This window comes from Molossus molossus, unplaced genomic scaffold, assembly GCF_014108415.1.
Source record: "Molossus molossus isolate mMolMol1 unplaced genomic scaffold, mMolMol1.p scaffold_m16_p_19, whole genome shotgun sequence".
NCBI classification, from domain to species: Eukaryota; Metazoa; Chordata; class Mammalia; order Chiroptera; family Molossidae; genus Molossus; species Molossus molossus.
Genome location: NW_023425354.1, coordinates 41,894,297 through 42,033,702, shown reverse-complemented (window position 1 = coordinate 42,033,702; position 139,406 = coordinate 41,894,297). Strand labels below are relative to the sequence as shown.

Here is a 139,406-nt window from a genome sequence, read left to right as displayed (position 1 = left end):
AATGCAAGAGAACATCGACTAGTTGTCTCCTGTACGCACTCTGGGGACAAAACCTGAACCCTAGGAATTGAACTGGCAACCTTTTGGTGCATGGGATGGTGCTCAACCAACTGAGCCACACCAGCCAGGGCTGAATCTGTGTTCTTTTTTTAGAAATATGTTTTTATTGATTTTTTTAGAGAGAGTGGGAGAGAGAAATAGAAACATTTATTGGCTGCCTCCTGCATGCCCCCCACTAGGGATCGAGCCCGCAACCTGGGCATGTGCCCTGACTGGGAATTGAACCGGGACCTCTCAGTCCATGGGACAATGCTCAATCCACTGAGCCTCACTGGCAGGGCTGAATCTGTGTTCTTTTGACATCAAAGCTATACCCATGTTCACTGAGGGCGGACACAGAATGGGGGCTGACAACTCCATTCTGCTGCTTGACCTGTGGGTCTGGCTTTTTGGAGAATCAGTTCATGGCTCTTGGTTCTGCAGGTACTCCTGGGAGGGTCTAGAAGGTGTGGGGCATAGGGCTGAGACTCCAAAGCACAGAGCCAGGGAACCCGAGGATGCCAGCTGGAGAAACACTGGGCCATATGCGGGGCCGACCTCTGGCACGTGGTGGAGTTGAGAACCACTGTGAGGTCCGAGTCTGTCTAGCTCTGAGCCCAGCTGCGTTGGGTAGGTCCCCAGGAGGCGTAGAATTGGTGTTAGCTGGGCAGGTGGGCAGTTTCTAGAAAGAGTGTGGGCTGTGGAGTCAGGCAGACTTGGACTCAAAAGCCAGTGTCTCCCTCCTCCTGTGTCTGACCTGGGCAAGTCGTGACCTTAGGCCCTCCATGTCACCTGTGGAATGGAGGCCATGAACAGCCTCACAAGCACTGGAGGTGGGGACGGGTAGAGGGTGCATTGTGTAGTGCCTGGCACGCAACAGGCAGTCGGTGTGCTGTAATGTTCTTGCCTCTGCCTTCCCGGTGCCAAGCACCATCATCTGCCCTGCGCTCCCTCAGTTTCTCCACCAGTGGAGTGCAGCTGGCTGCCCCTTCCCTGCCAGGTGAGGACGCAGGGGGAAAGTGTATTGGCAAGTGAATATACTTGCCAAGGCTGGGGCACCACTGGGCACGTGTGGGGATCTTTAAGCAGCTGGACATGTCTAGACCCCTCATCAATCATGTCACCCCTCATCCCCGTGCTGGGTGGGCAGCTCGGCACTTTGGACTGGCCCTTGGTCAGGAACACTGCGTCCTCATTTGCCCCCCACCTGCTTCCCCCATAGGCTGCTAACCTCCCACCCGCAGACACACAAACGCTCCTGTCTAATGAGCTAGATGTGGGTTCTGGAAGGATGCAGAACACCCATTAATAATGCAGATCCCACTGACTCAGACATGTTCGTGAAGACTCCGGGGGCATCTTATCAAACACCCCTGGATTATTTTTATGCACAATTATTTTTATGAGTATCACTGGGCCAGAAGGTGCTGGTGGTTTAATACAGCGCTTCTCACCTGCTTTGCTGCCTCCACACTGTTCAATGTGCAGCACCTGGGGGGGGGGGGGTGCGTCAGCCTCTCTAGAGCGCATTGGCAACGTCCCAATGGGGGTCTGGTACATATTCCTTTGGCCATTATGGCCTGTTTCCTGGCTGAGAACCACCCATTAAAGCTCTTCCTTCCAGTAGGCGACAGGCCTTTTGGAGGAAATGACCTTTACCCTGCACTTAGCGGGATGTCCTTGGCTGGCACCTCTGGCTGGTGTCCGCGCTCCGGGAGGAAGGGCCCTCCCTGGCCTAACGTGTGCCCCCAATTTCCCCCCTTCCCGGAGGGTGCACTGACAGAGCTCTTGGCATGCTGTGCGGACAGGACCTTCTCTATCCTAAGAGCCATTTCTAACCCAGAGGCGGGGTCAGTGGAGGAATCCCCAGCACTTGCTGGGTGATGGAATGGGGCACCTGTCCACTCATTTCTTTATAAGTCCCCATTTAAACACACATTTATTGAGCAGCTACCCTGCGCCGAGCCCGGTGCTGCCTTCGGCAGGGGCCCCGGTGATGCATGAAGCCCATTTTCCTTTAGATTCTAATGACATAGGGCAAAGCAGGAAGGGACATGGGAGCGACCCCTGTGGCGGAGCGCTGCCTCTTCCGTGGCCTAGACCGTGGCCTAGACCGTGGCCGGGCCACGGCCAGCGTGAGCCGGTCGGCGCGAGTTTGCAGCATAGCCTGCGTCGGCTGAGAGGCGAACTTGATGTATGAAGCGATATTAAAAATGCAGCTCTTTCTGATAATTTATTATGCACATTCTCATAAACACATTACACTCGTCACAGTACATTTACTAGCACTAGTCCTACCAGTGGGGAAAAGTTAACACTTACCTAATGATGCTGTTTTGCAGAAGGCAGATGCTCTCGGAGCAGCTGTGATGAGCTAAATGGCTCCAAGAGATGCCCCTGCCCCCAGGACCCTCCCTGCCCAGTGGTTTGCAGACCACAGGTCTGTGAGCCCCTACCTCACTTACCCCTCTGGCTTTCCACAGGAGGACACTGAGGCCTACTGAGACGGAGCACCTGGCCCAAGGTCACACGAGGCAGACCTGGAACTCACACTCAGGGTTGAGCGCAAGGACCGTGGCTCCCTGTCCCACCACACAGGCCATGGTCGGGGCTTGAAAAGAGGCCAAGGTGAGAGGCTCACCTGCCAGGAGGGGCTCAGCCCCGGATCAGGCTGCCTCCGCCTGGAATCAGAGGCCAGGGAGGGATAATGCGAAAAGCTTAGGGGAAGCTCCAGAAATAACCCGCTGGGGGACAAGGGGTGGAGCCTGAGGCTTAGGTGACAGCATGGCTGAGGCAGTGCCCCCCATAAGAGGCCTGGGGGCCACTGGAGCTCAGGGTCTGGTTCCAATGTCTTCGGAACTGGGGCGAACGTCTGAGCATTATGAACAGGTTGGGGTGGGCAGGAGCTCTGACTGGCAGTTTTGAAACCCAGGGCCAAAAGCCACAGATGTTCCCTCAGACAGCTTCGAATTACTGATGCAATTTAGAAGATATTAACAATGCAAATGGTGGTTTCTAATTTTAACTCATTTTACTTCTTAAATTTATGAAATATTTCAGTCATACAAAAAGGCCTAGGGTATGATGTAGACTGCCCACACCCACCAACTAGCTTAAAAAATAATTACATGTTCCTCTAAAAGCTAAGCCTAGAATTACCATGTCATCCAGCAATTCCATGCCTAAGTATATACCCCGAGGAATTGGAAGTAGGGACTCAGACACTTGTACACCCATGTTCACACAGCATTATTCATAATGGCCCAAAGGGAGACATCCCAAGTTCTCCAAGTGGAGAAACAAATGTGGAACACAGTGAAATATTAGTCAGCCCTAAAAAGGAATGAAGTTCTGATAAATGCTACAATCTAGATGAACCTTGAAGACGTGTTAAGTGAAATAAGACAGATACGAAAACACAAAATATTGTATTATTTTACTTATATAAAATGCCTAGAATAGATCAATTTATAGAGACAGAAAAAACAGAGGTTGACAGGGGTTGAGGTACGGGGAGGAGAGAATGGGGAGTTATTGCTTAATGAGTACAGTGTTTCTGTTGGGGTGATGAAGATATATTTTTGAAAGAAATAGTGGTGATAGGTGCACAATATTATGAACGTAAATAATGCCATTAAATTGTACACTTAAAAATGATTTTGTGTTATATTTTACAATAACTAAAACAAGACATCACAAATGCATTTGAAATCCCCCAATAGTCCTCTTCCATCCACTGCTTTCCCCAGAAACAATTACTGTTTTTTAAAAAAGAAATGTTTTTATTGCTTTTTGGAGAGAGAGGAAGGGAGAGGGAAAGAGAAAGAGAAGCATCGATGAGAGAGAAACATCGATTGTCTGCCTCCTGCATGCCCCCTACTGGGCATCGAGCCCACAACCTGGGCATGTGCCCTGACCAGGAATCAAACCTGCAACCTCTCAGTGCGTGGGACAACCCTCCAGTCAACTGAGCCACACTGGCCAGGGCACAATCACTATTTTGAATTTGATAATTATCACTCCATGCATTCATTTTTACATTTACTCCAGATGCATGCGTCTATAAACAATATATGGTATTGTTTTGCATGTTTCAAAACTTCATATCAATGGTAGCATACTCTCCATATACTCATTCAATTGATTTTTTCACTTACCACTGTTTGTGAGATTTATTCCTGCTGATGCATGTGGCTACAGTTTTTCATCACTGTATAATATTCCACTTTGAATACATCACAATTTATTTCTCCTTTCTCTTCCTGTTGTACATTGAGGCTGATTCCTGCATGTTGCTATTATAAACCTGAGGCAATGGATATTCCTGTCTCCTGGCCCACATGTGGGAGAGTTTCTTTACAGGGACTTGGTGGGTCGAAGGACATGTGTATCTTTAGCTTGACCAGACAGTGTCAAATTGCTCTCCAAAGTGGTTATGACCCTTTCCATTCCCACCAGCCCTGTGTAAGGGTTCCAGTTCCTCTGCTTCCTCCTAACACCTGGCCTCACCAGACTTTGAATTTTTGCTGGACTGATAGATGTGAAAGGCATCTCATTGTGTTTAATTTGTTCTTCTCGCTGACCAGGTGTTGTAGCATTTTTTTTCCTACTAAGGGCAGGCATGTACTGCCAACAGATACATGTAGCAAATTGAAAATTGAAGAGGTATTGACACTCTGATGCACTAAAATCTTTTTATTTCAGGCAAGAGGCATGAGATAGTGTGTTCCCGTTGTATAAGTAAAAGGATATACACACTCATGTATCTTTCTATATGCATAAAGTATCTCTGAAAGAATAAATGGGAAACTGATAAAAAGAGTTCATCTAGGCCCGGCCAGTGTGGCTCAGTGGTTGAGTGTCAACCCATGCACCAAGAGGTCGCCAGTTTGATTACGGGTCAGGACACGTGCCCAGGTTGTGGGCCAAATTGCCAGTGAGGGGCATGCAGGAGGAGGCCAATCAATGTTCTCTCTCATCAATGTTTCTATCTCTCTCCCCCTCTCCTTTCCTCTCTCTCTAAAAATCAATAAAAGAATAATTCAGCCCAGCCGGTGTGGCTCACTGGTTGAGCATCAACCCATGCACCAAGAGTTCACTGGTTCGATTCTGGGTCAGGGCACATGCCTGGGTTGTTGGCCCCATCCCCAGTAGGGGGCGTGCAGGAGGCGGCCAATGGATGTTGTTTCTCTCACATCAATGTTTCTTTCTCTTCCTTCCTCTCTCTAAAAAAATCAATAAAAACATTTTAGAAAAGAATGATCTTTAAAGTTCTCATTACAAGAAAAACATCATAACTATGTATAGTGACTAGACTTATCGATCATCTCACAATATATACTAATATCCAATTATTATGATAGACACCTGAAACTAATACCTGTCAATTATACTTCAATACAAAATTATAATTATTTAAGTCACTGACTCCCTGGCCCCTGAGACAAGTCCTAATCCTGGCTCCACAGTGAGGGTGGTGGGAGCTGGGAGCCAGGACTTGGGTCCCCCAGGCAGGGCTCCCCACCGGACGGGCGCTGTGACTTCCACAGGGCAGAGAGGCCGGCTCCCGAGTCCTTCCGTTGGCTGAGCACTGCCTAGCTCCCCACCAGGACTTCTGTCCCCGTTGGTCTGGGGCCTGGCGTCCCACACAGCTCTGAGCGTGCTGCCCACGCTTCCTTCCGCTGCTGCCTTGCTCTCAGCCTGCTCCGAGCAGCGGAGATCCCCGAGTCTCTGGAGACAAGACCTCTGGTGACCTGGGCCTCCCCCCACTCCGTTCTCCCAAATCCCTTTGAGGCTTCTGCCAACATGCTGAGCTCCAGCCCCCCCACACCTCCACCCGTTCCCTGTATTATGGTGGTTCCTGATTCCTTTGCAGCCAACACAAGGGCACCAGTCCTGGACCTGTGGGCCACCAACCACCTCCCGATGACTTCATTTCAGCCACCCCCGGCCCTGCCGTGCCTGTGGCCATACTACTTCCGAAGCCACCTCTGTAGCTCAGGCGGGGTGAGGGGATCAGACCCCGAGGCGGGCCCCCAGTCCACGGCACAGAATGTCATTCACTTCCTCTCCTCACCCGCCGGGCCAGGCATCTCCACGGGCTCTGAACCCTTCGGGAGTCCCAGGGTCTGAGGAGCAGTTTGAAAACCTCTGCCCCCCGCGAAAGCCCACAGCACAGCCGAGCAGGCCCTGAAGTGGCATTCCCTAAGCTCTGTCACTGGTGACCCAGCTCCTCGGCCGAGCCCTGCGTCGTTATTTACTTAATGTTTCTCTTTAAAAAGCACCTCACTTAAAAAATGCTTTCATGCCAGGTTAGCTTCGTCCTAACAATAATATCTGTGAAGGGGATTGATGTGCTGGGTATTTTTCTCTACTGCACATTGCAATCAACATATAATTATTGCAACAAATATATTTTATTAAGTAAATGAGGTTAAGCCAATTGCCCAAGGTCTCATCACTAGAAAGAGGCAGAGTCAACATTTGATCTGAAGGGTCCTCACAGCCCATGCAGCCCCCTCCCACGGCGCCGCCCAGAGCCCAAGACACCCACACCCGGCCCATGCCTCGCCTGCTGCCCCCACCTGGGGACCGCCCGGCGCACTCCTATGCTGCCCTCGGAGCCCTGCTCAGGCATTATTCCTTTCTGAAGCCATCTCAGGAGTTCTTCCCACCAGGGCCCCTCGGGACAGTGTCTGTGCCACATCACAGGTCTGCATGTCTCTCTAACAGTGTCAAATTTCTTGTGACCTTGGGGCACTGCTTCATCTCTGTGGCCCTAGAGCTGTGGGGTCAAACTCGATGTGCCTCCCAAGCCCCTGGGGAGCTCAGGCTGCAGGCCAGAGTGGGCCCAGGAATCACCTATGTCCCCAGGGCGGTGGGACAGGCAGGCCTTCCACCAGCACAGCATAATCTTCGTTAACATGGAACCCTGGGCCAGTGAGGTGACTGTGAGGGAGGGCCAGGGCTCCGGGCTGTGTTCCCCCTGTCTGGAGGGAAGGTGTTCTACCCTCTCCCGCCCCCTAGAAGTCTCAGAGCGTGGCCTCTGCTCAGGGCTGAAGCCCACCCCAGTTAGGCCAGCAGAGTTTTCCTAGGGCTGCTCCCTGGGCCTTGCCTGGGCTCTGGTGGCCCAGGTGGGACTGTACCTCGACCCCCCCACAGGGCCGCGGCAGAGGATACTTAGACCTGAGGAGGACCCTATTGCCTCTCCGTCATAACTCTCCCTGCCCAGGCCCGCTGATATAAGCCTAGGTCTCCTCGGGGCCTTTGCACAAGCCAGCAACTCCTCCAAAATACTCATGCACCAAATCATATTATGGGGGCTCATTCTCACCTTTTATTTTATTTTATTTAATTAATTAATTTATTTATTTATTTATTTTCCTTACCCTAGGGCATTTTTGCATTTATCTTCAGATAGAGCTGGAGGGAGAGAGGGAGGAAGAGAGAGAGAGAAACATCGATGTGAGAGAGAGAGACACATGGACTGATTGCCACCCACACAACCCCAACCGGGGCCGGGGACAAACTGCAACCGAGGTACGTGCCCTTCGCAGGAACTGAACCCCGGTCTCTCTGGTCCACAGGCAGACGCTCTAACCGCTGAGCCAAACCGGCCAGGGCTCATTCTCACCTTTTAGAGCTCAGCTCAAGGCCATTTCCTGGAGAGGCCTGACAACCCCACCAAAGCAGCTGTGCCCAGGACCTGTTTGTTGTTTATGTCCTCGGGGGCAGGGACCTAGCACAGTGCCTGGCCCATGGTGGGTGGCCCTCAGTTCAACCACTGTTGAAGGGAGAAGTCTGAGCACATAGCGGCCTGGCCCAGCTGTGGCTGTCCTGACCAGGGACCTCAGGGTCACAGGTAGGGCAGCAGGATGGAAGGAGGGCGGGGCCAGCAGAGGCCCCACCCCCACCAGCCACTCCTCCCTGCCTGCACAGGCTCCTACTCCAGGCAGGCTGGTGGCCTTGGAGACAGCAGCCTTTAGAGGGAGGAGGGGAGAGCGGAGGGTCATCCATCAGCCAGAGACGTGGAGAGCCTGGTAAATCAGGGACGCTGTCTGAGGCCCCTCCGCCACTGTCTGCCTGGTGCTCCAGGCGTCTGGGAGCCGGGAGGCAGGCTGAGGGGCCGCTTCAGCCCAGCTGCCGCCTTGGGGACTGGGGACAGCCAAGGCAACTCCAGGGCCACGGTGGTTGAAGAGGGGGGACCAAGACAGTGTTCCATGCCCACCGCCTCCCTTTTTTTCAGGCACTTAGGTGTGTTACCCAGAGGTGGCCAGTGACCTTACATAACCCTCATCTCCTGTTGCAAGGCAGGTCATCATTTTGTTTAAATTCTTTTGAATCTCAATATACAATAGTATAGAGATGAATAAAACACACCAAAAAAACATAACCACCAAAATGAACATTGTCATCTTTCTTTAGAGAGGTGTTTTTACTTTAAAAATGCGAATTATAACATAGAAATTTGCATAAAACACAGATGCACAGTGCAATGCAGTCATAAAGCATGATCACCACCACATCCTCACAGAAGCCACGGAGGACGCAGCCACCCCACGGAGCCGCCTGCGACGCGCCGTCGCGTCCAGCTTCCCCTGCCCGGCTTATTCTGACTTTCATGGTTTCCTGGTCTTTCATTTTTATTTATTTTTTTAATCCTCACCTGAGGATATTTTTTTATTTATCATCAGAGATGATAAATCTCTGGGAGGGAGGGAGAGAGAGAGAGAGACACATCGACTGGTTGCCTCCCGCACGACCCGACCAGGGCCAGGGATGAACCGCAACCGAGATACGTGCGGAATCGAACCCGAGACTCTTTGGTCCTTGGGCTGAGCCAAGCCGGCCAGGGCGGTTCCCTGGTCTTTTAAAAATATAAATACAGAAAAGACATCACAGACAAAAACGTCCCTTCCTGAGTGTCATCCCCACCCCAGGGGGAAGCATAATTACGAACCTAGTATCCGTCATTCCAGGCTCCGTTTGGTATTTTTACTGTGCACACTTGTGTGAGAGAGGGACTGTTTTACATGGTTTGAAACTTTTCCGAAGTGGCATCAGCACCGCACGTAGTATTCTGCAACTTGCTTGTTCACTTACCCCTAAATGCTTCATAAAAACAGCTTTACTGAGGTATAATTTATACACTATCGAATCCAACCACAGAAAGTGTATGAGTTAATGATTTTTAGTCAACTTACAGAGTTGTGCAACCATCAGCAAAATCCAATTTTAGAACATTTCCATCCCTCCTAAAACGTCTGAATGTTTTTGGTTTTCTCTCTTTTTCTCTAAATGCTGTTGATGCACCTTTTAATAACTGCTCCTTAACAAGCTCCTACTTCGTGCCAAGCGCCGTCTGGGAGCACCGCACACGTGGCCCGTGTAACCCACCTCTGGAAGGTGCGTGTGCTGAGACCGTGCCGGCAGGGGGCGCGGGGACACGGAGAGGCCGAGACACCTCCCAAGGTCACAGTGCTAGAGACCAACAGAACAGGCCACGGGCCCAGCCCTCTGAGCCCAGCGCCTACACTGAACAGCCCCATACACAGCGGCTCTGAACCTGTGCGATGCTCCTGCTCTGTCGTGTCAGGCAAACACCCCCCTGAGGAGAAACGGAGGCTCAGAGAGGCCAAGTGACTTTCTGGGTGTCCCTGGGATGGGAAGCAGCAGAGTTGGGATTTGAATCCAGATCTAAGTGATCCCCAGGCTCCTCAGCCTTTCTAGTCCCGCGTGCTGCTTTTCTTTTTCATTACAGAAAAGGGAAAAAGGGAGAGACAGGAGGGGGTGGTGGAAAGGGAGAGAGAGATGTCAGAACCACCTTCTACCTCCTTTCATGCTCATCATATGTGCACGAACACACTGACACACCTGCACATGCCCTTGTACTGGTGACACACACCTGCACACACCGTACAGGTGCACATCCACAGTGCACACATTCACACTCGTGAGCGTGGTGTATGTACACACAGCTGTGCACACACTCAGCTGACCAGGGTTGGTGTTCAGAGGTCCGTTGTTGCTCAAAGTGAAGAGACTGTGAGTGTGTGTGTGTGTGTGTGTGTGCATGTGTGCGTGTGTGTTGGGAGGTGGGGGGTTCAGTTTTGTGGGCTCCCCTGGCGGCTCCTTTGCCAGGGTCCTGGCCTGGGAAATGCCCTGTCACGGGCAGGGTCCCTGCTGGGAGGGCTTGAGCTCTGGACCCCCCGCCTCTCTTCTGCCCAGCCTGCTGAGGGCCTTTGCTAAATAAAGTTTCAGCGCCAGGGAAACAGCTGGGCACGATCTCTGGGGACATGGCTGAGGAGCCCAGGGCCAGCCCAGCCTTGTGTTGCCAGGAGTTGAATTCACGTGACTCTACTCACTGGCCTGGATGCTTCTTGTCCCCAAAGATCATCCCCATACCTGGAGTCGCTGGGACCTGCACGGACCTGTGAGGGGTGGGGGAGCCTCCTCAGAAAAGCAATAGCAGCCTTGGCGGGTGCAGCTCAGTGGTTAGAGCCACGGCCCTGTGCCAAAGGGTCGTGGGTTTGATTCCCACTCAAGGGCATGTACCTGGGTTACAGGTTTGATTCCCGGAGCCGGTCAGGGTGCATGCAGGAGGCACTTGATCAATGTGTCTCTCTCACATTGATGTTCTCTCTCTCTCTTTCTCCCTCTCCCTCCCTCCCGTCCTTCCACTCTATAAAAATCAATGGAAAAATAAATCGTTGGGTGAAGATTAATAAAAAACTAAAAAAAAAAAAAAAAAAAAAAAAAAAGCAGTAGCAAATAAAGAGTGAGCACACACTGTGTGCCAGACGCTTGCCCTCAGCCCAGGTCTGTGAGGTGCCCATGATCACCGCCACCACCACCTGACCAGGCCCCTGGGGACACAGGTCCTCATCCGGGCCCTGCGGCCAGCCCTAGGTTCCTTACTCCCCACCCCTGAGACCGGAGAGCTGGACTAACAGAGCGTTTTCTACGTCTGTTCCCCAGAGCTCCTACCGGTGGGGGCAGGGAGATGGGGAGCCCCAGGGGGCAGTTTGGGATCCATCCCCATTCCCACTGCCCACACGGCTCTCCCCTCTGACCCAGTCTCTCCTGGGATCCGCGGCAGGAAGGAGGCCAAGAGCAGATGGAAAGGCCGCCTGTCTGGATCCTCCACCCCAGGCTGCCCTGCCCCACACTCTGCCTCTGGGGAGGGAGAGGGAGCCTCCACCAGAAGGCAAGCAGGTGGTGGGCCCAGCTGCGGGGGAGCTGCCCCAGATATCAGCCAGAAATGCACAGGAAGGGGAGATGGACACACACACACATTCCACACCCTAGTGCACACAGACACAGAAAGATTCAACTGTTTACAGAATGTGAGACTGGTCGGTTCAAACTGCTCATCCACGTGCCGGGAAAAGCTCTGCGGCGGGCAGGGGAGGGGTGAGACCGAAGGGAAACCGGCTCTGGCCTGGCCCAGACCCCGGGGGAGAAGGACCCCAGCAGGCCCTGCCAAGGTTGTCCCCTGCAGAGAAGGGCCTTGGGGCTCCCGCTGCCCCATCCCTGTTCCTTCCCTGCACCTGGCATGAGACTCTGCAAACAGCCAGGGCTCTGACCTGCACACGCCCAGCACCCCACCCCACCCCAGGCTGCCTTGTGCAGAAAGCCAAGAGGAGCACGGTCGCCCCATCAGAAGCATGAAGAGGTAACGGGGGAGGAAGGCAGGCGGCGGGAGGGGAGAGCTGGCAGAGCCCAGGGGAGCCCAGACAGGCTGCCCCTGGTCCTCTCTGAGACAGGCGGCAGCTCCGAGCTCTCTCTTTGATGCAGACCCCAGGATGTCGGCAGGATCTTCAGTGCCAATTACTGGAGACATAATTCTGCGTGCTCATCCCCTGCCTCTCAGCAGATGCTCTTTGGGGACATTTTAAGTCTGACTGTACCTGCTGAGCTGCTGACAAGTGACGCCTCTCTCACCCTCCCTCCCTCCCTCCTCGCTGCCATCCACCTCATTTCTCCCAGGCTCTCTCATGGGGAAAAGGGGACCAGAAGCTGGGTGGCACCCTCCCTGGGCCCGAGGCAGGGGCCTGCTCCGGTCAGTCCGCTGCACCCGCTGCCTGGCTCTGCTTCTAGATGGGGTGCGGCGGAGCTGTGTCCCTAGAGTTCATCTTCCCCACTGGCTCCTTAAAGGCAGGAGTTGTGTCTTATAAACTGTCCAGAAATATTGCTGGATTGATAGATGGGTAGGTGGATGGGTGGAGGAATGGGTGAGGGAGGAAGGAGGATGGGTGGAGGGACGGATGGACTGAGAATATTGAGCAGATGGATGGAGAAATAGGAAAATGGATATTATGTGTGGACCAGCATGCTGAAAGACATATGAGAGGATGGACAGAAGGATGGACGGCTGTCCTGAGGGAGGATGGATGGATGAATGGAAACAGTCCCAGTTCAGGGTCCATCTGCTCTCCACCCCCAGGGAAAGGCCAGAGTATCTGGAGCCAACACTTCCCACAAGCTGTGGGGTCCCCTGCCTGGGGCTCACTCAGTATAAAGCCACTGATAGGCCCCCCAGGAAGAGTGGACGTTGAAGCCCTGGCTGCTGAGGACCCAGTGTTAGCACCCTGCCTGGGCTCCAGGCCGCACCGCCCGGGCGAGGGAGTAACAGGTCTGGCCGGCCGTCTGGCTGTCCACACACTCCCTGCGCCAGAGCCCACCCGCCTGGCTCACCCTCCCGGCCAGGCCCCTGCGTAGGGGCTGTGGGAGGTGTGAGGGCCGAGTCAGGACCCTAGCTCCGAGCGCCCCGCCTGCTTCAGCAACACCCGCCCCCCCGGAGTTCATACCACGTCTCCTGCCCCCGCCCTAAAGCTCGCGATTCTGCCCATCAATACGGCTTCTGCCCATCAATACGGCTGCACCAACAGAGCAGCCCCGAGAGGTTCTGCAGATGGGGATTAACTGGTTTACTTCACATGTTAATTAGCCAACCCTAAATATGTATGCAGATCAGAATTTAAATTAATTCACACAGAAGTATTTTTAAATAAATCACTGAACTGCACCTCTCTCCTCCCTCTCCTCAACCTGCCCCCGGCACAGGAGTGTGGACAGGTCGCCCCGGGGACAAACTGCAACCGAGGTACGGGCCCTTAGCGGGAACTGAACCGGGGTCTCTCCGGACCGCAGGCCAACGCTCTAACCGCTGAGCCAAACTGGCCAGGGCTAGAAAAACACTTTTTAAGGCTGATTGTGGACGATCCTGAGAACACAGTTCAACCGGGGCCAAGGCAACCAGAGCTATTAGAAATGAACAGGAATTTGGAGGAAGAGAGGTCAGAGGGTGAAGCCAGAGACACGGGGCGAGGCAAGGGGTCCCCAGTGAAGCCCCCACAACCCCGTGGGGGTGGCTGAAAGACAGTGATGTTTGCACGGCAGTGATATGAGCCTCCCCCACCCCACCCTGGCCGTCCAGTCTCCTGCCCACCCAGAGCCTTGTGGTGGGGGACTGGGGACGACGGGGCCGAATTACACATTCGAATCTCTGTAGTTCGGAATCTCGTATCTGGAGACTTAGATCTACCCCCAATACAGAATTAACTCAGCCCAAGCCAGACTTCAGAGGTGACTCAAACGCTCCGGGCCTTTGCAGAAAACTCAGCACATACTTCAGCTTTCCCCACGACAGCCAAGTGGACTCTGAAGACTCCTTTCCAGGGAGTCTGCAGCCAGGGGGACCCACCATCCAGTCCCCACAACCAAGGGGTTTCCCAGGAAGTAGGCCTTCCAGTGCCAACACCAGGAAGCTCCCAGGCCAGCTGGAGGAGTGGGGTACCCCACACGCTGACATCTGGGTGCCAGGGCTGGGTGCCTGACCGAGCTCCTCACACCCGTCCCCTCAGTTAGTCCTCGCAACACGGGAGGGAGACATTCTTTTTTTTTTTTTTTTTTATCCTCACCTGAGGACATTTTTCCATTTTTTTGTTCAGATAGAGCGGGAGGGAGAGAGAGGAAGAGAGAGAGAGAGAGAAACATCGATGTGAAGGGACACATCGAGTGGCTGCCACCTGCACGACCAACCAGGGCCGGGGACAAACTGCAACCGAGGTACATGCCCTTAGCGGGAACCGAACCTGGGTCTCTGTGTACCGCAGGCCGACGCTCCAACCGCTGAGCCAAACCGGCCAGGGCGGGAGGGAGACATTCTTGTCCCCACTTCGCAGATGAGAAAACCGAGGCTGGGAGAGGTTAAGCAACTTGCACAAGATAACACAACTAGCAAGTGGCAGAGCAAGGATTTGAACCCAGGTCCCTTCTCTTAAGCTGTGTGCTCATCCACATGGTCTCCTGAGGAGGCCCCACTTGTGGGAAATGGAAATCAGCAGCCTCACTCTGGGCCGCAGGCCAGGGCCCGGGTCTAGGCACCCTCCCTAACCCTAACCTCCCCCATTCCCGCCAATGACTCTGCCTTCCCGCAGGCCTCTGCCACCCCCACCCATCGGCCCAGCAGCCCTGTGAACTCCACCACACACCCACCTCTGGAATCAGAAACAAAAATGTCACCCCTTCCTGCTCTTGTTTGCAGCCTCAGTACCCCCCTTCCAAGCCCCGCCCCCCTGCCAGACGCTTCTCCCTCACCCACTGGCTCCTAGAGCAGAGGCAGCTCTTGCCACCCAGCCCAGGGATTCCCAAGCTGGGAATTCAAACAACTCAGCACGGAATAGACTCAAACAGCGTCAGCTAATGGAAATAACAAGATGATAAATTATTCCAGGGAAAGAGCAATTTCCCTTATACCTTGCTTGACTCAGAAAACACTATGATCGCAGTAGAAATTGGAGGTGTCAGAGCTGGTGTCTGGGGAAAGAAAAATGAAAGCATTCTGCTTGCCGCTGTCAGTGCTGCCCCAGGGTGGGGGCGCGTGGGGGTAAGAGAGTGTGTGAGGTCCGTCCGGGGCCAGGCCACAGCTGGCCCCAAGCAGGCCTGTCCTCCCTGGAAGGCCCAGGCAGCAGGACCTGCCGCCAGCTGGCTAACGAGGCTGGGGGGCCAAGGGCCGAAAGCCCAGGTCCTGGAGTCACACTAAGCTGTGTTCTCTTCCCAGCTCTGGCACCAGCTGGCTGTGTGACCTTAGACAAGTAATGTGATCTCTCTGAGCCTCCTGGAGATAACAGTAATGAGGATGGCGTGATATAATGTATGGCACATGCTCCGAATGGTGCCTCGTTCATGATAAGGGCAGCAGATCCCCTGGCTTCCCCCACCCCCGGCTGTGCCCACTCCCCATGACCAGAGAGGGCACAGAGCCGCAGCAGGGGACAGTGGGCACTGCCGTTGAACACGTGGCCCTGGGACCATGGGATTACCAGGTCCGCCCCCAGGGGCAGCTCCCAGAGGCGAGCTCCTGCCTGTGCATAGCAGGGGCAATTCTGGGGGCTCAGTCTGACCCCCACCTCCCACCCAGCCAAGGCTCTCACCTGCTCTCCTCTCGCTGAAGTGTCCAGAGGATGAAGGGCACCCTTTCCCTTGCCTGCTTGGATTTAGTTTGGCTTTTATGAGAGCTTTCAGCCAGTTTTATGAGAATCTCTCTGAGATGTGGTAAGAGTGCCTGACTTCTCCAGATGAACATGTAGGCGCCTTGGAAACTGGGCTGGACCATTCAGGGTGCTGCGGGGGTGGGAGACCTCTCTGCCCCCACACTGCCCAGCCCCAGGGTGTCGGGGCTGCCTCCCCCCAGCTGCTCCCGTCAGCACACCAGCCTCCCTTCACTCTGCCGCCATGCCCGGGAGACCCCGCTGGCCCGCAGGGAGATAAACGTGACCAAGTCACTGTTCTGAAGACATTTTTCTAGTTCAAAGGCCTTTGATTCCTTCCTGTCCCGGGAAGTGGCTGAACTCCCGGGCTGAAGCTCCTTGATGTCTGACTGCTGGAGAAGAAAGTTTTCCTCTGCGTGGTCACCTCAGTCCGAAGTTGGAGCTGGTTGCATATGGATTTCCAACATCCTGGCTAGGTTTTCCTCAACCGCATGGTTTTGGCAAATACCAATGTGAAACCGGAGATGGAGACAGAAGTCCCCGTTCCAGGCCGAGATGGGCCGAGTGGTGAGCACCCCAAAGAGGCCCAAACTTTAGGGATCCATAAACCAGAAAACCTCCCCCAGATTTGAGGGCTGGCATGCTCACATTTTTATCTTGCCCAGTAAGAATATAAAATCATAATCACCCTAGAGTTTCACCCTCACTTCAGAAAAAAAGAAAAGAAAAAGAATCGGGAAAAGGACCATCTATTTTAAGAGAAGGGAGTTTAACTTTGTGGACAACGGACAACGGTGTCCTCTGCTTTTCCTCCTTTGCCATAGCTGGGTAAAGTCTTCATCACCAACACGTCCATTTACCAGCTTCTGCAAAGCACCGAGGCTCGGGGCTGGATGCCAGACTCCGGGGTTCCAAGCTCGTGATGGCCATTGTGCTGTCGCACTGGCTGGGCCTGGTATTTCTCTTACCGGGTGGCCAGACACACAGCTAGGTTTGAACCTGGAGCCCACCTCTTGTTACCTGTAGGATCCTGCAGAAGGCCCTGGTGCCTCAGTTTCCCCAGAGGGTTTGAGAACTCTCCCTGTCATGCCTTGACTATAGATCTGGCCGTACTCACAGGGTCTGTACCCAGAAGGAACAGCCAGGCCAGTCAGGACCAGCTAGCTACATAATTTGCAAGGTTCAGTGCAAAATGCAAATTGAGGCCCCTGCCCAAGATTATTAAGAACTTCGAGATAGGGACAGCAGAGCATTAAGCTGAGCTTTGCCCACGGTCTTGCAGGTACCCACGGGGCCAGCTCCTAGGCCAGTGCGCCTCTAGCCACGGAGGGAGCAGCTGAGGTCCCTGGGCTGCTGATGTTCCCATGCCACGAGGACAGGGCACAAAGAGACACAGGGCAGCCTCCTGCTTTAGCAGGAACAGCAGGCAGACCCTCGTGCTCTGCTGGTGGAATGGGGGGTTACTGCTCAGTGGGGACAGAGTTCAGTCTGAGATGATGAGAAAGTTCTGGGGACAGATGGTGGTGATGGTTGCACAACGATGTCAATGTACTTAATGTCACTGAACTGTGCACTTAAAATGGTTGAAGTGGGGAGATTTATGTATATATATATTTTTGATCCTCACTTGAGGACATTTTTCGATATTTTGTTCAGATAGAGTGAGAGGGGGAGAGAGAGAGAGAAACATGGATGTGAAAGGGACACATCGAGTGGTTGCCACCCACACGACCCAACCAGGGCCGGGGACAAACTGCAACCTAGGTACGCACCCTTAGTGGGAACCGAGCCCGGGTCTCTCCAGACCATAGGCCGATGCTCTAACCGCTGAGCCAAACCGGCCAGGGCAGATTTATGTATATTTTGATCACAGTAAAAATAATTTTAAAAATGGAAAGAAAGCCCTGGCCGGTTTGGCTCAGCGGTTAGAGCGTCGGCCTGCGGTCCTGAGAGACCCGAATTCAGTTCCCACTAAGGGTGCGTACCTCGGTTGCAGTTTGTCCCCAGCCCTGGTTGGTTGTGCGGGTGGCAGCCACTCGATGTGTCCCTTTCACGTCGATGTTTCTCTCTCTCGGTTCCTCTCTCTCCCTCCCACTCTACCTGAACAAAAATGGAAAGGTGTCCTCGGGTGAGGATAAAAAAAAAAAAAAAATGGAAAGAAAGCCCTGGCCGGTGTGGCTCTGTGGGCTGGGCATTGTCTGGGCACTGAAGGGTCACTTGTTTGATTCCTGGTCAGGGCCCAGGCCCAGGTTTCAGGCTTGATCCCTGGTTGGGTGCCTCTGGGAGGCAGCAGATGATGTTCCTCTCTCTACAAATCAATAAAAAAGCTTTAAAAAAGTTACAAGAAAGGCAGGTGTATGGGGGGATGAGCTGGGGGCTGTGGACGTGCCGCTCCTCCTCCTGGGTTCAGAGGTGGCGCCCACAGTCCTGGAGGAGGTGCGGGTCAGTCCCCAGCCAGGCCCCGGCTGCAGAGGCCCTGAGACGTTCCCAGAGTGACGGAAGCTCCTGGAAACTGGAAGCCAAACCCATTCCTGCGCCTGCCTGTCGGTGGCCTGAAAAGACAGCGGCTCTGGAGTCCTGTGAGGAAGGGTTCATAAGAGCACGTGGTGTTCAGACACACGGGGCCACGGGCACCAGACAGGGCCCAACATGGGGCAGAATCTCTGTGCAGAGGCTGGGCTTTGTTCTCATGTGACATTAGCAGTGAGAAATGCCCCAGTGGGACAAGGGCTGACATGACCCTGTTCATCTAGAAGTTTTCATCTGTGCTACCCTTCGTCTTCTGTCTGGTCCGGATCCCTCCACCCTCAGGATCCTGACTTGTTCTCCCAGCAAACCCCACCCCACATCGAGTACAGTCTTTGGCATCCAACTGCCCTGCATTCAAATACAGGCTCTCTTGATCTCGATCGCTCTGAGCCTCAGTTTCCTCTTCTGTAAAATGGGAACAACAGGAGTATCTGTCTCCTAGGTGGGGGAGGATCCCTAAAGCTTGTAGCAGGTGGTTGTCTCAACAAATGGTGGCCATGATGGTTATTACGCAGCAAAATGCTGCACGTCTCCCTGGCCTGGCTCGCGGCATTGAGGGCTGTTGGTTGTCAGCACACAAAGCGGTGCGAGGAGGCGGGGTAGCGAGGCAGCCGGGAAGGCGCTGCCTGGAGCCCTTGCTGGGCCTCCCTCCCGGCGCAGCCTCCCTCTGCACGGCTTGCCGCACCCTGCATCGGGGAGAACAGTCTACTGGGGATGCAGGAGCAGGCAGAAACCCAGATTGCAGGCTTCGGGGGACCTTGAGAAGCAATGCCAAAGAGTGGGCGTTTTTTCACTGGGAAAGAATGACAGCCCCCCTCCCACCCGCCCCCTTTGAGCGGGGAAGTGGCTCACCTGCTGGGCCTGCGGATGCTTTTTGCTCCAGGGCTAAGGAACAGCTGGGGCAGCACATTTGTCCAGGGGTGGACTCCACCAGAGATTGGTCCCCTTGGCTGTGGGGGCTGCCAGCCAGGTCCTCATCACCCGCCCGCCGCTCCCCTGCCTGGGTGGGTGTGGGGATAGCAGTCCAAGGAAATGCAGGCAGACAGCTTCCACTAGATCAGAGGTTCCTGTGTGGTGTCCCCACCAGGAACATCGGCATCCCCTGGGAACTCAAAAATGCACACCCTCTGCGCCACCCTGGACCTCTGAGCCAGCAGCTGCAGGGCGGGGTCCATGACCCGTGTCTTAACCCCGGGGTAGGGCAGGGGCCATGTCTGTTTTGTCTACTACTGAACCTCAGCCTCTGACACTGCGCCTGGCAGCTGCCCAGTGGACGGAGCACTGTGATCCCCAAAGGAAGAGTGCGAACATTTTCGGTGCCCCAGGCTCCACGCAGCCACCACACTCACGTGCTTACGTCACGTAACAGCCCCTGGACACCGGTCTGAATTCGAGGTGTTTGATTTCTACAATAACCCTCTGAGGGAAGTATTGTCCCCATTTTACAGAGGAGGAAACCAAGGCTCAGAGGAGTACCCGTAAGTCCGGGACGAAGCAGGGGAGCTGGGATTTGAAACCAGCTGTCCCAAGTTCACGAGCTTCCCACCGGCTGTCTCTTTTAGGGACTACTTACTTGGCTTATCTGGTATTTGGGACAAATTAATTCCTTTCTATACTCTCCGATTTTTAGAGATGACAGAGAACACCCCTCATCTCCCAGTTCCAAAAGTTAATTTGTAATTTGGTTGTCTGAGAGGCAGCATTTTTGTAAAGAAAAGATTTCTTGGTTCCCAAACCAGGCTACAGAAAGCTCTGGACTCACCCTGGACGGTCTTGCTCAGCGGTTAGCGTGTCCGGCTGAGGACCAAAGAGTCTCGGGTTCGATTCCGGTCAAGGGCACGTTCCTCGGTTGGGGTTTGGTCCCCGGCCCTGGTGTGGGTCCTGGGGGAGGGAGGCAACCAGTCGATGTATCCCTCCCACATTGATGTTTCTCTCTCTCTCTCTCTTCCCCTCACACTCGAGCTTAAGATAAATGGAGAAATAGCCTCAGGTGAGGACTTAAAAACAGAAGCTCTTGATTCCTGGCAGCTCCCAGACCCTCGTGGGGGATTGCCTCTCCCCACGAAGCCCAGGGCTTCCTGGGTGAACTCTCGATGAAACCACTTCAGAATCCCAGCAGCCCTGGGACACATCTCCAGGACTGGCATCTGGGATCCACTCTGAGGGCTGATGGGATTGGGCTGGGGCTGGCCCAGGCACGGGTTCTGGTGGGAGCTGAGCAGGGGCTGTGCTGCAGCAGGTCCGAGAGGTCTAAGCGCTTTGGTCCCGGCACAGAGGTAGCTTGGAGCTGGGAGGCAGAGGCACCAGCCCCACAGGCCTCCTGTTTGGATAGAGAGGCTCTGGGGCGCTGTATCCTCGGCCAGGCAGGTCCTCATCGCTCCCTACCTCACTCACCTGGTCCCTCAGGGCTTCCCTCCGCCCCAGGGGTTTATTCCTGAGTTGATATGTATTTTCCATGCAAAAAAAATCTTGTGGTTAGAAATGTAATGTAGTATATAGTTTAAAAGGGGCGAAGTTTATAACATAGGGTGGCAATCCTCTGTCCCCCCTCAAATCCCTCTCTAGGCTTTGTTAGAACTCAGCCACTTCTGGTGTTTACCTTCATATTGAAATCTCAGGCTGACTCTATTTCTTGCTTTTTCAGTTTTATATATCATATATTATGATATCATATAAAGTGTCCCCAACGCACATATGCTTCTTATTCTTTTGTGTCTCTTGTGTATCTCCTCTGATCCCTTGCTCCAGCCTGGGCTGGCTGGCTGGCCTTGGCCACTGGCATCGTCCTGGGGCCTCCCTGTGCCCCTCTCCTGTGTTGGATCTCCGGCATCCTGTGTGCCCGGTATCCTTTCCTGCGTTTCTCCCTTGTTTGGTTGGAGCATATCCTCTAGTAGCTGCCCGAGAAAGAATGTATGGGAGGTAAATTAAAAACCACCACCACACATGTCTGGAAATATCTTCATTCTACTGTCACTGAAATTTGGCTAGACATAAAACTGGAGTAGAAATCATTCCCTGTCAGAATTCAGAAGATGCTGCTGCACTGTACTGGCTTCAAAATCTGCTTTGAGAATTTTTTTTTTTAAATCTTCACCTGAGGACATTTTTTCATTTTTTTGTTCAGACAGAGTGGGAGGAAGAGAGAGAGAAACATTGACGCGAAAGGGACACATTGAGAGGCTGCCACCCGCACGACCCAACCGGGGCCAGGGACAAACTGCAACCAAGGTACATGCCCCCAGCGGGAACCGAACCCGGGTCTCTCTGGACCACAGGCCAACGTTCCAATCGCTGAGCCAAACCGGCCAGGGCTGCTTTGAGAATTTCAATGCCATTTTAATCTCTGGTCCTTGTTATGTGACCGTTTGCTTTTTCTTTGGAAGGTTTTTGGACTTTTTTTTCCTCTTTAGGATTTTTATCCCGGTGTCCTAAAATTGTATGATAAGAAGGCTAGCTGTAATTCCTTAAATTTTTTATTTTGAAAGACTTCAGACATATAAAAAGAATACAAATATAATAAATACAGGAGTGGCAAAAGTACGTTTATAGTTGTGAGTGTGCAAAACAATTTATTCTTTCTTTTTAAAAACTTGATTTTAGCCCTGGCTGGTTTGGCTCAGTGGTTAGAGTGTCGGCCCAAGGACCAAAGAGTCTCGGGTTTGATTCTGGTCAAGGGCATGTACCTTGGTTGTGGTTCGGTCCTCGGCCCTGGTGGGGGTTGTGCGGGAGGCAACCAGTTGATGTTTCTCTCTCTCTCCCCCCCCTGCCTCCCACTCTATCTAAGATAAAAAAATGGAAAAAAATTGATTTTAGAGAGAGAGGGAGAGACATCAATTTGTTGTTTCACTTACTTGTGTATTCATTGGTTGATTCTTGTATGTACCCTGACCTGGGATCGAACCTGCAACCTTGGCATAATGACACTCACGAACTGAGCTACCCCCTGGGACCAAATAGAGGTTATCTGTGTATTATTTATTAATTATTGTATTATTTTCCATTCAAATGACTGTAAATCTACTTTTGCCCACCTCTGTATAATATATAAAATATAACATATATATTACAAACCCACCTATCCGTCGTCGAGATTACTAAAACATTACTGATAAAGTTGAAACCCCTCCTTCATTGCATGTCTTCTCCAGCTGTATCTTGAAATCTGTTGTTTATCCTCCCTCTGCATTTCTTTATTCTTTCACTGCATCAAATATATGTTAATAGATAACACTGCGTGTTTAAAATCTCTACATAGACGGCGTCACGATGATTTACATTTCTCCCTCTGTTTCTTTGCTCAGCGTTGTGCGTCATCCACGCTGAGTGTGGCCCCTCATTTACATGGCTGCGTGACAGTCCACTGTTCGACTGGACCACAATTATGTATCTATTCTTCTGTCCCTAGGATGTAGGCTGTTTCCAATTTTTAGCTGATGGAAAGGTACTGCTCCAAACATTCCGTGCCCGTCTGGGGCCCACAAAGAAGAGCTTCTATAGGGAGGTGGTTCTTGTTTCTGCCAGCACGCTGGAGTCATCTGGGGACCCTCAAAAATCCTGATGTCAAGGCTGTGCCCCAACATGATTAAACCAGAATCTCTGGGGGTGAGTCCGGCAGGACTGCTTGTGCAGCTCCCCAGGAGCAGCCAGTGGTGACAACCACTGCGCTAGACCTGTGCCTCTCACAGTGTGGACCTCCAGCGGCCGCGCGGGCATCGGCCGGAGGTCGTCAGGCGTGCGCTCAGCCCCTGGCCCAGCCCCGGAGAGTAGCATGTGCTTCTGCAAGGCCTGCGGCGACGGGCATCACGCAGCCGCCGCGGGCCGTGTGCACCTCCGGCGGGCACTGCCCCCGGCTGCTCACGATGGCGGCGGCCGTCCACATGGCTGCGGTTTTATGTCACTGCGCCGGGCACTTGGTGGCTTCTTTCCCTAGGGAGCTAGTTTCCTTTTGCCCTAGGAAATGTCCTTCTATCATTTCTTCAATGATTTTCTCTCCTGTATTTTGTGTTTTTGGTTTGAAATGTCTATTAGTTGGACGTCGGACTTTCCGCACAGCTCTTATCTTTTGGTTGTCCGATCGCGTGGCTTTTCCTCCTACTTTTACATCTGTGTGTGTGGTGTGTTTTGTTGGGTAACACTGCATTGAAAGCATACAGCACAGCTAGTTATGCATTCCTCTGTCACCATCTCTCAGTTCCTTGAACGTGATGCACTTTGTTCTCACATCACTCAGGGACCTCAGACACTCTTCCCTCTGCCAGGCCGTCTGCGTGGCTCCCATCACGGCCAGGTTCACTCCTAGTCATCAGTTAGGCCCCAGCTTAAAGGTCACTTCCTCTGTGAGGTCTTCCAGGGTGTGCCAATGTACATTAGATTCTTTTTTTTTTTTTTAATCCTCATCCGAGGACATTTTTCCATTTTTTGTACAGACAGAGTGGGAGGGAGAGAGAGGAAGAGAGAGAGAGAGAAACATCGATGTGAAAGGGACACATTGAGTGGCTGCCACCCGCACGACCAACCAGGGCCGGGGACAAACTGCAACCGATGTACGTGCCCTTAGCGGGAACCGAACCCGGGTCTCTCCGGACCGCAGGTGGACGCTCTAACCGCTGAGCCAAACTGGCCAGGGCAGATTCTTTTTTTTATTAGTTTTTATTTTATTTTTTTATCCTTACCCGAGGACATTTTTTCGTTTTTTGTTCAGATAGAGTGGGAGGGAGAGAGAGGAAGAGAGAGAGAGAGAGGGAGAGAGAGGGAGAGAGAGAGAAACATGGACATGAAAGGGACACATCAAGTGGTTGCCACCTGCACGACCAACCAGGGTTGGGGACAAACTGCAACCGAGGCACATGCCCTTAGCGGGAACCGAACCCGGGTGTCTCTGGACCGCAGGCAGACGCTTTAACCGCTGAGCCAAACCGGCCAGGGCTCTTTATTAATTTTTAGAGAGCGGAAGGGAGAGGAAGAGAGAGATGGAAACATCGATGAGAGAGAACATTGATTGTCTGCCTCCTGTATGCCCCCGACTGGAGATCGGGGCCCACAACCTGGGCATGTGCTCTGACCAGGAATTGAACCAGTGATCTCTCAGTGATCAACCACTGAGCCACACCAGTCGGGCTACATTAGATTCTTTTTTTTTTTTTTTGCATTTATCTTTAGATAGAGCGGGAGGGAGGAAGGGAGGAAAAGAGACAGAAAACATCAACGCAAGAGAGACACATTGACTGGCTGCCACCCACACAACCCCAACTGGGCTGGGGACAAACTACAACAGAGGTACGTGCCCTTAGCAGGAACTGAACCCAGGCCTCTCTGATCTGCAGGTTGATGCTCTAATTGCTGAGCCAAACAGGCCAGGGCTACATTAGATTCTTACACTAGATATTTTCTCATGGTGCCACAGTATATAATTCTACAATTACCTGCAGGAAGTCTGTCTTTCCAAACACCTGTAAGGAGCCCTGTGAGAGCAGGGACAGTATCTACTGTTTCCCCAATTATCAAACCACGATGTTTGGCCAACAGTAGGTGTTTAATGCTTATTCGACTCTTTTCTTTGTTTCCATTAAAGATCAAATCCCTAGAGTTGCTTTTAAATTTTTATTGGGGGGGAAATAAAGAGGCATTTTGGGCAAAAGTGGAGGCAAATATATTCAGAGGTGTTTTTGTGTTTTACATTCTGGGAGGTTTTCTCTCACCTTCCATTCCTTCTCATACATTTTAAAATTTCGATTACATTTTAATTTTGAAGACTTTTAACACTTCCTTTTAAAAAATAACATTCTTTTTCCTGTTTCACGGGTGACTTTTTTAGAGGGTTGTGCTCTGACCCCTTTCTTCTGTGTTTCGGAGTCTCTGTATTTTGGTTGTCGGTTCTGGTCCGCTGTCGGTGCCCTTGGCTGTTCCCACTGTGAGCGCAACACAGCAGAGCTAATGGGAAGCTGTCTGCGTGGGCAGGGCTGGTGCTCCGGGCCTCACGGTGTGACCGGGCAGCCCGGGAAACCAAGCGTCGGGCCTGTCCATCTTTTCTCATCGTCCAGTTTCCAGAGAGACATTCAATAACGTCCTGCCTTGGGGGAGGGCAGATGGGCAGTAGGCCCAGCTGTTAGCAGGGGAAGGGTGTGAGGGTCTCCCCATTAACCGCAGCCTTACCTCAGCCGTTGGCTGGCTTGGGGTCCCACCTTGGCCGGCAGTAAATCTGTCTTCTGCCAGGGTCAGGGACTGGCAGGGCAGTCACAGGCCCTTGGGCTGGGAGGAGGGACCTGGGGGGCGTCTGCCCAGTTCTTCCAAGTAATACTATCTCACACTCATCCTGAACTTCCACCCGAGGGACACCTGGTCCCTCCAAGTTCTAAGCATCTGGGGGGTTCTGTGGTGCAAACGGCTGGCTCTCTCTTGCAGATGTGTTGGGGAGTAGCGGAAGCTGGCGCTAACCTCCAGGCTCTGTCTCCCGAAGTTTCCAGACCTTTCCTTTGCTGCCGTCCCCCTGCCTCTTTCGGACTTTGAGGTGGATGCCATTTTCACTCCTTCATGGGGTTGGGGGGCAGAGGAAATACGGTTCAGTCTATCATGTTTAACCAGAAGTCCTCATCCATTTAAAAAACATTTTTACAGTGTACATGGAAGTCTGTACAACCACTTGGTGTCCTGGTAATCAATGTACCGCATTTCCCCATCCATTTCTCTGCGGACGCCTCTCAGAAGCCCAAGTGATTGTGGTCTTTTGATCAACACGCTGGCTCAATGCAAATCCTAATCTTTATTTTTATTCTGAAGCATCACTTGTCACAGGGAAGCAGTGAGTTTTTTACCATCTGCTGGTAGAAATGGCAAAAAAGCTAATGGTGGGGGCCTGGGGGCCTGGAGAGGAAGGGCTGGAGGAGGGGCAGTGGGCGGTGGGGTGGAAGGACGAGAGGGTACTGTCCACACACACACACACACACACACACACACACACACACACTCTCCCTCTCTCCCGGGCACGGTTTTCCAGGAGCATTTGCCCGTGCTTTGAATTCAGTATTTTTCATGCCAAACTGAACCTACTGGGGAGAAGTGAATTAATGGCTTAGGGGAGCCTTAGGCCCCAGCTGGGGACTCGGCTGAAGGCAGCTCTTCAGTGAGTGAGTTCATAGTCTTCACCAGAACCCTCTCGCTGCACAGCTGGGGAGAGGCGGAGAGAACCTGGGGGCCAGGGGAGGGTGCTGCTCCCACCTCCCGGAGCCACAGCAGAGGGACGGGGGGCCGAGTCCCTCATGCCACCTGCTCTGGGCCCCACCCCTCCTCTCTAGGGGCCAAGCTCAGCTCTGAAGGGTAATGGTCAGGGCTGGACGTCTTCCTTTAACACACATGGAGAGAGCCAGGCCCGCTGAAGCTGCAGTGCACGCGGGCCCACAAGGGGTTCTGAAAGCCCTTCCAGCCCAACCCAAGAGGAGAGCCAGCTTGAGATAAACACGGGTAGACGGAGGGGGCTCCGGGGGCACAATAAATAAAGGTGAAGACAGTGGAACGCTGAGGGGTGAGGAGGGCTCCCAGCAGAGCAGGGTGCAGAAAGGCACTGGGCGGGAGAAGCAGCCTTAGCCTCCCAAACACTGGTTCGTTGAGTCAGAGGTCACCGGCAGGGTGGGATGAGCCTCCAGGACCGGCGGGAAGGAGCCAGGAAGGGAGTGGCCCCGGCGCTCAAGCTCTTGCAGCTCCGAGCCCGCACAGGCCCAGCCCAGGTAGGCGGAGGGTCGCGGAGGCCACTTCAACAGCGGGGACTCGCCCGGGTGTGCCTTTTGCCTTTGGGGGGAGAAAAAAAGTCCACTGTAAGGTGAGCAGAAGCAGGGGACTTCCCTGGTGACAGTGTGGCCTTTGGGGATGAAACGGTGGTGACAACAGGGAAGGAGGGCTCCTTGCTGGAGCGGCCCGGCCTGAAGCCGCCTTCCTGTGTGAAGCTACTGGAGCTTTGGGGGGGGGGGGTGCGCGGTGGGGTGGCGCCTGCGCAGAACTCTGCCCACTGTGCGTATCCTGGTGGGCAGGCCATCCACTCCCCGTGCTTCAGTGTGTCCCCCGAAACCCAGGTGATCAACACAGGTGATCTTCGGATGCCACGGGGGCAGACAGACCCGGGAATCTAAAACTCTCCTCCAGGCCCATCCTTTAAAGTTGTCGCAAGTCCAGGGCCACAGCCCCCCCTCCCCCATGACCAGAACCCCCTAGGGCCTGCTGGCGGGGCCCCCCGGGCCCTGCGGCTTACCCTCCCCGCAGCCCCGCGAGGGACAGGATGTGGTCCCCGCCTCAGCAGCAATGGAACTGGGCACAGAGGCAGATGTTAGGTTGAATTATGTCGAATTGCCAGTATTTGACTATTTTTGATCTATAAAAACGCAATTTCATATGACTCAACCTGCTTCTTGCCCCAGTCCCCATGGCTATGGTGGCAGGGCTGGGACTAGAACTCAGGCCTGCCTGATTCCAGACTGTCCCTGTAGGGGATTCAGGAGGCTAGAGGGTCCCCTTCTTGGCCATGCCCCCTGCTGCCGCGCTCACATCCCTGCGGCAGCTTCTCAGGACCTGCAGGTGGGGAAGGAGGAGGGTGGGGGTGGGGAGGGCGAGCCTCCCGCTGGATTCCGGCTGCAGTGCACCCAGGCTCCTGCCAAGGAGCTGGGAGACTAGCTGCCACCCACTACACGCATGTGCGTGGATCCTCTGGCCCCAGGGGTGCCAAGTCCAGCTGGGACTGCTTTCTTGAAAGACTAGGGGCGGAACATCACTTGCACAGTTTTCTCTGGCTTGAGTGTGAGGAGACCTCCCCCCACCTGCCCCCATTGTGGACCCCCAGCCGGCCAGGCAGGGGACAAGGTGGGAGCTTGGATGCTTGCCGTGGGGCATACTAAGCCTCCTGCCTGTCCCTCCAATAGACAGAATTTGATTGGCAGTGCCAGGGCAGGCCGGGCTCCATTGCCAATAGCTTCAGCGGTCCCAAAGCCTTCCTCTGACTTGGGCCTGCCCAGGGCTGGGCTGTTTTGGGTGAATTGCTTTGGCTTCCTCAGCTACATGGTGGGTTTCTGGAGTTCAAGGACTGTCCCCCACCACACCCAGCCCAGGCTGGGCACACTACGGGGCTTGGCGAGCACTGGACAGCCTGGAGCATAGCAGGTGCTCTCGAAACGGGAGTACCTGACTGTTATGGAGATGGGGAAATGAAAGACTACACATTTTATCAAGCTGAGGATGTAACAACCACTGTTACAATCACTGACAACAGACGGGGGATGATTACCATGATTAATTTGGGGTTCCTCTCTATTCATTGCAGGCAGGGCGGGGCCTGGCACCTCTGTTCGCCTAGGGCAGTGGTCCTCAACCTTCCTAATGCTGCGACCCTTTAATACAGTTCCTCATGTTGTGGTGACCTCGCAACCATAGAATTATTTTCGTTGCTACTTCATAACTGTAATTTTGCTGCTGTTATGTCTTAGGCGACCCCTGTGAAAGGGTCATTCGACCCCCAAAGGGGTCGTGACCCACAGGTTGAGACCGCTGTCCTAGAGCCTGCCCAGAGCTCAGTCAACATACAGAACTGAAAACCTCATCTGGCGTCGAGTTTGGGGGACTGAGTGGGAAAGCTGAAGGGGGAGAGGCAGTGGGGGGGGGTTTAGAAGAAGAGGCTGGGTACTCACTGGGGCCCTTTGGGTCCGGACAGGGTGGGGTGCCCCTCTGTGGGTCTGCAGAGCCTGTCCCGGGCTCGCTGGCCAGGCTGCTCTGGCTCCCTGACAGGTGGCTGGGTGGGCGGGCGAGCTCCATCTTGGGGGACTCCATGCGGCCGCCTGCAAGAGACCATGTGGGAGCCCAGGCAGCTCAGTGCTGGGCCCTCTGGACCTCAAAGTGAGACAAGGATGATCTCAGTCCGACAATGAGCTGATGTAAAGCCTGCTCATTTGGATTTGTGATGGGCGTCTACGGGACCGTCTGCCCAGAGCCCCTTGCCTTGGGAACTACCCCCTGCCCCCACATCGCTGCCTTGTTCTAGTGTGACCCCACCCTCTGGCCACTGCTGCTGGGTCCACCATATACAAAGGCCACTGAACGGGCCCTCAGGTCGTTGCACTAAGGAGCAGGTAAAGTCACCAACATAAAAATCAATGAGGAGGAGGAATTTCCTTGCCTTCAAAGAATGAGGGTGTGGGTCGGGGAAGGGTTTCTGTTTCAGTGAACTCAGTGGGTTATTAGTTGCTGCCTTTACAAGGATCCTCACTCCGATCCGTCTGCTAGCCTGTGCCCGGCCAAGAGCAGAGTGGGGGCCTGTAACCCTGCTCCATCTTTTCCTACCCACTAGACCCGCTTGGTCAGGGCTGGGAGTCGGCGTGGAGGGGGGGAGAAGGGGAGAACCCGCCCTGGAAACCACGGCTGGCAGTACGTTTCCTTACACTTTCCTAAGACGGCATCTCTGGCCTCAGGGGCCCAAGAGAGCATCTAGTCCAGGGACAGTTTTTACCATCTTCACCTATCGACACTGACCCCTTGGAAAACTGCAGAGGAGGACCCTGGGGCCCCGCCAGGCTCCGTGGGGAGCGGATCACGATCAGCTGGTGACGCCTGCCACAGGCACAGGCGCGGGGGTGCGAGCCCGGGTGCCAGGCCCTGCCTCTCCGATCTGTCATCCCCAGGAGTCCCTTCCACACCTGGCTCTGCAGGAGGTCGCCCAGCCTTGTCCAGGCCGGCACCCTGTGGCAGTTCAGTCCAGTTTGGGGCAGTTAGAAAGCTTTCTGATGCACCGAAGTCAGCCCCCCCGAACCAGCTTTCAAATATCCCAGTTCTAAGCTCCGGAGCAACCCTGAATGAAGCCGGTCCTTTTCCCGGGAAGACCCTCGTGTGTTTAAAGGGGAGGAACGTGCCCCGCAGGCCTGTGTGCCCAGCAGGGTCACAGCGAGCTCCGAGACGTCAAATTCAGGAGCTCTGGAGACCACACGCTCCCTCCCCTCGTGCTAACTAGTAGGAAAGAGAAGCCCAAGCGGTCCTAGCGCGTAGCCGGGTCCCACGGCAGTCTTCCGGCAGAGCTGAGCTAGTCCAGGGGACGCTGGGGCTGACTCCGGTTCATCATTCACGAGGCAGAGTCTCACTTGGGATGCTCACAGGGAGCTGGGGGAGGAGGCCCCGGTGTGCAGGCCGAGGGCCAGGGAGGCCACCGGAGCTACCCCCGCCCCCACTGAATAACCCCGAGTCTCCTTTCCACCCTGCTCTTCAGGGGTGCTTAGACGGGAGCTCATAAGTCGCCCCAGCCCCAGGCCCACTTCTCCCGGCCCAGAACAACTCCGCGGACACCTGCTGGGGAGCGGACGCCCGCAGAAGCAGCAAAGCCACCTGCACCCGGGGCTTCAGAGACCAGCACTGGGCTTCCCACACTTACCTGACTGCCCCCCGGGTTTGTCGCCTTTCAAGTCTCTGACCCCCGTCGGCGGGAGCCTGTCCTCTAGGCTGGAGGAGCTGAGATCCGAGTCGCTGTCACTGTCACTGTCACTGGAAACCACTGGGAAGAACAGACACCAGCATAGGAGGTCACCCCTACCGGCCACCACCAGCAGGCATGTTACCAGGGCAGGCCTCCCTCCTGCCAGGACAAAGTGGCATAGAACCTCAGGTGGCCCATGTGTGTGGGGCACGGGAACAACGGCTTGGGGGTGGGGACAGCAGGCTACTCCTTTCTGCCAGTCGAAGAGGTGAGTCCTGGTATGCGGAGGCTGGAGCTCGGGCCCAGCATGACCAGTGCCAGCAGGGAGGGCTCACCCCTTGGCCAGCCATCTCCACATGTCACCCGCTCCCTGGGGTGGAATCGGAAGCCTCTCACTGTGGGAGGGGCCGGTTACCCCCCTGGTGAGGGCACAACCCCTCTGAGCCTTGCCCTGGCCACGCAGAAAGGCCCACGGCGACGCTCTGGGGCCGTGGGAATCGCAGGCCTCGCGGGCCCGGAGAGACGCTGCAGGCCCCTGTGCTATACATGCCAGCTCACTGAGGCTTCGGAACAACCCTGCCAGGCAGGAAATAGCATTATCCCCATTTTACAGGCGAGGAAGTGGAGGCACTTGCCCAAGGTAGTACGTGGACGAGCCAGGATTTGAACCCTGCAGTCTGGCTCCACAGCCTGTGTTCCTAACCACTCCGATTCCTGGGAGAACCGATCTGGGAGCCGGCAGGCCAGGGTGTCATCCCACTTCACCCGGTAACTTAGTGGGGTCTGTGGGTGCAGGAGGGAGCCGGGCTGACGGGGCTGGAGTCCCAGCAGAGCGGACAGGAGGGAAGCCCTCACAGTGAACACCCACTGCGGTAGAAATCCTCTTTTCTGGACCAAATAGGACCATATTTGTCTGGCTTGTCACCAGTGGGAGTCATAATACAGGATATACTCATGTGCTAAACATTCTGTTGTAATTTTAAGCATAGAAATGTACATCCATTCGCCAGTCGTTTGATGTAGAGCTTGGGAGCCTCTTGGGACTGGGTCCACACGGCCTTGTACGTCTGAGCTGTCCCAGGTTCGCACTGGAGCAGGGCTTAGGGCAGAGCAAGAATCCCCCACCTTTCTGTTTCTTCCTCTTGCTGGTTACAATGGTCCTGCCCTGGTCTGATTCAATAGCCATTTTAGAACAAAACAAACTGATGAACAAAAGAGACCCAGAGACATAGCACTGAGGTCCAGACTGACAAACCTCAGAAGAGGGAGTTGGCGGAGGAGGGAAGAGATAACCCACAGAACTTATATACATGTATGTGTAACCAATGAACATAGACAACCATGCTGGGGACGGGGTGGGGGTGGGGGCCAAGAGGAGGGTGTCAGTGGAGGAAAAAGAAGAAACATCTGTAACAAAAATAAATAAAAAAAAATAGCCATTTTAAGCAAGTGGCTTCTATCAAGACTTCCCAAAGTCCATATATATATATATATATATATATATATATATATATTTTTTTTTTTTCCCTTTATTGATTTTTATAGAGAGAGGAAGGGAGAGGGAGATAGAAATATCGATGAGAGAGAACATCGATTGGCTGCCTCCTGCATGCCCCCCGCCTGGATCGGGCCCACAACCTGGGCATGTACCCTGACCGGAAATCGAACCAGCGACCTCTTGGTGCATCGGTCAACACTCAGCACTGAACCACTCCAGCCGGGTGCCAACGTCCTAGTTTTAACTTTTCGTCTTTTCTGACTCTTCTCATCAGTTTACATAACATTTAATTAAATGATGCAATTCTAACACCAAGTACAACGGTCCAGAAAGGTTTGGATTACAGCAGCAGCTCACAGGTGACTAACTCGGCCGACGGGTAAGCGGCAGTGTGTGCAATGCGCAATGCTGGTCACGGAGGGAGGCAGGAGCGGCTGAGCTCTTTCTGCCAGGCACTGTGCTAGGTACCTAACAAACATTATCTCATTCAACTTGCCAAACAACCCTGTGCCACAGGGACCCCTTTGGTGGGAGATGACATTGGAGAAACAAATCGATCTACACTCAGGGTGGCTGAGAGGTTTCATCTGATGCGCCAGACCCCGCCTGGAGCAGCGTGCAGAGAAGCCTGCGGCCGCATCAACACCCAGCAGGGGAACCTGGGCAGTTAGGGGAATCCCGGTGGGTCCTGCAGGGGACGTGGCAGGACCCCCCACAGGCAGCTTCCACCTGTATCTCGTGCCTCTGGAAAGCCTTCAGGCCTTCCGCCTGTGTCACCTGCCAGCAAAAGGGAGTCACAGGTCACAGACCAAGCGACCAGAGGACAATCTAAGAGATTCTCAACCCTGTGTTTCCATAGCAGGGGGGCTGGCACACAGCGAGTGCCTTGTGAAGCCCGGACGACGAATCGGAGCCTCTCTCTCCCTTATCCCCACGTCCTGACAGTTTCACCTCTTAAACAGTCCTCGAGTCCATGCTGAGCTCAAAGCCTCACTGTCTTCAGCCTGGGTTCCTGTGATAACTTCCCACCTGGCCCCACCTGCAGGCACCTCTCCCCCGCCTCCCTGCACAGCTGGGGGTGCTTCAGCTAACACCCAGGTCCTAGCAGACTCTACAGGATCACGCCTGGGCTCCTGACCTCTGTCTGCTTGTCCAACCTCATCCCATACGACTTGCTTTCCTACCCCAGGCTCCTCCAGCCCCCACCAGTTTGGAGCTCCTGCCAGTCTGTCAGCCCCTCCTACAGTGACTCACTTCCCTTTGCCCTGTACCTACCCATCACTTCTCTCCTGGCTCAGGCAGGTACCTCCACCTCTAGGAAGCCCTGCCCATCACCCGTGCCCGATTGGCTGAATGCCCTGTGCTCTCTGCTGTGATCACACCAACCATTCTGCTGTACATGGCTGTGCGTGCGCTTCTCCCTACGGAACCGAGGCTCCTTGTGGGCAGGGGCCAAGTGGCACCCCAAATTCAGGCCGGCATGCTTTCCTTCTGCAGAGCCTGGTCCACGTGGGTGGGGCAAGAGTGATGCTGAGCTGATGATCCCCAACTCTTCCTTCTCTGCTCTCAATTCTGCCTTTTCTTTCCCTCCCCTGCCCTCAAGGATACGGAATGAGAGGGACTGGGAGGCTGGTGTTCCACACGCCCCTCTCACAGTATTTCAGAAGCGCAAGGAAAGGCCTGACCTGCTTAGCAATTGCTCTGCAGGTCCTGGACTGGGTTTCTTTGATCGCGATTCCACCGAGACCGGGCTTAATTGGTGTCGGTTCTATAAGCATTTACGTATTTTTGACTCACTGACTGACTAAACACCAACCCCGTGGGCCCTGAGACAGAGTGGGAGACAGGAAGGAGGCAGCTGCAAAGGACCGGGAGGCTCTGCCCCTGCCTCCCCCAGCAGCAGCGGGCGGGGCCCACAGCCCGGGAAGCAGGGGGAATCCCGTGGGAGAGCGATGGATCTCTCGGCAGAGGTGCTTCGGGATAAGGGATAATCCAGCCGTCCTTTCTGACTCGAGTGTTCTCTCTCTTCCTTTCTGACTCGAGTGTTCTCTCTCTTCCGTGCTTGACAGGCAGGATCTTCGTAGACCTGGGGCGGGGGCCGGGGGCTCCGCGGCCTTAACGCAATGCCAGGGTCCTTTGGTGCTAATGGGCAGATGCCAGAGGGCACAACCTACCTATTCACTCAAAAGAGACAGTGGGGAAGGATGTCCCAGGACCAGGTTACAGGGGTGAGCTCATTTGTCACATTCCTTCGCCCTCCTCTCCTCGTCATCTGTCCTACCCGGTCACTGTGCTGGGTAGGGAGCGGGCGTGGGTTTAGATGGCACGGAGACCATGCCAGGTGACATTGGGAGAGCAGTTTTTGTTGTGAGGGATATGTCTTGTCTCAAGCAGCAACCTGGAGGTGGGTTCGGGTGCCATATGCTGATCCTAGGTCCCAAGTGGTGCCGATGATGCACGAGGTTTCCAAATAAATAAGACCTCCAGTTAGTCAGTTGGCTTGTTCTTTGTCTCCTTTATAGACCCCAAAGGGTTTCAGGCACAGAAGGGGCAGACAGCCCCAATGACAATGAGCTCACAAAGGCGTCACAGGGCAGAGAAGCGGCCAGCCGGCAACTCATTCCCTTCGGATGCACCCTCCTTGGCTCCAGCATCCCTGCTCGAGGTCTGGGATCTGGAGCCGGGGCCAGGCCTCGCTCCGAGGGCTCCGTGAAACCCGAACCTTGGCGAATTTGCCATTCAACAGCGGTCACCGCCTCTCTCCCTGCACGGCAGCTGCTATCGTAAATCTTCCAGGTCTATTAACAAAGCGTTTAGGCTCATAAATCTTTTGGCCCTCGCTCTTCATCCTCAAGAAAACACTGTGTGTCTCAGGCTGATATTTTTCTCCTCTAATTCCCCAGAGGTTTAGTCTGGGATGAAGGTTCGCCGATGAACGCTGGTATTCTGCCCACACCTGATTTTTCAGAGTGGAGACGGGAAACACCAGGAGGAGGACTGCCCATGAGCTTCCCCAAGGAGGCATCTCCACAGGATTCACCTGGGCTTTGCCATGAGGCAGGGAGGATGGAGGGCCTTCCATTCCAGTGGCCTGAGCCCCTAGATCACTTGCTTGGGGACCTGGCATCCGCAGATATTCCCATCATGCCCCAGAAGAGCTGTCTGCTGCAAAGGATGAAAACCAGCACCAGCCATGCCCCCCCGCCCCCACTTACTCTTGGACGGATTTTGAATTTGACTGTCACCATGGAAACTCAGAGTTTTGGCACATGAAGGTGGGGGGAAGTCTTCCCTTTTGGAAAGTCTTTCCAGACTGCCCAAAAGGACAGGTGTGGCAGCTGCAGTCCTGTGGAGACATCTTGCCTGGGACGGTCCAGGGGCCTGGCAGGATACTGGCCACTTGACCTCACAGCCTTGCACTGGGATTCGGGGGACCTGCTTCCTAGCTCTGCTCTGCCACCACCTTTCTTTGTGACCCTGGGCACCTCTTAGGGTTTCATCACACACAGAAAGAGACCAACCTGGACAGCTTCTGGGTCTGAATTCTAGGATTTGCCTTCGGGTCAGCTGTGTTCCACCAGTGACGAGACCCCAAAGTCCCTCTCTGGCTGAGAGGTGGGGAGACCGGGCCACACGACATTCGCCAGCGGCACAAGGGCAGCCTGGGAGCTCGGGAGACACTTGCGGCTGCTGCTCTGCGCAGAGGCTCCCAAAGCCTCCAGAAATTATGAGAATTAGAGAGGAAGAGAGATATTTTTAGCAAACATTCCGCCAAGGTAAAGCAGATGGTGGAAATCTTTTCATACTAAAAGCAACAAAATGTTTTTAATATATAGGAAAGATAATAAGGCCCCGGGGAAGGCATAGACATCCCCAATTGGCCACACCCAGAGCACCAGGCTGGCGCGGCCGCAGAGAAGGGGCCGAGAGCTGTCCCCATCGAGACCGGTGAGGGCGGGGCCTGCAGCCTGAAATTCTAAGGAGATGCCTGGCAAGTCTGGGCCTCCATTTGGTGGCAGCGAAAGGGAAGTGTGGGGTGGTGAAGAGACTGGCTCCGAGCCTGACAGACCCAGGTTACGTCCTGGCTTTGCTACTTCCCAGCTGTGTACTTCTGGGCCCGAGTGTTCACCTCTCTGTGCTCAGCAGGTCCACCCGTGGAGTGGGGGGATGGGTCCCTTTCTGTGTTGCGAGCATTAAAAGAGGTAACACAGGCGGTGTCTGGCACGTGGTAGGTGCCTGATGAATGGCAGACATTTAACTTGAGGGGCATCCTGAGCTCACCCCCCACCCACTTCCTGGCGTGGGGCCGGCCTCTGGGGTCACCATGTCGGTGCCCAGGCCAACCTCACAGGGGTGGGCTCACTTTTTCCAAGGGAGCGCATCTTCCCAAGTTGTGCCCCAGGCAGGCCAGTTCATGCCCTTCCTGGGTTTCTCTCTGGGCCCTTTTCCTGCCAGAGGCAGGGGCCTCGAGGTGGGAGAGACCCTGCTCATGCCCAGGGTGCAATTCTGGCTCTGGCCTGATGCTCCTGGAAAGTCCTTTCATCTCTCTGAACCTCAATCTTCTCATCTCAAAAACGGAGATAGTAACTACCAATAAAGTAAGATCAAGGAGAGAGGGCATTGCAGGTTTAAAGAGTTACACAAGCCCTGGCTGGTTTGGCGAAGCGGTTAGAGCGACGAGCCTCGGGCCAACGAGTCACGGGTTCGATTCCGGCCAAGGGCACATACCTCAGTTGCAGTTCGTCCCTGGCCTTGGTCGGGTCGTGCAGGAGGCAGCCAGTTGATGTATCGCTCTCGCATCGATATTTCTCTCTCTCCCTCCCTCCCTCTTCCTCCTCCCCACTCTATCTGATAATAAACAGAAAAATATCCTGGGGTGAGGATTAAAAAATAATGCTAATAAATAAATCAAAATAAAAAGCTACACAAACCTATAAATATAAATATACATATATATATATATTTAATCCTCATCTGAGGATATGTTTTTATTGATTCTAGAGAAGAAGGAAGGGAGAGAGCGGAACGTCGACATGAGGGAGAAGCATCCCCTGGTTGCCCCCATATGTGCCCTGCCCAGGAATCGAACCTGCAACCTTTTTGGTGTACAGGACAATGCTCCAACCAGCTGAGCCGCTCGGCCAGGGCAAGCCCATAAACGTTTAGAAAACCTGAATCCAGTTCATCCTCCAGGCATCATCTGAATCAGGCCTCTACTGGAAAGTCTGTCCGGCCTCGGGAAGGAAGGGTGGGAGACAGGCCCTCATTCGCTCTCCCCACAACTGCCAGGCAGCTCTCCTGGCTCCTCTGACACCATCTGGCACGGGATTTCCTACACATGCCTGCCTTGACTTCCCCAAATGTTCCTGGAACCAGTCGTGGGGGGCTGCATCGGCACCTTCCCTCAGCCCCCCACGCGGGGCCTTGGGCCAGCCGCCGCTCGGTCCTACGTGCTGACTGTCTTCTGAAGACCCCTCCCTGGAAAGGACAGGCACCGGGCAGAGACAGGAGGACCGGACGGCGGTCAGCACAGTGGTGGTGAGCCAGCTCCGTCTCCAGAATGGCTGGGCTTTCTCCACACCCAGCAGGCGCCTCCTCACAGCCTCCCTCTGAAGGACACTCGAATGGGATGAGCCAGGCAGCGGGCGGCCTCCGCCTGAGCCAGGGACAGGCTAACGGGGGAGGGGCTGTCTGAGGCCAGTTGCCATGGACACAGGATGAGTGGGCCCTGGGGGGGGCGGGGAGAGCACTGTTCACACTGAGCCTGTTCTTCTTCCAAACCCAAGCTGAGGCCCTGCCAGAGGAACAGGTTCTTGCTTTGTTTTGGAAACTCTCTTCGGGGTCCTGGAGAGTCAGGGCCTGGACTAGGAGAAAGGTGGCCCCAAAGCCGGGGGCCTGTCCCCAGGGGGATGGGCCAGGTGGCAGCCAGGGAGGCGATAAGCCCCCCTCCCTGCCTGACCACCTTGAGCCTCATTTCTTCATCTGTGAGGTGGGAAGGGTCACAGGGAACCCTTGGTTCCCCTTCCAGCCTGCCAAAGGAGACATCAGCAGGGACATCCCAGACCAGGCTAGGAACCGAGAGCTGGAGCGTGAAGGATTTTCTGTGTTTCTTTTTTCATTCACCATTGATTTTAATTAACTCCCTCCTTTGGGCTCACAGACAGGAGGCACCAGATAATGAAGACAAGTCCTCAGATCAATAGTGATGTGGTCGCCAGCACTGAAATCCTGTGGTCCTGTCCTTGCTTAAGGTGCTCCAGATAGAACAGAAGATGATGGATGGAAGATAAGAATAGCTCGCTTCAGAGAAAACATGATACTCTGAAGGAGAGCCAACGCGTGTTCAGGGAGAGAGGAAGTCAGAGAGGGCTTCCTGGAAGAGGTGGAATATAAAGATGGGCTTGATTTATAGGTAGAAGTGCTGGGGCCGGTGTGGGCCCAGCATCCCTGACAGAGACTAGGAAAGGCAAAGGCCAGAGAGAGGCTTCTCTGGGGCCAGGACAGCCCTGCCGGCTCAAGAGAAAGGCTTTAGGCTCAGGCATTTAGGGGACAGGGGCTAGTCTGGTTTAGGTGTGCTCTGCATTGTTTCTCTCTGGCAGATTATTGCTTCTGACTTATGGCAGAGATGGACCAAGCAAGTGCCTACCTCCTGCCTAGTCTTTGCTGGGATGCAAAATGTGCCTTCGTTAGTTCCTGGACTCGGGCGCTCTCTATGTCTTTGTCTTACTTTGTTTCTTTGTGCTTCTTGCCAATGTTTAAAAAAAAATCTGTGCCTTTGCGTCTCTTGTCTCACTTTCCCTCTCGTGAGTCTGTATGTCTCTGTGTTCTGTGTCTTCTTGGATTTGTCTCTTGGTTCTTGCTCTGTTCTTAGTTTCTCCCACTCTCCACTGTCAGCTCTCTGCATCTGTCTGCGTCTGTCTCTTCCCCCAGGCTCTCTGGTACGTGCCTTCCGGGTACGGCCTTCTTAGGCTCTGGGTTTGATGCTCAGGTTCCCTCACCTGGGGTGGAATCAGCCCCTGCTCCGCCGTAGGGTCTGTCTGAGCTGGGGTGTGGGGATGGGCGCTGGGTTCGCCTGGACCCTGGGGCAATCGAGGCAGGGGAGGCCCTCCGGGATGGAGATCCGTGGGCACAGAGAGCCTCCCGCCTCCGCTGCTGCTCCTGGGCCCGCAGTGGGAGCCAGCCTAGCCCCAGCTGAGCACGCCTTCCCGGTGATGGACAGGAGGCCCTGGGAGGGACTCGCCCGCTGAGTGGAGCCAGCACTGCTGTCTCCTAAGCTTATTGGAATCGGATAGACAGGGCAGGCGGGTCCAAGTCTATTCACTTCACCCAGGTCCCTAAAGGCTGATAAATCTAGAGTGGGCGGAATTAAGTTGTAGGCTTACTTGGTGAGACAGGTGAGCGGCGGGGGAGGGCGTGCTCTACGGCCCAAGGCGGGGATGAGCAGGGCCTGGCACTCGTGAGCTGAACCGAAGCCAGAGGCTGACTTGGGGGGCAGGGTGGGCGGTGAGTTGGGCCCTCTTTCCCATTTCAGCTCAGACCAGGCAAGGAGCCCCCAGACCTCACTTTGCAGCTGGAGTCAACCAATCGGCTGAGGCTGTCCTCAGGTTTGGGCAAATCTGAAGTGACAGCCATGCCCCTGACCTCAGTGGTGTGGCTAATGAAGCCTCTGCTCTTGGGAAATGGATTCCAAAGCAGCCAAGACAGGCAGGAGGCTGCGGGGCAGGGGTGGGCCCAAGGCAGTTTCTTGAAGCCCAGCGCTTCTGGTCCGCTTCTGGTCCGGGGCGGCCCCCCGTCCATACCTGCCAGCATTGGGCTAGTGTTTGGCTTCACCAAGGACGCTGAAGGTCAAGACCATTAGTATGCATGGGCTTCTCCTTCAAAACACAGTCACACAGGGTGTGGCCAGGCCGCTATTGCCCTGGGACGCAGGGGAAGGGCAGTTTCCTGAACGCTGCAGGGTTTCTCTTTCCGTCCATCCAGATTAGAGTGAGGTATTTGACCTCTTCACACCTTGGTTTCCTCTTCTATCCAATGGGATAATGGTGTGCCTCCCCTGGCTGCCAGGGGCTTATCTAAAGAGTGGGTGCATGGTACCTGGCACAGCCTCTAAGGAGCCATCCGCGATCCGAGACCCACGGCAGCTACGAGTGTTGCTGTTTTATCCGTCCACTCGGCACCGAGGCCCGAGGCCAGCTTCCCGACCTGCACAGGCCAACAGGCCAGCGGGCCCAGGCCCTCGGCTGAGCCTGGCAGACAGGCAGCTACACGAGAAGATCAAGGGCTGACTGACGGTCAGCGTTCGCCCCGGTGGGCCACAGTGGGCTCCGGCGTCCCACGCCCTTCTCCTGCCCCCGGTGGGCTGGACGGCAGTTTAGTCCCCCAGAAGGCTGGCGGAAGCCACAGCCAGGTGTCCGACTATGACTTTTTTGTTCCTTTGTTTTCTAGACCCCAGCAGCGGACCCACACCGTGAACACCCCAGTCAGGGTTTCAGGCGCCACGCTGGCCACACAGCGGCCTTCGCAGGTGGCTCAGGACGGTCTCTCCCTTCCTCCTCTCTCCACAGTGCTTTCTGGCTCACATGTTTTGTGTGTGTATTTGGTGGTTTCTATTATCTTTATACACATATAAAAAAATTCTCAGGTACTTCCAGCTCCCCAGGATCCTAGAACCCACACAGGGAGTAAAAGAGCCGGAGGCAGAGAAGGCGATAACTAGGCGGAGACGATCGGGGATAGGACTTTGAAAGGAGGATTCACTGAGCTCATAAGCACGCAGAGACCACTACACAGCAGTGTGCAGGGGGCGGGGAGGGGCGGGTTTGATGGGCGTTCACTGGCGGCACCAGCAGGGCCGCTTGCACGCGTGCATGTGGGTGTGGGGGGGCAGTGCTGAGACGGGGCTGCTCTTTCCAGTAGAGGCGGCCTGAGTATGACTTGGGAGCTGCTTTGCCACCTGCCAGAAATCCCTCCATGAAGCTTCATCCCTTGGCTTTGGAACAGTAAGATACGAGAGCTGCAAGACAGAAGACTCTCTGTCCCAGCCCCTTATCCCCATCCTACTCCTGGGGAAACCAAGACCCAGAGAGGAAGGACTTTAAAAAAAACTCAAGTTTTCCTGCCCGGGCATCAGTTCTGCAAGGCCTGACTTTTTTACTTTTTAAAATCCTCACCGGAGGATATTTTTCCATTTATCTTTAGATAGAGTGGGAGGGAGGGGGAGAGAGAGAGAAACATTGATGTGAGAGAGATACATTGTCTGGTTGCCTCCCACACGACCCTGACCAGGACCGAGGACCAAACCATAACCGAGACACGTGCCCTTGACCGGAATTGAACCTGTGGCTCTGGGGTCCTCGGGCTGATGCTCTAACCGCTGAGCCAAACCAGCCAGGGCTGACTTCTTAAGCTCTTATTGGCGAGGCCCTGGAGGTGCTGGCGCAGACGGCACAGATCCACTATGGGCAGGATTTGGGGGGTCAAAGTCAGGAGTAGGGACACAGAGATGGGACATGGTCAGCTCCTGCCCTCCACTGGTCAAGTGGAAGGGTCAGTGAGGGATGTGGACTGGAAATGAGAACCCTTCACTCCCACAGAGAAGTGTGCCCACTTTTCTTGCAACAGGTGTCCCTGCTGGTCGAACTTCTGTTCTCTCCCTTTCCATCGGGATGTGGAAACAAGAACTATTTTGCTTTCTTCTTAATAACCCCATAAAGGTGATGATCACAGAGTGTCAGAAACAATAGGGAGGGGTGGGGACTGTGGCAAACCAGACGGCAAGCCCTGTGTGAAACGGGGGAGCTGCTACTTAGCCTGTTCAATTTTTCCAGGTATTGGCAGATCTTCTGATTTCAAAAGAGGAACCAGAACTACTGCATATTCTTTTAAATGAGAATTATCCACATTTAAAAATATGTTTTTGTTGATTTCTTAGGGGGAGAGAGAGAGAAACATCGATCGGCTGCCTCCTGCACACCCCCTACTGGGGATCGAACCCACAACCTGGGCATGTGCCCTGACCGGGAACTGAACTGGGGCCTCTCAGTCCATGGGAGGACGCTCAATCCACTGAACCACACTGGCTGGGCAAGAATTCTCCATATTTTAAAAAGCTGTCAATGGATTTAGAGCAGAGAGCGAGATCGAATCACTGCTCCACCAGTTTGCGACCTGTAACAGCAGCAAAGGTCCAGCCCTCCTGACAGATGGAATCCCACCTTTCCACATGGAAGCCCTCCTGCTCCAAGCCTCAGCCAGCCCGGCGCCCCTGCACACACACTCCCCTCTGCTCCTGAGGCTGCAGGAAGCTCACGCACCGCGTCCAGGCTGACGTGACAGAAACGGCCAGTCCAGAGCCTGCTGGGGAAACACTGGGCTGAGTGGGGGTGGGTGGGAGAGGGCAGCTCAGTGCTCTGAGGAGCTTCGGAAATGCTAATTCCTCGGGAACGGAGAAAGAAGGAAAGTGGCAAAGCAACAGCTGGCTCTGGGCAGTGAGCAATCCTGTCTGAAAATAAAACATTTTACAATCCACAACTGTGGCTCATTAAGAATGAATGGATCTACTGGTATAAATAGCATGCTGCGTTAAGAAGTCAGGAAACAGCATATGCGTTTGATAGAAAAACGGCTGCCTCGAAACTGCTTATTAGCTCAGTCGGCTGCAGCTCTGTGCTAAATAGACAGAGGCCTTGGGTTCAAAGCTTTTGTGGGCCATATGGCTTTTTCCATCTCGGACCATAGACTGTATCCCCATCCCCCAAGCCCTGGTTACAATATGGGGGCCTAACTCTGGATACACACTAACAAGCCCATAGTGAGTTCCTCAACCCACTTATCTAGCCTCTGCTTGAATGCTCTCAGTGACAGGAAGCTCACTACTCTGTCAGATACAAAGCACCCAATTCTGTGGTTCCATGGCTATTGGGCAGGAGACACATTTCCCCTGCTCTGTCCCAGCTCTGCCTTTGGGGAACGCAGCCCTAACTGGCCGTGCCATCTATTATGTCTAACGGGGTACATGCTGGATGCCGAAAAGGCAGCATAAGCAGAAACAAGCCAGGCCAACCTGCTGCCCCTGAGGGGGTTCCTGAGAGTGGGCAGATGCGGAGACCGAAGGGTATGCAGACTTGCTGGGTACAAGCTGCTGAGCAGCGAGGGCTGGGGAGTGGAGCTGACCCAGAAGTTCCCCGAGAAGCAGAAGCTGCCACCATCCTCCTGCCCCCACAGCCCTCGCAAGCCTTTGTCTCTGCCCCTGCTTCTGGGAGACCTTCCTCAGCAGCCTATCAGCACCCCCTTACTTGAGCTGCCCTCAACCTCTGTTCCTGGCAACCAAAAACCCTCCCACCAAGTCCGAAAGAAGAAAACCAGTGTATGGGGTGACTTGGGCAATCGCTTTACTCTGAACTACACTCGGAGGGCGCAGTGTGGGCCAGGATGCAGAAGCCGGGTGCCAGGCCCTCTTGGCCGCAGCCTACGTGACCTTGGGCAGACTCCCCTCCTCATCCATCACCAAGAATCCATTTTGCTGTCTGCAGCTGCCCCTTGGGCTGTTCTGCGCACCAGATGAGATAATGACGGTGAGTCACAGAGCTCTGGCTGAGGCCAGCGCAGCGCCCAGTGACTCGGCCTCTCCCGGGGGCAGGGACGGTGGCGTGGGGGTGAGGAGGTTAGCCCAGGTGTCATTCGGGAAGGGTGACCCCAGGTACACATTTGTAGGCTGGTCTGCAAACGGAACCACAGTTTAGAATTTTAAAAGAGTTGTTTAAAATCTATCGGACCAACAAAGTGATAATGAAACTCCTATTGTTCTTAAAACTACTCAACTGGAACAAATCCAAGACTTAAGTACTTTTCTAGAACAGGCCTTGGGGTGGACCAGAGTGTAATCTGTTCAAATCCGGCCAGAAGCCTGTGCTCCGCTTAGGGGGTGACTGAGGCCAGGGGGCGGGAGGGTCCTGCAGAGGGCACTGGGGAGGGACTGTGCCACCCAGGTCTCAAAGGAGATGGGAAAGTGAATCTGCCTCACGGCTATGGGAGCTCAGGGCACCTGCCTGTGCTCAGACGGGGGAGGGGAAAGTGGAAAGGACTTCCCAATCCGTCAGGCCACAGGACAGTGATGACAGCCTTGGATGATGGCGCCCTCCCCTTCCCGGCCTCAGGCCCACTGGGAAGGTGAACTCAGCAAAGCCGCACTGATCCAGGGGTCAGTCTCCTAGGAACCCAGCTCTCCGCTCCCATCTAAGACGACACACGTCCTCCAAGCCCTCTGAACACTGTATGGACTCGAGGCCTGGGCTCCAGTCCCCACTCCCATTCAGGTGCTCAGCCACAGCTGGGAAGGCAGGGCAGACCGGCCACCGAGCAGACCCAGGCAGCGCTGCTTCCCGGTCACAGCACTGCGGCTGAGGACAAGCAGCAGCCCCGTCATATTACCTGTCCCTGGCTCTGGAGGCAGAGAAGCACAAGGTCCTATCTGAGCCTAATTTCCCCAGGCAGTGACTTCGGTCCAATCAATTCAACTCTCCAGCCCTCATAGCAAGTCAGGCTCCTCCTGTGAGTTCTGTGCCCCTTGCCTGCTTCTATTACAACAAAAGGCTGCAGAAGCTAGAGGCTGAATTTGCCAGCCTCTCCTTTGACAAGGAAGCCTGATCTTTCTTCCTTTCTTCATAGCGATGGCTGGAACTGCAGCAACCATCCTGGGACCATGAGGGAGAGAGCAAGTCTTGTAAAGACATCTGTCCTGACGTCACTGAGCTGCTGAGCCAATGCTGCAGCTGCCTTTTTCTCAGCTTTCTAGTATATGAGGAAAAAACGTACTATGCCACCCAAATATGCAAGATATGTGGTTTCCCCCACCCTACTCCTAACAAATATCTCTCTAGACACAGCTCAAGGGTGGGAATCCAGGTCAAAGGAAAGAAGCCTGCAGAAGAGGTGGGCCCAGCTCTGAAGGGATTAAGACCCGTGAGCCCCATAGTACTGGTTCCACTATTTCCACCCTATATTTCACAGGGGAACAAAGACACCTGGGAGTGTGCAAAAGTGGACTTTATTTACTGCTGTCACAAACCTGGAGCATGGAGCACACACTCCAGGGGACTGATCGGTGGGAGGGTGGAGACCCCTCCCCAGAGGTAGCCAGGTCAGGCCCAGGGCCAGTCACCAGGAGAAACTCAGGTCACTCTGTTCCCACCCGATCCTGAAGACAGAGTGAATGTCCTGCTTTGAGCAAGCTGGTAGGGGGCTCACCAAAGGGGCCTGCAGGCAAATCCTTGGCCACATTCAACACCCAGTGCCCAGAGGAGAGAGCAGCAAGTTCAGGTAGTCAGTCCACCTGTCCCACGGGTACCAGTGTCACCAGCTCTTTGAGAGAACTGAGGGAAAAAAACACGGCTAATCTTTCTCTAGTCCATTCATTGTGTCCTTGTCAACGTTTAGAGAGGTAATCGGTCTGCAGTGTTTCTGGGTGCACATGGAATGGGAGGGGAGTCTAATTGTACTAGCTCCAGTGGTTAAATAAAACCTGCTCTTTTCCCCACCGAACTGAAAAGCTACCCGGGTTCAGCTTCCACACGCTCTGAAGTCTGTTATTTCTCTAGTCGGTTCCACTTATCTGTTTATTTCTTCTCTTTATTCTGGTGTCAATACCCTACTGTTCCTATCGATTACAGTAACTTGATAGTAAGCTTTAACATTTGGGCAGGCAACTCCACCCACTCCTCTTGGTATTTTAAAAAAAAAAACAAAAAACAAACCATTTTGTTAAATTTTTCTTTAGCTTCCTTATGATGTTTTTTTTTTTTTATTGAAATATAATTCATGTATCATAAAATCACCCTTTGAGAGTACACAAGTCATTGGTTTTTAGTATGTTCATAAAGTTGTGCAACCACCACCACTATCTAATTTCAGACATTTTCATCGCTTTTCAAAGAAACCCTTTTCCCCGTGTCCTCTCCAGTCTCTGGAAATCACTGGTCTACTTTCTGTCTCTCTGGGTTTGCCTGTTCTGGACATTTCATATCAGTGGGATCATACACGATATGGCCTTTTGTCTCTGGCTTCTCTCAGTCAGCATAATGTCTGCAAGGTTCATCCATGCCGTAGCCTGTCAGGACTTCATTCTTTTTAAGGCCGACTAGACTCCACTGTACACCACTTTTTGTTTATCCAATGGATAAAGAAAACATCTGAGCCCAGCTGGTGTGGCTCAGTTGGTTGAGCATTGTCCATGGACCAAGAGGTCGCTGATTCCATTGCTGGTCAGGGCACATGCCTGGGTTGTGGGTTCAATCCCCAGTAGGGGGCGTGCAGGAGGCAGCCGATGAATGTATCTCTCTCACATCAATGTTCTCTCTCTCTCTCTCTCCCTCCTTCTCTCTAAAATCAACAAAAACATATTTAAAAAGAAAACATTGGAATTCACTCCTCCCTAAAAACTCCACTGGGAATCAGTTGTTACGCTTACTAACTAGGAAAGAATCAAGATTCTTATCTGCCTCTGTTCATGTCTTACTTCTTGTCTGGTGATAAGATTCTATAATTTTCTTCATGTTGGACCTATAATTAATTCTCTTGAAATTTTTTGCCTAGGCATTTTATAATTTTTATTGCAATTATGAATGGATTTCCCCATTTCTACTTCTAATTAGTCAGTATAGAGTAAAACTACTGATTTTTGTGTGTCTACACTATTGAGTTACTTTGTGTCCCATCACTTCCCCAATTCTCTTATTATTCTAGTGGTTTTTTTTTAAATCCTCACCTGAGGACATTTTTCCATTTTTTGTTCAGATAGAGTGGGAGGGAAAGAGAGGAAGAGAAAGAGAGAGAAAAACATCAATGTGAAAGGGACACATAGAGTGGCTGCCTCCCGCACGACCCAACCAGGGCTGGGGACGAACTGCAACCAAGGTATGTGCCCTTAGCGGGACCGAACCTGGGTCTCTCTGGACTGCAGGCCGATGCTCTAACCGCTGAGCCAAACCAGCCAGGGCCCTAGTGGTTTGTTTTTATAAACTCTCTTTGGCTTTCTTGGTTTACCATTACATCATCTGCAAATAAGAGAATTTCTTCTCTTTTCCAACAGTAAGAGATTATTTTATTTTCTTGCCTTATTACATTAGTTAAATACTATAAAATACTATGAACGATGGTGATGATGGGGTATTTTTTTTTTATCCTCACCTGAGAACATTTTTTTTTTTTTTTTGCATTTATTTTTAGATAGAGCAGGAGGGACAAAAGGGAGGAAGAGAGAGAGAAACATCAACGTGAGAGACACATACTGAGTGGTACCACTCACACGACCCTAACAGGGGCCGGGGACAAACTGCAACCAAGGTATGTGCCCTTAGCGGGAACCGAATCTGCTCCACGGGCTGACTCTCTAACTGCTGAGCCAAACCAGGCAAGGCTGGGGTATTCTTGTTTGCATTTTGATAGAACATGGCTTCAGTGTTTTATCAGTTAATATGATATTTGGTGTTAGATTTTTCTCTTTTTGGTAAATTTATCATTTTAAATAATTTCCTTTTATTTTTTCATCCTTACCCAGGGACATTTTTGCATTTATCTTCAGAAACAGCAGGAGGGAAAGAGGGAGGAAGAGAGAGAGAAACATCGATTGGCTGCCACCCATACGACCCCAAGTGGGGCTGGGGACAAACTGCAACTGAGGTACGTGTCTTTAGAGGGAACCGAACCCAGGTCTCTCTGGACCGCAGGCCGATGCTCTAACCTCTGAGCCAAACCAGCCAGGGCTTTCCTTTTATTCTTATATTCTTAAACTTGGAGAGGAAGACATTTCAAAGCAAGACAGAAAACCTAGGAACCACAAGGCCAAAGAAAGACATGGCTGACTTCACAAGAATTAAGAAAACATTGTTTTTGAATGGATGGCAAAATACTATACAGAATGTAACATTAAGAAGAAAAATATCTGCAACCCATTTAGTATCCCTAACATATCAATAAGAGAAAATAATTTAATAAAAAATGAGCAATGGATTTAAACAGGTAATTTTTAAAAGAGCAAATCTACGCCCAGCTGGTATGGCTCAGTGGATTGAGCATCGTCCCATGGACTCAGAGATCCCTGTTTGATTCCCTGTCAGGGCACATGCCCAGGTTGCAGGCTTGATCCCCAGCAGGGAGCGTGCAGAAGGCAGCCGATTGATGTTTCTCTCTCACATTGATGTTTCTTTCTCTCCCTTCCTCTCTCTCTAAAAATCAATAAAAACGTATTTAAAAAAAAGAGGAAATCTAAATAATCAATAAATAATAAAGATAAAAAGAGATACTCAAATGTGCAAATTAAAATAATAAAATATCATTTTCTATCTAATATACTTGCCAAAATGATAAATACCAATACTATTCATGGCAGACAACGATGCAGGAATAAATGAGTATAAAAGGCGGTAATATTTTTGGAATATAGTTTGGCAATGTCTACTGAAATTTAAAATACACAACCCTATTTTTGGAAACCTACCCCATGGAAATAAAAGCATCATATACACAGAAGAATGTTTCAGTACTGCCTGCAGTATGAAAAGCCAGAAACAATTTCAATGTCTATCAATAGGTGAATAATTAAGTAACAATAGAGGATATAACGAGATTTTATTCAGCCATTAAAAATAATAAGATAAAATCTATATCTATTGATCTGGAGCGATGCCCCTGATATCTTTTTAAGTGAAAAAAGCAAAAACAAAACAAAACAAAAAAGTAACCCTATAGTATATGTTTGTAGGAACAGGGAGAAAGAGAAAAGGGGTTTGTTTGGAGATGATGACAAGAGAAGAGATTTTAATTTTTCATACACTTAAAAAAGTTACATAATATTTAAAAATATATTATGTATGCCCATGTAATTAAAAATTAACAAAGGAAATTTAAAGAAGGAAGAAAAGGAATCTACCTCAGACACATCAATACATTTCATTTGATGTGTTGTGGACTGAAAAGTTCATGGCTTGTCTCTATTGATTATCTTTCCTCCTCTATAAGGTCAGGAGAAAGAAAGTAGGGTGGGCTGGAATGGGGGGGAAGCTGGGAGCCACAGGTGTATCAGCCCAAGGGCTGGGAGAGGGAGAGGGAGAGAGACGGAGGAACAGGGGCTGGGGGTGGGGTGGGGAAGAGGGTCAGAGAGAATGCACTGGTGTCAGGATCAGCTTCTGTGCCAGGGAGCAGGATTGGGGGCAGAACGGGGATGCTGGCCCTAAGGTCCCTGCAGGCATGAGAATCTCCTCGCGAGAATGGGGTGATTTTAACATTATTTGAGCATTTCCTGGGGCTGTCCAACAGACCGCTGGCCTCGAGGAGCCTGCAGACCCTAATGAAACCCCTCCACAGGTCTTTCAAATATCCTGGAGCAGGTGGGTGGTTCATCAATTCATCTACTAAGCATCTATCCCGAGCCTCTCCCAGGCTACATGCTGAGAAATTGGCCCGTCAGGAGAGCCATGTCCCTGTCCACGTGCAGCTTGCAGCGTGCTGGGGGGACCACACCCCATGCTGGTCACTATTTCCACCTGGCCTCAGCTCAGGTTGGGTGGAATGAGGTGTTATGAGCCACAGGCTTACCAGACAGGCTTTGCCCTGGATCATGCCCTGGGCACTGCTGATGGTGGGGCCGGATGGGGAGAGACACTCCTCTGTGGAAAAACACCACTGGGTCCCCAGTGGGCAGTGGTCTGGGAAGGCCTGGGGACGTGCCTGTGCCCACTCCCCAGGCTGCTTGTGGGGCTGTCTGCTGCCAGGAGCCCGGCAGCTTAGCGAAACCAGCCCGAGAAGGAATCCAGACGGAGGCAGCCGCCCCTGGCACCTTGGGGGCTTCCTAGAGGCAGACATGGCTGAGTCCTCCCAGGGGCTGCACCAGACTTGACCTTGAAGCCACGTGAACCAGGACGCCACAGAAGGGCTAGCTTGGGGCTGCCTCCTAGAGGGTCCCCCTCTTGCCCTGACTCAGGACCAGCTGTTAGAATGTAAGTGGCCCAGGCCTACAGGCTCCCACAGTACCTGGGAGCCACCGAGAGCCCCTGCGAGTGCACAGCTCTCCCAAGTCAATCAGAAAGCACAGGTCCTGCCCTGGCTGGTTTGGCTCATGGACTGAAGGGTCTTGAGTTCAATTCCAGGTCAAGGGCACATACCTGGGTTGTAGGTTTGATCCCTGGCCCTGGTTGGGGTCGTGCAGGAGGCAACCAACTGATTGTCTCTCTCACATCAATGTCTGTCTGTCTGTCTGTCTGTCTGTCTCTCTCCCCCCCTTCCTCCCTTCCTCCCTTCCAGTTTATCTAAAAAATCAATGGAAAATTATCCTCAGGTGAGGATTAACAAACAAACAAACAAAAAGGCACAGATCCTGGCTTCTGCACAGGCTCATCGGAGAGGACAAGCGCAGCACCCAGGGTCGGGCTGAGAGCAGCTCAGGGACAGCTGGCCTGCTGGTGGCTCTCTAGCACCCTCCCTGCAAACGCCGGACACTTGGCTTCCATGGCACTGAACCGCTCTGCTCTCCTCCTTTGCCTCCTCCACCAGCTCCTGTTCTTCCCTCTCCCCGACTGTGGGTTTCTCCAAGTCCAGTCCCTCCCGCCACATGTACCCCAGACATCTCCTGGGCCTCCACAACCTGCCCAGGGCCATCAGCCCTCACCGTCCTGCTGTCCCTGCACGAGACACATAGGTCACCTACCAAGCAGAAGGGCGACCTCTTGCTGCTCAGCACTAACAGGGTCATCGCAGGGCTGCGAGGTGCCTGGCCGGGGCCCGGCCTGAGGAAGCGCAGCCTTTGCTCTGAGAGGCTGGCGGGCCTCCAGCCTGGTCTGCAGAGGGGCAGCCACATGGCCTGGCCTCAGCGCAAACTTGGTTAACAAGCGGTGCCCACTTGGAGTGAATGGGCCACTGGCTTCCTCACTCACGTAATTAAAAGGCCATCTGTGCCTGTGTGGCTGAGGAGACAGAGTGTTTGTGTGCACGTGTGCGTGTGCTTGTGCATGAGTGTGTGTGCGCGCGTGCGCGTGTGTGAGTATACGTGTGTGCGCGTGTATATGTGCATGTGTGTGTGTGCATGTGTGCGCGCGCACAAGCGTGTGCATGCGTGTGTGTGTGTGTGCCATCGTGGGGCTGGAGCAGACTGGGCAGTGAAGGCCTCTCTGGGTGGGGGCCTCAGGGCCTCCTCTCAACCCACCTGAAGCAACACTTTAAACCTGAGAGTGTCCCAGCTTCTGTTTTCACGGCTGTGTCTCTCCCCTCAGTCTGAGGGACACTGACTCACCCTGACACGGCTGGAACCAGAGAAAGCCCCAGCTCTGCGGGGGGGAAACAGGAAAGAAGGGAAGAGGGAGCCATTTCTCCCACAAATTCCCCCAGGCGCCGTCCAAGGCTGGCCAGCCACAGCGCCCCCCTCAGGCCGGTCCCTGCAGAGCCTGCCCCCCTCACGCCACCTGCTCAGTCTCCACCCGCAAGAGGTCGCTGCATGGGCTCGGCTGTGGCAGTGCGGCAGAGTGGACAGCTCACGGGCATGGGCAGTGCCCACAGTCCCCGGGGCCAGCGAGGGAGCCCGCTGCAGGAGAGCCAGAGAGGCGAGGAAGAGGTGTCTGGAGAACCGGCCGGGCTGTTAGTTGCCGGTTATGTTTGGAAGGGCCGACCTATAGGGAATTTTTACCTGCTAAGTGGTATCTTTTGCTAAACTTCACAATTTTATAATAAACACACCACACTTTTGTAACAACAACAACAACAAAGAGGCCAAAAGGTATGAAGATAATCAGCTGCCAGGTCATAGTCCAAAGGCAGACGCTCGCGGGCCCCTCGGAAGCAGCTGCGTGTCTATTTTCTTGGGTCTAGAAACCAGGAAAACCTCTGGCACCAGGATGAGCTCCTTGTCTCTCTGGCCTTATCTCATTCGGGGTCCTCAGTCCCTGAGTCTTGGGCTGAAACTCAGGCACTTTGTGGCAGAAGGAGCCAGAGCCTAGAGGGCAGGACCCTGCCGTTTGGTCCCAGCTCTGCCATCCACCAGTAAGACCTTCCTTTCTCTGGGCCTCAGGCTACTCAGCTATAAAATGGGGCTACTCAATACCCACCCTGTCTACTTGTGGAGCCTGTTGTGAGACCAAGACCTTTGCAAATAAATCTGTGCAGACACCTGCCATGCCAGGTCCTCTTCTAATTACCCTTGGGGTGGAGCTCCCCTTGTGATGCTGGCCACCTGGAAGCACCCACATCAGTGCAGCCACCACAAAAACCAAGGCGCCCCGGGCACAAGGTCACTCTTCTCATTAGGACCAGGGAAGCCAAGAGTGCCCCCTTATTGAGACACAAGACAAGGGCAGAGAAGAGATGGTACGGGCCTGCTTTGGAAAGATACATGTTCATACTTCGCAAAAAACCTCAACTGACATCACATTTCTGCAAAGATCCATAGTGCTGTTCACGGCATCGCCCCCCAACCAGTGCTTGTTTGTGAAATGGCCCATCAGGTTGCAAGCAATCACTGTGCTGAGGTCCAGCCACCCACGTGGGTGCAGGCGGGGAGTCAAGGGCACAGAGAGGGATGGAATACCAGTATGAGCCATGTGGAGAATGTGGCAGGCACTGGCCTGGTGCCTGTGGCACTGACTGGTGGTGGCCCGAACGTCAGCTGCTATCCGGGGCAGGGGGCAAGGGGACTCACCTCTCCCACGGGCCCACGTGTAGACTCGACTGGTCTCAGTGCTTCTGGGAGCTTGCTCAGTTGGCTCCACAGGCAAAGGTCGTAAGTGGGGGTCATCAGCCCGGCCAGGGGTCTTCAAGGGCAGGATGTACTTGGGGAGCCCTTTGTAGAACCAGGCCCCCGACCTCTTCCAGACCTGAGGGAGGAGACACCTGCTTAGAGCACTGGATGCAGGGAAGCCCCCTGTACCATGCTCCCACCAGGTCCACCCTCCCCTCCTGGTGCCAAGTTGGAAAGTGCTCAACAGACGCCACCTTCGCTCCTCCTGCACCCCTGCCCCTGGAGACTGGAGGCTGCAGGCAGAGGCGGGCGGGGCCCCGCACGGTACTGGGCACTGGAAGCCATCTGGGGAGCAACTGGAGATGAGGTCCTGTGCAGCGGGCACAGGAGGGCCCGGATCTCAGAGAGCCACGGAGTAGAATTCGGAGCAGCCACTGAGATAAGGCCCCTGAACTCAATGCCCCCTTCAAACAACACCCAGGGCTCCCTAATCCCTTTTCTGCTGAAGGAAATACACTTGTGGCCTTAGTGAGAGGGGAATGTGGGAAGGAATGCTGTGACTTTTTCAGGCAAGAGGAAGCCTCGGCAGTTTGAGGCCTGGATCTGCCAGCCAGCAGCTGTGAGGTTTGGACACATCCTGACCCTCAGGCCATTACCCGGAGGCGGACGTAGGAACTGTGCCTGTCTCACAGGGTGGCCATGAGGATCAGACTCGTAAATGAACGTAGGTCCATGGCCCAGTGCTGGGCACAGAGCAGCCACTCAGCGGACGGGATGCTCATGATTGTCACTGTCCCCCTCCTCCTATCATCTGACAAATGCAGACCAAGTCCCCTACTTAAAAGGGAGAATTTAAAATCAGAAGGCCGGCCTTGGCCAGTTTGGCTCAGCAGTTAGAGCATCAGCCCGTGGACCAGAGAGTCCCGGGTTCTGTTCCCGCTAAGGGCACGTATCTCGGTTGCGGTTCGTCCCTGGCCCCGGCTGGGGTTGTGTGGGTGGCAACCACTCGATGTGTCTCTCTCACATTGATGTCTCTGTCTCTCTCTGTCTCTCTCTGTCTCTCTCTCTTCCTCCCATTTTCCCTCCCACTCTGAGGATAAATGCAAAAATGTCCTTGGGTGAGGATAAAAAAATAAAATAAAATAAAATACAAACAGAAGGCCAGAGTGTCCCCAAAATTTCTCTGCGTCATGTTAGTTCTGTGGGCTGTTAACAGGGGACACTCAAAAACAAAACAAACAAGAAGCAAAGGGTTCCTGATGACGCACACTGTGAAGCACTAGGTTAAACCAACTTCTGTTACAGCGGGAATTCTCAGAGCCTTTAATATGCTAATGTGCACAGGGTTCTCCAACAGGGCAAAAGAACACACAGTGTTTCCCACTTGGAACTGACCCGGCAAGCTTTCCTAGAGAAACTCAACCCAGGTGATGGGTCTGCGTAAACTCAGCACTCAGCATTGACTGTTTACTTGTTGAGTGATGGGCATCTATTTCTCCAAGTGGCCAGCAGTCACCTCTTTATGCTCCAGAGTGCTGGGTACAGGACCAACGTCCAAAGCCTGTCCCTAGCACAAATCACGCATCCTACCCTCCCAGCTACCCTCTGCAGAACAGCCTGCTTTTGTGGGGCTCCTGAATAACAGAACCTGTCTGGTGGGATGCATGCTTCGTGGAACCCGTTTCGGAACACCCTTTCTGATCCCCTCACAGCCCTCTTACAGTACACATGCACATGATATAAAATCCACAAAGCACACAATTAAAAAGTCTCCTCTCTTCTAATGTTTCCAGATCTTAGCTATAGTAAATAGTGCTGCTATGAACATAGGGGTGCCTATATTCTTCCTGATTGGTGTTTCAGGCCTCTTAGGATATATTCCTAGAAGTGGGATCACTGGGTCAAATGGCAATCCCATAGCTCCGGTGCCCATTAGTAGATGAATGGATAGAAAAGTTGCGGTACCTTTACACAATGGAATACTATGCAGCTGTAAAAAAGAAGGATCTTTTATCCTTTGAGACAGCATGGAGGGACCTGGAAAGTACTATGCTAAGTGAAATAAGCTAGTCAGAGAAAGAGAAGTATCACAGGATCTCACTTATATGTGGAATCTAATGAACAAAACAAACTGATGAACAAAACAGATCCAGTGACTTGGAAGCATAGAACAGACTGAGGAATCTCAGAGGGGAGGGGAGTTGGGAAGAGATTAATCAAATAACTTATATGCATATATACAGAACCCATGGAAACAGATAGTAGTATGGTGATGGCCATGGGGTGGTGGGACTGGGGTGGAGGGGGTCCATGGGGGATAAAGGAGGAGACATCTGTAACATTTTCAACAATAAAGATAATTAAAAAAAACTCTCCTCCCCCATCCCAGAGGCACCAGATGATAACAGTTTTTGAGAAAGCTCTATTCTTATTCCCACTTTCCAGATGGAAAACTGAGGCTCTGACAAGTTAAGCAACTTGCCCAAGGCCAACCTACTATTCTGTTGGCCTCTACTCCACACTGGAGGCCATACAGTCTCATCCCAAAAGTTTATAGATACAAAGTAGATGCTCATTAAATTGTGGCTGAATGGTAAGTAAATCTTCAGTGGGCTCTCATCATAGACACTAAGTGTCCTGCAGACTGGACACCTAGAGGGGACGGAAGTGCCAAACAGGGAGATAAAACCAACATAAGTAGCAGTTACCAAGACCACTCTGTCCCCACAGAACTGTTGCATAAATCCTGAGAACAGGTGTCCCAGCAGGGGGCAGTTGGCCTCCCTCTATTAAGGGAAGGCCTGCTCATCCATCAGTGCTGACTGCCTGCCCTCCCCTGAGCACCCCAGCCTCCTGCCCCCCAACATGGGCTGGGCCTCCAGGTGGGGGGACCAAATGAAGCAAGCCCTTGAACGCCATGTGAATAGTGGGGCCTGGGTTGGCTTAGGACCCGCACCACACTGCCTCGCCCACCCCTGCTATGGAAACTGCTTTGTCTTTTTTTTTTTTTTCCCTTGAGAAGAGAAATACATACATAAACTACAAAATTAGAACAATAACAAAAAAGTAAAATGAAGAAACTTCAGGGGGAGAACAGAGATGGTGGCGGAGTGAATGGAAGCTACACAGACCGTCTCCCAGGACCAAACTGGAATTACAACTAAAATAAAGACAAATCATTAGGAAAAACCAACTGAAGGGTAGCTGGAAGAGAGCCAGTACAACAGGGACAGAAAGATAATGCCAAATTGAGCCCGATAGGAACTGCGGAGGTGTGTGGGGGTGGGCTGGGAGTTCACGGACAGCGACGAGAGCCCTATTAGCGGTATGCACTTCCCGCTGAGAAAGTGGGTTTTTTAAAAAGCACCAAATGAGCTATAGCCACTCACCTTGGGCTCTGGCAGAGGAAGGGTGGACAGGACTGGAACTGTGTAAAGAGTCCGAGGCTCCTGGCTCAGGAGAGAGCTGAGAGCTGGATGGGAGGGCACCAGGAGTCTTGTACTGAATCACTCCCTCACAGGACAGTAGACATATTACCCAAAGAGCTCCTTCCCAAAGCCCTGGGGAGAAGCAACGGCCCCCCTACAGGAATTCAACACCACCAGGTCAGGCCACAGAAATGCAAATTGAGGCTTATTAACATGTAAAGTCTGATAGTGAGCAAGTGCTCCACCCGCTGGAAATCCTCTTACACCTGAGGGATTTTTCATTCAGCTGATGGCTACAAATCAAGGCTCATCAAGTAACTGAAACTAATAACCTCCATGCAAAAAGCTAACAGATAACTGAATCTTTCCTTGGCTTGCAAATCTACACAGGAAAGTAAGACTTAACATGGGTCCTCCCACACTTATCCGCCACAATCGGCGGAACACCAACACCCACAGGGAAAATTTGGCAGGCTCTAAAACCCATGGAGACAGCCAAAATGGTGATAAAAAGAAACAAATCCCAAATGAAAGAACAAGATAATTTGACAGGAGAAGAAATAAATAAAATGGAATTGAGCAAGATATCAGAGGGAGAGTTCAGAATAACATTCATGAGGGAGCTTAATAGCATAGGTAAAGATATAGAAGCATTGAAAACCAACCACTTGGAAATGAAGAATGACATAGCAAAAATAAAGAACACATTGGAAGAAATAACCAGCAGAACAGAGGAAGCCAAGGACCAGATCAGTGAATTAGAACACAGGGTAGAAAAAAATCACCCAATCAGAAAACCAAAAAGAAAAACAATTAAAAAACAGGAAGATAGCCCAAGAGAATTGTGGGACAATATGAAACATAACAACATCAGCATCATAGATGTGCCAGAAGAAAAAGACAATGAGCAAGGGTTAGAGAATGTATTTGAAGAAATAGAGACAGAAAACTTCCCTAGCTTGGTGAAGGAAAAAGGCATACAAGTTCAAGAAGCACAGAGAGCCCCAAGTAAGAAGAAGCTAAAGAGGCCCATACCAAGACACATAATAATTAAAATGCCAAAAATGAAAGACAAAGAGAATCCTAAAGGCAGGAAGAGATAAGCAACAGGTTACCTACAAAGGAACCCCCATAGGCTATCAGCTGACTTCTCAGAAACACTACAGGCCAGAAGGGAATGGAATGAAGTAATCAAGGTAATGAAAAACAAGGATCTGAACCCAAGACTACTCTATCCAGCAAGTCTATCATTCAAAATAGAAGGTCGAATAAAGAGCTTCCCAGACAAAAAAAGGCTAAGGGAATATATTAACACCAAACCAGCACTGCAAGAAATGCTAAAAGGACTGCTGTAATTAGTAGAAGAAATAGGAAGAAAAATATAATCACAATAAACAAAAATAGTAGTAAGTAAATATCAATAATAACCTTAAAGCCCTGGCCGGTTTGGTTCAGCAGTTAGAGCGTCAGCCTGTGGTCCAGAGAGACCCAGGTTCGGTTCCCGCTAAAGGCATGTACTTTGGTTGCAGTTTGTCCCCGGCCCTGGTTGGGCCCTGCAGGAGGCAGCCACTCGATGTGTCCCTTTCACGTCAATGTTTCTCTCTCTCTCTCCTTCCCACTCTATCTGAACAAAAATGGAAGAATGTCCTCGGGTGAGGATAAAAATAATAATAATAATAATAACCTTAAATGTAAATAGATTAAATGCTTCAATCAAAAGCCACAGCGTAGCTGAATGGATAAGAAAACATGACTCATATATCTATTGTTTACAAGAGACCCACCTCAGAACAAAAGACTCATATAGTTGAAAGTGAAGGGATAGAAAAAAAATTTCCCAGCAAACGAAAAGGGAAAAAAGCTGGGGTGGCAATACTCATATCTGATAAAATAGATTTCACAATGAAGTCCATAACAGAGACAAAGAAGGTCCAGTACACAATATTGAAAGGATCTACCCAACAGGAGGATATAACCTTGGTAAACATATATGCACCTAACATAGGGGCACCAAAATACATTAAAAATCTTCTGGAGGACTTCAAAGGAGAAATCAACAGCAATACAATCATAGCAGGGGACTTCAACACCCTGCTCACATCACTGGATAGATCCTCTGGACAAAAAATTAACAAGGAAACAGAGACTCTAAATGATGCACTAGGTTGAATGCATTTAACAACTATCTACAGAGAATTACACCCCAAAACTGCAGAATTCACATTCTTCTCAAGTGCACATGGGACATTCTCAAAGATAGATCACATGTTAGGACACAAACTAAGTCTCTACAAGTTCAAGAAGATCGAAATCATATCAAGCATCTTCTCAGATCACAATGACATGAAATTAGACATCAATTATAACAAAAATACTCAAAAACATTCAAACACATGGAGGCTAAATAGCAATGAATAGGTTACCAAGGAGATCAAGGAAGAAATTAAAAACTTCCTGGAAACCAATGAAAATGAACACACAACAATGCAAAATCTATGGGACGTAGAGAAAGCAGTCTTGAGAGGGAAGTTCATAGCACTACAGGACTACCTCAAGAAACAAGAAAATTTTCTTTCTCTTTTTTTTTTATCCTCACCTGAGGATATTTTTCCATTTTTTGTTCAGATAGAGTGGGAGGGAGAGAGAGAGAGAAACATCGACATGAAAGGAACATATGGAGTGGTTGCCACCCGCAAGACTCAACCAGGGCTGGGGACAAAGTGCAACCGAGGTACACGCCCTTAGTGGGAACCGAACCCGGGTCTCTCTGGTCCCTGGGCCGACGCTCTGACCACTGAGCAAAATCGGCCAGGGCAAGAAAAATTTCTAATTGACTTTCTAACCCTACAATTTAAAGGACCAGAAAGTAAACAAAAAGAAAAACCCAGAGCAAGTAGGCTGGAAAGAAATAGTAAAGGTCAGAGCAGAAATAAATGACATAGAAACTATAAAAACAGTTCAAAAGATCAATGAAACAAAGAGCTGGTTCTTTGAAAAGATAAACAAGATTGATGGACCCTTAGCCAGACTCATCAAGAAATAAAAAGAGAGGACCCAAATAAACAAAATCAGAAACGAAGAGAAGAAGTAACAACTGACACCACAGAAATACAAAGGATCACTAAAAAATATGAAGAAATATACACCAACTAATTGGACAATCTAGGTGAAATGAAAAAATTTCTAGAAACACAGTCTCCCAAAACCAAACCTGGAAGAGATAGAAAACCTGAACAGACCAATAGCAACTAATGAAATTGAAGATGTAATCAAGAAACTCCCAGCAAACAAAACCCAGGCCTGGAAGGCTTAACAGGGGAATTTTACCAAACATTCAAGAAGATCTAACACCCATTCTCCTCAAACTATTCCAAAAAATCCAAGAGGAAGGAAGACTTCCAAACTCACTTTATGAGGCCAGCATAATTCTACTTCCAAAACCAGACAAAGACACTACAAAGAAAGAAAACTACAGACCAATATCCCTGATGAACATAGATAGACGCCAAAATCCTTAACAAAATATTAGCAAATTGGATCCAGCAATACATCAAAAAAATTATTCACCATGACCAAGTGGGATTCATCCCGGGGATGCAAAGCTGGTACAATATTTGCAAATCAATAAATGTGATTGACCACATAAACAAAATGAAAGATAAAAACCATATAATCATATCAATAGATGTTGAAAAAGCATTCAACAAAATCCAGCACCCATTTCTGATAAAAATGCTCAGCAATGTGGGAAAAGAGGGATATCTCGACATAATAAAGGCCATATATGAAAAACCTACAGCCAACATCATACTCAATGGGCAAAAACTAAAAGCATTTCCCTTAAGAACAGGAACAAGACAGGGATGCCCACTTTTGCCACTCTTATTTAACATAGTACTGGAAGTCTTAGCCACAGAAATTAAACAAGAAGGAAAAATAAAAGGAATCGAAATTGGAAAGGAGGAAGTGAAACTGTCATTATTTGCAGATGGCATGATGTTGTACATAGAAAACTCTAAAGACTCCATCAAAAATCTACTAGAGCTAATAGCCCTGGCCAGTTTGGCTCAGCAGTTAGAGTGTTGACCTGCGGTCCAGAGAGACCTGGGTTCGGTTCCCGCTAAGGGCACGTACCTCGGTTGCAGTTTGTCCCCGGCCCTGGTTGGTTGTGCGGGTGGCAGCCACTCGATGTGTCTCTTCACGTCGATGTTTCTCTCTCTCTCTGTTCCTCTCTCTCCCTCCCGCTCTATCTGAACAAAAAATGGAAAAATGTCCTCGGGTGAGGATAAAAAAAAAACAACAAAAAAAACCCTACTAGAGCTAATAAATGAATTTGGCAAAGTAACAGGATACAAAATTAACATCAAGAAATCGACAGCATTCTTTTTTTTTTAAATACTCACCCGAGGATATTTTTCTATTTGTCTGCAGATAGAGTGGGAAGGAGATAGAGGGAGAAAGGGAAAGAAAGAGAAACATCGACATAAGAGGGACACATTGACCAGTTGCCTCCCACATGACCCCGACCAGGGCCAGGATGAATGGCAACCAAGGTACGTGCCCTTGACTGGAATCGAACCTGGGACCCATTGGTGCGAGGGCCGCCGCTCTACTGCTGAGCCAAACTGTCCAGGGCTGGACGGCATTCTTATACACCAATAATAAACTCATGGAAAGAAAAACTAAAAACTAAAAATCCCATTTACCATTGCAGCAAAAAAACTAAGATACCTAGGAATAAACTTGACCGAAGAAGTAAAGGACCTGTTCTCAGAAAACTACAGGTCATTGAAAAAAGAAAAAGAGGAAGATATAAAAAGCGGAAGCATATACCTTGTTCATGGATTGGAAGAATTACCGTCATTAAAATGTCCATACTACCTAAAGCAATCTATAGATTCAATGCAATCCCCATCAGAATACCAACAACATATTTCATGCAACTAGAACAAATACTCTACAAGTTTATATGAAACCAAAAAAGACCCCGAATAGCCACAGCAATCTTGAAAAAGAAGAACAAAGTAGGAGGGATCACAATATCAGATATCAGGTTATATGCTACAAAGCCATTATAATCTAAATGGCCTGTTACTGGCACAAGAACAGGCATATAGATCAATGGAACAGAACAGAGAACGTGGAAATTGACCCAAGAAATTATGCTCAATTAATATTTGACAAAGGTGGCAAGAGCATACAATGGAGTAAAGACAGCCTCTTTTTTTTTTTAGACAGCCTCTTTAATAAATGGTTTTGGGAAAATTGGACAGCTACATGCAAAAAATGAAGCTAGGCCACCAACTTATACCATACACAAGAATAAACTCAAAATGGATAAAAGACTTGTGACTCATGAATCCATAAAAATCCTAGAAAATGTAGGCAACAAAATATCGGACATCACATGCAACAGAATTTTTCACTGACCCAATGCCTAAGGCAAGAGAAACAAAGGAAAAAATTAATACATGGGACTACATCAAACTAAAAAGCTTCTGCATAGCAAAAGAAACAACCATCAAAATGTAAAGGGAATCCACTATATGGGAAAGCGTAATTGCCAAGGATACATCAGATAAGGGGTTAATTTCCAAAATATGTAGAGTATTCATACAACTCAACAAAAGGAAGACAGAGAACCCAATTAAAAAATGGGCAAAGGACCTAGATAGACATTTCGCCAAACAGGATATACAAATGGCCAAGAGACATATGAAAAAATGCTCAATGTCACTAACCATCAGAGAGATGCAAATTAAAATGACTATGAGGTATCACCTCACACCTGTCAGAATGGCTGCCATCAACAAATCATCAAACAACAAGTGTTGGCGAGGGTGTGGAGAAAAGGGGACTCTAGTACACTGCTGGGGGAAATGCAGACTGGTGCAGCCACTATGGAAAACACTGTGGTGTTACCTCAAAAAATTAAAAATGAAATTGCCATTTGATCCCACTTCTAGGAATATATCCTATGAAGCCTGAAACACCAATCAGAAAGAATATATGTACCCCCATGTTCATAGCAGCACTATTCACAATTGTTAAGATCTGGAAATAGCCCAAATGTCCATCAACGGATGAGTGGATAAAAAAGCTGTGGTACATGTACACAATGGAATACTGTGCAGCTGTAAGAAAGAAAGATCTCTTATCTTTTGAGACGACATGGAGGGACCTGGAGAGTATTTTGCTGAGCGAAATAAACCAATCAGAGAAAGACAAATATCACATGATCTCACTTATTTGTAGAATATAATGAACAATGCAATCTGATGAACAGAATAGACCCAGAGACATGGAAGTGGGGTATGGACTGACAAACTTCAGAGGAGGGGAATGGGGGAGGGGTAGATAAACCACAGAACTTAGGTGCATGTATGTGTAACCAATGAACATAGACGACAATGCTGGGGGCGGAGTTGGAATTGGGAGGAGGGTGTCAATGAGGGGAAAAGGACAAACATCTGTAACAAAAATAAATTAATAAAAATTGTAACAAAGCCTTGGCCGGTTTGGCTCAGCGGTTAGAGCGTCGGCCGTGGACCGGAGAGTCTTGGGTTTGGTTCCCACTAAGGGCACGTAGCTTGGTTGCAGTTTGTCCCCAGCCCTTGTTGGGGTCGTGTGGGTGGCAATCACTCGATGTGTCTCTCTCACATCAGTGTTTCTCTTTCTCTCTTTCTTCCTCTCTCCCTCTCGCTCTATCTGAAGATAAATGCAAAAATGTCCTCAGGTGAGGATTAAAAAAAAAAAAAAACTGCAACAGAAACAGAAACTTTAGGTCTGTATTGTGAATTCTTTATACCCTTTTCTGAGCCTATACACACTTTATGTCTTTTAAGAAGAGCAGCATTACGTAGATCAATCTGTTTTTGCCCCCACTTAACTATGTATCATAGCAGCTGTTCTGTGTTAATAAGTAATGGTCTCCACCATCATGTTTTAATGGCTCCAGAGTTTGGATTTGTTAAACTTAAACGAGCCCCTCACTGATGGACACTTAAATTGTTTCCAATTTTCACTCTTGTGAGCATCATCTCCTTGGGGAACATTCCAGGGAGTGGAACTGCCAAGTCAAAGGACATGCGTATGTTTCTTTCTTTCTTTTTCTTTATTGATTTTAGAGCGAGAGGAAGGGAGAGGGAGAGAGAGATAGAAACAGAGAACATCGACTGGCCGCCCCCTGCATGCCCCCCAGCGAGCCCTCGTCTCAGCCTCCACGCGTTTCCTGCGGAGCTGCGGCTGTCGTGCCAGCTCGTGGGTGTGCAGGCTTCTTTCACTTTTAATTTTAAAATGTTCAACTGTGTTAAAATACATATAACACAACATTTACCATTTTAACCATTTCTAAGCATACATTCACAGTGTTGGGTAGCCAATCTGCAGATGTCTTTTTATCTTATGAAACTTAAATTTCTACCCATTAAACAACTCCCCATTCCTCTCTCCCAGCAGCCCTGGTGACCATGTTCTACTTTCTGTCTCTATGACCCTGACTATTCCAGGTACCTTATATAAGTAAAATCACACAGTCTGGCTGGTGTGGCTCAGTGGCTGAGTGTCGACCCATGCGCCAAGAGGTCGCCTATTCAATTCCTGGTCAGGACACATGCCCAGGTTGTGGGCCAAATATCCAGTGGGGGGCATGTCTTTTTGACATATGTACATATGTCCTCAAGGTTCATCCTTATTGCCACATGTGTCAGAATTTCCTTCCTTTTTCAGGCTGAATAATATTCCATTGTATGGATATACCACATTTTGTTTATCCATTCATCCGTCAATGGATTCTTGGGTTACTTCCACCTTTTGTCTGGTTCATTTTTATCTGTCTCTCCCACTAGGATCTACCACAGAGGGGAGGGATCAGGATGCTTTTGCTCCCCACTGTATCTTCAAGCTCCTAGCACACTCCTGACATAGTAGGTGCTCAATAAACACTGCTGAATGGCTGAATTGGCAGCATGGGTTGTTTGCTAGAATGTGTCTCAATCCATAAAATCTGCTGCCTTCCTAGGGAAGTGGCCTGAGAGTTTCATCAAAGTTCTTGTAATTAATCAAATGAATTTACTGTTTGAGAATAACAGAGGAGTGAAGAAGAAGTGCCCAGCAGGGCATGCCAGTGCCCAGCAAGCTCCAGTGAACCTCCCTGACCATGAACCCCAGTCCCTCTTCCAGCACCAGTGAGACCCACAGCCCCCTCCCCCGCTGCCTCTGCCCAACCTGGTATATAAAAACCAGGGGCACCCTGGCCGGTTTGGCTCAGCGGTTAGAGCGTCGGCCTGCGTTCCAGAAAGACCCGGGTTCGGTTCCCGCTAAGAGCATGTACCTCGGTTGCTGTTTGTCCCCAGCCCTGGTCGGTCGTGCGGGTGGCAGCCACTTGATGTGTCCCTTTCACGTCGATGTTTCTCTCTCTCTCTCTGTTCCTCTCTCTCCCTCCCACTCTACCTGAACAAAACATGGAAAAATGTCCTAGGGTGAGGATTAAAAAAACAAACAAACAAACAAACAAAAAAACCAGGGGCCCCACGGTATCAGCCTCACCTCCTTTTGCAACAATAACCTCCACCCCTACCCTCTACCTAAAAAACACTGATCAGCCAAGTGCTTTTGAAAAACAGGATAAAGAACATAGGATTTAAGCAATTAGGTTGAATTGCATGAAACTGCTGATAGTCAACGCTTTTTTAAAAAAATGTATTTTTTTTTTCTTCATTGATTTTAGAGAGAGAGGAAGGGAGAGGGAGAGAGAGATAGAAACATCGATGGAGAGAACATCGATTGGCCGCCTCCTGCATGCTCCCACTGGGGATCGGGCCCACAACCTGGGCACGTGCCCTGACCGGGAATCGAACCGGTGACCTCTTGGTGCATGGGTCGATGTTCAATCATTGAGCCACAACAGCCGGGCTCAACCTTTTTAATGGTATTCAGTCACCTTTGACCTATAAACCCCTGCCAATTTCATACAATTCACCTCGATATTTATGCTCAGCAGAGGCAGTGGTCCCACGGGTCTGCCAGGCCTGCAGCGCCTCCCCAGGGTCCAGCGGGCAGGTCAGTGATTCCGAGTCTGTCTGCTTGCCTTGTGTTAGCTCTGGAGCCCAAGCGAAGGCCTGATGCCATCATGGTGGGCAGCGACCTGACCAGACCAGACTGGCTGGTGGTCTGGACCACCTCAAGGAGCAGCACTTTTGAGTTCTTGGGGCAGGGGACACAGGTGCATCACCCGGTATAGAGGGCACACCTGGTGGAGGCGCATACACACACTGTCAGTATTTGGGAAAATGCCTTCCACGTGGGAGAGCAGGACTGGTGAGGGAGGCATGAGGGGTCCTGGCTGGGCTGGGTTCTGAGCAGCCGCCCCTCCCCCCTCCCCCCATGCACGTCCTCAGGCCTTCTCTCGCCTCGATGCCCATCCTCACCCTGCAATATACACAGCACTGGCTTTTTTTTTCCCTAAATCCTCACCCAAGGATTTTTTTCCATTGATTTTATTTTTTATTCTTTTCCTTTATTGATTTTAGAGAGAGAGGAAGGGAGAGGGAGAGAGAGAGAGAGAGAGAGATATCAGAGAGAGAGAACATCAACTGGCCGCCTCCTGCATGCCCACCACTGGGGATCCGGCCCACAACCTGGGCATGTGCCCTGACCAGGAATCGAAACGGTGACCTCTTGGTGCATGGGTCAACGCTCAGCCACTGAGCCACACAGGATGGGCATTGATTTTAATTTTTAGAGAGTAAGAGGGAGGGAGGGAGGGAGGGAGAGGGAACCGTCAATGTGAGAGAGACACATCAATCAGTTGCCCCCCACACAACCCCGACCAGGGCCGGGGCCCAAACCTGCAACCCAGGTACGTGTCCTTGACTGGGAATCAAACCCAAGACTCTTCAGTCTACGGCCCACACTCTAATTACTAAGCCAAATCGGCCGGGGCCAATAGTAGCTTTTAATCACATGGTGTCTGCTCCCTGCATCCAGGCCCATCACCCACTGTCTGCACCTTTGCCCGGTTCCCCCCGCCCCAGCACAGTGGCAGGAACAGCCCCCCATGGGACTTACCCCCCACCCCACCCTGTCTGGGCCACAGAGCAGGAAAGGTTCACTATCTGAAGAAGCTGCGCGGCTCTGCAAAGCCCACTCTGCTCCCCACGTGTGGTCTGCTGTGATAAGGCCCGCAGAGCAGCCGGCTTTGAAAATGCCAGTTAATGAGCGAGGACCCTCACTTGCCTGCCGTGGCCAATGGCATTAAATCCTCCCCTGTAGCCCGGCTTTGTGTTCTGCTTCCAGGTTTTCATTCCGATTTCAGCTCACGGCCAACCTGACTGCAGATACTGATGGATATTAGCCAAGCTGTTCCCAGGGAATTTTAATTCCAAGATAACAATCGCTAATCACTAGCATTTCCTAGATGGCTGTGGCTGGAGAAGGTGGTAATTGCCAGGCCCGACTGACAAGAAGGGGAGGCCTAGGGGACCAGCCACTGGGGAGGATGGGGGAGGGCAGCTGACCCCTGTCCTGGTCTGGTGCTCGGCCCCTTATGCGTGTCTCCCCACCTCCCAGGCAATGAGGACTGCACCTGCATGAGCTCAGGTGAGCGGTCCAGGCTCTGCACCCCTAACCCACAGGCTGGAGCATGGGGACAATCTGTGGCCTTTGCACACTCTGTTCCTTCCACCTGGAGTGCCCTTCATCCTGGTCTTCATCGAGCAGTGACACTTCCCCTAGGAGGCCTCCCAGGCCCGGCCATGTGCTGGGGGAGGGGGGCACGTGGAGCTGCTGGTCTAGCGCTTCACCCAGCAGGAAGCAGGGAGCTCTGCAGGGCCGGGGCTGTGCCCGCGCCAAGGCTGTATTCCCAGGATCCAGCACAGAGCCTGTACATGGCAGGCATGTTACTGACTGAAGACAAACAAAGGAACTGCCCCCAGGGGACAGAATGTGCGATTCTGTCTTCAGGGAGACCATGTTCTGTCTGCCTAACAAGCTGCAGGTGGCCCGGTCTTGAAACACCACCTGTTACAGAGGGGCCTTCTCGTTTACACTTTGGTCACTTTAAAAAGGGTCTCTTAAAGGGTCAACCCACCTTGGCAGAGAGGCAGCGTGGCCCTCCCTACCCCGTTATGTGAACAGAGAGAGAGAGAGAGCGAGCTGGCCTCCCAGGAACTCTAACAGCAAGCTAAACTCCGCAGCATGGCCAACAAGACCCCAGAACTCAGCCAGGCCCCGCCTCCCTCGAGCCCGGCTCTCCCCTCCTCCCGCCCCCACACTCTGACCAGCCGCTCTCATTCCCTGACCACACTAAACTGTCTCTTCCTTCCAGGCCTTTGTACAGGCTCTTCTTTCTCTCTTCCCTGAGCTGGGATACGGAAATCCAGCCTTCAGGAAATTACTTTAATCCAGGAGCTTCCATAGAAGTCTCACAGTACAATGCACACACTGCCTATTTGCAGTCTATTTCCTACTCCAGATCAAAAGCTCCACGACGAAAGGAGCCTCCCAGGCACCCAGCACACACTAGACACCGAACAAATGTCTGAGATCCGAGATGACAGAACACATGTCCCAATTCCAAGGCTTTAAGTGACTCAGGTTGCCTAAGAGCAGCGCTGGCTCTCAGAGGGAGCTACGGACTGAGCCGTGCCCACCCCCAACCCATATGTTGATGCCCTAACGCCCAGTGTGATGGTATTTGGAAATGAAGCCTTTGGGAGGTAATCAGGTTTAGAGAAGGGCATGTGGGCGGGGCCCCATGATGGGATTAATGTCCTTATATGAAGAGGAAATCACTCGGTCAGTGTAGCTCAGTGGATTGAGCACTGTCCCATGGACCGAGAGGTCCTGGTTCGATCCCGGTCAGGGTATGTGCCCGGGTTGCAGGCTTGATCCCTAGTAGGGGGCGTGCAGGAGGCAGCCGATCAATGTTTCTCACATCAATGTTTCTATCTCTTGCTCTCTTCCTTTCTCTCAAAAAAATCAATCAAAACAGATTTTAGTAAAGAAGAAGAGGTGGAGCCCTGGCTGGTTTGGTTCAGTGGTTGGAGCGTCGGCCTGCGGTCCTGAGAGACCCGGGTTCGGTTCCCGCTAAGGGCACGTACTTCAGTTGCGGTTTGTCCCCGGTCCTGGTCGGTTGTGAGGGTGGCAGCCACTCGATGTGTTCCTTTCACATCGATGTTTCTCTCTCTCTCTCTCTGTTCCTCTCTCTCCCTCCCACTCTACCTGAACAAAAAAAATGGAAAAATGTCCTCGGGTGAGGATAAAAAAAAAAAGAAGAAGAGGTGGAAATCAGAGAGCTTGCTTCTCTCTGTGAGAGGACACAAGATAGCAGCCACCTGCAAGGCAGCAACCAAATCCGCTGACGATCATGGGGGTCCAGACTCCAGAACTGTGAGAAATAAACTCCTGCCAGTTAAGCTGCCCTCCTCGCAGGCAATGGTATTTTGTCACGGTAGCCTGAGGGGACCAAGACAATGAGAGAAGCTGCCTGGGAAGTTTTAGTAGATTACACATGGCCCCAAATTATTTTCCTCTCCTCCCATGAAGAAGTGGAGTCTATTTCTCCATCCCTGGAATCTGGTCTAGGCTTGTGACTTGCTTTGGCCAGCAGAGTGTGGCAGAAGTCACATGTGACTTCTGACCAGGCCTCATGAGCCCCAGCAGTTTCCCTCCTGACCACTGGGAGCGCTGCTGCCGTCGTGTGAGAGCCCAGTCCAGGGAGCTGGAGGACGGGACGCCACACGGAAGGGAATGAAGACACCACTGCCAAGGGCCAGAACCGACTGCAGAGGAGTGAGCCATCTTGGGTCTCCACCCCCGTCAAACTGGCAGAGCCTACAGCCCCTGAAATGACCCCAGGAGAGACCAGTAAAAGAACCGTCCTCTGGAGTCCAGCCAGGCTGCAGAATGGTGAGCAAATACAGGACTGGTGTTTTAAGCCAGTTAAACCTGCACATTTCTGGCAGGACATCCATCCTCTATTTAGACACTTCTAGACTTAAAAAAAAAAAAAAATCAGTTATGTTGCTAATTAATTTAAAGTAAGCAAGTTAAATTCGGGGACTTAAAATATATAGGTTCATTCCTCAAATAAGAACATTCTATGAAAAAGGAACAACCATGCAAAAATATAAAAATAGAAACTAAAGGCTGGAAGATGAAAATGAGGAAATTTGGAATGTGGAATAAAAAGCTGAAGGAACAGAAAAATGTGAAGGAAATGAAAAGATACACAAATGCTCAACTTGAAGGGTCGAATTCCTAACAACAGACCTTCCCAGAAAGAGAGAGCAATAGAAAAAAAAATTCCTGGAGCTGAAGGACATGAGTCTTCCAATTAAAAGGTTTCTATTGAACATAAGGCAGGAAAAACAAAGAAATAAAAAATCAATAGACATCTATTCATATAATCAGCTATAAAGAGAAAAAGAAGAATCTGGAAGCATCCAGAAAGAAAAAATAGCTGAGAGCTACAAGGAACCCAGAATCAGAACAGCATCAGACTTATCATTGGCAACACTGGATGCTAAATAACTCTGCATCTGGAATCTGTCAGTCAAACTATCAATCACACACGAGGGCAGAATAGAGACATCTTTGGACTTGCAAAGACTCCGTTTCCCTTGCACAGTCCCTTTTGAAGAAGTTACTTAAGGATGGGCTCCAGCAAAACTCAGGTGAAAAATAAGAAACAGGAGGACAGAGGACCTTGCAAAGAGTGTCTCCAGCTCAGGAGGCGAGACGAAGGGAAATCCACGAAGACAGCCTTTAGGAATCAGTGCAGGCTGGAGCCGGAAAACGGTCTGCCAAGAGGAGGCCTGTGCAACAGAAGGCAAAGGTAAGGAGCTGCATAAAAGGGCATAAGGTTTCATGATTCTTACGAGAAAAAAGGACAAGAACAAACACCAGGGAAAACTACACATCGTTCCAGAAAGTCACGGTCCAAATACTGGGTAAATTAAAACATGACATGGTTTTAAGAAAGGAAGAGTTAAAAATGAATCCATCTGATCATGACACTGGGGCATTTTCCTTTGTGTGGTCCGGGGGTCAAGGAGGTTATCAAAATGTGACCCTCATAGACTATTTGACCTTGAGGTGCTTAATGTTTATAAAATAATTAAAAATGTAATCCTGATAATTATTGAGCACTTTGCTTCAAGCACCATTTAAAAAATTTAATTTATAACAATGTATTTAACTCTCACACGAGGTAGGTACTATCATCGACTCTATTCCACAGATGTGGAAACTGGACAGAGAAAACACGTGCCACAAACAGGGAAGAACAAAACTGGAACCCAGGCAGTCTGGCTCCAGAACCTGCCCTCATACAAAATTATAAATAGGCCCGGCCGGTGTGGCTCGGTGGCTGAGTATCGATGCTTGCACCGAGAGGTCACCAGTCCGATTCCTGGTCAGGGCACATGCCCAGGTTGTGGGCCTGATCCCCAGTGGGGGGCATGCAGGAGGCGGCCAATCAGTGTTCTCTCTCATTGATGTTTCTATCTCTCTTTCCCTCTCCCTTCCTCTCTCTCTAAAATGAATAAAGAAAAAATATTTTAAAACTCATAAACAAGTTTGCTAAATTAAATGCTATTTATTGATATTCAACTCTTAGAAATGACCTAGAGACAAAGTGTTCCGTGTTTTCCTAGGCTCAATATTTGTCCACTTGGCATCTATTAATCACAGGGTCAGACTAATGGCTGAAGTTGTAGCTTTTTCGGGCACGTGAAAGAAATAGTACAAATCCCCCAACCTATCCTGAGTCCACACCCCCAACCCTCTTGATTGAACTCTCACACGCCAACCAAATAGCCCTCCCACCCTAAAATCAACCCAGTACTAGACAACTTGGGGGCAGTGCCGAGGCCCCAGTGCGGGCTGGAACTATTCAAACTAGCCAACCCTAAGGTATTTGCCCTGCGCTGCTTTGTCTCTCCTGCAGAAACCCCAATAAAGGCCATGCCCAAGCTTTGCCTTCACTCCTTTCTGCCTCCTGACTGAACCTGGGTGGCATGGCACGGCCCCTTCTCTTGGGAACTATAAGCAGTACGTGCTTTCAATGGCATTAGCCTCTCCCTGTTGTCACTTGGTCACCTTTGTAAATTAAGACCCAGGCACAAATCGCAAAGCAGGGAAGAATTAATTCTACCTAAGAATTACATGTACAGTTCCGGCAACTTATTAGCAAAAGTGTAGACTAGTAACAAGGGGGGGGGGGTGAGAGCCTGGGAGGGCAGAACAGAGGCATTCAGACCCACCACTCACAGGGAAGGTGTCGAGGTGGGACCGTTCAACTGGATGCAAGAAGAAACAGGCAAATGTTATATAAAGGTACACATTTAATCAAAGAGCTAAAAATAATCAAAGTATAAGAACTAGGAGAAGGGGAAGCAGAGTGGTCCACGCCAGCCAGCTCCTCGCCTTTCGGAGCACGGAGTCAGTAGAGGGTAGCTAAAGTTGCTAAGCTGATAAATCTAGAAAGTCAAGGCACGAGCCAGCTTCTGAACTAAAGCACCTGGTCTGGTCTGTGCGTGATGGGCTGGGGGAGGGAGGGGCCAGGTGGACGAGCCGGTCTCCAGAATAAGCCCTTTGCCAGGGAACTGAACCTGCAACCCTTCGTCAGCAGGCTGGGGCTCTAACTGCTGAGTCAAACCGGCCAGGGCCAGGAAAGTTTTATAAGAGTTTATTTGAGCCAAATTTTTGAGGACATGCCCTGAAGCAAGAGTCCGAGAAGAACTGAGCAAGTGCTCCAGAGAATGGCAGTTCTGTGGTTCCTTTTACGTATATGTATTTAGAATCAAAGGAGAAAACAGAAGGAAGGCACGCAAAGTCCATCGGTGGTGGATTAAGGTGTCCGCAGAAAGCAGAGCAGGGAAACTCCAGGGTTGGAGAAAAAGCAAAATGGAGAAACACATACGTTTACACTGGTGGGTATAGGATACTTAATAATGAACATTTATAGTACACAGAGGTGATATTCGGGGAACAAGATAACAATGAGGGTTCTGTGGTCTCCAGGTTTGGTGCAATGAGGGTGCCCTGAGGGATCTGGAAAAGGAGATTACTCTGACATTTCAAAGGAATATTATCCTAGATGAATAAGAACAATGGATTGTTTGTCTTCCCATTGGATCTGTGAACAATCCAATTAAAAAATGGGCAAAGGACCTAAACAGACATTTTTCCGAAGAGGCCAACAAATGTATGAAAAAATGCTCAAAGTTACTAATCATCAGAGAGATGCAAATTATAATGACAAAGAGGTAGCTTGTAGTGGAGCAAGATAAGAAAACAGTCAAATTATGGTTAGTTTGAAAACATTAGCATGAATTCATAACACGGGCTTTTCTGTCCCTGAAGAAAAACAAACTCCCCCTCGGATGTCACTGTACCCAGCTCATCTCCAGGAGTCAGGACTTTGACAATGGGAAAAACCTGGATGTTTTTCAAAGGGGACCAGGGCTTCCCAGGAATAAAGCCAGGCGGTGCTGGATCCCTGGGAAAACAGGAAGGTCCTTCCTGTCCTGCTGTTGGTTGGAAGGGATGCTGCCCTCAGACAGCTGGGCAGTACCCTCTGACATGGTTTTGTGGTGACAACCTCAGTACGAGAAGCCATGATTTCAGCCAAGGACAACAAGCTGATACCGAGCAAGGCAGGTAGACGTGAGATGTGCTAATGTAGCAAACATTCGATTTTAGTATTATTTTATGCCAGAAATACTCTCTGCTGCTCAAACCAAATCGAGGCCACCCTACCTTAAAGTTCTGACGGACAGCTGGGTTCCCTGCTGCCATACCCAAGGGCGATGGAGACTCCGTTTGCACAGCGTGTGTGACTCCGGCATGGCTGTGACTATATGCTTGTTCAGTGGGGCAGGAAGCAGGTATCTGCAGCCACACAGAGGCAGCCCAGGAAAGACTGTGGCATCTGCCATCCTAAATGCCTATGAGGGCACCTCCACCTGCCCCTATAATCCAGAACATGGCTGGGATTTGTATCCCAGAAAGGTACTGTGGATCAGCAAAAAAACAGAAAAGAGAGATAGGCCCAGTCTTCCTAAAAAATTGTTCAAAAGTATAGTTCAGTGGACCAACAGATGAATTATAGTAAAAAGCTCCAGAATCGGGGGGGGGAGGGGAGGGGCTCATGATATCAGAAAGTTCAGTGAACAATGAACCAAAGTAAAAACAGTATTCAGTCTAAATAACTTATGTAACTACAACTACAAAGTAGGAAAGATGTGAAAGTGATGCTTAAAAAGTAGATATAAAATAATCAGTTAACGATAATAATCTGACCCAAAATTCCTGATTGTCTCAAGGAAAAGTAAGAAGTGTCTGGAAAAAAGCGTCGGGTCCCCCTCCTCAGGGCAAGGGGCTGGGCATAACCTCCGTTACAGGTAACAGACACTTCTCTATTACAGCGTGACTCGACAAATGTTGGCTTGAAAATGTTAAAAGTTATATACGCACATAGACACCCATTTTTCTATCTGCCTGAGACAACTAACAGAATTAAAACCAGGGAAAAGGTTTGTCATACAGAAATTCTTGATTTTCTGATGGGTTTCTTTCCTTTTCTTTTCCTTCTGCCCTCTTTCCCCCCCCCCCCGCCCTTCTTGTTTTGTTCTAAAAATCTTTGTTGTTTTTAGCTTCTTTCCGGTTGGTGGGATTGCGTTCAGACTCCCCGCATGGCTTGCTTCCCCGCTTCAGAAGGATGAGGCCAACGAACAACTTCTGCAGAGGCAGTGAGGTGCTCATTCACGCGAATGACGTTAGTCCGCCCCTCCTCTGCGTCAGGACTGGGCGAGGGACAGGGAAGATCGCGTGTTCTTGGAGATGGGTGGCCCTGTGGCAGAAATCCACGGAGGGCAGGAGTCCGTGGCTCCGTTCTCCACCGCCCGGAGCTCTGCCTTCAGGCGCTGTCTGCTCCGGTCTCCCCGTCCAGGTTGGAGAGCACTAGTAGGCACCCAGGGTCCACCACGGGCTTTGAGAGGCACCGGGGCAGGCGGGCCCGGCGCCCTCGACGCCATTGCGCTCCGACTCTCCACTAATCCCTTCCGGCGCCTAACTCAGAACCCAGGAGTCAGCAGAAAGCTAAGTGAGAGCCCTCCCAGGAGCATTGTGTATTTGCATTTTAATGGAATAAAATAAATCCGGGCGTGTGTGCTTGTGCGTGTTCGTGTGTGTGCATGCGTGCATGTGTGTGTGTGTGTGTGTGTCCCTGAGCCAGGAGATGGGCTGGAAATGGAGCCCCAGCAAAGGCTGAGTGCACCTCTGCCCTCTTTTCCAACGCGCCAGGGCAGCCCCTTGCTCAGCCCCAGAGCCCGAGCCCTCCCCAGGGCCTGAGCGAACTCCCCCTGCACGTCCAGGGGTTTCCGAGCCAGCAGGTCAGTCCGGGAGGCAGGCAGTTGGCAGCACAGTGGAAAGGAAAACATGCGATGAGAAAGAAATACTCTGTGGGGACTGTTTTCTTGACAGATAGTTTAAACACTTTGGCGAGATTGTTTTAGAAGCAGGGGAAATGCTTTGGCTCCCATTAACCCCTGGGGGGGGGGCTGGATCCTGCGGGGTGTCCGCACAGTGGCCACCGAGCAGCATTTGCCAGCGTCAGAGGGAGGTGACGCCCCGCCTGGCTCTCCAGGGCTGCAGGCCCTGTGCCCTGGGTCAGGGAGAACCTCTGGGGCGCAGGCCAGCCTCCAACTCGGCCTCACCCCCTCCTCACTGCCCATGTTCAGGGTCTGTGCCTGAGGGGCGCCTCTGGTCGCACACGCCACCTTCTCCCTTTGTCCAGAATGGTCTCGCAAGTTCCACAAACCCATGCAGGCTAAGGACGCTTCACTACTGGTCTTAACTGCCTGCTCCGTGGGCATCGCACGCACCCTCCCCTCGCTCCTCACTGCATGCAGCGCGGATCCCTTCCAACCCCAAACATTTAATGATCTTCCCAGTTCCCACACACATCGGAGAGGGCGAACGTGTGCTGGCGGCGCCTGGCTGCGGGCCGGCCTCCCTCCCAGATGGAGCGGGCCGCACGCAGGAAATGAATGGGCTGGATCAGAAATTGGACAGGCCGATTATCCCCAGCCAGGTCTTTTCAGAAGAGCGTTGTGATTTTGATTCAGTTCCCAGAACAACAAACATCCGATGTTTAAACACAGTCTCAGAAACATATTTCAAAGCCAATGTGAACCCATTTCTGGGCTGACCCCCACTCGGCTGGGCAAGGGGCCGAGCCAGGGATGGTCCCCAATCCAACATCGCTTCATTCCCAACTGCTCCTGCTCCTTCCTGGGGCACACCTACAATTCCGAGGGTCCACAGCTCGCTCCCTCCTCCAGGTCCATCACTGTCTCCCTTACCGGTTTCTGCTCTTTGGGGGCTTTCCCCTCTGCATTCTGGGGAATTTTTAAGGTTTTTCTCCACTTCACTACTCAAGCTTTCTTGGGGTCTGATTTTAGTGGCCCCCTGTTATTTTTTGGGCATGTGCGTGTGGAATCTAGCATCCACAGGAAAGTGTATGAAAACAGTGATGAGCTGTGAGCTCATCAAGAAATGAACTATTACCAAACCGGAGAAGCCCCTGTCAGCCCACCCTGCCTTCTGGAGGGAGCCACCATCCAGAACATTTTTCCTGGAATTTTGCATAAAGCAACCTCAGGCTCTTCTATCTAAAAAGACCACTTATGTGTGCATTCCTAAATAAACTATTATCACCTGGTTTTGAACATATTTTTGAATCATGGTGTATTCTCTGGTGACTTGCTTTTTTTCCTTTTGCTCATTGTATTTTAAATCCATCCTTTGATGAGTTTAGCTGCAGTTTCTTTTTCACCGCTGTATAATATTTCACAGCCCATCTATCCGTTCCACTGTGAAAGGACACTGGGGTTGTTTCCGGTTTTTTGCTCTGACAAAAACTGCTGCCACCTGCACTCTTGGTCATGTTTCCCAGGGAGGACGTGTGAGAGTTTCTCTAGGGTGCAGCTAGGAGTGAGGTACGAGGACGAGTGTCATGCATAGGAGAGGATGCTCTTTTTTTAAAAAAATGTTTTTTATAGCTTTTTAGAGCAAGAGGAAGGGAGAGAGAGAGAAACATCAACGTGAGAGAGACGCATCAATCTGCTGCCTCCTGCATGCCCCCCGCTGGGGATTGAACCCATAACCTGGTCATGTGCCCTGACTGGGAATTGAACCGGGACCACTCAGTCCATGGGATGATGCTCAATCCACTGAGCCACACCAGCCGGGCTGAGATGACACTCTTGAGGTGCCAGGTGCAGTGTGGAGACAAACCAGCTGGGACTCCTACTGAATGGGCCTCTCTAATTTAATACTCAAATGGGGGGCAGCAGGAGCTGGCCCGTGACCGTAACACAGCCTTCAAGTCAAAGCAGGGCTGGGAGCAGCAGGCAAAGTTTGTGGGTCAAGGGGACAACCAGCAGGTGCTGGGACCCAAAGCCAGGTTCAGAGATGCAACTAGATAACGGTCAGGGCCAGGCTGGGCTTCGGCGGTGGGTGTGTGACCTGGTCTGGGATGTCACAACTTACAAACTCGGGGCAAGAAGAAGGGGGGCAGGGACCCAGGAGCCACCCAGAGAGCTGGCACTACTTTGACCACTGAAGGGAGACAGGCTAAAGGGCTGCCTCCCTTCACCCAGCCCATCTTTCTCCAGCCTACGGGCTGCCCTGGAACAGGAAGGCTGAGGACTCCTTCCTTTCCAAAGGCAGTGGCCGCCGGCTTGGTAGAAATCGGGAGGAGGAAGCGGGTCTAGTGGCAAGAGCCTGTCAGACAGCCCAGGGTCAAATCTCAGCTCTTCTGTGCCACCCGGGACTCGTCACTTAGGTCCCAGAGCTTGTTTGGCTGGAATATGGGGACACAGCCCTACACCTCCCCATACCAGGGGGTGTTCTTTGTCAGAGGGATTTTCTGGTGCCGCAGCAGGACAGGTCTTGAGTTATTTCTGTAGGAAAGGAAGGGGTGGGTTTTTCCAGGGCTGGGCACCACCTCGGAGCTTAAATACTTCCTACAGGAGGAGCCACACTCTGCTCCCGGTCTCCAACCTCCAGACAGCGGGCTAGGGAGAGGGGCAAAATCCTGCCAGCCGATGTCATTGGGCATCTGTAAAAACGAGCAGGGAACTCTGATGATGCAAACTTTTATTCAAATTAATGCAAGATTTCAGAGATGTTTTCTTCCCAGCTTTTCGCCCCTCCGCAGGGGCAGGAGCAGGAGGGTGTCATAGCAGAGGAGAGACGGGTTGTGAAGGCCCAATGGGGAGAGGGTGGGGAGGGGAGCTGGGTTGTGGCGTCAGGATGCTGTCACACCAATAGGACAGTGAAGGCGTGCCACACCTTGTGATTCTCTCTTTTTTTATCGTCACCCGAGGACATTTTTGCATTTATCTTCAGATAGAGCGGGAGGTAGAGAGGGGGGAAGAGAGAGAGAAACATAGACGTGAGAGAGACACATCGACTGGTTGCCACCCACATGATTCCACCTGGGACCGGGGACAAACTGCAACCGAGGTACGTGCCCTTAGTGGGAACTGAACCCAGGTCTCTCTGGACCACAGGCCAACGCTCTAACCACTGAGCAAAACTGGCCAGGGCCAGTATCCCCCCCTTTAAAAAAAATATTTTTATTGATTTCAGAGAGAGGAAGAGAGAGGGAGAGAGAGAGAAATATCAATGAGAGAGAAACACTGATTGGCTGCCCCCTGTACACAGGGGATTGAGTCTGATACCTGGGTATGTGCCCTGACGGGGAATCGAACAGGCGACCTTTTGCTGCATGGGTCGACGCCTAACCCGCTGAGCCACATTGGCCAGGCAGTATCCCTCCCCCTTAAAATTGTGGTAAAATACACATAACACAAAACGTAGCCTTCCAACCACTGTTATGTACAGTCCGGGGCCCTAGGTACATCCACACTGATGTGTGACTGTCCCCACCGTCCATCTCCAGACCTCTACATCTCCCCAAGGGGAAACTCTGTGCCCATGAAACACTAACTCATTCCCCCGCCTCATCCCCTGGCAGCCACCATTCCATTCCTGCCTCTGTGACCTGACTGCTCTGGGCACCTCGTGTAAGTGGAACTGTGCCCAATGTGTCCTTTGTGACGGGCTCAGTTCACTCAGCATCGTGTCCTCAATGTCCTTCCGGGCAGCATGCATCAGAACTGCCTTCCTGTCGAAGGCCGAACAACATGAATAACAGGCACATAGCTCATTTTGTGTATCCAGTCACCCAACGGTCCGTGCTTGGGGTGCTTCCCACTTTCGGTTATTGTGAATGATGCTGCGACGAACAAGGGTGTGCAAATGCCCGTTTTGGTCCGTTTTCAATTCTTCAGGGTACTGACCCAGAAGCAGAATTGCTAGATCATTCCTTTCCTGAGAAACTGCCACACCGTCTTCCACTGTGGCTGCGCTATATTACGTTCCCACCAGCAGTGCACAAGGGTTCAAATTTCTCCACATCCTCCCCAACACTTATTATTTTCTGCTCTTTAAATATTAGCCATCCTCACGGGTGTGACGAGGTAGCCGGTTGACGTTGAACACAGCAGCCTCCCCCCACCCTGCCTGCACTCAACACTCCCAATCCCTCTGCTCTGTTCTTCCCGTTCGGCGCCGAGCACCCCAGACACGTTGCTCGTCTAGTGGTTGCGTCCACCGTCTGTTCCCTCTCTCCTTCCCCGGCCCCTGCTGGACTGTAAACTCAAGGCAGAGATATTGGCTGTTCTGTTCACAGCAGTTTTCTAAGGGCCTAAAACAGTGGCCAGCACACAGCAAATGCGCGATGACGATTATATAAATGAATGAATGAATGAATCGAAAGAGTTGTTAGAAGGCGTTGGGGAGGCAGACACACCTGGCTTCAACCTTTGGCTCCAGGAATTATTACCTGGTGTCTTTAGGCAAGTGACCTTTCTCTAAGCCCCAGTTTCCCCCTCTGTCACACGGGGCAATTCTGAGTACCTCACTGGGCTCCTGTGAGGGTGAAGCCAGAGATTCACCTCCTGGCCCGTAGTGGGTGCTCGGTGAATGTCCACTGCTCAGCGGCAGGCTGGGCCTCCGGCGAGCTGGGGTGGGCCAGCTGGCTCGGTGGGCGGGGCACGGGGAGAGAAAGGCACTTCCCTCTTGGATGGGACAGCATCTCAGAGAGGCGAGTTCTTTCTCCAGGGCACAGACACGGACTCAAGTAGGCACCCCAAACCAGGGGCAGGGACGGGCTGGGAGACCGCTCTGCCCCGCCATGGGAGGAAGGGGGACTGCTTGGCACCAGGGGCCTATTCCTCCTGCCACTTCCACGTGTGTGGGAGGCCAGGAGCCTGCGCTGGTAGTGGGTCTGCTTGGTAGAGCTGTGGTGCGTGGGAGGTGACCAACACACTGAGGAAGTGTGACCATCCGGGTCCCCCAGGGACGCCCCAACAGCAGCCCAGAATGAGCTAGACGCAGATGGCAAGGAGCTCAGGCGGCCACCCCCTCCTGACTGTGCTCGCGGGCCTCCGGAGGGGGCCCTCCGGCAAAGCTGTTTGCAGCAAAAACCCAAACTGCAAGTAACAGCAAGACCATGGAAAACCAGCGTGGGGAAGCAGATGGCAGCCTGCAACGAGCCCAGGCTGCCCGCGGCAGGGGCAGGTGCCACAGGGGTGCTGGGCTCGGCTGGCATGGCAGCTTCCCACCGGCGCTGGCAGGGAGTGCCGGCCCCGCTTCTCCGGCCTCCTGCAGGCCTGAGCCAGGGTGGACTCCCCCAGGGGCCCCAGCTGGGCTACGGGTCACCCTCCAGGCTGGGTGGGTGGGAGATGACTTACGGGCTCCACAGGAAGCTGCTTTCCTACTTCACAGATTCCTCTCACAGTCAATCAACAAGGAGAGGGGCCAGGAGGCAGGAATACAGGCCGAGCATCCGTGAGCATCCGTGGGCACCGTGGGACCCCAGTCAGGGCCCTCTGTGTCAAAACTTCAAGAAATCAAAAGCCCCCTGCTGGGAAAAGCTTCTAAAGTGCCCGGAGCAAGAAATCAGCTTTACTTTTTTGCAAATGTCTCTTTCAATTAACACACATGTCCTGAGCACCTTTTGTAGGCAAAGCACTGCAGAAAACACGGGCAGTGTTGACGCCGCTGGGCCCGTGGACCTGGGAAGGCCCAGCCCATGCTGAACGGAGAAGAGCCCTCTAATTGTATTAATCAGCTTTCGATTACCTACAAATTGGCCTTCACCCCTTTCTAGCTCACTCCCCTCAGAGAAGCCTTCTGACTCCAAAGATACCTTTTAGAGGCTGGAAGAATGCTTTCTAGAATCCTGGGGAATCCAGATTCCAATGAACTTTCCCACTGATGTCAGTATAACTTTGAATGAGTCACTGTGTTTTTTGTTTTGTTTTTTAAATGAATGGGATTAAAGGCCAAACAGCAAGTGAAGGGAGTTTCCAGCCTGCCACACCCTGTGTTTCGAAGCCCCCGATGCAGCACTAACATGCGTGAGGGTGTGAGGAGAAGGGGCACCGGGACCCCAGCACCGGAGGGGTCTGATGTCGGCCGACAGCCAGTCTCAGCTCCCACGCGGGCAGGCGGGCGGCACGAAAGTGTCACTGCCCACCTGGGCCCTGGCAGGGATCAGGGTGCAGGGTCCGAGCCCCTTTCTGGCCAGTCTTCCTGGCACGGCATGCCTGCGGGTTTCTGGTGCCACACAGGAGTCTGTCCTTCCTCCTCCAACCCTGTCTTTATTCTTGGGATAAATAAGGATAAAGAAAGTAACAGCCCTGGCCAGTTTGGCTCAGCGGTTGAGCGTCGGCCTGTGGACCAGAGTCCCGGGTTCGGTTCCGGCTAGGGGCACGTACCACAAAAAAAGAAAAGAAAAGAAAGTAACAAGCCAGGAGTGGGAAGGAGCTGGACCGAGAACTGCATCTGGGAAGGAGCATTACTTTCAGTAAAGGTCATAGTGGGAGAGCAGGGAGAGGCAGGAAGAACCAAGGAAACAGCACAAACCAGGGGCGGCAGATTTCCATGTCCTCCCTAGGTCCAGTCACCAGGGGCCAGGTCACGGGAGAGTCGCAGTGGCTCCCTGTGGAGCAGAGCATCACAGGTGAAATCCTGGGCCAAAGCAGAGGCTGCGAGAGGCGTGCGTGCTGCGCCTGGTAGACCCCGGAGCTCCCAGAGGCTGAGGCACATACTTGCACCTGCCACGCTCTGCACAAAACACACGACACCACCACAGTCAGGCCAGAAAACATGGAATCCGTGATGTGGAAAAAGCCTTAAGATTTTTCAGAATGGAGGGGGAAATTAAAGGAGTTAAAATTGACTGTGTAGAAGACAATGAAGACAGAAGACAGGACGGAGCGCAATCTCCATGTTAAAAGGGCTCCCGAGAGAAGAAATGAGAATAGTCGGGAACAAAGTAATAAGCAAAAACATAATTGAAAAGCTTTCCTGAATCAAAGATCCAAAAAGGTTTCTTCTACGCAACAAGCAATGAAAATGCAAAGTGGGTTACAGTTGTTTGTATGGAAAATAATACAACACTTATTAAATAACAATACAAGAATGAACTGTGTTTCATGTACTCATAACTGTAAACCTACCCACCGTGTGTGTGTGTGTGTGTGTGTGTGTGTGTGTGTGTGTGTCACTGCCAGGTTATTTAAAGGGGAATAAAAGCATAGGTCTGGCTTCAGGCTTCTCCCCATGTCTGTTCTTGCCTTGAAAACAACTTTATGTTGTACACTATGAGGTCCTATATCCCTGCCTTCTCTTTCTCTCAACCTGGTAGTCAAGGGTTTAACTGAATCGCTGCCTCTGCTGCATGCATCCTTGGGACTGTCATCTGGTTCACAGGTCTTCTTGGGGTTCTTCAGGTGTGCCTGATATACTCTTTAACCAGTCCACTGAGGACAGTTTCTCTCATTCCCTGTTTCGCTTCTTTAAATCTTGAACACATCTCAGAGTGTATTAATTTACCAGCAAGGAAACCAGGAAAGTGCCTAGAGACTCCTGTTCACAGAAGGAATGGAGATGAGGTGGGGTGGGGAATTGGGAAAATGAATGCTTGCATAAGCAGCAAGTTAAAAAAGGCAAGTGGCTAATTAGGTGAAGAGTGTAGTTTGGTGTGGTCACAAAAACATCATATTCATGCTCATCAGTAGAGTGGAAATCAGGGACCAGTACTCCAGGCTGTTGGGAGTACCCACCAGGGATCAAACAAAAACACATCAATAGGAAGCAAATGATAAGGAAATATCTGTGTCTGTTAATGAGAATGGCAAGGTCTATTGCTCTAAAAATTACTGAAGTATGGTTCAACTGAGTTTTAACATTCTTTAACAACATTCATTTTCAGGCATGAAATGGTTCATTTGTTTCTTTTTCAAATCGGCTCATTCTTTTTTCAAAGGCCCTGTTTGTTGAATTTGGTTTCTATTCCTTTGTTCATCTCCTTTAATTAATTTAAAAACCTTGTGGATCTTTCTCTCACAGGTTCACTAGCATCTCTAGTTCCCTTGGTACCGATGCTCTCAGTTCCCTTTGCTGCCTCTCCCTCATGGCGGCTCTTTTCACATGTGGTTGGTAGACAACAGGGGCAGATCCACAGAGTTGAGGGGGAAAGATTATGAACAATGGTATTATCAATCACGTTATCTTCTTTGTATAATGGCAACAGCTATTATCACATAGCAAGACTTATTTAAAAAAGATGAAAAATGGCCCTGGCCTGTTTGGCTCAGTGGTTAGAGCATTGGCCTGCAGACCAGAGTCCCAGGTTCGGTTCCCGCTAAGGGCACGTACCTCAGTTGTAGTTTGTCTCCAGCCCCGGTTGGAGTTATGTGGGTATGTGGGTGGCAACCACCCGATGTGTCTCTCTCACATCGCTGTCTCTCTCTCTCTCTCTTCCCCACCTCTCTCCCTCTTGCTCTATCTGAAGATAAATGCAAAAATGTCCTCGGGTGAGGATAGATAGATAGATAGATAGATAGATTAAAGAAATAAAAATAAAAAGATGAAAAATGCCCGGCTGGTGTGGCTCAGTGGTTGAGTGTCGACCCATGCACCAGGAGGTTGCCAGTTCGATTCCCAGTCAGGACACATGCCGAGGTTGTGGGCCAAATCCCCAGTGGGGGGCATGTAGGAGGCAGCCCATCAATGTTCTCTCTCATCGATGTTTCTCTCTCTCTCCAAAATCAATAAAGGATAAAAACTATATACCAGCTATTCATAAGATAAATCAACAGTAATAAGTCAAGTGTCTATAATAAATAGAAACTATAGCCACCGAAATTTATTGTTCCCTCTAAGAATCCATTCTAAGGATAAAATCTAAAATGTAGTCAAGAAGCTATGCACACAGATATATATTGCAGTTATGAATAAGGGGGGAATATTTAGATGTCTTAAATTAGCAGAATATCCATATGACAGAATGTTTACGAAGAGTTATTGGTTACACTGAGAACTACTTGCAATATATGTTAATTTTAAAACATGGGCTCAACAATATAAAGGAAAAAACCCCAGAAGATCAGAAGTAAAAATTTTTTTTTTATTTTTTATCCTCACCCGAGGACATTTTTCCATTTTTTGCACAGATAGAGTGGGAGAGGGAGAGAGAGAGAGGGGAAGAGAGAGAGAAACATCGACATGAAAGGGGCACATCGAGTGGCTGCCACCCGCATGACCAACCAGGGCCGGGGACAAACTGCAACCGAGGTACATGCCCTTAGCGGGAACCGAACCCGGGTCTCTCCGGACCGCAGGCCGATGCTCTAACCGCTGAGCCAAACCGGCCAGGGCAGAAGTAAAAATTTTAACAGTGATTAGAAGGTAAGATTATGTCTATTATTTTACTTTTTTTTTTACACATTGTAAATGTCAATGATCCATATTAATATTATAATAAAAAAAAGAGTAAAATATATATTTTTTAAAATGAAAACTTCTAAAGGTCACAACAATCAAGAACGTAAATATCTGGGGTAATATTAAATAAGAGAGATAAAATGTCATGATACTGACTCTGACATTATAGTCTACAATTTATTTTCAACACAGCAGCCAGAGTATCCTTTAAAAAGAGAGGGAGGGCCTGGCCAATGTGGCTCAGTGGATTGAGCATTGTCCCATGGACTAAGAGGTCCTGGTTCGATTCCTAGTCAGGGCACATGCCCAGGTTTGGGGCTCGATCCCCAGTAGGGGGCATGCAGGAGATAGCCGATCAATGTCTTTCTCTCACATCGATGTTTCTCTCTCTTTCTAAATCAATAAAAACATAAAAATAAAAAAGAGAGGGAAGTTTCAGGTCATGTCTCTCCTCCACTCCGGACCCTCAAAGGCTCCCCATTTCACTCAGAGTAAAAGCCAAAGTCCTTACAATGGACCAACGTGGTCTGACCCCCTGCCACATCTCCGACCTCCCCTCTGGACCCTGACTAAAGCCAGCCATACGGGTCTCCTTGCTAGTCCTCAAAATGACCAAGCACACACCTGCCTCAGGGCCTTTGCACTCACCACACCCTCTATTTGTAATGCTTTCCATCCCTACGGCCACACGTCAACACCGGACCCCCCCCCCCCCCCGTAAAATAACAGCTGCCCACATTGCTCCCAGCGCTCTTCCTGCCTTTACCCTGAACACTCTATCACCACCTGCGACACGGTAGCATTTACTTTACTGTGTTTGTGGCCTCCTGCCCACGAGCAGAGTTATTTTGCCTGGCACACAGAAGATGCCCGATAAACATGTGCCGGGTGCCTGAATGAATGCACACGCATTAGAATGTCAACCTCTCAGGAGCAGAGGGCAGACCCACACACCGTGGCACCACGCAAGGGCAGCAACGCCAACCTCACGGCCCAGGGACGTTTAACCAGCGTTCATCTCACTCCAGAAAATTCCTGAAAGCACAGCCGGAGATGATGGAAGTGAGCATCCGAAAGAAAGAAGGATGAGCATGTTTGGGCCGAGTGGTGTGAGAGTCTCCACCAGAAAATTCAAGTTCTTCCATCAGGACCTGGCTTCCTCTGCAGGACGGAACTCCTAATTTTTATCACAGATTCAGAACCAGCTGTATGCGGCGTTTAAAATGACATTTTAAACGCTCTTTCTATTTAGCTAGCTCTTTGTTGTGATTAGATCTCTTTCTAACTTAAAAAAAAAAAAAAAGGCATTAGGAAGCCAATTACCCTGTCATTCTCCCACCCCAAAAGCAGGCAGGAAAGGCACACCTGGGTATGGTGCCCACAGGCACCCAGACTCATAGACATGCACACGTATGGCCCATCCACGCACCCTGAATGCCCACAGTGTGCCTGGTACCGCAGAGACGGAATGCAGCATTCATCCTGCTAGGTTCGACTGGCCTCTGGAAATTCAAGGACAAAGTGATAGCATAACGCACAGCCTCTCATTTGTTGCCTTAAGAAAGATAAGAAAATTCATGCTAAGCTATTTCAGATGTTCTGGGCAACGCAGTGCTGTGGAGATTAGGACGGGCTCGGCCCTGCACGTGGTATCTCGGGACTATCACGGACGCGAGGGGAACTCGTGGTGGGGACGGACGGGGACGCACGGGGCTGCACGGGGCCAGCTGCCACCGCAGCTCGCTGCTCAGTTATTCCACTGGCTACACTCGCCTTTCCTTTCATCCGCCTTCTTTTCCGTGGCGGCTCCTTCGTCGCTGTCCCCTAACAGCTCAGCTGTGACTGTCCTTTCATCCTGCTAAGGTGTCTCCCACAAGACACCGCTTTGAGGAATCCCCTCTCATAGGTAGCTGGGCCCGCTGAAGACCGGAAGAACCTCACGTTCAAAGGGGGCGTCTCGGGCGGCAGGGAGGCGGCCTCTGGGGTTCAGAGCAGCTGTGCTGTGCCAGGCACCGCGCGCATCACTCTGGACTCGCAGCCACCTCGCTGAGCTCCTGGAGCCCCTCTGGGAACAGAGACCACTGTCTGCAGCCAGGGATGAGCAACCCGGCCTCTAGGCAGACGGAATGGCCGTTCGCCCGCTGGTCCCTTCCCCGTTGTAAAGACACCGCAGTGGCAGAAGAGAATGCTCTAAACACAAGTCTACCCAGCTGTGTTCCAAAGCCAGACGCTGATCTCAGTGGATGAGAAACTCCGCATGTGTCCTCCTCGAGGAGCTGAAGGCCCAGCTGCGGAGCGTGGTCCCGAAGCAGGTGGAGGCACTGGGGAGCACGGTCTTCCAGGGCACAGGGACTGAGACTGAAAGTGCCCCACGACAGGGGGGGGACCAGAGCCAGAGTCACTGAGAATGGGGGCTGGGGAAGGGATTTCCCATCTGGGAAAAGAGACCGAAAAGAACAGAGTTCCTCCCTCCCCCTCAGACTAGAGCTTACCTGAGAATAGGAACACTGAGGGGGGCTGGCAGCAGCACCCACACAGCCAGGGCCTTGGTGATTGGCTCTGGGAATAATCCCATTAGCACCATGGACACAGCTCACCACTAGCCCAAGACACCTGGCTCTGCACGGGGCACGCAGGACCTGGGTGGAGGTGACGGGCAGGGAGAGAGAGAGGGAGGAACGGATTCCTATTCAAGAGGAGCATACAAACCCAAATAATTCCAAAATACCCAAGGAAAGCTGATGCTAAGAGAGGTCATCGACACCGCTGACAGCTGGGAGACAGTCCCAGAGATTTAGTGAACTGGAAGACAGTACGAAACAATTTACCTAGAAAGCATTCCAGAAAGATAAAGAAATAAACAGGAGCATTGGGAGCCACGGAGGATGGAGAAAGAGGCTCCACGAGGTCGCCAACAGGCTCTCCGGAAGGGGAGACACGGACTAGTAGAAACAGCAATATTCTACTAGCCGGGCTGAGACTTTCCCATAACTGGAGGCACTTGATGGATTCTCAGATTAAAAGCACACACCAAGCCCCAAGCAGGATAAGTTAAAAAAAAAAAAAAATCCACATCTGGCATCCGGGGACAGAGCCCTCTGTCAGGCTCATTCTGTCCCCACCACCCCTGCCCCATGACCCTCCCCATGAGCTGCTTGCCAACGTCCTGCTCTGGTCTGGCCCCACTTCCGACCTGGTACAGTGAGAAATGCCCTGAGTTTGGGGTTAGGAGATGCAGGCTCAAGCCCCCCAGCTGTGACTGCCTCACTGAGCCTCAGTTTCTTCCCCTAAAATGGGGTTGGAACCAGAATTCTAGACCCTTAGCCCCAGAAGGGACTCTGGGGGACATCCTTACAGCAGACCACAGCGGCGTGTGTCTCCAGCTCCCTCACCAGCTAGCTGGGTGCCCACAAGTCAGTTAACCTCCGAGTCTCCGTTTCCCCATCAGTAGAAGGATGAAATTAATTCATACATGTGGATAACTGAGCACAGTGCCAGGCACACAATAAACGTTCAACTGGGGGCGGCCACCACTGTGGCTATAACAACAGGCCACTTCCACCCCCAACGCCACATGACCAACACTCAGTGTGCGGGGCTTCCTCTGAAGCCACAGACCCCAGGCATCGCAGAACCAGGGCCCACCGCCACCTCTGCACTGTGAGAACGGGCAAGCCGGCAGGTGACCCTTCCCACCCTTCTCCCTGGTCACCCCCCAGTAGTTCCTCCTTGACCTCCAGAGAAATCCCTCCCGGTGACCAACCATGAACTTCCCCCAATCAGGATGGGCTCAGCCCCAGCCCCAGTGCCCCCCCCCCAGGTTGCCCTGGGCACCCTACCTCTCTCTGCTCACTGCAGATCTTACAAAGCCACAGGGCCCGCTTCTGGCCAGGGCAGGCCTCGATCCCACACTTGGTGCAGACTTTCTACAAGAGAGAGGACACAGGAAGGTCAACGCTTCAGCTGCCTGCTCCTCGGCTCGGGGCTGGGGAAGCTGTAACGGAGGGACCCGTGGCTTTATTCTGCAGGGATGGCTTCTGCTTCAGGCCAGAAGGGTAGCAACCCTAGGACACAGGTCACCTAAAACCCGCAGGTGGCTCTGGGCCACAATGGATGTGCCCGTCCATGGATCTCCGTGATCTAGATTCACCCCCACAATTACATTCTGTTGGGAGCACGTCAAGAATAAGCTTGTAGATTTTCCCAGGGGCACACGCTCAACAGCAGAGAACTGGAAACAACCCAAATGCCCGCACCAGCAGCAGAGTCAAACACACACAACAGAATAGGCTGTGGCCTGGGCACTGCAGCCTGCAGCCTGCGTGCATCCCTGCAAATATGGGCAGGAATGATGTGATGCCACAAAGAAAACGCGCATCTGTGCACAACTGTGCAACACAGTCACGTGTGTGCCTGAGCCGGTGAGAAGACGATGTAGTGAGAAATGCCAGTGCCAGCTGGAGCACTTACTTTATGCCAAGTCCCTTCATTGGACGATCCCGGGAACCCTATTCCCTAAGCATCAGGCCCATTTTACAGGTGAGGCGTCTGGGCTCACCGTAGTTGTGATTTGCCAAGTTCACCCTGCAAGTGACGAACTCAGGTTTGACTCCAGAGCCGTTCTGTAATTTCCCCGGACACCTCAGGAGCCAGAACCTCAGGTCTGCAGAGTTCTACCTTCTCTAGCGCTGCTTAAGTGCATAACTTCTAAATACACGTTTTGCTTCCCTGAAACGCACAGCAACACCCGGTGGTGGGAACGGCCAGATGAATGAAATGCGCCAGAAGGCAGGGGGACCTGGCGGGGCTGAGACTTGTTCCTGGCTAACCGGGCAGCGTCTGACTTGGTGACAGCAGGTCCTCCTCGGAGAACTGTCACACAGGGCTCATCTATGTTTCTGCCACGTGGAAGCTGCCCAGTTCCTGCAGACAGAGGGTTCGCTCCTGCCCGCCCACCTGCCCCCCCCCCACCGAGGGAAGGCTGGATCTATTGCTTGGCCTTTTCTGCAGGCTGCCAACTGAGCGAGGAGCACACCTCTCCACGGAGAGGAAAATGTCAGCAGCTTGGCTTCCCGGAGCCTGTGCTCACCGCCTGATTGGGCCGCTGAGCCCGGCGCTGCAGGAGGCGGGAGGCAGATCTCGGCGGAAGAGAAGCTCTGCTACATTCTTAGGGGGATGCCTTTGCGCTCACCCAGTACTTAGGCAGGAGAAACGTCACTTTTCTTCTGTTTCTCCAAATGTAATCTTCTCCAAATTCCCAGTTCTCTGGGCTGGCAAGAAAGTCTGCCCCAGTCGTGATGGGGGCCCCTTTCCAGCTCCTGTGAAGGTTCTGGGCTTGGGGTCTTCCGAGGTGCAGCACATCCGGGTGAGCGTCCCCTGTCGGGGTGCCCACTGCTGTGCTGCTCTCCCTCTGAGCTCCCATGGTCCCTCAGAGAGGGAGGGGCCCAGTCACGTCTGTGCCAGGCCTGGGTTTGGGATCAGTGCCAAGCTGGGGCTCAGCCTCTCCAGGGGCACAGCAGCCTGAATCCTGCAGCCCTGCACCACCACCTGTGACCTGGTCTGGAGATTCCCTCTTTTCCACTAGAGCTCCTCCCAATACCCCTTCCAGTGCCCACCCCCAGCTCTTCTACCTCTAGGACTGGCCTCGAGAAACGCACACGGGCGTCTCCTCACAGGTTGAAGAGGGAGGAAGGAGTCACTGAAGCCAGGTGGCTGTTTTCCTTGCTAATTCCCACTATCCGGAGTAAATACACAGTGTGGCCCTTCAAGAGGTGAGATTTTCCTACTGAGTTTTCCACATGCTTATTGGGTTTGGCGACAGCTGGCCTTCCATGCACACGGGGTGCTCTGCCCCCTCCCAGGGGAATGGCGCCGGGAACGAGGAGAGAGCAGGAGACCAGTCACTGCCATTTCCTGAGCACGTATGTGCCAGGCAGTGAAGTATGAAGGAGGCGGGAGTTAGGATCTCCATCAGGCAGCTGGGCAAACTGAGGCTCGGAGATGGTCAACAGCCTGAGACCAGCCAGTTAGGGACAGTCAGGGTTAGGAGGCTCCTTCTTCCAGACCTCCGGAGAGCTGGGTACTACCCTCCCCCGCCCGGTCCCGAGCTGGTGTCCATGCTCTCCAAGGAGCTGGCTCATGTGCCTGGGAGTGTGGCTGATGATTCACAAATGAATGGACAGAGACGGGACAGGAAAGGACCTGGGACAAGGCTTTGCTGGGGACGGGTGTGTAGCCGCATGTGTTCATCAGCTCCAAGACATCAGTTCTGGGAGCCAAGACGGGCTGGGGAGTCTGGCTCCGTCCTCCTCGATATTTCTCGGGAGGGAGGGAGGCAGCCGCTCTTCAAAGGAGAGGGGTTTCCAGCTGCGGGCAGGGAGCCCAGGCCCAGCGGCCTGCCCAGCAACACTCCGCAGGCTTCCCCGCAGCTTCCCTCCCTGTGGCCGCCCTGCCCTACACAGGGGTGAACGGCCGATGGTCATGCTGGGTGTGCGTACGTGTGTGTGCGTGTGCATGTGTGCGTGCGTGTGCGTATGTGTGAGAGTGTGCGTGTGTGTGTATGTGTGTGTGCATGTGTGAGAGTGTGTGTGCGTATGTTTGTGTGTGCATGTGTGAGAGTGTGCGTGCGTGTGTGTGTGCATGTGTGAGTGTGCGTGCGTGTGTGTGTGCATGTGAGAGTGTGCGCGCGTGTGTGTATGTGTGCATGTGAGAGTGTGCGTGCGTGTGTGTGTGCGCGTGTGCATGTGTGAGAGTGTGCGTGCGTGTGTGTGTGTGTGTGTGTGTGTAAGGGTGGCATGTCCCAAATGTCCCCCCCTTCCTTTGCCCTGTGCAGCGCTGTGGGGGCCCCGGGGGCATGACCAGGCACACCCTCGTCGCCCGTGCACAGCCCTGTTTTCAGGCTCCCAGTCACCACGGGTGGAATCCGTGGTCAGATCCCACATCCCTCGGATGTGCAGCGTCTCTGGCTGGGGAATCCAGGCCAGCAAAAAGATAACATGCTCCAGTTCAAGTGATACATAATTGCCACTCCAATAAACCTCGAATCAGTAAGAGAATAATGAGCCTTTCCCCCTATGGATTTGGTCTTCATTCCCAGGTTCCAAAAAAGAAAATTAAGCAGGTAGATTTTAAAAAGCCAGTGAGAGAGAGTGTGAGCCAGCTGCGACCTTAAGTCAGTGCAGAGGGAACACGGCTCAGCCGTGTCAAGGACAGTCCCGGGGCCCGGGGGTGGGCCCCTGCTTCCCTGCCTGAGATGAGCTTCCATTGAGGGGAACTGCCCTGGGCAAGTGGGCACTGGCTTCCCTGGCATAGCTGCCTCATGCTTTCCACAGCCTGGAACTGTGTCTGTGTTAAACAAACCAAGTCTGGCTCCTGGGCCTCATTCAGAGCAGAAGTGACAAAAGTCCAGGCCTTGAGTTGGCACATGCAATCTCCTCAATCCTGTCTCAGGCACTCCGTGAATTCCTTTCGCAAACATACACCCCAGCCTAGAGCTCACACGGGGAAGGGGACAGCTCAGGGCACAGGCCACAGGACATGGGCTTTGGGGCAGGACAGCAGAGCCTGCCGTTCAGATGCAAACTTGGATTGTTACTAATCTCCCTGAGGCTCATTCCCTCATCTGCAGGACAAGGGTAACAGGCAGACTCATGCACAGTAGGAGGATGAAGGGAGAGGAGTCATGAAAGTGCTTAGCACAGGACAGGGTGAAGAGTGGACAGTACCCACCACCCTTTCCCACAGGCCTGGATCCGTAAAGGATGCCAGCACCCATCGATCATACAAGCCCAAACCCAGAATCACCCTCCGCCCGCACTCTCCCCCACTCCCACCCAAATAATCCATCTCCCCAAACTTTAAATCTCGAACAGTCCAGTCCCCTCTGTCACCCTCCCCGATCCAGGCTGCTGCCATCTCCGGGGCCTCCCAGCAGGTCTCCTCACCCCCACTTTGCCAGTCCCCAGCTGGTTCCTGACACGGCAACCAGAGTGATCTTTTCAAGATGCAAATCTAATCATGTTATTTCTCCCATCCCTGCCAGCCTAAAAGCTTTCAAAGACTTCCTGTTGCTCTCTGGATGAAGACAACCCCTTTCACACGCTGTATGGTGGCTGCTCAGGCTAGACTCTGCCTCCTCGCCCCTCCCCCTGCCCCGCGGCTCTGAGCCCCAGCCCAGCGGGCCTTTTTGCAGCCCCTGGTCCTAACTGCTCTTCCTGCTCCGAGACCTGGGCATGTGCTGCTCCCTCTGTCTGGGATGCACGTGGTCACACTCTCTTCATTAACCTATGTATCCTTCAGACCTCAGCAAAAGCACCACTTCTTCCAGGAAGCCTTCCTTGACTTCTCACCTGGTCGGAGCCTCCACAATAAGCCCTTGCCTCTTGTCCTCAACCATCAGGAATTTATCCTCATTCGTGTGGCCCTATGACGACCACCACTCCCCCACCCGGCTGTCAGCCCCCCAAGGGCAGAGGCCACGTCTGTTCTGCTCCCTGCCCAGTGCTTGGCGATCATGAATATCTGCAGAGTAAATGAGTGAACAAACAGCAGCTGCTTTTAGTGTGATACTTGAGAAGGCAAGATGTGGTCCCTCCTGGAATGCGCCAGTTATGGGGGAGATGAGACACACAGAGACACGGAACACTCAGTGGCAGCACAGGGCAGGGGATGGGAGAGCCTGCCCACGGGGTAGTGTCAGGGGGGTGGGGCTGCTGGCCAGGCGGGCCTCACTCTCAGGTTGTGTTGTGCAAATCCAGGCTGGCCCAAACACATGAGAAAGGACACTGAGCGTCCTCTGTTAAGGGCTGCACCCCACATGACCCCTCCTGCCTGCCCCCCACCCTGGGGTGCTCCCTGCAGGCCGCCTATGTGTGCAGACTCATTCCAAGGCCTGACGGGACTCCCTGGAGCGTCCCCACTGTGATCTACAGCTCCGCCTTCCCACACCACAGCCACAAGGCAGCCAGCACAAGTGCACTCTCTGCGAGGTGCCCGGGTGCTCAGGCCCCTTGCTCCCAGGCCGGGCCTTCACACCCTCACGGCGAGCCCCGGCTCCACAGGGGGGTCCCAAACTGAATCCTGACTCTGGTCAGAAGATCAGAAGGGAGGGCGTGCAGTGCCACTCAGGGCTGGGAACGGAGCCGCTGGCACAGAGACCCCAGTGCCTCTCAGGAGCCGCGGTCTGAGAACATTCAGTAACAGGGAAGCAGCCGTGCACCCGTCGCCCCGAGGGCTTCGCGGTATTACCATCTATCACACAGACAGAGATGTTCGTGCCGCGCAGTCAACCAAAACCAGATGAAATTGTGCTCAGATGTTCCGTACAAGGAGGCCGGGGAATGCACGCGGCTGGGCTGCAGAAATGAATGCTAACGACGGTTAATTTGAAAATACTTGATGCTTTAATTCAACAAACGTTCAGTCGATGCTGGATGTAAGGCACTGTCCCAGGAGTGACAAGGACGAACGAGGCACAGCCCACTGTCCCCGAGTGTCCCATCGAACCGGAGTTTGTGAACTGGCAAGACTCATTTGGAAAAGGACCCTCAAGAGTTCCAACCAACCGACATTTGTAGTGAGACGGTCCCTCTGGGAGCCATGCTGAAAATGGTGCTCCCAGCATGCTCCCCACCCCAAAGTAGGGCAGAAGAGGCTGCATACAAAGGCTGGCAGCACATGCAAGAAGCAGTGTGAAGCCTGACTGGTGTGGCTCACTGGCTGAGCGTTAACCCATGCACCAAGAGGTTGCCGGTTCGATTCCCGATCAGGGCACATGCCCAGGTTGTGGGCCCGATCCCCATTGGGGGGAGCATGCAGGAGGCGGCCAGTCGATGTTCTCTTTCATCGATGTTTGCATCTCTCTCCCCCTCTCCCTCTCTCTCTCAAATCAATAAAGAAAAGAAACAACGCGTGTGCCTTTCACATCCTGTGGCGTGTTCTCATTGCTAGAGATCAAATCTTCGACAAGGGAAAATCTGCCTGTTTTAGGAACAGCTACGCAGCAGTGACGATGATATAAACAGAAAAGTGAACACAATCATGACAAAGCGGCACAGGTCCTGAAATGGAGCAATATTCACAATCAATTAGGTTAAAAAAAGCTTGTTAGGAACAGCATGCGCTGGGAAATTCTCCACCACGGAAACAGGTTTACGTGCCTGTATTAGAAGTTGATATATGCCCAGAAAGATATCTGGAAGGATATTAGCCAATGTGTAAATCAAACTGTGCTAAGTCAGAATCTACCTTAAATGGATCAGCAGAATTCCTATTTAAAGGAAGCTATGCTAAATGCTTTGGGAAGTCACTCGTCCCCCAACTTCATTTTTTGACTAGCTCTGGACTTGTGTGTGTCAGGATGGATGAAGAAGCTGACGTACATGCACAGATAGGTGGGAGACAGATTCTTGGTTGACTATGCTCAACAGTAGGCAGTCAGCCCTGCCCCCTCCCGCCACGGGGTTGCGGGGCCACTGACCCCTCTGATCGGGGCTCAGCCCCACTCATCACCCAGGCTTGGAGGTGCCTCCCCAGCCTGGGGGCCAGGGGGCTAGAAATGGCCTTGTGGCCATAGGTTTAGTATCCGGAACCCAAGTCCTGCAGCCAAATGACTGTAAATAGTTTAGATATTGATGTACATATTATAGTTATAGACTTCACTGAGCACTGACGCTACGCCAGGCACCAAGCTAGGTGTTTTATGTCGAATCTCATTTAATCTTCATAACCACCTTAGGAGGTGAGTATTATTATCCATTTTATAAATCAGGTAATCTGAGGCTTAACGTTAAGTCACCTGACCACAGGGAGGTGGGATGGGAACCCCATTTGAGCCCCAGACAAGAGACTTTTCCAAGCGGTCACCCTCCCCACACTCCAAATGAAGGCAGGGCTGGCTCCCGGGGCCTCGGCCCCTCCTCCAGAACTACAGCCGGACAGGGCACAGCCAGGACCCTCCTTCCATTCACTGAGACACAGCCTGGGGGCCAGTGGGGCTGAGGACACGGTAACCTTAGCCTTGACCCCTGCGAATACCGAGTCACCAGGACCAAAAGACACACAGCCTTCATGCTGGTCACCTGCTGCTTGGTCTGAGAAAGAAGCCAGAGGCTGCCAGAGAGGAATTTCAGAGGAAGACAAGTCTTCGGCGCTTCCTGTTCTAACGCCCACCAGGGAGATGCCAGCCTTCCTCCGCTGGACTGCAGCGAGGGCGAGGCCTCTTCCATCACTCAGGCTTCTGGGAGCTGCCCCACCACCTCCGAGCAGGCCCTTCCCCTCCCTCGGGTGCTGCTGCTCTGGGACGGCCCAAACCCCAGGACTGTGAGCCCCGCACCCCTCGCCGCCTCTCCCAGGGGAAAGCGAGCGTTGCAGATTCCAGGACCAGCTTCCAAAACACCTCCTCCCTCCACCTGCACTCACTAGTCAGTCGGCACCACGTCCTGGGTGGAGAGGAGGGTTAAAGACGCAACAGAAGCAGCTCTTGATTATGGCCATTCATGAGCGCATGAGAAGAAATCATGTCTTGCATGGGTTTTGGGTCATCTCTGGGCTTGCGCCCCACTGCGCGTGTCTGATGGGGGAGTGGGGGGCTTCGGGCAGGATGGAATGACCATGCTGGCTGGGGTTCGGGGCGGGGGGCAGCTGCCCACCCACCAGCCCGTTAACTCTTCCTGGTCCTGGTTATCCTCAGCATCACCTCCAACCAGAGACTGTGCTCGGTTTTTGCCTCTTTTTCAGAGAACATAGGAAACAAAAGAGGTGTGAACTGTCTCGATGGGGCCCAAGGGGCACAGGTGGAGGCAGCCCTGGTTTCAAACCAGAGCCGGGCAGAGGAGTGGAGACGGGTATTTAATCTGAAGCTGAGAGGAAGGTTTTAAAAAGCCAGCCAGTCTAATGATGTGGATTAAAGGGGGACCCCATGAGCCACGGCACTCAGTCTCGAGTTAATTCATCCATTCAAGGCATCTGCGGAGAACACATGGGCACCAGGTACGTGCTGTGTGAGGTGTCGAGGAGTGCCTGTGACACAGCCCCCAGGGGCCAGAGGCACACCAGTGCTGGCCTGCGCACACGGAGCAGTAAGTGTGACCAAGGTGCTGACGCAGGACCGCGGGCACACAGAGGATGGTGCACGTAGACACGGAGGGACGAAGGGCTGGAGGAGTCAGCCAGGACAGTCCCAGAGCCAGCCCGGTCTCAGGCAAGGGCCGGATGGCCACCCGAGGCTGGGGGAGCCCCTCGCCTGCAAACATCGCACTAGGGCCAGCAGTGTGACTCCACCTGGGGTCCCCCCCCGCCGTCGGAGAGGGTGACAGGACCTCCGGGGCCCGAAGATGGGACATGTGTGGTGGGAAAGCACATTCACTATTATAGCCTCTTTTTTCAAACACAGAATATTGTTTTGAAATGTCAAAGTGGTGTTCTAAAAGAACGTGGGAAGTCTCCCCATTTATCTGAAGGGAGCCTGGGTTGTGAAAGGTGCAAGTCCTGATGGAGGAGGAGCCCCACCAGCTCCCGGTCGGGAAGCGGCGTGGGGACTGCACGCTTGTCCTCACAAACACCTAAGGGACCTTTAGGGTCTCGTGGGGCCTGTGTGGGGATGGGTGCCTCTCCCCAGGGTGAGGTGAGGAACAGAAGTCAATGTGCGGAAGAGCTGGCCACGCCTCGGAGAAGGGTCCCGTCAGGGGTTCTGGGACACGGCCCTTCTGACCTCTCCCGGCCTGGTGTGCACCTCAGGGCCCACCCCGGCCAGCCCCGGGCCAGCCCGCCGAGGGAGGAAGGACCCGTGGTAGACAGAGTTCCACCACCCTTGTCAAGCTTTCCGTAAGTTCTGAACACGGCCTGCTCCACCTGCTGGCTCCAAGTCCTGGGGCCAGACTCCTGCAGCCCTCCTTAGGTCCTTCCAGCCCGAAAGAAAAAAAATCTCAGCTTCTGCGCCTGACCGCCAGTCTGGGCTCCTGGAAGGCACGGAGCCTGAGCTCCATCAGAATCACTGCGGGATGCCACTCGGACCAGCGCCTCCCAGGACGGCCACGTCACACAGCGGCCTGCACGCTCCACCTCTGCTCTGGCTGGGGGTCGGGGCGGGGGAAGGCCCCGGCTCACATTCATCTCACTCCTTGCTTCATGGTTACTTAGAGTTACAACTCATGATAATGATAATGCTACCATTTATTGAGCACTTATTCCATGCCTGGCACCAGGCTCAGTGCTCAACACACATTATCATGATCACATTTAATCTCATTTACATTCACAATGGCCCCTGGAGGAAGGTTTTATGATCTGAATGGTGTGGATGAGGCTATCGGAGGCCCGGAGATGTGGGTGGCTTGACTGACTTAATGTAATGAAGAGGTGGCAGAGCCGGGATGTGGACCCAGGTCCGTCATCATAAAAGCAAGAGCTTATGTAACATGCACTGTGTGCTGGGTACAGCAGGAGCGCTTCACATGAATTATTCTCTTAACAAGGGCGGGACTGGGGCACACAGCGGTGGTAATCCGTCCAGGGTCACACAAGGGCAGTCAGTGGAGGGCAGACCGGGGTCCAAACCCCGATCTTACCTCTCGCTCATGTTCTCTATGACCCCTACACTGGCTGAGAAAGATGCTCATTGGGACCAGGAGACAGATGTCACCAGAGCAAGTTGTTCTATGGACAGTGGTGGTCTGAAGAGGAACGGCAGCCGCTTTTCCAAGACAGACACTGGCCCTGCCCGAAGCGTGAACAGGGAACTGCCGGCCAGACGCAGCCGGCGTGTCTCCAGCCCTGGTCGTGTAACCCACTGTTCTCGGGAAGCCCTGGGGCCCGGCCCCCCACAGAGGATTCTTCACCCACAGGCCTGCCTGCCACCTGGCAGTCACCCGGTCCAGCCTCTGTGAAGGAGCCTGCTTCTCAGAGTAACAGCAAGGAAAAAGCTAGATCATTTTGCGTGGGGTTTTTTTGTCCTCGGGTCCAGTGCCCTGAAAATGCCCTGCCTCTTTCCGCAGCCCCTGAGCCAATGGCTGTGCACGAGCCTGGCTCCTTGGGGACTGCCACGAAGCCCCACTTGGAGGGAGGACGGTGCTGTGGTCAGCACCGGCCCCGCAAGGAGCCCCGCCAGGTCTGCCGAGAAGATCCTGGCTCTGAGACTCTCCAGTTCCAGGGTGTGTGCCCAGTTTCCCAGCCTGCCCTCAAAGCCCATGAAACCACAGCCCTGCTTGTCAGAAGGCGAGGCAGGAGCCTCTGGCTGACCTTCCACCGTCCCTTCCCCTAGAATTGGATGAGCAGCAACTTTAGCCGCAGGGCGGGGCCTGTGAAGTCAAAGGCATTCAGCAAACACCTCCTAAGGCCCTGCACAGGCTTGGGGCAGAAAGACAGGGGACCGGACGCACACACGCAGGCTCGGCCCCACCTCCCTCCGCAGCCGCGCCAGCCCATCGTGCCCCCCGACAAGCCTCACTGTCTGCTCCCAGCACTCTAGGTACTTCTGTGTCTCCATGCTTTCACCCAGGCTGTGCCCAGGCAAGTGAACTTCTGTGTATCTCTCCTCCATGACGCCTTCCTTGACACCCCTCACCCCAAGAACTCCCACCGGCGTGCTCCCACAATGAGACACGTGGGGAGCAGTGCTGACTGCATCATACGGAAACTGTCTCTCTAGTGACGACGCACGGACCCTGCTGGCCAAAGTCAGGGGGTGCTCCCACGCCCGCTCTGCCCCCACAGACTCAGCACGGGACGTGGCAGCCCCTCGGCAGCCCCACCTGTTGCAGAGGCCAGCACTGTCTTCTCTGACTCCCAAGATCATCCTAACTCTCAAAAGGTCAGTTTATGTGAAAATACCTTCCCTTCTCCTCAGCCCCTCCAGGGCCTAGAACACAGTCAACACCCTCGAAGCCAGTAAATACTGTCATTGGAACTTTTTTGTTTGAAAAAACACAGCAGACTAGACAAACACCCTCAGGCTTCTGAACATTCCGGTAACAGCAGCAGCACAGCTAATGATTAATTAGGGACCCTGGTGATATGCAGGAACAGAACCCCAAGGACAGCGGTGACAGGTGCAGTCAGGCCTGACCCTCAGGCCTCGGAACTCCCAGCCCAGGTGTTTCGTTCACGCTGCTCAAGTCGGCAGCTTGTGGCCCGGGAATGGACTGAGGGCCCTGGACACCATGTGGAGGTGGTCTGACTTCATTCTGCAGGCAGTAGGGAGCCACTGAAGACTCTGGGGGGAGGGCAGAGCACACTGATCAGAGCCGCACTTGAGCAAGATGAAGAGCAGAGGAGGATGAGCTGGAAGGCTAATGAGACTCCCCACAGGCAGCTGGGGGCCTGGCGGAGTGGCCATGCGGTGGCACCCAGGTGCTCAGGCCTCGCTCCCTGGAGGGCCCAAGTACCTGCTGTCTGCGCCTGGACATTCAGCATGGCAGACGTGGTTCTCGGGCAGAGGGGTCTCTGGAGGGCCTGGCAGATCATTAGCCCTCCCAGCCTCCTTTCTCCATCTGTAACCTGGGAGAGTTACCCCTCCCACGAAGGCAGGATGACAGGGTGAGGAAAGGGTCTGTGAGGGAGACAGTTAAGACCCCCAAGCTGCCTCTGAGAAGGGCCTGACTCCTTGATGTGGAGGCTGGGGCTCACGGCAGCCTCTGAGAAGCCAGCTCGCCCTCCCGCCCCTCCCGGCTGCCCCCTCAGCAGGAGAGGCACGCTGATGCCCACACTCGGGGCACAGAAGGCTAAGTGCACCTCGAGTTAAGGTCAGCGAACAGCGCAGCGGGACAGGCTGTGGCAGGGAAACCGGGCGACCTGAGAGCAATGAGGAAGTGTGGCATCTCGCAGGACACCCGGTGAGGCAGGGCCTGTGCAGCTCCCGCCACGCCACGGACGGGAAATGTCATTATCTGTTATTTACCACAGCACAGGACAAGGGGCTGCACACAATTACCGATCCTGGTAACAGCTGCTAAACAGATTTGCCAACACTGCTTCCTGCTGCCTGCCTTCTCTAGAATCCACAATGACCAGACCCAGGGAGAAGGGCCACTCAGCTCCGAGCAAGGGGCCCGAGCGGGTCCCCACCGCTGTCTCAGGGAAGGAGCCCACTCCCACCCCAACCCCCACCTAGGCCATCAGCCGGATTTGCTCAATCAGCGAGGGGCTGGCCTCACAGTGACTCTCATCCATGACTCAGCAAACAGGAACCCCCTGCAAGCCCCCTGATGTGTCCAGGGTCTTCCCAGCCATCCCCAGAGGTATGACAAACTAGTGCAAAGCCCTGGGCCCACTCTGGGGTGGTGGTGGGGGGAGTTTGCTTCCCCCTGCTATGGATGGTCAGCACTAGGGACTACAATCCCTTCCCCAGAGTTGGGGGCAGTTAGTCAATGGCTTTGTACCCAATTGGCAAACTGGCACCGAATGTCATCTTCCTTGAGGAGGGGTCTCTGATAAGTCTTCAGCTCTTTTTCTCCCAAAAGAGTATGGGAGCAAAGTTCTGAACTGAGACGTAAGTCCCTGGCTATGTCCCCAGGAGCAAGTCATCTCTTAGAGCCTCAGTTTCCCCACCTGGAAAATGGGTATAATCACCCTCTTTGGCCTACCTACCTCTGGGGGGCTGTGAAGGGTATATGGCATCACAGAAACATCAGAGACAGAGGGGCGTCTCATAAGCACATGCCATCCCCCACACTGGCTGCCCCCTAAGAGGACAGGGACTCAACCACAGCCTGAGACACAGAGATTTGGAAAGCAGACCTACCATTGTCTTAAAACAACAATACACCAAGCTCAGTCTAGCCCGTGCAGCATTACTGCCCAGGCCCCACTCCTAGGCCTGCTGAACCCCACCGATCAGGGACGGGCAGCAGCCACAGCTGTGAGCTAGAACTTACTTCTCTGTGCCTCTGGAACACAACTTGGCTCATTGTTTTATTTTATTTTAATTTTTTAAATCTTCACCCAAGGGCATTTTTCTATTTATCTTCAGGTAGAGAGAGGGAAAGACAGGGAGAGAGAGAGAGAAACATCAACGTGAGAGGGACACATCCACTGGTTGCCTCTGAGTCTTGTCACCAGAGGGCCTTGAGGTTCCCCAAGCTCACCCTCTTCAGCTGCCTTTGACCTTGAGCTGAAGGTCAGTGGCATGACGGATGAACAGAATGGCCTCTGGACTACACAAGGTGTGCCTTACTGGGGGCGTTCCGGTCGTCAGGCTCCTGAGCAGGCGGCGGTTCCAGGATGCTGCGTGGTGTCCCGTCCAACCCTCTGATCCGGCAACAGCAGCTGAGCCAAGTCCGGTCAAGTCCGGGTGACACAGCAGCCAGAGCAGGCCCTCGGGGACGGCGAATTAAGTGACTTTTTCCGGGGATTTAGAAAACATCAGTAGCTGAATGAAAAATCCACCTTCATAGTGAGGCACGAGCACTCGTCTTCCGCATCTGAAGGAGGAGGAAGGACGCGGAGGCCAGCCAGGAGGCAGCTCCGAGGAACCGGCTATTGCTCAAGGATGCCGCTGCGTCCGTGGTCACGCCGAGGGACAGAGGCCCTGAGAGCTGGGACTGGAAAGGGAGCGGGGGTCATGGGGTCACACTCCCATTCAAGAGGGAGAACCTGCAAAAAGCTGCACCCTCCCAACCCTTGGGCACTGTTGGTGGGAAGGTAAAATGGTGCAGCCGTCACGGGGGTTGGGGGGGAGGATGACAGAAACGAGACAGAACGACCACATGACCCAGCGACTCCACCTCTGGGTATACGCCCGAGAATCGAAAGCAGGGGCTCGAAGAGACATTTGCACACCTGTATTCTCAGGAGTACCAGTCACCACAGCTAAAATGCAGAAGCAACTCAAGTGCCCGTTACCATGAACGGATCAACAGAATGTGATTCCTACCTACAACACAGTATTATCCTTAAAAAAGAAGGAAATTCTGACACATGATACAATAAGGATGAGCCTTTAAGACAGTACGCTAAGTGAAACGAGTCAGTCACAGAAAAACAAAGACTGTAGCGTAGGAGTTCGCTTTATATGAGGTACCTAACGCAGGCAAATGCATAGCAACATTCAGGCTGCTTCTGAAGGTCTTGGGAAAGACCTTTCCTCCCCCACTGGGGTGAGGGCAGTCAGAGAGCGACTGCCAGCACCGGACAGAGCGCGGGGGAAGGGCGGCCTCTGACAGGGCCTTCCGGGTGCTGCTGGGGTCCCCAAAGTCATCGCCATGTTGATATAGGCACCTACTCCCTCACCTTCAAGTGACTTCTCCTGTGTTCGTTCTCTCTCTCTCTCTGTCTCCTCCAAACTATGTACTACTGTGCTTTTCACATTTCAATCTGAAGTCATTCCGGAACTGAGTTTTGTGCGTGGTGTGAGGTCAAGGTCAAGATACATTTTTTCTTTATTTATTTTTTATCCTCACCCGAGACATTTTCCCATTTTTTGTTCAGGTAGAGTGAGAGGGAGAGAGAGGGGTAGAGAGAAAGAGAGAGAGAGAAACATCAACGTGAAAGGGACACATCGAGTGGCTGCCACCCACATGACCAACCAGGGCCGGGGACAAACCGCAACCGAGGTACGTGCCCTTAGCGGGAACCGAACCCGGGTCTCCCTGGACCGCAGGCCGACGCTCTAACCTCTGAGCCAAACCGGCCAGGGCAGGATACATTTTTTCTATATGAATATCAAATGACTTTGCATTATTTATCCATGACACCATTCTTTACCCACTGCATAACAGTGTTCCCTTTGTCATAAATTGCACTATTTTCTCTCATTTTTGTCTCGGGTATATAGAAATATCAATTTAAAAAATATGTTTTATTGATTTTGAGAGAGAGAGGAAGGGAAAGGAAGAGGGAGAGAGAGAGAGATATCAATGTGAGAGCATAATATAGATCAGCTGCCTCCTGCATGCCCCCTACTGGACATGTGCCCTGACTGGTAATTAAACCAGCACCCCCAGATGCACAGAATGATGCCCCACCAACTAAGCCCCACCAGGCAGGGCACCAATTTTCCTGTACAATGAACTTGTATACAATAACCTTGCTAAAGTCACCTACTAATGCTAGCTATTTGCATTTAGATTCTTTCAGATTTTCTAGTTACATAAATATGCTATGTTCATGGCTAAGGACAGTTTTAGCTATTCTTTTCCAATCCTATATCATACATTTCATTTTCTTGTCTTATTGCATTGGCTAGGCCTCCAGTACAACATTGGATAGAAGTAGTGATAAAAATACAAAGAACTTGTCTTATTCCCATTTTTTATAAAAAGTTTTCAATATTTCACCATTGAGTATGATGTTTCTTCTGTTCTTTAGAAAGAGATCCTGCTTCTCCAAGGAAGGGAAAGCACACAGCGTGAATGCTTTGGTCTGCAGGAACAGAGGGGCAGCACAGTACAGCGAACGCCCCTGGGGGACCCAGCTCCCCACTACCCAGCCAGATGACCCCAAAAGGCTACATTGCCTCCACTGAGCCCCTGCTCTCCATCTGTGGCTGGGAAGCAGCCTCAGTTTCTCTTACAGCTTTATCCCAAGGACCAAACAGGGTGACTTATGAAAGTGCTTTATAAACTCTAAAGGATCTCACAAGGTGAGACCATGGCCTCAGTGTTTACCGTTGGCAAGAACCAGAATGGCTGGGGGAGGGTGCAGGAGACCCTGACCCACAGTGTGTGTGTGTGTGGGTGTGTCAGGGTGTGTGGGAGGTGTGGTGTGAGGGGAGTGGGGGTTGTGTGGTGCAGGGGAGGGGGAGGGGGAGGGCAAGGGGAGGACAAGAAGCAGAGGAAAGGTCTGCCACTCAAGGTCCTTCGCCACCACCCTGAGCCAGGCCTGGGGCTGAGACCTTACAGCAGGAGTTTTCAAACCTAAAGAGAATCAGAACCCCCTGGAGGGCTTGTTAAACACCGATTCTGCCCCCACCCCCAGAGTTTCTGAACCGAATGTGTATGTCCCCTCAAATTCACATGGTGAAGCCCTAACCCCCAATATGATGGTGTTTGGAGGTGGGGCATTTGGGAGATGATTCGAGTTCGATGAGGTCATGAGGGTGGGGCCCCGGTGATGGGATTAATGACCCCAGGTGACTGCCAGCTTCCCTACTGGGGGTCTGGGCTGAGCCCCTCACAAACCTCAGAGCCTTGAGCAGGTGGCAGGTTCTGGCCTGGCTGCAGCCTGGCCCCTTCCCTCCAGCAACCCCGCCCCCCCAATCCTGAGCAGAGGATGCCTGACCCCTCCCTGAGCTGGACTTCCTAAGGCTCATCCCTGCCCACAGGACTCAGCACACATCACCGAGACCACCGTTTCGTGGGCAGCCTCCTCTGCACTCACCACGAAACACATTGTGGCTGAAACCAGAAAAAGTCCTATTGCTTCCCCTGCACTGTGACGGCACAATTCTGGGTCAGGCGGGTCCTCCTGCAGCCCTGCCCAGCCTCCCATCACTGGTGAAATCCGACTGTCAATTAAACAGAGCTGGCTGACAAAGATCCTAAGCAACTAGGAGTGCCAGGCCTCTAATGAACCAGCTGGCCCCTATCCCTCCCCACCACAGCCCTCCCCTAACGAGGGCAGGAGGCCCGGGCATGCGGGGCCCAAACATCCAGTGGCCAGCATCACGGGTTCCACCCACACACGTTAGCTCCTGGCTGCTGAGCCCTGCCAGGGTCCTTGCAGGAGACAGCTCCGTGTGGCCAGGAGCACCCGAGCATCTGCCCCTCAGGCCTGGGTCCGGGCACCTCCCATATCAGAGATCTCCCCAGCAGCCGGCCGAGGCCACACATCTGCGGGACGCAGGGCTGCCGCCGCCGCTGCAAAAGGCGAGGAGGTAGAAAGTGGAAACAAAGAGAAGCGGCCCAGTAACTGGTGAACCCAGAGCGGAGGGCTCCTGATGCCCCCAGTTAGGCCGGGACCCTGTTCGAGCTCTCTAAGGCCCCAGGGCGGCCTCCGTAACCCAACCACATCGGTAATGAATCATCCCCAGCCCGGAGGCGGGGATCTGTGTGTCTCTGCACCACAAGCCCTGTGCCTGCACCAGGCCAAGGACAGCACATCTGGGGGATGAGTGCATGGCTGACACTGTCCTCCCTCCCGGACGCCAGGGAGCCCCTGCAAGGGCTAAAGCTTCGCTGGGGCGCCGAGCTAGGCCTGGGTCTCTCTGATTCTCCTCAGTGGTCAATGCCCAGCAGAGGGGCCGCAGGGTGTCTGTGTGATATCTTGGATCATCTCCCAGGAGCCCTGGGGCCCTGAGGACCTGCCCACTCTGCTCAAAGGCAGCTTGGCCCTCAGAGAACACGTCCTGCTCACAAGGCCCGTCTCCTACGCCGAGATGCCCCGTTCTCGCCTCCGTCCCCCTGTTCCTAAGTCAAATCCGATGTCGTCTCCTATGTGTTTTTCTTCTTCCAGTGCCCTTCTGCCTGCCCTCAGGGCAGCCTCACAGCCAGGGCTCGTCTTTCCATGCCACGCTCCCTGCCTGGGATGCCCTTCCCTCTGCTCTCCGCCTCTCAGAAGGCTCCAGAGCCAGCTCCTCCAGGCAGCCCTCCCGACTGCGCTTAGTCCTGGAAACCATGGTCCCAGCGATGGTCAGCATCACTCTAGACTCTAGAGTCTAGAGAATAGCGTCTTCCCACTTTGACCACCAGGACCCGAGGGAAGTGACAGTGTTGGACACTTGTCCTTTTGGGTTCCCTTAACTCAGAATTCGTCCACAACAGGCTGGAAAGTGATCGAGTGTTAAGTGTATACGAGGAACTTGCACAGAAATGGAGGAGTCTGGCGTCACTGCTCACTCAAGACACCCAGCGCTGGAGCTACGGAAAACACAGGATAACGGGAACTCCAACTTAAATCCAAGAAAACGTGAGTTCTAACAAGGAGAATGTGGGGTGCTATGGGCTGAGCTGTGTCCCCTGAAAATTAAAATGTTGATGCCCTAACCCCCAATATGACTGTATTGGAGGTAATTAGGGTTAAATAAGGTCCTGAGGGTGGGGTCCTGATCCGACAGCACTGTGTCCTGCAAGCCAAGCTCTCACCAGAAACTGGACTGACCAGCACTGACCTTGGACTTCCCAGCCTCCAGAACTAGAGAACATAAATTTGTTTTGGGGGCTGCACAGTCTCCGGTGTTTGTTGTGGCAGCCTGAGCAGATTACCACGTGGGTGTCACTAACCCTCTTCCGAGATATACGAGCGCTAAGTGCCATTCTGTATACACACGGGCAGCTTACTAGTAACAGCAACAAGTATCCTTTACTGAGTGTTCGCAAGGGGCCCGACACTCTGCGAAGGACTTACTTCCCTGCCTTTGCTCATTTGCTCCTCACAGCCAGCCAAGGAGGACATAAGCTTTCGTATCCCGTTTACAGATAAAGAAGCAGAGGCTGAGACACGTTAAGTGACTTGTACAAGGTCACTGCACTGTGGCTAAGCCGGGAGCACAACCCAAGTCCATCCGCATGGGAACGGCACCTACTGGCAAGCCCAGGAGGAACACCACCCGCTCATCGTGCCGGGTGGACCAGCTGACCCTCGCCCAGCCACAGCCTAGGACCCTCTTTCCTCCCCAGGCCTCAATCACGCCCGCTAACCCTTCCCCGTCTGCTTAGAATACACCGAAGAGCCGGATTCTCTCAGCATATGGCCCCCGTCGTCTGCTGCCTTGTTCCCAACCCCGTCATCTCCCAGGGACGCCATCGCCATCTAACTCGTCTCTGGCTCTCCCTCCACGTGCCCTGCCACAACCAGACAGCAGCTGGGCTCACCCCTTACACACAGATCAGACCACATCGCGGCCCTGCTTAAAATGCTCCACTGGCAGCCCATTCATCTGGGAATCAGATCTCAACCCCTGACCTTGACTCCTAAAGCTGTGTGTGATGGGCCGTGCCCACCTCTCCCCCTCTCTGCCCCAGACGCCCTCGTTGGTCCTGGAACATGCCCAGCTGGTTTCTGCCCCAGGGGCCCGCGTGCTTGCTGTTCCCTCTGCTTGGAGCTCATTCCACCCAGAGCTGGCTGCTGCTTGTGTTCAGGTCTGTGCTAAGAGAGGCCTCCCAGTCATCCTCTGTCACACTGTCCCGTTCTAATCCACTGCAGAGCCCTCAGACTCTTTGACATTGGTTTTTGTTGTTGTTGTTTTTGGTACGTGCCCCTAGAGGGAACCGAACCCAGGACTCTCTGGTCCGCAGGCTGACACTCCAACCGCTGAGCCTATTTGACTTTGTTTTATGTTTATTGGTTTGTTTTCTCTCTTCTCCCACCCTTGAAAAACAATCTCCATGAGAACAAGGATTCTGTCCATCTTGTTCACGGTATCACCAGCACCTGAACAGGGCTTGCGCACAGTGGACCCTCTGCTATTTGCAGAATGAATGAATAAACAAATGAATAGCATAGTCTTCTTAAGGATGGATAATGACACCCCCCGCCCCCAGTGCCCCTCATTCAGCTGGGCCCTAACTAGCACGTTCTCCTCCCACCTGTATCCAGGAACAAGTCCCCTCAGAAGCTCAAAGGGCTCCTCACCTTGCCACGCAAGCCAGGACCAGGTCCCCAGCCTGCAGCTAAAGAATAATAATTTCAAATGGAAATGTCCTCTGGACCAGGCCCGTGGTACAGGGTATCGTGGGGTGGGGGTGACAAGAGTGTCTGGAGGAGCATTTCCCCCCTCACATTCAGCTGAGGTCCTCCCCCAGAACAGCCGCTGTGCCCAGAAATGGCGCTCCCAGGAGCAGCTGGCACGAACCCTTCAGCAGCCGAGCTCGGCGGCAGAGGCCCCAGATCTTTCCAGGGGAAGGAGACAGGCTCTGCTCCCTGGTCATGGGCCAGCAAACCTGAACATGTACAGCAGTTCTGGGGCTGAAGGGCAGAGGAGGAAAGAGGCTGCTGGGCCCCACTCCCCCGGGCAGAAATCACAAAATATAACCCCACCTGCTCAGGTGCCAGGGGCAAGACGTTCCTGGTCCCTGTGCCCAGCACCTATGCTGGCATCTAGTCCAGGGCCTGTGGAGGACTGCGGGAGGAGCTGGCACAGGAGTGCCCATCCCCTCCCTGACACCCAGGCACCTGCCACACCTGCAGTGCTCTTGAGAACCTTCCGCAGTCCGTCGACATTCCTCAGCCAGGTCGCCACATGCCCCAGAGCCAATCATCTTAGCTGAAACCCTGGTTTTCCCACTTAGTAGTTGTGCACATTAACCTCTTTGCACCTTGGTTCTCTTACCCAGCCTCTGAATGCCATTGAAAATGCCCTTGCCGCCCTGGCCGGTTTGGCTCAGCGGTTAGAGCGTCGGCCTGCAGATCAGAGAGTCACAGGTTTGGTTCCCGCTAAGGGCACGTACCTCAGTTGTGGTGTGTCCCCGGCCCTGGTTGTGGTTGTGTGGGTGGTAATCACTTGATGTGTCTCTCTCACATTGATGTTTCTCTCTCTCTCCCTCTCTCTTTCCCGCTCCATCTGAAGATAAATGCAAAAATGTCCTCTGGTGAGGATTGAAAAAAAGAAAAGAAAATGCCCATGCCAAGGTTGCCAATGGCCTCCAGTGTTTGACGTCTTCATATTTTACAGCCCTGTCAGCTCTTACCACCCACCCCACCCCAGTGTTCTATCTCCTGTTACATCTTCCCAGAGTTATTACTCTCGAAATCTTAATGATTTGATCATTTTTTGTCAAATTTTGGGGTTCTCCCACACAAGGTATTCTCAAGAGAGAAGGTTCTTTCTCTCTCTTGTTCATCAGAATGACTCCAGGCTTAACTCAGTGACTGGCTCATGGAAGTTGCTTGAGGATGATCTCAGGAAAATTAGACTGGGAGACTGAAAAAGCGAGAGACCTGGGATGTTGGAAACGGTGTCTCCAGCCCAGGAGCCAGCACAGGGCAGGCCCCGATTACGGCTGTGCAGCAACGTCTAAGCTCAAGCAGGAATAAGAACCCAGAAGGGTTTCTGGCGAGAGAAAAAGTAGGCTCCATGGAAGAGACGCTAAATCATCTTGAGGACCAGAAGGCACATTACTCTTTGGTCAATGAGAAAAATAAAGGCAATCCAGAACTCTAGGAAAAACAAAATTTTATTGTGAAATGTATTGGACTCATATGAAACAATGTAGGACGTGGCACTTAGTACAATCAATGGAGTATAAGAACGGAGAGCCCTGGCCAGGTGGCTCAGCTGGTTGGAGCGTCATCCCGTACACCAAAAGGTTGCGGGTTCGATTCCCAGTCAGGGCACATGCCTACGCTGCAGGTTTAATCCTGGTCAGGGTATGTACAGGAGGCAACCTATTGATGTTTCTCTCTCATTTTCTCTCTCTCCCTCCCTCTCTAAAATCAATAAAAACATATACCCAGGTGAGGATTAAAACAGAAAAAAAAAAAAAAAAAGAATAAAAGAAAATGAGAAAACTCTTTATTTAACCTACTGCAAAGATTATTCTCATTTGAGTGGCCAAGGACCAAGAGACCAGTAGCACAGGAAGTTCAATCCTAGATACAATTTGGCTCTGAGGAGAAGTGTATTTACTTAATAACAACTAATAACATTTACAGAGTACTTAATGTGCCAGATGAAGTTTTAAGAGCTTTGCATATAATATTGCAATCCTCATAACTCTCTAAGGTACATATTATGATTATCCCTATTTTACAGATCAAGATGATGATAAAACATATTAAACAAGTTTTCAGAGGTCATATGGCTAGTGGAAGAGCTGAAGTCACTCCGGGGCCTGTGAGACCCAGAGGTCCACTCTGCAGGGCGGGCCCTAGAAGCCAGACCATTTGACCTTCTGGCCAAGCAGCATAGGATATCACGTGCTCACACGTGTGCACACAAACACACACACTCCTGGGAGCCGGGATGCAAAGCCACAGAGCTTGTCCAGCAGCAGAGCTGGCCCAGGCCGGGTAGCCAGAGTGGCGGGACCAGAGCGGGGCCTTACCTTCCGACAGTCTTTGCAGAACACCGACGAGCTGCCCAGGTAGCCCAGCACCTCTCCGCAGAGCAGACACTGGGAGAGGCCGTTCCCCATCACGTTGCGCCGCATGGTGTCCAGCCGCTCCACCAGCCGCCTGCAGCACAGGGCGGAGTCAGATGGAACGTGCTTCCTGTCCCAACCTGACCACTGCCCGGACACCGCGGCCACGGGCCCCACACGACACCACGCCCCACGTGCTGTTCCCTCACCTGGGGTACTGCTCCCTGCCTCGCCTCTTCCCCCGGCTACACCTCTGGTCACTCGTTAACTCACTGATATTAATTGAGCCCCTATGATGGTGCCAGGCGCTGGGAATATTGTAGGAAACAAGCCAGAGATGGACGTGGTCTCTGCTCTCATGGAACTTATCTTCCATAAAGGGAGGAGGGCCAGAAACAGAGACGAGCAAACTGACCTCAGAGGGGAAAGCATCACGGGAAAAAGTAAGTGGGCAGGGGAAGGAGACGGGGGGGGGGGGCAGGGGCACGTCTGAGGGTGACCAGTGAAGTCCTCCCCGAGGACGCTGAGCTGAGAGCTCAAGGATGACGAGGACCAGACCACGTGAAGAGCCAGGGGGAGCAGTCCAGGCGGAGGGAACAGCCTGGAACGTCCGGTGAGAAAGGGCCAGCACGTCAGGGCGGTAAGAAGGCCAGGTGGCTACCGCTCTGTGGGCACGCGGGCAGGAGCCGGGATAAGAGGAGGCTGGAGGGGTGCGGAGGGCCGGATGACGTGGGTTTTGTGGGCCGCAAAGAGGAGTTTGGATCATTCTCTAAGGTCAGGGCACGGCTCCTGAGGAGTTTCAGCAGAGGAGTGACTGGATCGGGTGACAGATAAAAGCTCACTCAGGATTGCGGGGGAGCAGGGGGGCCTGCATGGAGGTGGGGAGGCCAGCGGGAGCTGCTGGAAGGCCCCGGGCAGGAAGGTGGAGGCTGGCCGGGCTGTATTTCAGAGGCAGCCCCGACGGATGTGGGTGCGGGGAGGTAACAGAGATCCAGGATGATGTAGAGGCCTCTGGTTTGAGCAACAGGGCAGATGAAGAAGCGGGAGAAAGAAAAGGAGCCTGTCTCTGAACCTCGGATGTGAGTGTCCAGGAGCCGTTCCTGAACCCCACTAACCCTGGGGCAGGTGCCTCTCCTCGCGGGCCCACAGCCTCGCCCCCTGTGACCTGCTCCAGGACGGCCACACTGTGAGCCCCACGGCACCCGCAGCACTTCAGGGCTGTCGGCAGCAGGAGCTCCAGTGCCCAGTGGCCACGCGGTGAAAACTCTTGAATGAATGGAGGACAGAGGAGGGGTACCTTATCTCCCCTAACTGTCCCTCCCCGCCCCCCGACGGAGAAGGATGCTATCTCCCCCATTTTAAAGATGAGATGACTGAGGCTCAGAAATGTGAAGTCACTTGCCAAGGACACGCAGCTCTTAAGAGGGGGGGCCTGAGTCCACACCCAGGCCCCGCTCTCGGGGCAACCTCGCTCTCCCGAGGTGATCAGATTCTGCCAGGGAGCCGAGGGCGAACAGACTGGCATGAGGCTGCCTCTAGTAAGCACTCCTGCCTTCCACAGGGGTCACCGTCCTTTACCCAGGGACCTACAGGGTCTCTGGAGCAAAGCCAGCTTCAGCCCTGGCCTGACCCGCTTGTTCTCGGGGACCCCTGTCGGTAGGACCCCGTGCCTCCTAACTCATGGAACACACAGGATGCACCTATCTCCTCCTTCTGACTAATCTGAGGCACTGCCTTCTGGGGCCTTCTGTGCCCCTGCCAGACCCGGGGCTCCCAGAGGGCGCCAGTGAGCAGCACAGGGAAGGCCAGGGCGGAAGCCCAGGTGGACGAGGGGGCACAAATGCTTCCACTATACGGCGGGGAGCCCACGTGAAACACCCCCCACTGCTCCCTGCACACCCTCCTGGGTGTCAGTCGTCAGCTGGGGGGTCTGCAGAGCACCCTGCAGGGCCCTGGGCAGCACAGAGCCAGAGCCAGGTCAGGAGCAGGGACAAAAGCAAGACGAGTCTCTGATCTAAGCCCTCTGTGAAATACAGTGATAGTAAAAGGTCAGTTCACTGAGGCACATACACTGAACTGCCTGGACAGCAGTGACCTTTGTAGCAGTGCTTCCACTGTCTAGACCTCTGTTTCCACAAAGCCCGACTTCTTTAAATGATCACATATTTACTAGAAAAGGATAAACAGAAGCCGCACAGGGAGATCAGAATCAAATTAAGTCCTGCCCACTTGTGCTTTTCTGTGTTTTCCAGACTCTCGAGGAAGTGTGAATTGCTTTTGTCACTAAACAAGCAAAGAAAGACCCAACAAAGCTGTTTGAAGACAGCGTCTCGTCAGCTCTGGATGCTGCGGGCCAGGGGAAGAGCTTAGAACAAGGTGGACAGTGGCTCCTGCTGGAGTCTCCCGTGGGCCCTCCAGGGGCAGCCTCGACCTGAATCCCTCGCTGCTGAACCACGGCTGCAGAGCTGAACGGCCCCAACACACTGCACCTCACTCACTCACGCCCACAGCCTGGGCCCCCCAGCAGCCGCTGTCCCCATCTTACAGGTGGGTACACTGAGGCTTCGATGGGCTGGGTCATGTGTCTACCCTCCACGGGTGTTCAGGCAGAGCTGTCACCCCAGTGGTGGAAAGCCAGCCCTAGGACGAGGGTGCCAGATGCCCAGCTCGCTGGTCCGCTCCTGACCCAGCCTGGAGCGCTCACCCGATCCTCTGCTGCTCCAGGACGTCCAGCCGCTCGGCCCTCTGGATGACCTGCAGGATGGCCTCCACCTCGGCGGGGCTGAGGCACTGGCTCTTCCTCTGCTTCTCTGTCTGGTAGGTGTGCACAGACCAGCCTGTCTGCAGCCTTGACAGAGAACAACACGGGCTTTGAGGCCACCCCGTGCAAACCCCAACACCCCTGCCATGCCCCCAAAGCCCCCTGAGAACAGTCTGGGAAGGCCCAGCTGCTGTGTCAGGGGACAGGGAGATGCCAGGCTCCAAGTGCCGGCTCTGCCACCCACCAGCTCCTGGGCCTCGCAAAGATGGCAGCACCACCTTAGCGCTGCGGGGACAGGAGCATGGAAGGAGCCCGCTGTACACATGAAGGCCACGACCACGCGCGTGAGGTTTGCAGGGAAGAGCGCAGAAGGTGATCAAGAGAAGAATGAAAACCTAGGTCTGAGTCAGAGGATAAAGTGAGATGGAGTTTACTATGGAACAGGAAAGAACTGTAATCAGGTTTAAAATAAACCTTGCGGCCCTGGCCGGTTTGGCTCAGTGGTTAGAACGTCGGCCCACAGACCAATGAGTTGCGGGTTCCATTCTGGTCAAGGGCACGTGCCTCAGTTGAAGTTCATCCCCGACCCTGGTCGGGTCGTGTGGGAGGCAACCAGTTGATATGTCTCTCTCACATCAATGATCTCTCTCTCCCTCTCTCTCTCTTTCTCTCCCTCTTTCTTCCTCCCTCCCACTCTATCTGATGATAAATAGAAAAATATCATTGGGTGAGGATTAAAAATAATAATAAAATAAACCTTGGAAATAAAAGGGATTGACAGCATTTTGAGAACAGAGGGTTCAAGAGCAGGAGGGTGACGGGCTGCATGAGAAGGGTGGTCTGGGCAGGCCAGGAGAGTGGGCGGGGCCTGGCCCACGGGCTCCGCCTTCTCCAGTGACATCTCTGCCTGGAGCTAAGGGGAAGGACTCAAACCCCTTCTGTTTCTCTGGAGGGGGCGGGAATGGCAGCAGCAGACTGAGCCCCCTCTCCCAGCCCTGGGTTCCAGCTTCTCCGAGACATTCTGTGCCAGGTGCCAGGGAGAGAGATGGACAAGGGGCAAAGTCACCCTGAAGAACTACAACATGCTGGGAGACAGCTGCTCAATCAATCACCCAAATATTTATGTAATTTATAATATTTAATGTAAACTATAATATGTAATATAAAATATTTAATGTAAATTATAAGAGCTACTCACTCAATGCACATTTATTGAGCATCCACTGTGATGCCAGGCACATAAGGTGCTGGGGACATGCAGGTGGGTGGGACTTGCAGGTGGGTGGGACTTGCAGGTGGGTGGGACTTGCAGGTGGGTGGGACATGCAGGTGGGTGGGACTTGCAGGTGGGTGGGACTTGCAGGTGGGTGGGACTTGCAGGTGGGTGGGACTTGCAGGTGGGTGTGAGGAGGATGTACAACCAGGGAAACTAACCTAGCCATTTGGGGGGAGGACACAGCACCAGCACCGCCACCTGTCCCAGCAGGCACAGCTACCCAGCTCACTCTGGGCCCAGTGCCGGCCCAGGCTCTGCAGACCCCTCCCACTGGACCTCATGTCATTCGGCAAGGCTGGCCTCCCCGTCTCTCAGAGCCAGGCACAGGGAGGTGGCTTTCTAAAGGCAACTCGGGAGTCGGCAGGCCTCCTGGCCAGGGGAGCTCCTGTCTAGTATCTAGCTGCTGCCAACAGCCAGGCTCCCCCAGGGCATCCTCCAAACCTCCTTTCCTGTCTCCGTCTGATCACCCACTAAGCTTCGCCAAGTTACATTCTCTCATTTGAATTGTCCCCAGCTCTCTACCCACCCCATCAGGCCCCACTCCCACTAGCCATGGCGGCCACCGAGCATCATGTCCCCTGCAGTGCCCATCCACACAGCCAAGGAGGCCCACTCAGGCTACCAGACGTAGACGGGCTGCACCCCCCGGGAAGAACCTTCAGTAGTGCCCAGTGCCATCTGTATGTACCCGTAGGGTGCCCTCGTCCCTCGACTCCCCTGGCCTCGCATAGTGTGTTACCAACAACTGCTCCTACGTCCCCACGCTCTGGGCTGCACACTGCTGCAGGCCTTTGCTCACGCTGTGCCGCCCACCCAGGGAGCGTGCCCTCTCCCTAAACCCCCTTTCCACGGGCTCACTCCTATTCTTTTAGACATGATCTTCACCAGAGGGCTTTTCCTTGATCCCAAGATGGGTAAGGGTCCATCCTGTTTTCATAAGGCTTGGGCATAGCTCCATCACTGGGTTTAAACATGTTTTTGTTGTTGTTGTTAAATCTCACCCAAGGATATTTTCCCATTGATTTTGAGAGACAGTGCAAGGGAGGAAGAGAGAGAGACAGAGACAGAGACAGAGAGACAGAGACATCAATGTGAGAGAGACACACTGATTGGTTGGCATGACCCCAACCACAGCTGGCTGTCAAACCTAAAACCCAGGTACGTGCCCTTGACCAGGAACCAAATCTGCGACCCTTCGGTGCACAGGCTGAAACTCTAACCACTGAGCACACTGGCCAGGGCGTAAACATTATTTTGAGGGAAGCTGGGACCCTCTATGCCCACCTCCCAGAATGTGAGTCTCTGGAGAACCAGGCCCTGCCCCATCTGGCCCCTGCCCACCTCTACATCTTCCTTTTACCCCATTCACAGCCTCACTCACTCTGTATTCACGTCAACACTAGGCTCTCTTCGTGCCATGTTCTTTCTACCACAGGGCCTTTGCACACACTGTTCCTTCTTCTAGAAGCCCCTCCCTTATATTTCCATCTAACATTTACCCCTCCCCAGGACTCAACATAAGTATCACTCTCAGTGAAACCTCTCCCGATTTCCAGATTAGGTTAGCACCCCTTCCACCCCGAGTGCTGTGTCCACTGTTAAAGCACATGGGTAATTACGTGTGTAATGCTCACTCCTACCCATTAGTGCCTTACGACAAGAGACCACGGTGGTCTTGCTCGCTGCTGTGCCGCCAGTGCCAGGCCCACGGGAGGGGTTTGGAAAACGTCTGATGGTGGCTGAAGGACAGAGGACAGACCCAAGCTAGAGCCCCGGGAAGATAACCGCCCCAGGCTTCCCAGAGGGACCCTCAGCACAGTGCCTGGATATGGAGATCTTAGTACTCTCCTTGGCCCAGCCTGGCATTACAAGGCAGAACACCCTGGGGAGGAGATAAAAGCATTTGCTCCTCTGAAAGGTGCTAAAACAGCGTCTGGCTGCTGCTGAGTACAAGACAAGGTCAGCAAGAACTGAGGGAAACGCCGGAGGGGTGGCCGGGGTTCCCACCGGGCCCTGGTACCAGAGCACAGCTCTCCCGGGCTCCTGGCACCCAGCCCGGAAGGACACATCCTCTTGTCTGGCAGAGAGGAGAGAGGGAGAGGGGCAGGTTCCCTCCCTGGTCTCTTCCCCTGCGGGGACTGAGCCATCCCAGTGAGAAGGACAAATCAACTGTCGTGCAAAGATTCCTGCAAATCGTGCAGGACTCCACTCCTCTTGGGCATTTCATATTAATTTCTCTCTCCCCTTTGATGTTTCAGCTCTGTGTCCCCGCAGGCTCCTAACATCTAATTGCAAATTTTTTTAATTCAGTCCCATTTGGGAAATGCTGGCTCTGGTAATTGACACAGTTTGACAGATGAAGGGGACTCTTAGGCTTAGCTAACACCAGGGACCCCCAATTCCCTGGAGAGATAAGGAAACGGGGAAGCATCTGTGAGCCCCGGGTCTTCAGCCAAAGGGGGACAGCAGGTAGAGACAGACTAAGCAAAATGGAGCTGAGGGGTCACCAGGATGAGAGACAACACAAAAACCAGGACCCCAGGGAGACAAGTCAGAACCAGACAGACCCTGACAGGAGCGCGGAGGAGCCCTGGGGCCCGAGGCTGGTGGTGTTTGTGACAGCGGATGCAGCTCTTCCTTCATCCCTCTCTCTGCCTTCACTGTCCTGTCTGTCACGCCTGCCACTCAACTGTGAAGTGTGCCTCCAGAGATCAAAGGCTCCCTGCCCCCAGGGGCTGAGGCACTGAAGGCTCAGTGACTGGGATTTATGCTCTGCACGGAGAAGGCAAAGGCAGTGGCCTGGCTCCCCACCGCCTGTTGCCATCGGAACACAGGTGCGGGAGTCAGAGGAGCCTGGTGCGGTCCTGGCCCCGCCGAGGAGCCCGGCCTCCCTTTCCTGAGAAACGCAGATGAAGGCCATACGGTGGCTACATGTGTGCCCGGCCCAGGGCATGGGGCATGGTGTTTCTTAGACAGGCACTTGCCTCCCGACCTCTCTCTGGGTCCCTGGGACCGACTCTCGCCAAAGCAAGGAGGGGAACAGGGCCAGGGGAGGGAGGGAGGCCTGCCAGCCCCAGAGGTACTCACTTGGCGCGCAGGGCCAGCTGCCGATCGTTGGGGCACACCCACTGCTGGCTCCCGCTGCCGAAGATGGTGGCAGCCATGCCTGGAGCGCCCAGCCACTGGGAGTCACATCTGAGGTGAGAGGAAGAAGAAAGAGCGTGTCACTGGCCCGGGTGCCGATGGCAGCAGTCCCCCGGGCTCCACAAAGCGGCACTTCCAACCCATCCCTACACCGTTGCCCGAGGCCTGGAGTCCATCAGACTCACTCCTCCAGCTCCTCCAGCTGAGTCTGTTCCCTCCCAGCTCCTTTTGAAAGAAGGGGCGACCGCATTTTCAAAGTAGCTGGCCAGCCTGGGGGTGGCGGGGATTTGATCCCTGCACATCGTCCAGCAGGAGGGACCTGGGCTGGCGCACAGCGGTGGCGGGGGTGGAGATATGGCCAGGCAACCTGGGCAAACCCTACAGGCCCCCAAAAGAGGGGGACCTGAGCAGCGGCCAAGGCACATGGGTGTGCTGAAGCCAGGCGCCCTCCTCAGCTTTGCCAACAGGCCTTCATAGACTCTGCTCCCCAAGAGGTTCCGCCACAGCCAGCGGTCACAGTGCCCGGAGGGCAGAGGCAGAAGCAGAGCTGCCGCCGGACCGCACCCTGCACAACTGCAGGGGACATGGTGCAAACTGCACCCTCGGGGCGCCTGCCGCGAGGTGACCCTGCTCCAGAACCTCCTGGTGGTTTAACGTCTATGGCCCGCATACGCCTTTCTCTTCGCCACCAAGGACGTGTGTTAGAGGGAGAAAAAGGAGGAAAACAGACAGAGATGCTTTTGAGGGAATCGACCCAGAGCAAAGACAGGGACTGTACTGAGTTATCCACACTGCCCTGATCCAATCCCTCCAGCCCAGTGGTTCTCAAACACAGGGCTTCTTTTCTTTACACTCCTAAAAATGATTGAGGTCAGAAATTAGTCTTGGCAGTTCCTCAAATGATAAACAGAGTTGCCACATGACCCAGAAACTTGTTCTAGGTATGTACCAAAGAGAACCGAAAGCACACATGCACGCGAAATCTTGTACACGAATGTTCGTAGCAGCATTGTTCACGCTAGCCAAAAAGTGGCAACAATTCAAAGGCCCATCAACTGATAAACTGATCAAATGTGGCTCACCATACAATGGAACATTATTTGGCCATAACACGGGCAACCATTAAAAACATTTTGCTCAGTGAAAGAAGTCAGTCACAACAGACTACATATTGTATGGTTCCATTTATATGAAATATTCAGAATAGGCAAATCTAGAGAGAGAGAGTGTAGATTAGTTGCTGTCCCCGTTGGGGTGGGGGAAGGGAGGAGGGGGAATGCCTGCTAATGGGTTCAGGGTTCTTTTGGATGAAACTGTTCTGGGGTTTGATAGTGGTGATGGTTGCAGAACGTTGTGAATACACTAAAACCACTGAATCATACCCTTCACAGGTAAATTTTACGGTAGGAGAATTATATCTAATTAAATTGGTTTTTTTTTTTCACCCTCAACCAAGGACATTTTTCCATTTTTTGTTCAGATAGAGTGGGGAGGGAGAGAGAGAGAGAAACATCGACGTGAAAGGGACACATCGAGTGGTTGCCACCTGCACAACCCAACTAAGGCCGGGGACAAACTGCAACTGAGGTACATGCCCTTAGCGGGAACCGAACCCCGGTGTCTCTGGACCACAGGTCAATGCTCTACCGCTGAGCCAAACCCGCCAGGGCTCATTAAATTGTTATAAAAATTATTGAGGATGCCCAACCAGTGTGGCTCTGTGGTTGAGCATCAACCCACGCACTGAGAGGTCGTCAGTTCGATTCCCGGTCAGGGCACATGCCCAGGTTGTGGGCCCCATCCCCAGTGGGGGGTGTGTAGGAGGCGGCCAAACGATGTTCTCTGTCATCGATGTTTCTATCTCTCTCTCCCTCTCTCTCTAAAATCAATAAAGAAAAAAATTTATTTTTAAATTCTCGAGGACTCCGAGTGATATGCATTATATCTATTGATATTTATATTAGACATTAAAAGAGAAAAAAATAAATTCATTTAAAAATAATAAACCCATTAGACATTTACATGTTTTTGTTTTTAAAGAACTATATTCTCAAAGCAGAAACCCTGAGTGGAATAACAGCATTGCTTTACATTTTCACAAATCTGTGCAAGGGTCGGCAGAGCAGACAACAGCTGGATGCTCATATCTGACATTCCATTCAATCTTCGCGACATCTGGTTTTGTTAAAGTGCATGAAGGACATCCGGACTCTCGCGGACGCGTATTCGGGTTGGGAAGGGAGAAAGAAGTCTTTTCATTGCCTTTCCTGACCACTGTGGCCATTCTTCCACCCTGCACCCAAACTCAACAGTTGGTTGTTTCTTAAAGACTAGTGGCATCTGAAACCGTATCATTCAACTTGTCATGTTTGTGAGATAATGAGAACAAATGTCTTATTATTTCTTTAATTTTTTTTCTTTATTGATTTTAAAGAGAGAGGAAGGGAGAGGGAGAGAGAGAGAGAAACATCGATGAGAAAGAACATCGATTGGCCGCCTCCTGCATGCCCCTCACTGGGGATTGGGCCCACAACCTGGGCATGTGCCCTGACCTGGAATTGAACAAGTGACCTCTTGGTGCATGGGTCAACACTCAACCACTGAGCCACAGCGGCCGGGCTTAATATGTTTTTATTTATTTTTTAGAGAGAGAGGAAGGGAGAGAGAGATAGAAACATCGACATGAGAGAGAAACATTGATCAGCTGCCTCCTGCATGCCCCCTACTGGGGACCAAGCCTGCAACTTGGGTATGTGCCCTGACTGGGAATCGAACCGGGACCTCTCAGTCCATGGGACGACACTCAATCCACTGAGCCACACTGGCCAGGCCAAATGTCTTATTATTAGTATGAAAATTAAGTTTGATCTTGTAGATCCCCCTGCCCTGTTGGGAACATCCAGCCCATGGTTTGAGAAAGGCTGTTCCAGACCAATGTCAGTCATTTCTGAAATGACCAGCAGGGGGCAGCGTGCAGACTGCAGCTAACTGACCCACACAGAGACTGAGCCCACCACCTTGATGGCAAGGGTCTGTCTCTATCCCACTCAGCCAGCACATTCAGGCACCTGCTTTCCACTGTGGACTGCCTCAGGACAGAGACGCGTGTGGGGACCCCACGGGCAGGCCCACACTGGGGTGCCACCAGCAGCAGAGGCCCCCTCAGATTTAAAGTCTTGATTAAATGAGGCTAACATTCAATCCAGGAAAACACAGATGGGGTAAGAAATGAGACTCATCGACTTTAAACAGGTGTCTCACTTCCCACCTAGTGCACTGTGGATTGTTTTGTGTTGTTTTTTAACTTCTGTTATCTTGTGAATAGCACAGTCACACTGCTGGGTGGGTGTGAAAAGCGTTACTCTGCTCCAAGTAAACATTTAAAATATACCTCAACTCAGTAGCCCTGTTTCTTTATTATTATTTGAAAAACACAGTAGACCCTCCTATCCTTGGGACACATATTTCAAGACCTGTAGTGGATACACATACATTTTTTTCCTATATACACATACTGTGATACAGTTTACTTTACAAATTAGGCACAGTAAGAGATGAACAACAATAACTACTAATAAAACAGTTATAACAATATACTGTAATGAAAGTTATGTGAATGTAGTCGATCTCTCTCTCTCTCAGAATATCTTATGGTACTGCATTCCCTTTTCACTTAAAAGGAGCATCTTACCACTTCTCTTGGGCATCTCTGAATTGCTAGCATCCCTACATTTGCACTTTGGGGTCACTGTTACGTAAACCAAGGGTTACTTGCACAGAAGCACTGCGATATTGTGACAGTCGATCTGATGACCGACACAGCTACTAAGTGACTCACAGCACGGAAACACTGGATAAAGGGACAATTCACATCCCGGGCAGGACAGAGCAGGATGGCACAAGATGTCATCACACTACTCGGAACAGCGCATCATTTAAAACATGAATTGCTTATTTTGGGTATTTTCCATTTAATATTTTCGGACCGCAGTTGACTATAGGTAACCGAAACTACAGAAGGTGAAACCGCGGATAAGGGGGACTACTGCATTCTGGGAGCTTCAAGTAATGGAAGTGATGGTCTCTCCAGCTGGGAGAGGTGTGCCCTGGGTAATCTGGGTGCCCAGCAGCCACCTGTCCGTGCCTCACAGAGGCTGCTGGTCCTGCTTCGACCTGCAGGGGCCTCCACATCCCAGGCCACTGCTCCCAGGACTGGAGGGCCCTGAGCCTCCTGCCCATCCTGGGGCATCTGGGCGCCTGGAGTTTGGAGTGGCCCCTCCTCTCTGCCAGGCATCCCCACAGAAACAGGGAGCACCGGGACAGGGGGTGACCATGGAGAGAGGAGCAAGCCAGGGAACCTCAGGGTGGGAAGTCCATCTTCTCCAGAAGCTTCTGAATCAAAAGGGAGCCAGGAAAGGGGAGGAGACAGGAAGAAAGAAAGGGTCCAGTGCTCTCATGTTCCAACCATCACCTCCTTTATGGTGGGACAGGTGGGGTCACCCAGGAGAGCCAGCCGCAAACAGGCAGAGACACAGCAATTCCTCACAGGCCCAAATGAATCTCTAGGGGATGGACCCCATTTTCACCTTTTGAGTCACTTCCTAGCGGGGCCAGGGTTTGAGGATCGCTGGCAAGGGGGTCCCCAAACTAACATTTATCTGTCCCCTGACCCACTTGAGGGCAATTTCTTTTCTTTGTTTTTTTAAATTTGAGCCAAAACAACTCTGTGGCCACCCACAGGGTACTCTGTTCTTCCTGAATCAAATGATTGTTTTTTTCTGTTCGACAGAAAAGAGAGGTTAGGACGCCGAGAAAAGGTCACAGAGCTGGCTCTGCCAGTCTACGAACCCTCAACCGATATTCCCTTTCTGCGCCAGGGACCTTGTGCCGAAAGTGCAGAGCGGAGGGTTTTGGAGCAGGGTGGAAGGAGGAGAGAAGACTCAACTAGGAGAGAAAAACCCACGAACATCTGGCTTTTATGTAAACTTACTGGAAGACCAGGGACAAGTCAGTTAGCTTTCCTGGGCCTCAGTTTCCTCATCGGCACCCAAGGCCGGAGGGAAGCGAGGTGGCAGGCAGGGGACTGACGAAGGGTCCTGGGGCGGGTGGCTGGGCTGCTTCGACCTGGGAGGTGGGTGAGCCCTCACCCCAGCCTGGTTGCGGGGGGGGGGGGGGGGCGGTACATGCCCTCCCCCACCAGAGCATTCATGGAGCTTCAGGGAAATGAGCCCAAGGAGTCGAATGCTGCGGTCCAGGTGGGTGAGAGGATGTCACCTCCCGGGGCCCGGGCCATGGGCACTGCTGGCAGGGTCTTCCACGACGCCAAGTATGTGGCTGAGCACGTTCACAGGGGCGACTGTGAGTGAGAACTCAGGCCCCCACCCAGGGGCTGCTGGGCTGGGGCTGGCATCTCAGAAGGCACAGCTGCCCTTGCCCACACAGAGAAACCTCGGGACAGATGGCGGGAGAGGAAGGGCAGCTTGAGGAGCCATATTTTAGGAAATTGCCAACGAAGCCAGCTTACGTTCTCTAAACCTCTGCTGCCTGAGCCGGCTGCCAGCTCCCCAACTTGCCAGCCAACCCGTCCCCGGCTTCTCACACCCCCTTGACCAGGGGCTCCTCTGCCAGACTGTGCCACCCCCCACACCCCGCCTGGGTCCGCTACCATCGGGTGGGGCCTCGAGGAGGAGGGGCAGGGAGGCCTCCCCAGGCCCTGCCCTGCGGCCCGCGCCCTCTAAGCGCTGCGCCCTTACAGCCTCTGAGGAGCAGTCCTGCGGGCTGAATATGGATGTGCCCCTGTGTTAACAAATGCCGACCCGTCTTGGACAGAAATCAAATGACGAGGGAACAAAACAGAGGCCTAAAGAAGCCAAGTAACAAGCAGGGAAGGAGGACGCACACGTTCACAGGGGAAGGATGGGGACGGCCCAGGGCCTGGAGGGAGCAGAGCAGCGGGGCTGGTGGAAGGAGGGCCGCACAGGGCTCGTCCTCCTCTGCACGCCAGGCGGGGGCGCCGGCCAGGCCTGTCTGATCCTCCCACTGTGAGAGGCTGAGGAAGAGGGGTGTGCATGTGTGTGTGCTGTGTGTGTAGCATGTGTGGTGTGTGCAGGGGTGGGAGTGTATGAGTGCGAGTGTGGTGCATATGTGTGTTGTGTGTGTGATATACAGAATGTGTGGTGTGTATGGTGTATGTGGTGTGCTTGTGGTGTGTGTGTGGTGTGCGTGGTGTGCGTGTGGTGTGGTGTGTGTGTGGAACGTGTGTGGTGTGTGTGTGCTACGTGTGTGGTGTGCGTGTGGTATGTGTGTGGTGTGCGTGGTGTGTGGTGTTTGTGTGGTATGTGTGTGGTGTGTGTGTGTGGTATGTGTGTGGTGTGTGTGTAGTGTGTGGTACGTGTGTGGTGTGTGTGTGGTACATGTGTGGTGTGTGTGGTAGTGTGTGGTGTGCATGTGGTACGTGTGTGGTAAGTGTGTAGTGTGTGTGGTACGTGTGTGGTGTGTGTGTGGTACGTGTATGATGTGTGCAGTGTATATGTAGAACGTGTGTGGTGTGCGTGTGGTACGTGTGTGGTGTGTGTGCTACATGTGTGGTGTGTGTGGTGTGTGTGTAGTGTGTGGTACGTGTGTGGTGCGTGTGGTACGTGTGTAGTGTGTGTGTAGTGTGTGGTACGTGTGTGGTGCGTGTGCTCTGCTGGGGAAGGAAGCCGATGCTGGGGGAGCTGAATGCTCTACCTGAGAACCGGCCCCAGCGGTCTTCCTTCTTTGAAGTGTTTCCATCTCTCCTGCTGTTAGACAGTGGGGGCCCTGTGTCCTTTCTCTCCATCCTGGCACCAGGCCTGCTACAAAGTTGGTGTTCAAGGAATATCTGTTCCATCGCGAGGATTTCATCAGAGACGCCTCTCCCAGACCAGGAGGAATTCCGACAACAAGCTAGACGTCAGGGCAGAGATGGGCTCTAACCACCCGATGTGACTGCTCACTCACAGGCAGGACTCCCAGGGGTAGTCAGTGCCCATGAGCTCCGTCTGACAGCTGAGCAGCCCCCCCCGGGGCCAGTGTACCCATGAGGCTCCAGGTGCGCCTGCACCCCTGGGTGAGACAAGCCCAGGAGGCTGCATCCTTGAGTGCATCTAAACCCCGCAGCTCGGGGCTCAGGGGACCATACTGGAGGCATGGTGGGGGGGATGTTCGTGAGCCCAGGTAACTTTCTGTGGCAGATCTGTGAAAACGAACACATTTTTCCAGGGAGACCCAATTCCCGTCTCCCTAAAGTCAAAAGCTTGTCACCCTGGGTGTTAATCACTGCAGGCAAATGCTGTGGTCACAGCCAACTCTTCGTGGACCAACAGTCATACTAAGCCTCCTGCGGTTGTCTCCTGGGCACCGCAGACTATTAGAAAGAGAAAACACCCTAAAGTTGCTCATCACCCACCCCCAGATGAGGACTCAACATCTTAATGTAGGAGCTTCCCATTTTTCCTAGGTACTTGTGTACAGATTTTAAATGAAATTTGGTTCTTATTACACACACCATTCACTCTGCTTTCTTATCACATTACTAGAAGTCCTCAGAAACATGATTCTCGATTGTAACTCAGTGTTCCGGACACATGATCATTTTCCTGTTTGGAGGCACATAGATTATTTCCAGTTTTGTTCTGTTATTTTCAATACTAAAATGGATGTCCTGGGAGATAAGTCTTTGTGCCCATCTCCGGCTCTTTCCTTAGGATAAGTTCTCAAAAGGGAAAGGAAGTGTACTTTTCATGCATTTTTGAGACTTACTATAGTAATGCTCCCAGCCACTCAGAACTCGCAGCTGCAGCCTCTCCAAAGTGTGCCTACGATTGCTCACGACAAAAAGATCTGCTAACATGCATTTTGTATTTTTCTGGTCAGAGCTCAAAGATGGAAGGACTTATCTGTAAATTTCCAGTAAGTTTTCCTAATGCACAGTGCTCTAATCACTAAAAAAAAATGGCCTCCTCTCCACACATTCGAGTCGACTTAAAACAAGGCCTGTCCCCGCTAGCAGATGGGGGGCTCAGAATCTGCACAGGGGGCACCGGCCTTAAACCCTGTGAGCGGGCGGGCGGTCCACTAACACATCTACAGCCCCTCGACCTTCTCTGTGAAGGGTGGGGGTCTCCGCCTCCACCACAGGCTGCAGTGAGGATAAACGAGAGCCGACCCCACATCACACTGACCCACGAACACGCCGCTGTTTGACACCAACCCTCCCCCCTTACCACCACTTCGGCACAGTGTGGAAACACAGCCGGCAGCAGTCTCTAAGAGATACTGGACTTCAAAAAAGGTCCCCGGAGGGCAAAACCACCTGCCCGCAGAGAAGGATTTCACACTCCACGGGGTCTGCCCACCTACCAGGGCCAGGACGGGGCAGAGGCAATGCCCCCGCAGGGACAGCTCCTTTCACCCCGACCTGTTGGCTGGTGTGGCTCCCTCTCCCACCCTCGACCCTGGCATTTCCCGTCTCCTTGACTATTTCTGGGAAACGTTCACTGACAAACTGCACCGCTGGGCCCTCTCCCCGCCGGCTTGGTGTGGGTGGGCGGCCTCGTGGGAGGAGAAGACATGGGAGGGAGAGGTGGGCGGCAGGGAGGGCTGAAGGAAACCGCAGGTCCAGGAGGGGACACCGTGTGCAGAGGCAAACACGAGTCCCCACCTGTGCTGGACCCCTCCACGAGCGCGGGAGGTTTTCTCTGGGCCGCGAGCCCTGACGGATGAAATGCGTGTCCCGGCCCAGAGCGGCGGCCGACCCACAGACTCAGCCATAAGTGAATGCACACGGCCGAGTTCGCGGTGGTGGTTATGCAGCATTATCGTGGCGACATGTCACTCTTACAGGTGGCATTTGGTCCACAGAATCCCAAGCCTGCCCTCTGTATCTGGCCAAACCCCCTCCCAGAGCTGTTCGGAGTTTGCTTGCCAGGCTTGTGAGCAGTGGAAAGGCCAACAGGGGACCCGGGAGGCGAGCAAAACCGCGCCTGCTTCCCAGCCACGTGCCGCAGCAGGAGCCCGAGGAGGGGCCTGGGGAAGGCGCGGGGCCTTCTGGGCGCCTGTGGGGGCTGGGAAAGAGGCTCATGCTCCTGCCGAGCCTGAGCCCGTTAGTCACGCCTGCCCTGGGCGTGGGAGGGAGGGTGGCCGCACACTCGCCAACGCCAAGCTTGCCATTCCAGACAGGTAGCTGCGCAGCGGCCGGGGGCAGGGGAGCGGGTGAGGGCCGAAGGAGGGAGGAAAAGCAGGGACAGATATGAAAGAATACTTGCCACCAGCCAGTGCTTCCTGAGGCCTCAGACACCTGTGAGAGCCCACAGTGCTGCTACACCCAGGCATCAGTATTCCAGGGAACCCTTAGCAACGGCCCTGACATCTGTTCTGTTACTATGATACGGGAAACACGATAATAGCAGCAAGATAAGGTGAGCCGACACATCAACATTTCCGCCACCTGTCACCCACCCCCGGAGGATGAAAGACTCAGACACGAAGCCCGAAGGCCTGTTTGAAACCTGAAGGAGCCTCTCTGCCTCCCAGCTGATTGTGCACTTATGCACCAGGCAGGGCTCGGGGGTTCAGGAGACGAGAGGAGCCCCAGGGAAGCTACTGCCTGACAAATGTCCCTGGAACTCGCCCTGCCAGATCTGCTTCATCGGGTGACTCTTCCCTCCCCCTCCCAGTTTGATTCAATCAGCCTTTGGACCTCCAGGGCTCCCCTCGCCCCCTTCACCGGCAGCCAGAGAGGTCATCCTTAAATTAAAGCCTAGCGCAGGCCACGCTTAAAAACCCCTGCTTTAAAACCTGCAGAGGCTGCCCTGGCTGGTTTGGCTCAGCGGTTAGCGCGTCGGCCCACGGACCAATGAGTCCCAGGTTCGATTCCGGTCAAGGGCACGTACCTTGGTTACAGTTCATCCCTGGGCCTGGGCCTGGCCCTGGCTGGGGTTGTGTGGGAGGCAGCCAGTTGATGTGTCCCTCTCACATTGATGCTTCTCTCTTTCCCTCCCTCTCCCTCACCCCCACTCTATCTGAAGATAAACAGAAAAATATCCTCGGGTAAGGATTAAAAAAAACAACCTTCAATGGCTCCCCACCGCCACAGGAAAATACCCAGGCTGTACTCTAGGTCACCCATGAGTAGGCCCAAAGTACCTTCCAGCGTCACCTGCCACCACGTTCCTCCACAAAACTCATGCTCCAGTCACCAGGAACTCGGACACACTCTGTGCTCGGCCTTGTCTCCTGGACTTATGGGAACCTTCCTGCAGCCTGTCCACCTGCAGGGCCCAGCAGCCCACCCTGGGAACGCTCCAGCTCCTCCCCCATCTCCCTTTCGAAATCAACCCCACTGCCTCCCCCAGCACTGCATTCTGCCTTGTATCATAGGGGCACTCTCCCTTGTCCCCTACGGAGGCAGCAGCTCTCAGGGTGCATCTTGGTGGCCCTGGGCTAGCACCAGGCCCGAAGCATGACACGTGTCCAGCACATTCTCTAACTTTCAAGAGTTCGCCACAGCCCAGGGACTAATGCCTGGCCGCCCCGGCCTGGAATGTGAGGTCCTGCAGTGTGAGCTCTCACTCCTTAACCTGCCTTCCTCCCAGCCACACGCCGGGCGTGCACCGAGCAGGGCTCACCTGTGACACCTGCCTCTGCAAAGTGACACCAACTGAAACCACGGAAAGCTAGAAAGGACTCCAACTTGAGGAACAGTCAAGAAAGGCACCACTGGGCACAGTCAATGTCTAAATGACAAAGCACCTGGAAAGGGCTATAGCAAGGTGCAAGAAGCGGACCCAACCCTGACTGGAGCTGCTCATTGGTTAGGGTGTCGGCCTTCATACCAAAGGGTCACAGGTTCCATTCCCAGTCACAGGCACGTACCTGGGTTGCAGGTTCGATCCCCAGCCCTGGTCGGGGTTGTGTGGGAGGCCACCAATCGATGTGCCTCTCTCTCTCGTTCTCTCTCTCTCTCTCTCTCCCCCTCTCTCTCTCCCCCTGCCCCTATCCCTTCCACTCTCTCTAAAAATCAATGGAAAAATATCCTCGGGTGAGGACTAACAAAAGAAGAAGAAGAAGAAGAAGCGGAACCAAACATAGGCGTTCTGACAGCACAGACACTGTGCAGACGTGCAGAGCTCATGTTGAATGGAGCGGGCTTTGGGATTAGTGGTGAATTTATTTAGTGATCCTTTTCTAAGAAGCATTTAGTAAGAGTCAGGCCAAGGAGGGCACCCTCCCTGTCCTGGGCCTCCTGCTTAGATTCCTCCTCCTGGGTAGGGCTCTCTAAAACCCTACGGCCCCTGCTCCGAGTCCTGCCTCCTTTTTCGTCTGTGCCCTTGGAGAAGCAGTCACCTGGACGCCCCATAGCCCGTTTTGCGGCACATCCCTGCTGGGTCACAGAGCCAAGCATCTGCTGTTGTCCTCAGAAGGACGAGCAGCAGCCACTTTTGGCTTCATTACGCTCATGCATTCAACAAACATGCACCAGGCACCTGCCTGGCATCTCAGCCGCTGGGTGACCAAGGGTCATTTTTTGCACCCCCAGAAGACCTCCCGGGGTGCACAGCTGGGAGGCCTCACTTATCACTGCAGGGTCTTCCCCTCCCCAGGAGAGTAAATCCTTACCTAACACCCATTCCGGTGGACCCAAATCCCTGCCTGTCCAGTCAAACTGAAACCCTTTCCCACTACCAGGCTGAAATGCTGTGCACAGCCTCCAACCCAGAGGAGCCCGAAGCATTCCCCTCGTCCCCTCGTCCCCTCTCCCTTCCAGGGCCAGCCCTCCGATGTCATCGGCCACAGACCCCGCCTGTGTGTCCCAGAGGCTCCACTCACTTCCTCATTCCTGAAAGGCCTGAATCAGGGCAGGGAGAAGCCCCGAATCAAGGTGATCACAGAGTTAAGGATACGGGGTAACCAGACTTCTCGGGCAAGGGTCAACTCGGGAACACACAGGAAGGAGGGAAGACGCCCAGGCCGGCCACGGGGCCCAGCGTGTCCCCACTGGACACACGAAATCAGTCTTCTAATTAGGGCCTCGGTAACAAATGACCACAAGCTTGGAGGCTTAAGGCAGTTCTAGAGCCCAGAAGTCCAGAACCAAGATGTGAGCGGGCAGGGTTCTCTCCGAGGGATCTAGGGAAGAGTCTGCCGGGCCCCTCAGCTGCTGCCTTCTGCCGGCCCTCCGCAGCCACCCTGGGCTTGCACTGGAGCGCTCCAACCCCGGTCTTCACCTTCACTGGCCTTCTTTCCTCCGCCCCTCCATGGGGCCACGTCCCTGCATCTCTTGTCTTCAAGGGCCGCCTTCCCTCTGTGCCTCTTCTTACAAGGACACTTAGCACATCAGATTAAAACGAAAGGAGATGCCAATATGACCTCATCTTCACCAATTACATCTGCAACGCTGCCATCTCCAAAGGAGGTCACGTTCGGAGGTTCTGGGTGTTAGGACTTCACAAACCTTCTGGGGGACACAATTCACCCCATTGGACAGGGGGAAAGCAGGACCCAGAGCCTCACCTTGGGGGTGGGGACAGCAGGCACAGCGGAGCCCTCGAGTGTGTGCGTGGATGTTTAAGCTGTCCTAAAGTGCCCCCTGGAGCTCCTGGGTGCTGAGGACCAGGGCAGGGTCTGAACCGCAGGCAGGGAGCTGCCATGCTGGATGGAGGACGACCTCCTCTGGGCACTGCGACCTCAGAGTTCCCAACAGGCGGGCCGTGAACTTGGATGGGAGCAAATCATCTCTTTATTGTCATTAACCTACAACTGAAATTTTCTACTTCTTTTATTTACGAATATCAGCAACACACCACAGCATTATTAGTACCTGTGCCTGGGTCAACAACGGAATCTCAGCGACTTTTATATCACAATACAGAGTTGCAGATATGCCAAAATATTATTTATGCTCATCATTACTTTTAAATTGTAACAGTTACTAGACCTACTGCAAGGCTGTTTACGTAATGCTTCAATGAAGAAGCACACAGATTGCTATATCAAAAGTGGTTTTTTTTATCCTCACTGAGGATATTTTTCCATTTTTTGTTCAGATAGAGGGAGAGGGAGAGAGAGAAAGATCGACGTGAAAAAGACACATCGAGTGGCTGCCACCAGCACGATCAACTAAGGCCGGGGACAAACTGCAACTGAGGTACGTGCCCTCAGCGGGAACCGAATCCGGGTCTCTCCGGACCGCAGGCTGACACTCTAACTGCTGAGCCAAACCGACCAGGGCTCAAAAGTTTGTTTTTTAAAAACATATTCTGATAACTGTAAGTCAGTACAATTGGTTTCTTCTGGAACCAGTTTATACATTTAAAACCATTATTTTGAGAAAGGTTCCATAGGATTCACCAGAATGTCAAAAAAGGGGTCGACACACCGAAAGAACAGGAGATGGAATCTGAACTCGACAGCAGGGTTATCAGAATGAGTCAAGCCTTCGGGTAGGCAGGTGTCCGTGCCCCAGGGAGTCTCTGCTCAGCAAAGGTCTCCGTCCTCCCAGGGCCGCCAGGCACCTGGCCTGGGGCACGCAGGGAGGAGTGAATGCTGTTTGCCTTTTAGTGCCGAAACACAAGTCTTTTTCCATGTTTGCAATTTGCGTGTGCGTGTGCACGTGTGTGTGTGTAAAGTCCCAGGCAAACAGGATTTTTGCAAAGAAAATCTGATTTTCGATCACACCCACGAGCTGCTTGTTGGAGGCACCCAAGAGAAAACGCTCTATGAAGCAGAGAAGCTTCTGGAAGAAGACAGACCCACCCTTCTCACCTGCTTGGTAACGTCCCAGTCCTCAGGTATGCTGACAGGCAGCCCTCCAGGTCCCCAGGAGCCGCTGCCCACACTGCTGGCTTCCCAGTGGCCCCTGCACAGCCCCCTGGGAACACCAGCTCTCAGGTGGCTCTGCGGGGCCCTGCCAGGGACTGCATCCTCCTTCCGCCCGCGTCGGTGGAGCTGGGCAGAGACCCTGGCCCTGGCTGTTTGCTCAAAGCCAGTAGCCACGGCGACTCCCAGCTGACCCGGCCTGCTGTCTGCGGGCCAGCTGTCCCCGCTCCTTCATGGAAATACAAACAGACGTTTCTCTGTTCCGACTCCAAGGTTAAGTACCGTGCTGCCTGGAGACCAGCTGTCAACTTCTCTGCACACGCCCTGCTCCGCTAGCACAGGTGACGACCCCACACAAGTGGGGGCGCCCGCTGGAGGGAAACTGAGAGTGAGAGGGGGCACCCCCAGAACGTGGTATGGTACAGAGAAGATTAGCAGGAGAAAGGCTGACAGAACCACTAGCATTTTGCCCGGGGTTTTCAAAGCTTTTAGGAGGAGCCCACAAATTAAAACATGCCTGTGTATGCCCAGCTTGACCCTGAGCTACCAAACGGGGAGGAACAGCAGCCAGCTGGGCAGGAAACCAACTGCCTACCTGCTGGGTGCCTGCCCCAGGCTGACCACCTGACGCTTATCACAATCCCGAGAGGATGGCATGCCCACCTCTCTTCCAGAGGAGGGGCTCAGACCCAACTTCGGGAGGCAAAGCGTCTCTCTCAAAGCCACCCACCTGGCCCTTGGTGCTCAGGTTGGCTCAAATGACTGGGCCCAGGTACTTTCTATCACCCTCTCTGCGTCCAAGGAGCCCTGGCTTCACCATTTGGCACCAATGGAAGCAACAAGCCTGGGGGTATTCTCCAAGCACCTACATGTTCCCGGAACTCAGGAGTGTGCCGGGAGTTCACAGAACTGAGACCAGCAGGAACTGGCCACCCAGGAGTTCCGAGAAGGCTCCCTCCCCGGCATCTTCACAAACGCTCACTCCTCACCTCTTCCCAGCACGTCCCGGTGCCCGGTGCTTTATGAATATGTCTGACCGCTCCCGCTGGACCAAGTGCTTCCTGAATGCAGGACACACCTTGTGCCTGGATGATACTCAAGACAGGTGCACTGGATTAGACTCGACAGGCCAGAAATGAGCCCATACATCAATGATTAACTGATTTCCAATAAGGGTGTCAAGACCATTCGACGGGGAAAGAAGAGTCTTTTCAACAAACGGTAAGAACAAAGTTGGACCCTGACATCTAAAAAATTTCATTCTAAACGGATCAAAAATCTAAAGGTAAGAGCTAAAACTGTAAAACTCTTAGAAAAAAATATGGGGTGAATCTTCACGAACTCAGATTTGGAGGTGGTTTCTTAGATGTTAACAACAAAAGCAAAAGTAGATGAACTGGACGTCATCAATATTAAAACTGCACCAAATGACACTGTCGAGAAGGTGAAAAGACAACCAGCAGTTGGGGAAAATACCTGCAAATCCTGCACCTGATAAAGGTCTGGAACCTAGTAAATATACAAAACTCTGACAGCCCGGCTGGTGTGGCTCAGTGGTTGAGCGTCAACCCATGTACCAAGAGATTGCTGTTTGGATTCCTGGTCAGGGCACATGCGCAGGTTGTGGGCCCGATCCCCAGTGGGGGGCATGCAGGAGGACACCAGTCGATGTTGATGTTCCTATTTCTCTCTCCCTCTCTAAAAATTAATAAAGGAAAAAAAAAATCTTTAAGAAAAACTCTGACAACTCAATAATAACAAGATGACTCAATTAAAAATGGGCAAAGGAGCCCTGGCCGGTTTGACTCAGCGGTTAGAGCGTCGGCCTGCGGTCCGGAGAGACCCGGGTTCGGTTCCTGCTAAGGGCGCGTACCTCGGTTGCAGTTTGTCCCCGGCCCTGGTCGGTTGTGCGGGTGGCAGCCACTCGATGTGTCCCTTTCACATCAATGTTTCTCTCTCTCTCTCTGTTCCTCTCTCTCCCTCCCACTCTACCTGAACAAAAAATGGAAAAATGTCCTCCGGTGAGGATTAAAAAAAAAAAAAAAATGGGCAAAGGAGACGAGAAGACATTTCTCTAAAGAGGATATAGAGATGCCCAAAAGCACATGAAAAGATGCTAAACATCATTAGCCATCGGGGAAATGCAAATCAAAACCACAATGAGGTACCACTTCATACATACCCACTAGGATGGCTATAACTTAAGAAAATGGAAACTAATAAGCACTGCTAAGGATATGGAGAAACTGGAACCCCTGTACATTGTTGGCATGAATGTAAAATGGTGCAGCCACTGTGGAAGTTTGGCAGTTCCTCAAAATGTTAAATATAAAATTACTGTCTGACCCAACAATTCCACTGGGTATATACCCAAAAGAACTGAAAATAAGTGTTCGAACAAAAGCTTGCTCACAAATGTTCATAGCAGCACTATACACAACAGCCGAAAGGTGGAAACAACAGATGACTGGATAAACAAATAGGGTAAAAACCATACAGCGGAATATTATTCAGCCATGAAAAAGGACAAAGTCCTGATTACTGCTACAACATGAAAGAACCTTGAAAACCTCATGCTAAAAGAAGTCAGTAACAAAAGAGCACAAGCATATGATTCTATTTCTATGAAATGTCCAGAATAAGCAAATCTCTAGAGACAGAAAGTAGATTTGTGGTTGTCTGGGCTTCCTGGGGAGAGAGCGGGTAATGAATAGCTAAAGAACATGGGGTTTCTCTTTGGGGTGATGAATATGTTCTAAAACTGGCTGTGGTGATGGTTCTATCTATCAGTACTAAAAACCACAGAATGGTATACTTTAAATGTGTAGTATGTGAATTATATTCAATAAACTGTTTAAAAAATCATGGAGCACAGTGAAGAATGAACCTGGGGTCTGAACAGGGCAACCAGGTACATTCTCCAAGGGACCAAGAGCTGACCACATACATTTTACCATCAACCTCAGATGACAGGGAAAGATTAAGTGCAAATTAACCTCAATAAAAAAACAACAACAACATAAAAACAAAAAACAGATGGTGCATTTGTGAAAACTCCATAGGAGAGGGGCAGGGGGAAGAGAGAGAGAAAGAAAGCAAATATGGCCAGATGCTAAGAACTGCTAAATCTAGGTGAAGGGACAACAGGTTTTCTCTGTATTACCTATCTGTCCAGCTTTTCTTTAATGTTTCAAAACTCTCCCAATAAAAACGTTCATAATGTACTCTCAATGGCTGAAGCTCAAACCATCTGAGCAACAAAAGAAATAACTATTGTATTGGATTATAACCCATAATAAGATAAATATCTATGCATCTTTATGATAAAAATAATTGAATAAGTAAACAGGGAAGAGGGGCAGCTCTCTCTTACTGAAGAGTTTGATTAGTCGACGCAGAAGGAACGAAGGAACAGAAGAGTCACCGTTAAAACCCCACTGTAACAACTACCACAGACAGATCCGTGGGCGGATGGATGTTTGCATAGCCTCAAAGTATCTCCCCAAGATAGTTATTACAAAAGAAAAAATAGAACATTACAGGGCAGAAACAGGCAGACGTTACCTTCACAAGTGATCGAGACTCACTAGAGAATGGACAAACGGACACGGTGCACCCTCGATACGACGCACAGAGGAGGACACGATGTCGCGCCCGCAGGATTCTCCCCAGAAATGCCCAGCCCCGATCTAACCACAAAAAAAATCAAACAAACCCCAACTGAGGGACACTCTATGAAATACCTGGCCGGTACTCTTCCAAAATGTGAAGGTCGTGAAAGACAAGGAAAAAATGAGGAGCCAGTGTACTGTTCTGTGTCAACAGGATATGCAAGGGGGGAGCGTGGTCAGCAACTCTGCACCATTTTTGCAACTTTCAAGTAAGTCTAAAATTATTTCTAAATAAAAAGCTTTTAAAATTCTTGTAATTAAAAAACACCTTTGCATTAAAGGTGTCCATTGTTTGGAATCACTTACGCTAAGGGATACGTGCTGTGATGTGGCTGGATCGGATGGTGCCAGCCGGGGCGCATCCTCTCCCTGCCGGAAGCAGTAGCGACTCCCACCTGGGGAAGGTGAGGGGGACCCCGGATGTGACTGCGGGGTCCCCACCCAGGGCATCTGGGCTGGAGGGAGCAGGCATGCTGAGGAAGCAGTGAGCCTGTCTGCCAGGCTCTCTGCTTATTTCTGAGACAAGGGAAGGCTCCACAGAGGGGAAAAAGGACAATAAGTCAGAATTGAGAAAACGAACAGGGCAAACGCGGCCTTCTTTGTGTCGAGCACTTTATATGACTTACTGTTTGAAACGACTGCATTTGATATTCTGTGCTTTAAAATGACACGGATGATATATTGAATAACATTTAAAATAACTTTCCAGTCTACTCAGTAGCTTACTTTAACTAGTTTCACTTTAACAGCGAGTAGGATCACTCAGGCGCCTTCCCCTCTCCCATGAACTGGGTAATGAAGACCACCCTTGCTTGTCTCCTCACCACCATCCACGCGTTAATTTGTTCGCTCCCAGAGCACGGTGGTGTGCTCACTGACCCACCAGCCGCCGGGGACGCTGACTGGCTTCCAGGAAGGGAAAAGACAAGCGTGGTAAAAGGTTAATCATACAATCTAAGTGGTGGGTGTGTAGGTGGTTGCGGTAAAATTCTTTCAATTTTGCTTTATATTTAAATTTTTTCCTAGTAAATTATTGTTTTAAAAGAGTAAAATTACAAATGGGTATTTTGGGCACGTTTGAAATTTCTCTCCATAGCAATCCCCGAGGGCTTCACGGAGGAGGAGCGTCGGGTGGAGGGCTAACGGGAACAGGTCGGAACTTGGCAGGCACGAGGCAGGCATTTCAGGAAGAAAATCATCCTGGTAGAACTGCCAGAAAGAAGGGGACTCTCTGGACAGTAACGCAGAGCTGGACAGTAACTCAGAGAACAGCTAGCTAAGGTCACAATTAGGACACAAGGCTCCCGGGCACCGACGTAGGTTCGGTGGGATCAGAGACCTTGGAACTCCTGGGAGCACATGAAAGCAGCAGAGTGCACCTTGCTTCTCCATTTTCATCTGAGTAAGGCTAATGACAGAGGAACGTGAACACGGGTCCCCCCAGCCCCTACACACACACATCTCCCAACATCCGGGGCAGGAGAGTGGCCACAGACAGCCAGCCCAAAGGCGAACCGTCCCTGCCGTCATTCTGTGCCACATATAATATTTCAAACAATGCTTATCTCCACCCTGGGATACCCTCCCAAAAGTATCTCCCAGGAAAGTTGTGTTCAGAACTTTGCAAACCCCAGTTTTATATAATAACAGCAGTAACAGCAGCTGATACGTATACAGCACCTTGCCTGCACCATAGCTCATGTAACCCCCAACACAGCACTGTTGGGTACATCAGTGACCCCAGTACATGCACGGTACAGTCCCACACCCAGACGGGAAAACCGACAGTGAGTTCTCCCGAGTTACGTATCTTGTCCACAGTCTCGCTCCCGCAGACAGTACCGGCGTGCGAGTTTGGAATCGGGGTCTGCTACTTCCCGCTGTACAATTTGGGGACTAGTTAAATTCCCCCACACCCTGTTTTCCCTTGTGTACAGTGGAGAGGAGAACAGCTCCCTCAACAGGTTTTGTCCACGGTGAACTCGGATAACAGAGTAAAATAACCAAACACAGTGCCCAGCACACAGTAGACCCATCAGGAAAAAAATCCTGATTAAAAAAAAACACCCAAAACCTGCTTTTTAAGTCAAGCCCATCTCTGAACCTCTGGTCAACTTCTCTGCACTAGAAGGAGGAAATGGGAGAGTTAAACAAAAAATACCTATGACCCAGATGACCACAGGCCCAGGGGTGAATGGAATCTTGGCCTGGGGCCCTCGGCCAGGCTGCCGGGGTCAAACTGTAGGGCAGGAAACGTGCGCTTCCTCCTGCTCCAGGAACGCCGTGCTCCGGCCCGACAGCGCTTCCTGCAGCTGACCCCGCCCACTTCCCCCAGAACATTCCACACTGAGCCAGGAGACACCAGGAAGAGGCCAACGGGCTCAGCTGGAAAGATGGGCACCCCCTTCCAGGCCACCTCTGACCTGCGCCCTTGCCTAGCTCCCACTGCCTCCCCACAGAAAGACCAAGGATTGGCTCAGCCACCCAGACCTGTCTCTCCATTGTCTCCAGGCTGCCCACTAGAGCCTGTGGGTGGGAGTCGGGCTGGGTAGCTGGGCTGCTGGTCCTCAGCCATGGCCCTAGTTTGGCCTCTTACTCTCTTTCCTTAGGCCCCTGACTGGTCATCCTGCTTCTAGGCTGGGTACCCACTACAGAGAAATGAGTCACTTCAAGGACAGTCATATACCACTCCCCTCCTCAAGCACCTTCAATGGCTCCCACTGCCCCCTGAACTAAGTTCAGAGACTACACCCTGAGATTCATGGTCTTCCTTCCTCAAGAGAGTCCAAATTCACCCTCCAGTCCCCACAAGACTCATATGTTGGAACCAAAATGGATTATGCACATACATTTCTTAAGTCTGTAAATATAAATTCCCCTCTCCCACCTCCACCTCCTGGATCCTACTCCTCCCCACCTCCACCTGACTCTTACATGAGCCCTTTCCTTTCCACGTCTCTGAATTCCTCCACAACGCTCTTCCCAAAGTTTGGGTACCGGCATGCCACCTGCCATCCCCACATGGACTCCATAATGTTCTTTTTTATTTTTTAATCCTCACCCGAGGATATTTTTCTATTTATCTTCAGATAGAGGGGGAGGGAGAAAGGGGAGGAAGAAAGAGAGAGAAACATACCGATTTTTGCATTTATCTTCAAAATGCAAAAGTGGGAGGGAGAGAGGGGGGAAGAGAGAGAGAGAAACATCGATGTGTCTCTCTCACATCAACTGGTTGCCACCCACACGACCCCAACCCAGGCTAGGGACAAACTGCAACCAAGGTACGTGCTCCTAGCAGGAACCGAACCTGGGACTCTCCAGTCCACAGGTCGACGCTCTAACCGCTGAACCAAACCAGCCAGGGCCAATTCACTCTTTTACTTACATTTATTTTCAAAGAAAAATGTGTATCTCGCCCTGGCCGGTTTGGCTCGCAGTTAGAGCGTCGGCCTGCGGTCCTGAGAGACCCGGGTTCGGTTCCCATTAGGGGCACGTACCTCGGTTGCAGTTTGTCCCCGGCCCTGGTCGGTCGTGCGGGTGGCAGCCACTCGATGTGTTCCTTTCACGTCGATGTTTCTCTCTCTCTCTCTGTTCCTCTCTCACCATTCCATTCTACCTGAACAAAAAATGGAAAAATGTCCTCGGGTGAGAAAAAAAAAAATGTGTATCTCCACCATAAATAGAAAACCATATCATCTGCCATACACAGAAGGCAAATGAAGAAAAAAGTTATGTTCTAATATACATGAAAATATTTTAAATGCTTATATTTATAATACACTGAACATCACTGAATAACAGACTCCAAACCCTCTCTCACACGCCAAGCGATGCTGCCTTGCGCTTTAGTTTTGCCTCCTTCTCGCCCTTGTTTTTTCTGGTCCTGTCTTAGTTATCTGGCGACTTGTCACAGTCTTGTCCTGGTTCACCCCAACGAGCACTTGAGGGCACAGGTCCTGCAGCCCCTCATACACATAGCATGACATGTAGTAAAAACATTTATGGAACAAATGCCCCAATTTGCTCAGTCATATTAACATGGTGCCATTCTCTGCCTGACCCCAGGCCCACCTGCTGTCCAACTTTCTACCAAAATACACCTGCCCTCCGCATACCACCCCCAAATCGATCCCTGACCACTGGGGTCTCTCGGAGCATGGCACAGAGAGTGTAGCGACTCTCAAGGAGGTGCCTGGACGGTCCTAGCTCTTCAGAGTTAGAAGCAGCAGGACCCGGGGCAACAGAGAAAAGCAAGTCTCCAGTCAACCATTAACCAACACTCTCCAGCTGACACACCCTTCCCGGGAACTAGCAAAGTTCTGGGGAAACCCTGTGTGAACTGGGCCCTGGCTCCAGGAAATACAAAAGTCACCTTCCTGTCCCCTCGGAGCCAGAGACCCCAAAACACCTACCAGGAACGAGGGGGCTTCTCCGGGGCCTGCCCCTGCTGGTGCAGGAGGAGGCGGCCACTCTCCCGCCCACACGCAGTTGCCAGGGGCGACCCTGATGAAGATCTGAATCACTCAGACTTGAGTCAATAAGAGGCAGCTACCAGGAAGGCCCAGCTGGAGCCAAACCAAGGCCTGGATTCTGCTCGGTGCAGGAGGCCCAGCCAAGGCCAGCCCACGGCCACTTCGCTGGCGACCGATTCCCCTGACAACACGGTCATCTAAAAGTGCACAGGCACAGGACATTTCCTGTTAGAGGGAGGCCTCTGCCGGAACGCTTGCATCCTTTTTGGTGTGACCTTTTTAGT

The 139,406-nt window shown here is 52.5% G+C and overlaps 1 protein-coding gene across 2 annotated transcripts; it reads right to left on the bottom strand.

Moving 5' to 3' along the window:
- Positions 1-26,046: 26,046 nt before the first annotated feature.
- On the bottom strand, positions 26,047-139,115 carry RPH3AL (rabphilin 3A like (without C2 domains)). Of its 2 annotated transcripts, XM_036268080.1 has the most exons (9): positions 139,063-139,115; positions 117,084-117,191; positions 112,664-112,807; positions 109,924-110,053; positions 87,850-87,936; positions 52,671-52,845; positions 30,454-30,573; positions 28,727-28,873; positions 26,047-26,843 (listed from the first exon to the last, which is right to left on the bottom strand). In XM_036268080.1, exons 2-9 carry the CDS (start codon positions 117,158-117,160, stop codon positions 26,809-26,811), a joined length of 915 nt encoding a protein of 304 aa, XP_036123973.1. In that variant the 5' UTR covers positions 117,161-117,191; positions 139,063-139,115; the 3' UTR covers positions 26,047-26,808. The 2 variants fall into 2 exon arrangements, with proteins under 2 accessions (XP_036123973.1, XP_036123974.1); XM_036268081.1 differs by lacking the exon at positions 87,850-87,936.
- Positions 139,116-139,406: the final 291 nt, after the last annotated feature.

What these genes read in the sequence shown, in the direction of transcription:
- RPH3AL (XM_036268080.1), bottom strand. Translation starts at nt 117,160, where the DNA reads ATGGCTGCCACCATCTTCGGCAGCGGGAGCCAGCAGTGGGTGTGCCCC. An exon ending in CTGGAGCAGCAGAGGATCGG is followed by an intron (nt 110,054 to 112,663) that starts GTGAGCGCTCCA and finishes CCTGTGCTGCAG; the next exon opens with GCGGCTGGTGGAGCGGCTGG. An exon ending in CAAACCCGGGGGGCAGTCAG is followed by an intron (nt 28,874 to 30,453) that starts GTAAGTGTGGGA and finishes GGTCTCTTGCAG; the next exon opens with GCGGCCGCATGGAGTCCCCC.